The sequence below is a fragment of the Quercus lobata genome, chromosome 4 (assembly GCF_001633185.2).
Source record: "Quercus lobata isolate SW786 chromosome 4, ValleyOak3.0 Primary Assembly, whole genome shotgun sequence".
Taxonomy (NCBI): Eukaryota; Viridiplantae; Streptophyta; class Magnoliopsida; order Fagales; family Fagaceae; genus Quercus; species Quercus lobata.
Window position 1 is genome coordinate 89,803,419 of NC_044907.1, and position 144,179 is coordinate 89,947,597.

The 144,179-nt window shown below is 35.6% G+C and overlaps 5 protein-coding genes and 2 long non-coding RNA genes across 9 annotated transcripts; 5 read left to right on the plus strand and 2 right to left on the minus strand.

Moving 5' to 3' along the window:
• The first annotated feature begins 3,914 nt into the window (after positions 1-3,914).
• On the plus strand, positions 3,915-31,641 carry LOC115986126 (probable LRR receptor-like serine/threonine-protein kinase At3g47570). Its single transcript, XM_031108983.1, has 4 exons — positions 3,915-5,487; positions 8,458-8,769; positions 27,863-30,568; positions 31,144-31,641. The coding sequence occupies exons 1-4, from the start codon at positions 3,915-3,917 to the stop codon at positions 31,632-31,634; spliced, it is 5,082 nt and encodes a 1,693-aa protein (XP_030964843.1). The 3' UTR covers positions 31,635-31,641.
• A 6,890-nt stretch (positions 31,642-38,531) lies between these two features.
• Positions 38,532-40,036, plus strand: LOC115988146. The gene is made up of 3 exons (XR_004091329.1): positions 38,532-38,992; positions 39,404-39,693; positions 39,926-40,036. It is a non-coding gene; the product is annotated as an uncharacterized LOC115988146 (long non-coding RNA).
• A 3,221-nt stretch (positions 40,037-43,257) lies between these two features.
• On the plus strand, positions 43,258-44,404 carry LOC115986127 (ankyrin repeat domain-containing protein 30A-like). Its single transcript, XM_031108984.1, has 2 exons — positions 43,258-43,371; positions 43,526-44,404. Exons 1-2 carry the CDS (start codon positions 43,258-43,260, stop codon positions 44,402-44,404), a joined length of 993 nt encoding a protein of 330 aa, XP_030964844.1.
• A 4,848-nt stretch (positions 44,405-49,252) lies between these two features.
• On the minus strand, positions 49,253-49,762 carry LOC115986128. Its single transcript, XM_031108985.1, has one exon. The coding sequence runs from the start codon at positions 49,760-49,762 to the stop codon at positions 49,253-49,255; it is 510 nt and encodes a 169-aa protein (XP_030964845.1).
• Positions 49,763-61,596: 11,834 nt separating this feature from the next.
• On the minus strand, positions 61,597-66,182 carry LOC115983791. Of its 3 annotated transcripts, none has more exons than XR_004090209.1 (2): positions 66,045-66,182; positions 61,597-61,949 (listed from the first exon to the last, which is right to left on the minus strand). It is a non-coding gene; the product is annotated as an uncharacterized LOC115983791 (long non-coding RNA). The 3 variants fall into 3 exon arrangements; XR_004090207.1 differs by having other exon boundaries at positions 61,597-62,114; XR_004090208.1 differs by lacking the exon at positions 66,045-66,182 and adding an exon at positions 65,513-65,907 and having other exon boundaries at positions 61,597-62,114.
• A 29,187-nt stretch (positions 66,183-95,369) lies between these two features.
• On the plus strand, positions 95,370-100,209 carry LOC115986129 (probable LRR receptor-like serine/threonine-protein kinase At3g47570). The gene is made up of 3 exons (XM_031108986.1): positions 95,370-95,601; positions 97,137-98,600; positions 99,968-100,209. Exons 1-3 carry the CDS (start codon positions 95,370-95,372, stop codon positions 100,207-100,209), a joined length of 1,938 nt encoding a protein of 645 aa, XP_030964846.1.
• A 40,120-nt stretch (positions 100,210-140,329) lies between these two features.
• Positions 140,330-143,954, plus strand: LOC115986130. The gene is made up of 3 exons (XM_031108987.1): positions 140,330-142,616; positions 142,687-143,122; positions 143,228-143,954. Exons 1-3 carry the CDS (start codon positions 140,330-140,332, stop codon positions 143,952-143,954), a joined length of 3,450 nt encoding a protein of 1,149 aa, XP_030964847.1.
• Positions 143,955-144,179: the final 225 nt, after the last annotated feature.

Below are 144,179 nucleotides of genomic sequence, written 5' to 3' on the forward strand. Positions count from 1 at the left end.
TTAGTACAAATTTGAGCTTTCAGTTGGTAAACTGAAATTGTAAAGTTCCATGTATTTATTGTTTTTTTATATTTATTGTTAAATTTTTATGTTGATATATTCAATTTAAAAAAAAAAAAAAAAAGATTTTGTATAATTTAACTTTCTTATTGATGTTTCTTTAAAAAAAAAGTTTCTTATTGACTATCCTAAGAAAAACTCTTGGTGTTTAGATACTGGAGAGGGGATTTGGTTTTTGCTTGCTCTTAAAAAGCAAAAACCACATTCCCTCTCTAGGTAGAGGCCGAAGCTGTTAGATAGGCTTTATCACTGGCTGCTGAGTTGGAGCCCGAGAATGTTATTATTGAGAAAGATTCTAAGATTTGTTATGATGCTATTCATGAGCTGATTTTACCCCTGCCTTAGAGAGTTACTTCTATTTTAGTTGACATGTAGTATCTTCTTGTAACTTATTCTAAGGTTTCTATCTCTTATAAGGAAAAAAAATAAATAAATAAGTTTCTATCTCTTAAGTTCCTAGGCTAGCTAATATGACAGCTCACACTCTAGCTACTAGTGCTCTATTTTCTAAAAAAACCAAACAAATTAAACGTTGGGATGTAATTATAAAAGCCATGCAACACGTACGTTGATTCTAAACCACACAGAACGAACACATTAAATCCTAATCAAATTAAATGGGAATCAAATTACTAGTCAAACCCTCAACTCCTTGACATATTGTGGCTATCAACATTTGTTATTTTGAAAGAGAAAAGATGACATTTTTAACAGAGCCACAATACGAATCTCTTTTTCTGGACTTCACTTGCAATTAATATATTTCATCTCCAAGATAGGACCACCTTGAATTTTTCAAAGGCTGTTTGGACATCCTCATTTTAACATAAATTCAGAGTCTTCTCAGTCAATTGAGCCCATTCGCACTTCATTAGGATTTTGACTAATGAAATCCTACTATCTATCTTTCAACAAAATATTCACCAATCTAAATCCTATCAGTTTAAAATTTATAACTCATTCTAAAAATAAAATAAAAAAATAAAAAAAGTATAAGTTGTTAATTCCTACATTTGATTAGAGTAACAATATATATATATGTTTAGTTTCTTCTCAATATATATATATATATATATATTTGTTTAATTTATAGTTCAGATTATTAAATGTCACTTTTTTAATTTATCAATTTGAATATAGTAGTTATGAAAAAATTTTAGATATTTTTGGAGCATATTTAAATGGTGTTCCCATCGTTCGCAATTATGATAGATTTTAACATAAGTTAATAAACAAATTCCACCATTTATTATGTTTTGAGAGTACTTAAAAATTACTCAATAGATATATATATATATATATATATATATATATATTCATGCAATTGATGTTAAGCATACATAGACATATTAACACAAACTCAACAAAGTAATTTTGTTTTTGCTAATTAATTGTTGCTTAGTAATTGTTTGTCTTTTGGAAGTTTGTACACATTCTCAGTGAAAAAGGAAGTTACAACACACTCGCGTGGGACACAACCGACCACGAAATTTATTTAATATTTTTAATAAAATTGGAAATTTTAATGCCAAATAAGATTTACTTATCAAAATATCCTTAAACTTTGGAAAATGTTAAGATCTCTGATATTTCATCTCGATAACTGAGAAAGCTATATAATACAAACTTCTGAATCTAGTTTTGCCTCGCACTTCAATTTCACCAGCTTCTTGCTTTTCCAAACCAATGAAGCCTCGCAAACGCCAGTTTCCATTCATTGTCTATGCACCTTCATATGATTCTACTATTTGCTATAACCCTACTATGCTTGCAACCTACCACTTCTGTCCCTCCAACAAATTTAACTGATCATTTGGCTCAAATTTAAAGAATCCATTGATGATGACTCACATGGATTCTTGAGCTCCTGGAATGATTCTATCCAGTTTTGCAGCTGGCATGGAATTACATGTGGCCGCCGTCATCAAAGAGTCACAACCTTAAAACTAGAAGCACTTAATTTGCGTGGAACAATTTCACCTTACATTGTCAACCTCACCTTTCTTAGGGGCATCAACCTTCAAAACAATAGCTTCTATGAAGAAATTCCAAAGGAAGTTGGTTATTTGTTTCGATTGCAAGATCTCAATCTTTTGAATAACATGTTGGGAGGAGAAATTCCAACCAGCTTGTCCAACTGCTCCAAACTTAGGCTGATAAATGTCTCAGCAAATAAACTTTTTGGGAAAATTCCCCTGGAGCTTGGCTCATTGACCAAGCTTATATCTCTTCAGGTGGCCAGAAACAATTTCATAGGAGGAATCCCAAGTTTCTTGGGAAATCTTTCATCACTCGTAAATTTTTCGGCAGCTTATAATGATTTAAAGGGAAATATTCCAGAAAGCGTAGGCAGTTTGAAAAGCTTATCAGGTTTTGTAGTTGGAAACAATAAATGGGATAATTACACATAACCCACCTGTGGTTAGGGCGAAAATCACTTTGCCTACCCGTGGTTTGAAAAGTATCACTTAACCCACCTGTGGTATGTTTCCGTCAATCTCCGTAACCCACCTCAAGCCCAGCCGTTACAAAAACACCTCTTAACACCAAAACACAACATAACGCGAATCAAAACACCCAAAACTCAGAAACTTTTCAAGAGAGACTTGTGGTGAGATCAACGTGTTCTTTGTGGTTTTTATATCTCTTTTTCAGCATCACTCACCCGCAAATCCCTACTCTCTTTCAGTTTCGTGGGGTTTTCTCACAGACCCATTTCACATTCCACCCGAATTCCCACAAACCCAGTTCAAATTAGTGGGTTTCGTACTTGTTCTTCGTGCCACTCTTACTCTCACCCGTTGAGTTCTAGCCATGGAGCCGAGTTTAAGAATTTGGGCCGTTCTGAAATGCGATTTGGGCAACTGGGTTTTGATCATTTTCTAGTTTCTACAGTTTCGAATGGTGGGTCGGGTGGCTATGTAGGTTCTGGTGGCTATGGGCAACTGGGTTTTTTTTTTTTTTTTTTTTAAATTCAAGGAGTTAGCCAGAGGGTTGAGGGAGGCAATGGGGAAAACTTCTATCTTTCTTTTCTCTCTATTGTGAACCCATAACCACTGGCCACCGTGATTTCTGCAAAAATAAAAAATAAAGCACACCCAAATGCAAAAACCAACAAGACCCACAAATGGTGACACAAAACCACCAAATGGAGAGCCACAACTCATTAATGGCGAGAAAATTTGTAACCACTTATGGAGAGCCAGAACCACCGTGATGAGATGAAACCACTGGGCCAGGACAGGCTGAAAAAGAGATATAAAAACCACGAAGAACACGTTGATCTCACCACAAGTCTCTCTCTTGAAAAGTTTCTGAGTTTTGGGTGTTTTGATTCGCGTTATTTTGTGTTTTGGTGTTAAGAGGTGTTTTTGTAACGGCTGGGCTTGAGGTGGGTTACGGAGATTGACGGAAACATACCACAGGTGGGTTAAGTGATACTTTTCAAACCACGGGTAGGCAAAGTGATTTCGCCCTAACCACAGGTGGGTTATGTGTAATTATCCCACAATAAATTGAGCGGTATGGTCCCCCCCTCTCTCTACAATATATCATCTATTAGATTCTTGTCATTTACAATAAACCAACTTAGTGGTACCCTTCCAGAAAATATAGGCCATACTCTGCCTAATCTCCAACAACTTTTATTAAGTGATAACAAGTTCTTTGGGTCAATCCCTAGTTCTTTATGCAATGCATCTAAACTTCAAAAACTTGACCTTAGCAAAAATGGCTTTGTGGGACCAGTTCCAACTAATTTGGGTTATCTACGAGATCTTAAATTGTTGCATATAAGTAAGAATAAATTGGGAAGGGATTTGGACTTTTTAAAGTCTCTAAGAATCTGTAGCAAAATGAATGTGCTAGCATTTACGGAAAACCAATTTGAAGGTGTTTTGCCCATTTCTATTGGCAACTTGTCAACACAACTCACTCAATTATATTTGGGAGGCAATAAAATATCTGAAACTATTCCTGTAGCATTACAGAATCTCATCAACTTAATTGTCTTGGGTATGGAGAATAATCTTCTCACAGGTATGATACCTACTTCTTTTGGGAGGTTTCAGAAGATGCAAGTATTGAGTTTTTCAGGAAACAAACTGTCAGGGAAAATCCCAAGTTCTATTGGTAACGTCACTCAATTGGTTATATTGTTTTTGTTTCAAAACAATTTAGAAGGAAGCATTCCTCCAAGTATTGGTACTTGTCAAAGTTTACAACAGTTGGATGTTTCACAAAATTACCTTAGTGGAGTCATACCCCAACAGGTTTTCCAAATTTTTTCTTTGTCACTTTTACTCAATTTATCCCACAACTCATTTAGTGGCAACTTACCTGTTGAAGTAGACGGTTTGAAGAATATTGATTCACTCGATGTCTCTAAAAACAATTTTTCTGGTGAAATTCCTACAACAATTGGAAATTGCTTTAACTTAGTGTACCTAGGCTTGCAAGAGAATTCCTTTAACGGGAACATACCTTCATCAATGGATTCCTTGAAAGGCCTTGAACATTTAGATGTTTCACAAAACAGCTTATCAGGATTAATTCCAAAGGGTCTAGAGAAGCTTTCATTTTTAAAATATTTGAACATTTCGTTCAACAATACTGAGGGTGAGGTACCAACAGGAGGAGTATTCAGAAATGTAAATATGATATCTGTTATTGGAAACAATAAGCTTTGTGGGGGTATTCCACAGTTGCAATTACCAACATGCCACAAAGTTACAAAATCAAGAATGTCCCTTGCTTCTAGATTGACAATCACAATTGTTTGTGTCTTTACATGTATTCTTCTGGTTTCATCCTTTCTCATTCTCTATTGGAGGAAAAAGTCAAATAAGAAACCATCGTCTACAGTCTCAAATATTGATCTCCTTCCAACAATTTCATACAAAATGCTTCATCAAGCAACTAATGGATTTTCTCTCAACAATTTGATTGGATCTGGTAGTTTTGGATCAGTTTATAAAGGGGTTCTTGAGCAACATGAAAGACTAGTTGTTGTAAAGGTCCTTAACCTTCAAACGAAAGGAGCTCCTAAGAGTTTTATGGCAGAATGCAATGTGTTAAGAAATGTTCGGCACCGAAATCTTTTAAAAATCTTAAGTTCTTGCTCCAGTATAAATTATAATGGTGATGAATTCAAAGCTTTAATATTCGAATTCATGACAAATGGGAGCTTAGATATGTGGCTTCATCCAATGATAGATAGCGAATATCAATCGCAAAATTTGAGCTTTTTTCAAAGACTTATTATTGCCACTGATGTAGCTTCTGCATTATGTTATCTTCACAATCATTGTGAGCAAAAAATCATTCATTGTGATTTAAAGCCGAGTAACATTCTTCTTGATAATGAGATGATTGCTCATGCAAGCGATTTCGGTTTAGCGAGGCTCCTCTCTGAAAGTTCAAAAACGTGTAAAAAACACCTTTGAACGTTTAGACCCCCAAATTACAACTTAATCAATTCAAGCAATATGTCAAACAACTAGTGTGCGGAAACTTAACATATGCTATAATATGAAATTGATTAAATACTATCTAAGCCATAACAGATTAAAATCCATAGCAGATAAATGAAAAGGCAAAGATAGAGAGGAAGGAAGATGCAAACACAAAGACAATACGCGATGTGTTATCGAAGAGGAAACCGAAGCCCTCGGCGTAAAACCTCTCCGCCGCCCTCCAAGCGGTAAACAATCCACTAGAAAATACAGTTGGGATACAAGGACAGCAATAGACCCTCCAAGCCTAATCTACCCAGTCCACCTAAGCCCTCCAAGCTTCTTGCTCCAACGAGGTTGCGCCGAACCTTTTTCTTTTCTAGCTTCCCGGATTCCGCTACTAGACCATAGCATCAACCAATGAAGATTGGTTCCTTCCTAACTGCTTCCCAGAAATCCAAACGACTGTCTCATAGTGATGATGATGGTGAGAACCAGGTTTGGTATAATGCCTCTCAAGGATTTAACAATGGAGAGGAAGAGAGTTGAGGAATTTGAAGAGATTCTAAGATAGAGATTGTGGGTGAAACAATCTGGTTTTTCTTTAGGGTTTCTCTCTCAAAATTCTCTCTGGAAGCTCTCTTTCAATCGTGGGTAAAAAGGGTATTTATACTGGAGTGGAGAGGAATGTGAAACGTCAGGTTTTTACAAAATAGGGGTGGCTCGCGGCTTGACCTCGCGGCTTGACCAAGTCGCGAGATCCAGTCGCGAGATAACCGTATGGCCAGTTATCCTGTTTTGTCCTGTAGTGCTCCAGCTAGCATGACTGTTCACTTTCCAGCATGCTTGGCACGTGTGCTGCTTCTGGCGGCTTGCAGCCGCGAGTCACCCGCGAGTCCCAGCCGCGAGTCTCTGTTTTCTTGCACACTCTTGAGCAATCTTCACTCTATCTCACTCACTACCCTTACATCAAACCCACCTAAATACAGGGTTACTAAATGCTGAATTATAAGCAAATTTGGCACGGAATAAAGCCAATTAGATGGTTGAATAAATTCAACCTTACAATCTCCCCCTTTGGCTATTCTGTGACAAAACCCTAAAACAGACTCTAGACTTAACATGTGAGTTGGGAACAGTTGAACAAAACTCACTCACACCTAACTCTAGAAGCTGTGAAGCACTTGAATCATATGAACATAATACTCCTGAAACACAACAATACACCATGATCATTGTAAGCAGAAAATTATAAAATGCATATGAAACAGGCAATATTTGATCAAGCAAAGATGGAGTTATGAAACAAACCATGGCTTGATCAACCAAGTGAACACCACAAGGTAGTGATCACAGTGCTCATTCACACTTGGAATGAACACAAGGACATACAAGTTAACAAGCACAAGGCAAGACACTTGTATGCTCAACACTCAACCAATGCATATCACACAAGGCATATGCATCTAGGAACAATCCTACAAGGGCACAAGAGTGACAGTACATAAACCAAAATGCAGAACATTTAGATTAAAGTACTGATTTCAACATAGCATAAAGGCTGCATTAAGCAAGGTACAAACCATAAAACCTACAAACTATGCATAAAACATAAACCCTAAAAGCTTACAAAAGCACATGGGTACAAATACTAAACATCCTGAATAACATCATCAAATTATATTAAAGTTTAAACCAAGAGTATAAGAAATGAGTTAGAAACAACTATACACCAAAACACAGTGTATCAAACCCATAAAAAAACATTAAATAGTACTCAAAACATAAACATATAAAAACAAAGTCTTTGAATTTGACAACTCCCCCTCAACACATTACTCCCCCTTAAGAGCTGCTTTTCTGCTTCTCAGTCATCAATGTCATTATCAACAGAAACATTCTCCCCCTTTTTGACAGGAATGGCCAAAGGGTCAGTGTTCAGGCTGAGTGGTGAAGCTATCAAGTTTTGCAGACAAAACATCAATCTGATCCTGCATAGCTCTCATCCTCTCAGAGTGCTCAGTCTGGACTTCTCTGATCCCATCAAGTCTTTCCAGAATGATTTGGAAAGCATCTGGAGGTGTATCTGAAGAAGTTGATGCTCTGGGTCTTTTGCCACTCCTCCTGGGAAAGCATCCCTCACAATGCGGCTCCAACGACTCGAACCTATGACCTTGGCTCTGATACCACTTGTCGGACCGTGTGCCTTACCAATCCATCCAACCACCAATTGGTGAAGGATGAGGGGGCACATATCTTTTATAGCATTCGATCGCAGACCAAGCCCATTGGTATTGGAGCAAATTGTGAAATCCCTCACACTCTCGACTACTAAAGATTCTTCCAAAAAGCATACAAGCACAATCGAATTAAAAGGATCTATCGGCTATACTGCTTCAGGTATTACCTTTCCTATTCAGTTTTAAATCCTTACCTATTCAAATATATTACTCTTTTTTTGGTCACTTTATCATGAGATAGGATTTAACTCCTTGAATTTCAAGCAAATAGTCTTTTCAATATTCGTACCATTAATATAAACAATACTCTCTTGCTTAGTATTTCTATCTCTTAAAACACATATTCGCGTGGATACACACACAAGCATAGAATTAATTTTATATTTTTCATGAAATTGAAAATTTTAAAGCAAAAATAAGATTTAAATATGGCTTAAACTTTGAGAAATGCTAAAGTTGATTTGCTGATGGTTGCAGTCCTTTGACTAAGTTTCATATATTCTTTGTTACACATATATTACCTTAATCAAAATGCTCTTGGTAAAGTTACGAAAGCCTTCCTTCCATTTTGGAAGTAGTAACATATGTCATATAATATTTTTTATATATATTCAATTTATTTTCTTGACGTTACCTTTTGTAGACCTTAAATCCCTATTTTCATTATATATGGAGAATTGCTAAACTCCCTTATATTTCATGAGTTGTAGAGTATGGGATTGGAGGTGAAGCATCAACTGAGGGGGACATATATAGCTATGGAGTCCTTGTGTTAGAAATGTTCACTGGAAGGAGGCCCACTAATGATATGTTTAGAGATGGTTTGAATCTCCATAACTTTGTTAAGATGGCACTACCAAAAAGACTTGTTCAAATTGTTGACCCACTGCTTTTACCAAGAAAAGCTACAGAAATGGGAGCAGCAACTGTGACAATAATGGCAAAAGAAAAAGCTGATAACAATGATGACAATGCCAACGAAATTGAAGTAGAAGAAGCTGATAACAATGAGGAGTGTAAGCAAATTGATGCTAACATGCAAAAGTTATTACTCTCAATCTTTAACATTGGAATTTTATGTTCAATGGAATCCCCAAAAGAGAGAATGAGTATGGAAGAAGTCTTCAAGGAACTCCAATTGATAAAAAATACTTTTGTTGGTTTGGGTAGCCTCAAAGGTAGACCAAGTAGATCTCAAGTCAAAGGTATTTAATTTTAATTTCAAGACTATCTTAAGTAGTGTATCCTACTCATTTTGTTTATGGGTCCTGTTAATGAATAGTGAATACCCTTAGAGTATTTATTAATAAAAAACTTTTAATACCACTTTTATGAGAAATATAAAAAATTGTAAAAAAAAAAGTTAGTTGTTTTTTTTCTTTTTCTATAAAATGTTTCTAAAAATATTTACTAAACTGATACTCCTAGGACATCCATTAACTTTTCCTTTCGTTTATTTTCTTCAGTTAGTTTGCAAAAACTTCTTTAAAACATAAAGCATGCAAATTTTATGTTTACCTTTGTATTAATTTCGATTAGATGATCCTAGCTAATTGCACAATTAGATTTTCATTTCTCATTCATAATAGGATCTGTCACCTTCTTGTAATTTTTTTTTCCATTCTCTTTTTCCAATGATCCATGTAATAGTTATTGTTTTTGATTTTATTAGAGTATGGAATGGTGAACTAACGAACTTTTTTGTGAACTGCAGGAGCATAAAACTATTGAAAGAGATTAAATCTCTTTGATAATGCTTGGTTAATATCCGTTGATGAAATTATCAATGGATTGTTTCCTTTCTCTTCTGGTGAAGGAGTTGTCCTCATGTACATTGATTGGTTCTATTACTGTAATGCGTGTTTATGTGCAAATTAAAGCCTTTATGGGAAGGGCATGTATCAAAAATGCCGTAGAACTTTAGATGTTTTTATGCTACATTATTCTAGCGTTCAAATAAAAGTGGATCTTGTGTTTTTATTTTCATTTAAACTTAAAGCTTTAAACACAAACGAAATTAGGGAGTGGCTTAACAAAAATTCAAGGAAACCATTCATCCTATGGTGTAGTTTAATTCAACTCAGGGTCATGATTCGAATTATTTTTCTTCAATTTAAATGCATTAAAATCAACACACTGTATAATGCCAGTTACTGATAGTATCATATATTTTGGTATATAAGATCTCAAATCCTCGTATTGCACACCTATAATATCCCACCATATCGTATATTTATATGAATTACTTTGGCTGCGGATTGAATGACTAGGTTGTGATTTATTCCAATAAATAGTACAAAAAGTTAATTCAAACACAATAAATAACACTAAATCTGATAGTAACAATAAGCACTATAAAACAATGAAAACTCACACAGATTTGATGACACAGTAGAAAACTACTCTGAGGAATCAAACTCCGTAGAATATTCACAACAAAAAAATAATTAAAAATATTCTACTTACAAAATCTTTGCAAATGTAGACTCTCAATTGTAACATCTGAAAGCGTCCCATTTTGCCTTCCCAGTGTAGAGGTCTTATAACTCTAGAATTATTTTATAGAACTTTCTTTTTGAACGAACCCCATCACCAACACTAGAACTTCGGTACTCTAAGCCTAGGGAACCTCTTGAAGATTTGTGGCAGTAAACTCACAAGTTTGAGTGGGTACAAGGAAATCATATGGAAACACAAAATACACATAAACCAAAGTATCTATGCCCTGAATACTTCAACATGTTCTAGCTGCAGATCATACATTAACATTTAAAAGCAAAGGAGTGAGAAAATTGACCAGAAACTTCAAGTTCCCAAACGATCATTTCCCTAGAGAAAATTCTTAAATGGTTTGCAGATTCTTTTACAGTTTCTGCATTCTCTTGTGAAGAAAATCAGAGATTTTTGTAGAATAATGACATGCAGTCACATATACCAAACATGGCAATAATTCTCATCAAAAATATATTTTTTGATAATTTGTCTATGGTTTATTTTCTGATTAGTTTGGGAAAATCTAATTAAACAAGTCTCTAAAACAGGAATCATACACCAAAAGCATCCCAAGCAGAGTATTGTAATTCTAAATAAATAAGGTATATTGTGTATGACCTATAGAATTCCTACACAGTAGGCACCTCAACGGGATGGCACATTTCTGACTCTAATTACTACAATATGTTTTTTGCATTAAAATGATAACCATATAGTCCTTTTTGTTGCAAAAAGACTACTCCATGTAAAATGGGCAGAGGAGTCTAGAGAATACAAAAAGAACAAATTTATTTACAGAGTCAACGACTCTATAAAATAAGAAAGGGAACTGTTATGAGTGAATCCCCCTGCATAATTGGGTCTTGTTATATGCTAAATTCCAAGCTTCACTCAAACAACAAACGATGTATAGTTGGTTCTTGTTTATATGGTGTTATAGTTTTTAGACTGATGTCTGATTTTATCACATAGTACATACATCTAATATTATTATACTGATTTTATCACATAGTACATACATCTAATATTATTATAAACTCTTCTAGCTCTAGATAAACAACATACTTTAACATGCACATAGCTTATCACAAATTGAAATAAACGAGCACAACATATACTTGGTATTAAACTTTTACCATGATATGATGTACCTTCATAAAAATATCCTACCTATTTCTTTTGTTTTGTATTCCAACTCTCTCATAAACCATCTGTATGAACAATAATTCCTGCGGTGTTTTTATACATTTGCTCACTTGGTGGTTCAGCCAAACAAATTAGAGCCGAGAACTGAAGCAATTCATACTTGCATCAGGGGTTCCCATCTCAGACAAAATTACCCTAGCATTGCCTTCCTCATCAAAGAGAAAATATGGTGGTTCTTTGAGATAACTAGCCTGGCAGTGCTTGGATTTCATTCATGTGATATCTGTCATAAGATAAGAATAGTATGGGAGAAAGAGAGAGGGAAGGAGAGGCAGGTTTACTTTAGATTATAACATCTTGTGGCTGTAGAGAGTACAATAATCAATTTAAGTTTCAATTTATTTTATAAGACTTTAACCAAACAGTTAAAAGAACAATTATCCTTCATTGCCTAGAATTAAATCTTCAAGGATCCAGGTTCAAATAAATTTATTTTTAGAGAATTCCTAGTCTAATTTACTTCCAAGGGAACTAGAAAATATTTTCATGGGTGCTTCCTTGCAAAATAGGATCGACTAGGGCATGAGATCATTAGAACATATATACTGAATGTGATAACAAGACATGCACAGATAAAAATTAGAACAAAATCCCAAAAGCAATGGCCAGGATTTGCAAAGCAAACAATTCTACCTCACTAACTATCATTTAATTTCTCTCTCTCTCTCTCTCTCTCTCTGTTTTAGAAGAATCAATCAAACAGAAATAAACAAACTGCCTTAAATATAAAATCATTAGACCTCTTTCTTCAATCAGGAATATTCCTAAAGATATTATCTTCATTAGCTACTCTTCTTTAAAAATAAATAAATAAATAAATAATTTAAGAATAATTTATTACTGAGAAAGAAGGGAACAGGGTCCCAATCCATCTCTATCCTCCAGGACAAGAACCTAGATGGGGAGAGGAGAGATGGTGATGGAATCAACCCACTTACAAAAAAAATAGACAAGTGAGCAAGGTTATGAGTAAGACAAACAGACAATTTAAATGCCTAGGAACAAAAACAAAATGAATGATAGACATGTATTCCAAGAGTATGACCTTTTGTGGCACTCATTCTTAAGACATATTATAGTAAAGAACATATTGAATTATGGTAACAAATGTCTCATGTGTACATGCAAGTATTAGAGAGAGTTTTCTGCCTGTGATATGCATTAAAACAGATAATTTAAACAACAAAACTACAATGGTACAAGGCCGCTGCACGCAAAGAGCTCACAAAAAGGAGAATGATATTAGATTTCAGGGCCCAAAAAAAGAGCACCTGTCCTGTATCTACTTACACGCGTTATATCTTCATACGGTAAAATAGCTGGCTTGATGGTATTGTGAAAGTTATATGTCAAGGGTGAAGGGTTCCTAATAATGTCTTTGACAAGAACATCCCTTGACATAAACAATGTCCAGAAGAACTCAAGCCTCTCATCAAAACTATGATTGATTCGTCAACTAAGAAACCATGTAATGCTAGCCTTGCGTAAAGAAGGCCTGCCTACAAATAATTTCGAAACTTCAGTATCACTACAACCCCATTTCCTCAAAACTTCGATAGAGTTCTTTGGATGGACTAAAACTTCTTCGACTTGGTTCAGACTTTTCGTCGAATAGGTTTCATGAATTCCAAATACTTGGAAACCAGAGCAAACGCTGCGGTGCGTAGATTAGGATTTAGGATGCGGAACTAGGTTTTGACCGCAACAATGTGCAAACCCAAACATAAGTCCACCTATAAGCCCATAACACAATTTGTTTTCAAAATCAGTCTACCAGCCTACATGTAAATTGAAGCATAGATGAGAGTCCATTTCAAGAGGTGTTTTGTAATCCACTACCTACACTGAACTCTGACCCAACCCAATCTTCATAATCAAGCTCATATATGCCATCAATGGCTCAAAAGATAATGCAAGTGAGCCCATGACTGAGTAAAAGAACTTATGATCACTCTGGTTAATGCTAATGATTGAAAGCAGGACCGACTCAATATATTTAAGGCTTAATGTAATTACATTAAATGAACTTTTTATATTAAATATTATTTATATAATATTTAGTTTATAAGTTTATTTATTTATTTAAAATATATTATTCTTACCTTTTTAATAGGATTAATTTACCTAATTGTGATTGGGTTGATTTCAGTTCATCCATTGTCTTTTTCGAAACAATTGTTAAAGTTAATACAAATTTTATGACAAAATCAAACAAATTATTGTGATAATGGATGAAATTGGTTTTAACAAGATAATAAACCAGTATTTAAAAGGTAATTCTCTGGTGCCCTTTTTTTGGGGCCCCATACTCACAAGTAGATAGATTGCTAATATTACATTTGACGGTTCTAGACTCACATTGAGTAGTACCAAATCACATGTGACCTTAATAAAAATATAAGGTGACAAGATTGTAATAAATGGTTTAAATATAAGAGGTTTTATAGGGACTCTTATTGAATTTAAACTCAATTAATATATATATATATATATTAAAATAATGATGTAAAAACATGTGGGCTCTCAAAATCTTATCTAAAATAAATATTAAGAGGTCAACTATAAGTTAAACTTTTTTAATTCTACTTATATTTTAGATATTTCATACTAATCAATAAGTCCACTAGGTTGTTGGGAATGACCTATTTCTTTTTATCCATAATAATACCAATCTTGAGCAATTGTTTCCACAAAAAAGGTGAATTATTGGTGTTGTAAAGATGATCATGGAGGGTCCTGTGGGCTATGTAATCACATACTAGCTAGGATCATCTTAATTATTGCTATCATCAAAATATCTCATCAAACAAATCAGAGAAGGTGATAGAATATTACACTAACGAAGGCCCCTTGTACGACAATTGAATTGGTCAATGACACCCTTCCACTACACGAGCAAGGATAAGGTGGAGGTGCACGACATTGTCAAATTTCAAAATATGTTTTGAGGAGAATTCCATTTTATCTGATTATATGCTTTTCTCTAAATCTAATTTCGTGGTAAGAAATTGAAACTTATTTAGATTTGAGGAAATGAAAGGATTTTGTTATCAACTTTGCATCCTAGAGGCAGAGGCAAACGTTATTGCATTTTAACATGGCCATCTAAAATTTTTTTTTTTTTTCTTTTTAATTAGTTCTTACATATGTATATTTGTTTTCACTTTTCCGTATTTTCAAAATTACCCTTATTATTTAGTTCAAATTGATTGATCTAATAACAAAATTTAAGGACAAAATAATATTTTGACAAATAGTTAAAAGAAAAATTAGAATAAAATAAAAAAAGATAAGGGATAAAGTAGTCCAATGAAATTAAAACTTCTAAATAGATCTAACTTCAAGCCCCATATTTGGGTGATCAATGGTTGTTGGATCAAAGAACCTTCCCAGGATACTCAATGGAGAAGTTTGAAGACAATTGGAATCTCTCTCAAGGTTTTCTCTTGTTTTTGCAGTTGTTTTTCTCTTTCAAAGTCAGGGTTATGTTTTGGCTTTTAAGTGTTTGGCAACCAATTAAAAGCTAGTTTTTTTGCTTAAACTTAAATTATATATTATTTAAGGATCTCACACTACTTTTCATTTCACATTTATTTCAAATAATCTAACTTTCAACATTTTGGAAATAAGGTAACTTTTAGCATTTTATTTCACATTATGCAAATAAGCTATTGAAAATAAACCATTCTCAAATGACTAATAAGTAAATGTGAAGAGATAAGGGTTGGCCACAAAATTTGCCTAGATCTAGGTATGTTCGTAGCCGGTCATAAATGGTTCCACTAGAGTGAGTGACGTAAGGATTGACGAAAATTTTTGTGTGATTTTCTTTTTTGCTCTTACGAGCTCTGGTTTTGGCTCAAAATGCTCTCCAGTCTTTCACAGTAGAAAACAACTTCACTCTTAAATTGGAGACTATTATTCTCCTTCTATGTGGAATAAATGATTTACTAGAAACAAATTAAAAATTTCATGCATTTCATTTCAACATGTAACATGGTCCAATATATGGATTACAGGATGAATACCATCATTGTTGGCGAGTTTTCATTCATGTGAAATTATTGGAATTGGAACCATTACATTACAATGATAAATTCACTAAGCTGAAGACCACACTTCTGCACATTAAAAGCTGCCACAGACAGTGCGACAGGGCTTAAATCTGTTGCAACGACCCTCCCACAACTCCCCAAAATCTTCTCAACAGAAGCTGAGTGCAGTGGTGGACTTAGAAAGATAGGAATTAGAGGCTTCAAAGAAGTGGGTGGGGTTGAAATTGAAGAAAAGCAAAGGGTCGATAAAGACTGGTACATATAGACGGTTTACCAAAGATTGAGAAATTAGCACAACATCCAGGCATGAAGCTTAGCTTCATTTTTTTTAACAATGTCAATGTCAGAAAATGTAGGTTTCTCTATACTACAATCTCATGCTTAACCCTGGAACAAAATTAAAGAACCCCAAAAACAGCTTGTTTTATGTAAAGAGGAAAAATCATGAAGCCGACTCATGTAATGAAGATAAGGGCACAAGGCCCGGTTTGCATAGTGAATAAATTAAGCCCATCTAAGCAACCCATTTCTCTGGAAAAGAGCTTTCAAGGCCCATTTTGTGTCGTGAAAACATAAACAGAGCCCGTCTTGTGTAGTGAAGAAATTGAGCCCAACAAGGCAATCCGTTTTGTGTAGAGACTAGAAGGATGTTAAAGAAATTGATCCCGTTTCATTCCATTTAATCTAGTTCCCAAAATATCATAAGTCATGCCTATATGAAACGGGTTACTCAGATGGGATCAATTATTTCCCAAAATCCTATTTGAATTTTTTTTGATTAAATGGAATGATTGGTAAAATTAGCAACAATAAAACTTATCAGTAATAGCCTTTTAAAGATTGGTACATCATGCATATATCTTAGATTCTTGGATAGCTCTAAGAATCATATATCTTGATCAATAAGCATAATTCCTATTCTGGTAATAGCCTAACAACTGGTGCCATCCTATGTTGTTTACTTGTTTTATCAAGTCATCTTTCTTGTGAGAATCCAATAGGTATTGTGACCTTGAGAAGTGCAACCAACACCCCCCAAAAGAAACCCATTTGGCCAAAATTTGTTGACACCCACAACCCAAAATCCACCTCAAGCAGTTTTATTCCCATTGCCATCACAACCACTTATCAAAAACCTCATCCTTTCAAAATCCAAATTCACGAGACAAGCCTCATCAATCTCATTTTCAACAACCACCACCACTTTCAGTCATTATATCCATAAGACAGTGATTCATCCTTTGTTGTGAAAGGGATAACGCCACCAACATAGAAGTATCCGAAACTTCAGCTAGTCCAATCTAATTTAAAAGTCTGACCAATTGATTTTTAAAGTCCAGCAAACAAGGCCCACTATTTTGAATAAATTTTTCCTCTAGTTCAAATGATATTTGAAGTTTTTTTTTTTTTAGAAGAAAATGATATTTGAAGTTGATGACTCATATTGTCCAAGAAGTCAAAAAAAACATTTAATTTGAGTCTTCTAGGAAATACTACAGCCTTTACGTTTTCACTTCCAAGGCAAATAAGTCTTTAACTATTTTTACTAGTTTCTATAAGTTTGCTTTGAGTTTTTGGTCTTAAAAATATAATTATTTTCAATAATATTTACAAATCATGAAAAGTAAATAATCCTGGAAGGCATCGTTAAGACGTTAACATAAATTCCAGGGGCCTTTTTGTTTAATATGAATTTTTTCCTATATTCTAGTGTCTTTTTGTTAAATAGTGCAAAATTACTTGCTTACTCCCAAGTGCAGGAGATCGTAGCAATATAATTCTCGGAGTACCGAGGTCGAACCACAAGGAGCAGGGTAAATTCAAAGACAATATAATTAAATAACAATTTGGGTGAAGAAGAAAAATACTTTTGCTTGGTGATTGTTAACAAGAATAATAATAAAAACTGATTTAAATCAATAATGTAAATACTAGGGTATCGGGGTGTTTCCCTATATCGATATGAAATTCTTTGTGATCTAAGAAAATATCTATTTCATAATTGACTGTTCTTATACAATTAAAAACTTATGATTCGGTTGAACTGAGACAATTCACGAATGCATGATAACCTCGATTAATAATGTGGTTAGAAAAGTTTTCAAAAAACCCATTCACTTTAAAACCTGATTTCTATTTGAAACTATTAGAAATTCATCTAAACAATAAGAAAAACATGATTTAACTTATTGAAAGCATGGAAGAATTAATACATCAAAAGAAATCTAATTGAACAATCAAATATGTTGTTGATAAAATCCTAGAAAGAATCGCATTGAATATTCAAACCGTATAGAAGAAACATAACCCCTAGCCCTAGAAAAGAGTTTAAGCTGCCATTAGAGAAAGAAAAATACAAGGTTTTCTCTGCCAAAATTTGTTCTACCAGCCTCCCTTCAAAACCCTAATGTCTAAGTGTCCAAAGAAAATAAAACTTTTACTATTTTAATTTCCGCCCAAGTTTACAACAGTAACTTGTGAGTTAATATCAGCCTTTAAAAATTGAGAATTTCGGAAAACTCAAAACTGGAAAGTTGTAGATATTTAAGTCACGGTTCCAACCCATCTAGCCTTGTGTCAATTGGATTTTTGAGGAGAGAGATACGCCCAAAATATTGATCAGTGCTCAAATCAGATTTTTCCTTTTTAGATTCTGCCTCTTTGATTTTTTTCCTTATTTGAAACTTCCAATCATGGTAGACAATCCAGGCACTCCAACTGCACCTCCTTAGACATTTAAGCAGGGTCCTTTAGCTCCACTTTAATTCTAGTTTGGCCTCCATTCTCTCACAAATTCCTGTAAACTCATCTTTCTCACATGATTTCCTGAAAGTAAAAAATTACACACAATGAATGATATCTTATTCAAGAAATTATGTAAAGATAAATAATAGGGACTAATGCAAATCATAGCTTAATTATACAAATTAAGCATAGTAATAAGGAGATAACGCCCACATAAATATATAACACGTATACATTTTAAGACGTTATCAAGTGCATACGCACATCTAGAAGTTGTGAAAATCATAGATGATAGCCTCTTATATAAGCACAAAGTTCATGCATATTAATTCGAATATGAAAAGTTTAGTTATGATACCAAATCATACGGTAGAGTAGTTTTCCTAGGGATCATTGTCCAAGGTAGTACTGGGTCTTTCTACGAAGATTGCACGCTAACAATTTTTAATTTTTTTAATTTTAAGTTTTAGAACCAACGCTCACAAAGTCCAGAAGATGTGATACACTCTTTGTGGTCATGTCCGAGTCTAACTTGGGTTTGGGAGGATGATCCACAATGGGCGTTTAGGAGCACCACCAGGTTCCAAACCTTTCCTCAAGTCCTCCTTCATGTGCTGGAATCAGACTGTAGTGGTGACCTATTTGCAATGCTCATCTGGAATATATGGTTTTGACGGAATAAGGTTAGGACTTCTCCAGCAAGTTGCCCTTTGGACCAAATAGCTTAGCAAGCTTATCAGTCCCTTCAGGAGTTTCGGTTAGCACAGTCGAGGAAGCCCATTGCAGCAACTCCAGCTCAGATACGTTGGCAGCCTCCACCGTTGGACCGGGTTAAAATTAATTTTGATGGAGCAGTGTTTAAGGATGAAGACAGAGTAGGTATTGGCGTGGTTGTTAGAGATAGCCAAGGCATGGTCATCGCTTCTTTATCCCAAAACATCCCACTCCCACACTCAGTTGTAAACTTGGAAACTCTAGCAACATGTAGAGCACTTGAATTCTCCCTAGAACTAGGCTTCGACAAAGCAATTCTTGAGGGAGACTCGATGATCGTCATGGCTGCATTGAGGGACCCTTCTCCTTCACTAGCTTCATATGGTCTGTTAGTTCGGGATGCCCAATTGATGGCACGTTTATTTACTTGTATTTTCTTCCAACATGTTGGTAGAGTAGGGAATAATGTTGCTCACAACCTAGTTAGACATGCACGTCATGTCACTGGTTTTTTAGTTTGGATAAAGGATGTACCTATCCAAATTTTTGCAGCTTTTCAGGCTGATTTGCCTATTACTAAATAAAAAACTTCAAGTTCTTCCTTCTCACAAAAAAAAAAAAAAAAAAAAAAAAAGAAGTTCAAACAATAACAAGATTAGACTAAACAGAACAAATGAACAAAATATTCAACAGAATTCAAAAACAAAAAATGAGAAAAAAAAAAAAAACTTATTATTCAAATTCGTAACTCATTCAATCTATTACATAAAAATAATTTGTAATTTATTGATGACACAAATCAGACGCTAGTGTTGATCCCAAGTCAACTGAAATCTAAAAAATTTTGATTCTAGGAAGAAATTTTTTCAGAATTTTACTTCCAAATTCACTATGATGTAGAACATTAGTTGTGTCCATTCAGATAAAAGCTGGTTTAAATCGATAATTGTACTGAATTTCACAACAAATTTCTAGTGTAGAAAACCAACCCAAAGAACTTATTTTTTGGGAAATCTCATAAGCTTTTGCTGTCGTTTAGGGTCTCAAAGGTTTACCTATTTAGCACTTGTTGGGTTATAAAATTGACCCTAGTTAATTAATTCAATTACTCAAGTTGATTAATTATTAAAATTACATGCAACAACATGAAGGCACAAACAAATCACCAATCTAAACTAGAGTGTAGTGGAAAGTGTTGTAGCATTTTAATATTATGTAATTAAAAGGAATAAATATGACAACATAAATATAAAGATATAAGAGTTAATATCAAAGATAAGTAGTTAGTGAAAGGTTTAATCCTACATTGAAAAGGAGAGAGACTATTTTATTCTTTTTAATTGTGATGATTAATGGGCTAATATGTATTGGAGTAGATATTTGGCTAGATACGACATTTGTTGGGCTGTTGTATCATAAGGGAGACAAGTTAAAGAAGGTCTGCACCGGTTACAAAGATTAGCCAACAACGGCTAATCAACAGGACGAATATGGTCCTTGCAACCCTTTGGTTGGCTATAGTGTCCTAATGACAATATTCGATGATTACATCATCAGGAATATGGAATCTGGCTCTAAAGGTCAGTAAGGCCTCGGGTGTGTTTACTAACTTGGCAAACCTACTTATGATTACATTAGAATGAAAAAAGAGGAGGGAAGGAGTGTTCTTACAGAGAGGTAGGAGGACTAAGACCAAGGAAGATCCCTTTTTGAAAAATAGGAGGAGGAGAAGATGACAAAAGATTGGAAAGAGTTTGAGAGAACTTGAAAGGAAGAAATGAATTTGGATACTTGGTAGGTATTTATAGGAGGAGAGTATGAGAGTGGGTGGGAAAATTGCCGCCCACTCCAACCCTCTAACTCTATGTGCCTTAGGAGCCCAAGGACAGATGATTGTGACTGTTAATCAAGTACAGCTGTCAAGAAACGTGCCAAGCTACAGGTTGTCAAATCCAACGCATTTATTATCTGATGGTTGGTGTTACTAAAGCATGGTAGTTATAACAAAGCACATTCCAAGATGCCGAGGACATGACCATGATCCCCTCCACACGTTCTGGAGATGGGCTCGTATGGGGCTATTGTAGGAGGATGAAAAGGTTAGCCCATGTTAGGCCCATACTAGGCATAACCAAATCAAAGATTGGGCCCGTACCGAGCATAACCAGATCTTAGATTGTCCTGAGGTTGATGAATGCCAAGCTAAGACACTAGCGGATGTGTTCGTAGCAAATTATCTGAGCAAACGTTGCCCAACCTTGGGGATGGAAAATAGTGCCTTGGGGGAATCCACCTGCCGATCAAAAATTCGACGTTTGGCACAAGTTACAAGAGAATCATCTTCACAATACAGTTAAGGGGTTTGTTCTTGACATATGACTTGATAGGATTAAATAGTGACATAGACCTAAAATGCCACCCAAACCCTACAAGTGGTGGGACCTACAGGCATGTGTGAGGTTTGCTCATCACGACTTAGCCACTCACAAGAGGGTATATAAAGAGGAGAGGAGATCAGAATAAGGGTAGAACCTAACTCTAGGGGGAGAAACACGAGAGAAAAGCAAGGGGTCAAAACATCAAACTAGGGTAGGGTAATCCAGCTTGGGCACCCAAAGGGGAATCACGATAGCCTAGCAGTCTCCTCGGCTAGCGATTCTTTCTAGCAAATAGTTGTTATAGTATCACTAATAAACAACCTAATTTCTTCTCGGATTTTCCATTGTGGGCTAAACCCAATATAGAATACAAATTAATTGGGGGTTCAAGCCCAATAAGCTTAGGCCACTGGAATACAACCACCACAATATTAGTATATGAATGACTATACATATTTTAGACTAAATGAACATTTAGTGGCTCAATGAATATGGAAATATTTCCTTACCAAATACATTTCCTAATAAAAATGTTTTTGTATCGATTGTCTAACGTTTTGAATATACAAACCGCTAGTAATTGAATGGTTTTTCATGTGCAATTCAATGGCCATACTTTTTTGTCTTTTGGTCCAATGTTTTAATACATGGAGCCTGGCTTTTTACAACTCATGTAATTAAGTTCTGAAATTTATTTTGATATCACGAATCAAATGTAAAGGCTGTCTGCTGTTGAGGACAAAATTTTCATGCCACATGACTTTATTTACACAAAATGACACCAAAACCCATGGTCCAAAATCTATGGTGATATTATCTCATCAAAGCCTATGGTTCAAGCTCATGACATACCATCTCATTTTCAGCTCATGAGTCTCATCGGGGGAATTTTGGGAGTCGTGGTTTGGAGGGCCAATAAGTATGTTCAGTAAAGCTCCAACGGTTGAAAGTTGATAAAAGAAATATGTTGCTTGGCATGTCTTCTCCAATTCCTTGAACTCTGATGAGTTAGTGTGCAATAAGTAATATCTAGTAAGCCTCCTATATCACATAACACTTAAAATAATAAAACTCCCCATTCCTCTTTACCTAAAACTTAATATTAATCATATATTCTAATTATATTATTTCATATAAATTATATTATTATTTTCATTTAAATCAATCCCAAACACATGGCTAAACCTTATTGGCTATCTCTAAATATAAGAAATCTATTTAATATCTCATCTAGCACTAAACACCCTCATTGCTCTCTAAGATTTGGTCACAACACAAAGATACCACAATTACATCTCCAAAGCTTCGTCAAATATCAACCAACTAGTTTATTACATACTAAAAATGTATTGTATGAAACCATGGACTAAACTTATATTTTTCCAAAAGAGGAAACTTAGCCAAAAATACCAGTAGAAGCTGCCTTAACTCCAGCAGCAACTGCAATAGTTCCAGCAATAACTTAGGCAATTGACACATGTCCTAAAAAGACATCACTAGCCCATTAATGGTTAATCCCAGCAACTACCTGCTATATCAAAAGAAGTAAGGATCCCATAAAAGAAATCCTACTTGTTTAAGCCAAATCTTTAGTCTCCAGCTGTAATACCTGAATTAGGAGGATCCCATAAAAGTTATCTAACCATTTTCAACCAAACCTATGAATTTAATGTTGAATCTTTCCTCCAGTAGAAGCTATCATTTAGGTGACATCATCCAGCAGTGTCAGCTACTGCAGCAGCTACTGTTGTGCAGCTGACAGCTATGACAACAAATGTATAACTATGACTGATAGCTGTAATAGCAGCTCCAGCAGCCTAAAAGTTTTAGATTTCTTCTTTTGGCTAAAAACCAAAAACCAACTAAAGAAATCACTCATTTTGCTAAAAACCTTTCCTTATTTGCTAGCTATTCCTTCAACCAAATCCCATTTGGTTACATACTTGGCTCTATATAAAGAGGAACAAGCCACAACTCTTCCAAGACACACTAACACCACTACTCATCTCTCCCACACTCTATTATTCTGAAATATTATCATCTTGCTATCCATATCTCTAAACATCTCTTTCTCCATTTCTCTTACCAAATCTCTCCTTTTTAGAAAGCAACATAACCCATGAAAGAACACAAAAAATCACTCCAGCAGCAACTATAAGCTCATGTATTTACTATATTTAACCTTTATATTATCTATCTCATGCTACCATATATTTTACAAACACATTCCTCACAAACTATCCATACAAATTTCCCACATATATTTCTAATATATCTTACAAACACCATATCTCACAAAACATATATATTTCTTACCATCTCCATACATCTTAAAACATATCAAACACTTTTCCAAGAACATTTTATTAAAAGCTCTTCTCATGGAAGGCATATAATTACAATGCTAAAAATTATTCTTATGAAAGTTACAACCTTATAATATTAAAAGTCCTTCTCATGGAAGACAATATTACTCATACTTGACTAAAAACTAAAAAAGCGTTACATGGGAAAAATCATTTAAGTGCATGATAAATGGGATAAACTTAACCAACTTATGCACATGGCTGGACATATTCTCTCTCCCTCCAGTTGCACCAATTTTTCCCCTTCAATTATGAAATCACCATGAAATGACTCATAATATCATATTGTACTGCTGGACTCATTTTATTATGCTGTTGAAATGTTATGTCCATTGATGTTATACCGCTAGAGCCACAAACCACATAAAGATAAGTCATTATGTCTTTCTCTAAATTTACATTATTGAATATAATTTACTTCATTATAACTATACCACTGGACTTATGTTATTATGCCACTGGAATGTTATCAACTCACTGACGCTATACTGCTAGAACCACAAACCATATTAAGATAAGTCGCTATATCTCTATCTTTAAATTTGTGTTATGGAGTACATGTTACTTAATCATTAGTGTACCACTAATTGCAAGTTACTCTAATAATATCTTTCTATTTAACAAACATGTATTCACTAATATTTCACTAATGAATATAAAAATATTGACAAGTTGAACCCATCCCATTGCTGGACATACATTATTTGGACATAAACCATTGATGGACATATATATTATTTGGACATTAACCACAACTAGACACATATTATTTGGACATAAACCACTGCTGGACATATATTACATGGACATGAACCATAGCTGGATATGAACTATTTTGGACTCACCCCATTATTGGACATATGACATTTAATTAATATTGGACATCACTTAATATACATAACTATGTATTCAACTCGTCATTTAATCAAAGCTATTATGCTAAATTATTTATTTATTACAACCATTATCACGGATGTCGAGTTATGGATGGTATATGCACTCCAATGTCGAGTTTCGGATGGAACTCTCCAAAAAAAATTCGAGTCTAGCAAAGTCACCCCTCCAGTGGAAGACACATGGTTACGTGCAAAAACGTGTCATTATATTTTATATGCACTATTTATGGGTAAAAAGAATGTATTATTTTGAGAGCTTCTAATCCTACAAACCGTGTAGGCTTATAAGGACAATCAACAAGGTAGTTGGGTTGTTGTATCTCGAGGGTGGCACGCATAATATTGTTAGTCTACTGCACTAGAAATCTTATAAACGGCGTGTATCATCTCAAGAGAGTGATCTGGTTCACACCTCAACTCTGCCATCTAAAAACTCATAAATCGATGGTAAATTATTTATCATATTTTGAGATAATTTTAAAGCATCATCGAGATAATATCTCTCAACTGTTCTCTAATTTTACGATAAATTCTAATTTGTGTGATATGTTATTATTTAAATGATATTTTGAAGATTATTTATTTATCAATTATTGTTCTTTAGAACAACAATTAAATACTCACTATTTGAACTCGACAACTAGAACTCACCAAATAAGATAGGAAAAAAGAAAAGAAAAAGGAGAAACGTTACGTAAAAAGGAGAAACGTTATGTTGTTCTAGTAGTACTTTTCTTTTTTGAGTTAAAAAAATAGACAATTTTTTGTTATTATGAACAATTGGTTTTAGATCACTGATTATTTTTTGGGTCTAATATTTAAAAATACTATAAAAACCCACATGCATTAAGAGAATTTAGAAATAAAATAAAAAATTTGGGGGCCAAGCTATGCTGTGGCTCCGCCCCTAAATGTGAATTAGATATCAAAATCATTGCAAATCATAAGCATTCACAAAGGATTGTAATTTGTAAAATGAATTGAACGTAATCTTTGTCAAGCATAATGACCAACAAAAAAATTTATGAAAAAAACAAATTAAACATTGTGATGTCAGTTAAAATTAAAACTACAAAAACACCCAAATCTAGCGAGTTCTACTGAGTGCTCTACTTTCTAACAACCATGCAACACATACGTTTTTTTTTTTTTTTTATTCTAAACCACACAGCCAACACATTAAATTCAAATCAAATTAAATGGGAATCAAATTATTAGTCAAGTCCTCAACTCCTTGACGTAAAATGGCTATCAACATTTATTATTTTGAAAGAGAAAATATGACACTTGACAGTTGGCAGAGCCACAATACGAATCTACAAGATAGGACCATCTTGAATTTGCCAAAAGGTGTTCGTGTACTATGGTGCTAGATCACATAAAATATATATTTTATAACCATCATCATATTAAAATTCTCTTATTAGTCATTCATTGCATTTTTCATTTTTCTAGTAAACGGATATTGTAAGATTTCAAGTGTTTATAAGTTTTTTTTTATCATTTTATCATTTTTATGTTGATATATTCAAGTCCTTTTTCTTAATAAATTTTGTATAATTTAAATTTATTAATAACTAACCTAAAAAAAACTCCTAAAGCTGCGACTATAAATAACAAATCTTTAATAATGGCGACAATGCCAATTTAGATCTTGAAATCATTCAAATTCATAAGCATTCACAGAAGATTGCAAATTGTAAAATGAATTTGAATGTAATCTTTGTCAAGCATAGTATCCAACAAAAATTTATGTACAAAACAAATTAAACGTTGGGATGTAACTTAAAAAAAATAAATAAATAAAAGGACAAAAATACCCAAATCTAGCGATCAAGTTCTCATGAGTGCGCACTATCTAATAAAAGCCATGCAACACATACGTTGATTCTAAACTACGCAGTCAACACATCAAATCCTAATTAAATGGGAATCAAACTATTAGCCAAGTCCTCTACTGCTTGAAGTAGACTAGTTTTCTTTTAAAAATTTGGACCATTTTTCGATTTATTTTTAATTAATAAATAAACTTGTACACTTCATAGCTCTCGTTAAAATCCTCTTGCGCTCCAATCTACAGTGTGTTTCCTTTCTCTTAGAAAGAAAAAGCGGCGAAAAGCACAAAGGAAAATACGTCGTAGCCATCACATCATTCTCAAAAATTTACAAGCATCACACAATTAATTGGCTGGCGAAAACATTAATGATGAAGGACCTCACGTCAAAATCTTGGCATTGCTGGGATTGACTTCTTGAGATCTTTTGTGTGACAGGAAGAGAAGCAGGGGGGCTAAATTGGTAGCTAGGATTATTGAATAAGTTTGGTAATCGACAATACAAAATTTGATGTGACAATTCATGGTGGTGGTAATAATTTATAGTACTCATAGCCACGTACAGTTAAATGTCCATTTAATTCACAACAAACCAATTTAATTTTAACAAACAAAAAATAAAAAAATAAAAAAAAATCAAAGAAGAAGTGGTAGAAGCGACCAGAGGAGGAGAGAAGGACCATTTACAAGATAGGACCACCTTGAATTTGCCAAAAGTTGTTTGGACATTTCACATCCTCTTGTTAACATAAATTCAAGGCCTTCTTACATTCATCCAAATCTCATCAGGTTAAAATTGGGTTGTCCTTGTCATGAAATTTTTTTTTTTTTTTCTCATGTCTATTTTATGACACTATCTAAATTTGTATTGATTTTATATTTAAAAGATAAAAACTAAATGTAAGACTATAAAACTCCTAGAATTAAGGCTTAAAATTCGTCATGTCTTTTTTTTTTTTTTTTAACAAAACACAATTACCATTAATAATTATTGTCTTTCTTTATAAATATGATAGGATTTAAATAATTTTTTTAAAAAAATTCTAAGTTGTATCACTAAAATATTTGCTAAATTGCGTCAAATCATGATTAATGATCACATTTAATAATGACTTTATTTTCAATTTCTGGTACTCTTTAATAATTAATTAGATTTCTTTAATTAAAAAATTTTGAAGAACAAAAAAATTGGACACTTAACGGCAACTTTTGACGAAATTTGAGTTGACCCCGGGGTCTTTGTCCAAAGGCAGTGGGTCTCTCTTGGATGCATGCACGCTATCAATTTATTGATACTGAAGCCTATAAAAATTATCAAACGAAATTACCCCTTATTTTACATTTTTGGAGGTATTTGACAAATTAGCATATATAATACAAACTGGTGTATCTTTCTCTACCTCACACTAATATTTCACCAGTTTCCTGCTTGTCCAAACCAATGAAGCTTCACAACCCCAATTTTCCTGCATCATGCTCTACACATGTTCATATGATTCTACTCTTTACTATAACCCTTCTATGCTTGCAACCTGCCACTTTTTTTGCCACTTCAACAAATGAGACTGATCATTTGGTTTTGCTTAAATTTAAAGAATCCATTGCTGATGACCCATATGGAATCTTGAGCTCTTGGAATGATTCTATCCATTTTTGTAACTGGTATGGAGTAACATGTGGCCGCCGTCATGGAAGAGTCACAACCTTGGTACTAGAAGGTCATAACTTGCATGGAACCATTACACCTTACATTGGAAACCTCACATTTCTCAGGGCCATCAACCTCCAAAACAACAGCTTTTATGGTGATATTCCAAAGGAAGCTGGTCATTTGTTCCGACTGCGACATCTTAATCTTTCAAGTAACTCACTGGGAGGAGAAATTCCAACCAGCTTGACCAACTGCTCCGAACTCAGGGTAATGGTCTTAGAATCGAACAAACTTATTGGGAAAATCCCAATGGAGCTTGGCTCTTTGACTAAGCTTTTGGCTCTTATGGTTTCAACAAACAAGTTGACAGGAGGAATCCCACCTTCCTTGGGAAATCTTTCGTTGCTCGTAAATTTTTCAGTAGAATATAATAACTTAGAGGGAAATATTCCAGAGAGTATAGGCCATTTGAAAAGCTTATCAGTCTTCAGAGTTGGAGTCAATAAACTGAACGGTACGGTCCCTTCCTCTCTCTACAGTTTATCATCTATTAGTACTATACACTTTGTCTTCAACCAACTCAATGGCGCTCTTCCAGCAAACATAGGCCTCACTCTCCATAATCTCAAACTATTTGGAATTGGTGAGAATGAATTCTTTGGGCCAATCCCCGGTTCTTTATGCAATGCATCTAAGCTTCAAATACTTGACGTAGGTGGAAACAACTTTGTGGGACCAGTTCCAACTAATCTGGGATATCTACTAGATCTTGAACACCTACGTCTAAGTTATAATAATTTAGGAAGGGATTTGGACTTCTTAAACTCTTTAGAAAACTGTAGCAAAATGGAATCGCTGACATTTAGAAGTAACCAATTTGAAGGTGTTTTGCCCAATTCTATTGGCAACTTGTCAACACAACTTAATGCATTGAAATTTGGAGACAACCAAATATCTGGAATGATTCCTACAGCGTTACAGAATCTTATCAACATAAATAGTTTGGAAATGGATGAGAATCTTTTCATAGGTGTGATACCTACTTATTTTGGAAAGTTTCAGAAGATGCAAGGATTGGATTTATCAGGGAACAAATTGTCAGGGCAAATCCCAAGCTCCATTGGCAACATCACTCAATTGGTTCAATTGAACTTTTCTCGAAACAATTTAGAAGGAAGCATACCTCCAACTATTGGTAATTGCCACAGTTTGCAACAATTGGATATTTCACAAAATTACCTCAGTGGAGTCATATCTCTGCAGGTTTTTTCTCTTTTCTCTTTGTCACTATTACTCAATTTATCCTGCAACTCATTTAGTGGTGAATTATCTGTTGAAGTGGGCAATTTGAAAAATATTAATTCTCTAGATATCTCTGAAAACAACTTGTCTGGTGAAATTCCCACAACAATTGGAAATATATTGAATTTAGAAGAGCTCCACTTGCAAGGGAATTCCTTTGAAGGAATCATACCTTCATCAATGGCTTATCTGAAAGGCCTTGAACTTTTGGATGTTTCACGAAACAACTTATCAGGATTTATTCCAAAGGGTCTAGAGAAACTTTTATTTTTAAAATACTTGAACATTTCATTCAATGATTTTGAGGGCCCACTACCAACTATTGGAGTTTTCAAAAATGTAGATGCAACATCAATTATTGGAAACAATAAGCTTTGTGGGGGTATTTCACAATTACAACTACCAAAATGCCCCAGAGTTACAAAATCAAGAAAGTCTCTTGCTTCAAGAACAATAATCACAATTGTTTGTGTGGTTGCATGTCTCCTTCTAGTTTCATCATTTATTGTTCTTTATTGGAGGGAAAAATATAAAAAGAAACCATCTTCTAATGTCTCAAAGACAGATCTCCTTCCAACAATTTCCTACAAAATGCTTCATCGTGCAACTAATGGATTTTCTCTCAACAATTTGATTGGATCTGGTAGTTTTGGATCAGTTTACAAAGGAGTTCTTGATCAAGAAGAAATGTTAGTTGCAGTAAAAGTTCTAAACCTTCAAACTAAAGGAGCTACCAAGAGTTTTTTGGTGGAATGCAATGTCTTAAGAAATGTTCGACACCGAAATCTTGTGAAGATCTTAACATGTTGCTCCAGTATCAATTATAATGGCGGTGAATTTAAAGCTCTTGTATTTGAATTCATGACAAATGGGAGCTTAGATATGTGGCTACATCCAATGACAGACTGCGAAAATCAATCAAAAAATTTGAGCTTTCTTCAAAGAATAATTATTGCAATTGATGTGGCTTCTGCATTAAATTATCTGCACAATCATTGTCAGCAACAAATCATTCATTGTGATTTAAAGCCAAGCAATATTCTTCTCGATAGTGAGATGATTGCTCATGTAAGCGACTTTGGTTTAGCAAGACTCCTCACAAGCATTGATGATTCTTCCCAGAAGTGTACTAGTACAATTGGGTTAAAAGGATCTATCGGCTATGTTGCTCCAGGTATAACCTCTCTTATTTAGTTTTAAATTCTTAACAATCTTGTAATATGTTGCTTTTCTCTTTGTCACTTTATGAAAAGATAAGAATCAACTACTTTTATTATTGAGCATATAAGCTTTTTAATATTCGTAAAACTAGTATAAACATATTAACATACTCTCTTGCTTACTATTTCTTTGTCTCTTATAACAAATATTTACTTGAGCACATACAAGCACATAATTAATTTTACATAAAATTTAAAATAAAATAAATAAAACAAAAATAAGATTCATACTTTGAGAAATGCCTAAGTTAATTTGGCGATGGACATTTTGATCCTTTGGCTAAACTTCGTATCTTCTTTGTATGCATATATTTCAATCAAATTGAACATTCAAGAAAAAAAAATTTTAATTTGGCCCCTTGGGGTAAAGTTTCATACATTTTCCTTCCATTGTGAAAGTAATATCATATGTCATATTATTTATATATATAGATTCTTCTCATTTTCTTTGAATATGCATTTTGTAGACCTTAATCTATTTCATTATAGATAGAAATTGCCTAATTTCCTTCCATTCCATGAGTTGTAGAATATGGCATGGGTGGTGAGGCATCAACTGAGGGGGATGTATATAGCTATGGAGTCCTTGTGCTGGAAATGTTTACAGGAAGGATGCCCACTGATGATATGTTTAAAGATGGTCTAAATCTCCATAATTTTGTTAAGATGGCATTACCAAAAAGACTTGCTCAAGTTGTTGACCCAATACTTTTGCCAAGAGAAGTTGAAGAATTGGGAGTTGCAACTGCGGTAATGATAGTGACAGAAAAAGATGACAATGATAATGAAATTGAAGTAGAAGAAGCTAATAATATTGAGGATTCTAGGCATATTGATGTTGACATGCAAGAGTGCTTACTCTCAATTCTTAACATTGGAATCTTATGTTCATTGGAATCCCCGAAAGAGAGGATGAGTATGGAGGAAGTCATTAAGGAACTGCAATTGATAAAAAGTGCTTTCATTAGTTTGGGGATCCGCAAAGGCAGACCAAATAGAGCTCAAGTAAGGGGTATTTAATTTTGATTATAAGACTATATTGAGTGCGTTTGGGAAGCGCGTTTTGCGCTTCCCAAACGCGTTTGCGTTTCTGGAAAATTTTTTTTTTTTTTTTTTTTCCAGCGAATGAACAGTAAAAGTACTGTTCATGTACTGTGCGGGAGACAAATTTTACTGTTCATACACTGTTCACGCACTGTTCATGGGACCCGCAATCACTTTATTCAGAAAAAAATATTAAAAATGGGTCCCACGGTACTATTTACACATTTAAAAATTATTTTGCTACAGTGTTTTTCAGTTTTCAGTTTCAGTTTTCAGTTTTCAGCTGTATCCAAACGGACCCATTAAGTGCCCGTTTGGTTTCAGCTGAAACCTGTGTTCACGTTTTGTGTTTTTACTTTTTTTTTTTTTTTTTCCTGCACTGTTTCTGCTTTAAGGGGACAAGAGTACTGTTCACATACTGTTGAGCACTGTTCATACACTGTTTGGCACTGTTCACAGGTTAAAAAATATTAAAAATGGGTCCCACGATACTATTCACACATTTAAAAATAATTTTGCTACAGTGTTTTCAGTTTTCAGTTTTTAGTTTCAGCAACAATAAGTTCAATCCAAACGGACTCTAAGTAGTGTGTCCTATTCATTTACTTTGATTTTCAGTCCCCAAATAATTCTATTAAAAAAACATGGAGATTTTATGTTGACTTTTTTATTAATTTTGAGTAGATTATCATAGCTGATTGTAAAATTGGATTTTCATTTCTCATTCATGATCAAAATACTAAATAGAAATTGTCATCTTATTAAAACCCACAACCTTCTTGTAATAATTCCTATCCCTTTTCTTACGTTATCAAGGTTTAAAATGGTGAGCTAACGATTTTTATTTTTATTTTTGTGAATTGCAGAGACATGAAACAAATAGAAGAAATTAAATGTCTTTAATAATGCCTGGATTAAGCATGGGATTAGGCAGGTCTACCTGATCTATTATAATATTATGCTAGTTTAATATCCCTTTTTGAATGGATCAATGGATGATATTCTTTCACTTCTAGTGTTGGAGTCGTGATTTTCTTTCTCTTCTGGTGTTGGGAGTGTTCTTCATGTACTGTACTTTGTTCTACTACTATAATGTGTGATTGTGTTTGTACTAATAATCCAGTCAATTCCTAAAAGCCGTTTAAAGGAAGGGAATGCATCAAAGATGCCATGTTACATAATCTAGTGTGCAAATAAAAGTGGATCTTTTGTTTAATTTCCCTTTAAACTTAATGTTTTAGATTACATTATCTTGTTACTGTAGAGAGTATAACAATCAATCTAAATTTCAATTTATTATGTAAGACTTTAAATAAACACTTAAAAGAACAATCACTTTTCACTGCCTAGAATTAATTCAAGGATTCAGGTTTAAATATATATTTTATTGAAAAATAAACAAAGGATACAATCTATTCAAATAACAAAAGGTCATTCGGCTATCAAAATTACTAAGCCTAAAAGAAGCCCACTCGACCAACAAAACAAACCAAAAATACAGAGTTAACCTGTGCATTAATAGCACAAGCTAAACAAACATCTGTGAACTATGAACAGGAGAACACTTGTTTAAGCAATCAGCCTTCCAAGCACACAGCAACATTACTGCCGAAATTAAAGATCATTGAGCCGTGGAGATCAAAATAGAATTGTTTAAGCCCCAAAGTCAGCAAAGAATCCTGTTTAGAGTGGAATTAGGGAATTTTGCTTTGAACTCAAGGTTGCCTCTAACATCTTTCTCTATTTTTTGACAGGATTTGCTCCTTAGTTAAGATTGGGCCATAGTGGATGATAGCCTTCCTTTGGCACCAAATATAACATATAGACGATCAACATCCAATCTTACATATGGATGCTGTAAGTCCCTTCCCTTTGAGGTTCCTAACAGCCCAATCCCCATAAACATGTGTCCGGAAAGATCACTAAATAAAGAAATGGCTCATGCTTTCAACACAACCCCTGCATAGCACACAAAGAGTGTCACTTGTGTAACCCCATTGGGACAGCCTACCTCTAGTGGTTAATTTATTCTTGATCACCAATAAGCCAATGATAGCATGCTTTGGTATGGTAAGGTTGAACCACAAGTGCTTCCATCAGTCCACTGCCTCAGCCTTACGCCTTATATGTGGCTGCACAAGAGAAGCAACCTGACTTGGTGACAGTACACTTAGCCTTATCCTCTTCCTTTAGATCTATGAGACTTAATTGGCTTCAAATTATGACTAAATCCTCAGATCTAGTAGGCTTCCAAACCAAAGTTCTATTTTTTAGGACTGAATCCACCTTAATTAGCCTCATAGCTAATTGATAATCCTATATATTTCCAAATTTATGTAGAAGTATTCCATCTGGGTGCCAACGATAATGCCATAGGAAGATTCTTTTCCCAAGTCTAACCCAATTTACAGCAGATAGATACTGTATCTTATAGACATGTATGCCTAGAGTTTGACCTCTTGTGGCATTCATTCTTAAGACACAGAATGTGGCACAAAAGAATATATTGAAACGTGATTTTTAATGCTTCCATGTATACGTGCAAGCAACAGAGAGAGTCAGAGAGATATGCATTAGGAAAAATAGCTTAATAAACAGAATGGTATTAAAAAAAAAAAAAAAAATTTAAATAAAAACCTCATAAATCATGAAAAACGATTGATATTGGAAAGTATAGCAAGTAGTAACAAGGCTTCTTCTGCCAATCGCTTCACGCCTGCTGAGCAAAACATAATTAGAATACGATTTGTTTTTTTTGAGGCTTCTTCTGCCAATCGTATAAAACTCCATCAATCCATTAGCATCAACCTTTGTACGTTGAACGGAGAAGTAGACGCTTCCATATTATGTAACTTCTAACTAAGTATACGGGTGCAGCTAGGTGTGAACACGGCTCATCAGACAATTTGTTTTCGAAATCCATCTACAATAAATTCCATTCCAAGATGTATTTCATAATCCACTACCTACACTGAAGTTTGACCCAGCTCAATCTTCAAAATCAAGCTCAATCAGCCCAAGCCAGCCAATGAATATACACTGTTTCTAACTTAATAAATTTGTATTCACAATCCAGCCAGTGAAACTCACATTACAACCTTCAAACACAAGCTTGCATTTTATTATGTTTTAGGGAATTTAGGGATTTTCACATAAGACACACATATTGTACTGTTGTTTTTGAAAATGCTTTGTATGCAATCTGGGATGCTAAAAGTAACAGCGTATAAAGATCTATTGAATTTGCATTAATATAAGTTATAACCATATATATTTCTTTGCGCTGAAAAAACAATGTGGTTTATTGTCATGAAAAGTGAAAACAGCCTTGCCTAATGGAAATTGGAAACTAGTACGTGAACTATGCTAGTTTAGAAAACAGACGTGAGATTAGGGAGCAAGAGAAACCGCAAATTCAAAAAAAAAAAAAAAAAAAAAAAAAAAAAAAAGGGTAAGCCTTGATAAAAGGGAAAAGACAAAAAGTGAAAACATGGAGTGATTGAAGAAATATAGGAGAGTTGAAGGCTTGAAGCAATTCACTAAATACTCGGTTTAAAAATCAATTGGAGAGTGGTAAAGATATTTTTTACTGAGTTGTCCGATTTTGTCTTTAATTAATAATATGAAATAGGTTTCATGAAGCTTAATTAGTCTTTTGTCATTGAATAAGAGATTAGTGGTTGCACTCCTTTTAACACCAAAGCTCAATTACTAGCTCTTGTTATAGATTTAAAATACTATTGTATCTATCAAAATAATAATAATAAGAAGAAGAAGAAGAAGAAGAAGAAGGAGAAGAAGAAGAAGCAAAAAGAAAGGGAAGGTATTAAAAAAATGAGTAAATACCTAACAAAATTGGAGCCCCTTTGTTGAGAAGTGGGCTTCTTCTTTTCTTTTCTTCTTCTTCTTCTTCATTTTTTTTTTTTTGGGTGAAATGTGTTGAGAAATGGGCTTCAAACGACTAATATCACAATGATTTGGCCCTGCCCCACCAATAATTTACCCTTCAAACACTTCTTACCAAACCCACCCCAACACCAATAATAACTAATGGAAAATACTAGATTTACAAAGTTTGATATTGAAATGTGTTTGGCCGTGCTCCACTATCAATTTACCCTTCAAACACTTCTTACCAAACCCACCCCAACACCAATAATAACTAATGGAAAATACTAGATTTACAAAGTTTGATATTGCAATGGGTTTAGCTGTGCTCCACCATCAATTTACCCTTCAAAAACTTCTCACCAAACCCACCCCAACACTAATAATAACATACAAAAAATGCTAGATTTATAAATTATTTTAAACAAATTGTTGTTAAGGTAAGTGATTATTAATAAGTAAAATAGTGATAATAGTTTATGACCGATTGTTGTAAAATAATACATTACTAATAATAGACACTGTCAAAATTTTTATCGATTGCTTTAATCACAGCTAGTGAAAATTAATTTTGACATAAATCAGAATCCCAAATCGAAGTTTAGTGGACGTAAATTGTACTTTTTTTACAGTAGTGACTTCACTGGCATTGCCAATTCAAGTGAGGTTTATATTCTTAATTTATATAGTCAATTATTCTACTTTTATTTTCTTGCAAGCACATTAATTTATTAATACTAACTCCAAGAAAATTTTATCAATTAAAGATAGTATCACGTGTGTATATATATATGTGGGGGGGGGGGTGTAAAAGACCCGGAGGTCCATGTCAATGTCCACATTGGGCCAAGGGCCCAGTCCAAGGAAAAACCCCTCCTCGGCCATAGGAAGAACCCTCCTCGGCACAGATGTAGCCGAGGACAAAAGGGGCAACCTGCCACTAGTAGTGACACTCTAGATCATTCCACGGAACAGGAAAAGTACTAAAGCAGAAAAGGACAACGGAGAAAATGGAAATGTCTGCGGGAAAGGCTGCCATTATTGCATTCAGTTTCTTCTGCCTGACATAGCCATACTTTTCTGCCTTTACAACCACTCCCAACAACTGGAGGGAAGGACTGATGGGACAAGTATCTACCCTAGGAACCCCATTCAGGAGGAAGGAAACGACTATAAAAAGGGTGTGGAGGGAGATAGAAAGGGTGGGGCAGAGACCCCCCAACACATCAGGGGCACCAGAAAAAACTCCTCAGATTGTGCTGAGGACCAGTCCTCTCTGGTAAACTCAGTCCATCTTAGCTTGATCGTGAAGAACACCGTGTTAACCGTTGTCCATACACTAAAGCTTAGCTCTTTGGTCCACTCTTTACAAATTCATTGTATTGGGCTCTAAGGTCTCATGCATCTTGGGCCTGGGCTGAAAAACATGACTCTACAATATCATATATATATATATATATATATATATATATATAATACACTATAACATTTAGCAAAAAAAAAAACCTATTACAACTCTACAAGAGTGTAGAGTAGCCAAACTTTCACTAGCTTGAGCTTAAAACAAGGTAGGAAAATGTTTGTGTAGGTCAGCATTTTAAAAGCGTACAATTTGCATGCACAACATATCTATAAGAACCTATATTATATAGAGAAATGTTATGTCTATAATATTTTCATAACAAATTTTATGTGGCAGATTGTTACTTGCTGTTATTAGTAGGAAAAAAATAATTTTAGTTGTGGATTCAAATTAATAACCTGTAATAACCTGGCAACTAAGATTTGTTGTGAAAGCATTATAAAAATGTTGTGGATGTAGCACTTCACTATCATATAAAAATAAATAAATTAAAAATGTATCCATTTGAGCATAAAAAGTGGTACTCAATGTTTTCTGGGCATGTTGAATGTTGCAAAATGGAAACACAGCTTTCATGTTACTCCTGGTTAACTTGACAGGTTCTCATATGAGAACCCTAGGTGATTCCCATCAATTGCCACAAGTGCCATAGCTTAGCTTTCGTTCCAACTAATCCCAAAATTATGGACATAATTACTTCTAATTCTACTTAAGATTAAGTAACAAATCCAACTAATTTAATACATTACCCTCTTCTTCCTTCCATTTCCTCATACCATATATACCGTTGTTTTAAAAGTCTAAAGCAAACTATTAAAACATTCCTAATGCCATGCATTAAATCTCATGTTCACAATAGTCATTCAACAAAAACCAATACTAGAACATACAAAGTTAATTTTAATTTTATCCAATGTACATGCTAGTTGGAAAGTTGTATGAATTTTAACATTATGATATTCTGCAGCATATAAGGATTATTCAAATAAAGAAAACAAAGAACAATTAATTTTTCATAGATAATTACGGTTTCTAATGGTAACCTTTTTACATTACTTATCAAAATAATGATAATTACATCATTGTACACTTTTTGAAAATTTGTACAATATTGTTGTACACATTTTTTTAGTCTATAATGTAAATCTTACGTTGATAATACAATGTAAACAATAATTTTCCAAAAACAATTCTAAGCACATGTAGACGTGCTGCTAACCCCGCAGCTCAAACTCTTTCTCTTCTAAACCCCTAAACACTTTGTACATGTGGAGGTGCCAATTCAGATACAAGACCCTTGGCTACTTTTGTTTAGTTAATACAACATAAACTAATAATTTTTCTAAAATTTATCAAATGAAAATACCATCTATTTTACTTTTTTGGACTTATTTGACAAATAGTATTTAAGGTACTAATCTATATATATATATATATAAAACCGAAGCTTTTGGAGCTTCCACAATTTTCCACATCAGCACAATATTAATAAATAAATAAAAACAAATAAAAGGCAAAATAAAACTTTTCTAAAACCCTATAAACTTTTCTCCCCCAACGCTCCCTCAGTCCTACGGCAACCCACCTTTCATCCAAAGACACGCCACTTCCTCCATCAAAAACACAAATTCCTCCATCAAAAGATTCAAAACCCACCATACCCACAATCCAATAAATATCTCCTTCCTTAGACCCACGGCAAAACCCACCTTCCATCCAAAGAACACCACTTCTACCACCAAAAACACAGATTTCTCAATCATTAGACCCACGGCAAAACCCACCTTCCATCCAAAGAACACCACTTCTACCACCAAAAACACAGATTTCTCAATCAAAACCACCATATACCCACAAATCAACAGAGATTGTTTTTGGCCAATCCCCTTCTACTCCCTCCAAAATGCAGACCCACCCACAACCGCAAGCCACAAACCACCGCAGACCCACCAACAACCGCAAGCCACAAACCACCAACATGCAACCTCAACAACCCACAAACGCCACTGAGAACAACGCACCCCAACCCTCCCGTCGGCGATACACCATCACACCCAACCCACCCGTCGAAACCGGCCCAAAGGTAACTAAGTTTGGTTAGAAATCCGTGTTTTTTTCATTTATTTTTGTAGATAAGTTTTGGTAATCAAATTGCTTTAGAAATCTGTAACTATAAACATTAGGACTCTATAACCAAAAATATATACCCGTACTCATAATGTATTTTATTATTTAGTTATATATATTATGCATTATACTAAATGGTTGATTTTCATGTTGGATTTTCTCTTCCATTCTCTGTTGAATATATACTCTGCCCCTTTTCACTCAGTTTTCTCTCCCACAACCCTGTCGGCACCTGGGTTTCTACCCCTATCGAATTTTTATTTTTATTTTTGGTAGCTAATTTGAGTTTGGGATGAGTTTGTAGAGAAATTCAGGTTTGGGTTTGAGAATATCTGCTTATTCATGGCTGTATTTTGATTGAAATCAGAGAAGCACCCAACACCCGAGGCAGAACAATCCCACTTGAATGGTTGCCTTAGTCCCTACTGTTAAGTGAATCCTACCACAGGTCCATCTGTGGCAGAGGGTATGGCTTCCTTTTCAGTTGTCATCATTGGCCACTTGGCCTCACCAGGTCTATCTCTATCTCTCTTCAAATTTAGACTCTCTGTTCTATAAATTTTTTCCCTTTACAAGATATATTTTTATGGTGGAATGCTTGTGATTAAGATGACTGATATTTAGGTAATTGTTAACTGAAGCTTGGTTTTATGTTTAGTTTAATTGTTTCATCTCAATACTTTCATTGTTTTTATTACTTCTTTATTTGATTTTAAGAGTAGCATCTACATTTTTGAGGGGTTTTGTTTGATCCTTATTTTTTAGTTATGCTAAGGTTTGTATTTTTAATTTTGGTATAACCATGGAAGCTAAGATCCATAGCTATCAGCCTACTACTGACTTTTATTTTTTGCTTTCTACCATGCACATCGAAGGACCAAGTCCATAGAGTTTAGAAGCTATCTACAAATTCCAGCAATAGCAAAGTGCATAATTGAAAAGGTAGAGCTATGTTTTTACTTCTTCCATATCTATTTTTGAAGTATATTTTGTGCAAATATTGGGTTATTTTTCAGAAATAGTTTACTTATTTTACCCTTTTGTTTTTACAATTTATTTTAACCCTGTCAAAAAAAAAAAAAAAAAAAAAAAAAAAAAAAAAAAAAAAAAAAAAATTACTGAAAGTATTGTAGAAAAATTATTTTCATAATTAACTTATACAATAAGAAAAAGAAAAAGGAAAAATGAGCATTTTTCAAGTCACTAGTAAAAAACTTTAAATGCCATTTTTTCTAATTTTAAAAAAAGGGGTAGATTAAATTTTATGCCTTTAGTTTGGGACGGGGACGTATGGTAACATTATGGTAAATTAATTAATTAAGCTAAACGTCAGCTTGGAGTCCTTTCTTTGTAAATATGGAAGGAAGGAGATGATGGGAATGAATAAACAAATAATATTTAATTGAATTAGATATGTAGTATTGAAGTTGAATTGATGTAGGTGCACACCGAATATAAATGACTAAATTAGAAAAAGTGAAAAAAAAAAATATATATATATATATATATATATAAATATATATATTGTAAGGACTCAATTTGTATCGATCCCAAACTCGTATTGGATTCGAACGTTAAAGGCCCAAACAATAAATTTATAGAGCGTGGATATAGAAGAACTAGATTCACTTCAGAAGAAAAACGATTTAACTTAACGTTTCTAGATGGATTAATACAAATATTACTATCAATTTATCCTTGAAACAAGCTAAGTTCTTTATTTCGCTAGATTTTCTTCTAAGCATCAGTTGTTTAGAAGTTCTCTTCCCTTCTCTCAATGTATTCTTCCACGTTATATACCGTCCTCTTGGTGTCATCTTCACCACACACGTGTAGGTTGGATTCGAGGGATCCCCTCCTGTCCCATCCAACACTTCCTGGAACTTTCAACCAGCAGCTATAAGGCTGCTTCATCACTGTTCAGGCATCACCTCCACATTAATGCGGCAAGAGAGTTGGTTAAGAGACAATTAATGTAGAGGCAGCAGTTGTTAAAGATATTTGTTTATCTTTTCTTTGTTACCCTTGGCCCCATGTCCCACCTTTGGTGGTAATGCAACTTCGAATTATGTTTGTGACAATACGGCGTTCAGTTTATCTTCGGACACATGTTGCCAAGAAAGATTTTGTCCTCGGACGAATACCGGACCCATCTCATATGATATCTACTCCTCTTTTCATTTGGTTCCCCTTATAACCTTATGTGGGCCTCCTCGGATGGTTTAACGTCCTCGGATGGGCCATAGGCCCAGTTAACACGGTTTTAATAATTATTGATTAATTGGCCCCCACAATACCCCCTCAAAATCTTGCTTTTCGACTCCTCGGGAGGAAAGGTTGATTTTGATGTCCCCAGCCCATATCTTTTTATGTTTTGGGCATGCTCCTGACGCTTTAGCGTCTTGAGCGTAGCAGCATTAAATTTTGGCGACGCCCCTGTCTCCCACGTTCTACGATAAGATGTAAATCGAACGGTGGAGGGTTTGTCTCGTTTCGCAAGCGGGAACTTTCCCGCTCATAACCTCTGGACGACTATAAAGGAATTTTCAAATCAATTCTCTTTCTTACTTTCAGCGATCACATAATTCTAGAGCTCATACACTGAACCTGTCTTTCTCCTTTTTCATCGTTTTCCTGTGCATCTACAAATACTAAAATCTTGTCCGAGGACCCTCTTTCCAACCTGTAAGTCTTCTTAAAATCTTTTCAGCTTTCATCTTAAACTCGTTAATTTTTCTATGAAACCCTTTAGGAAAATGGGGAAAGTGGGTAAGTTTTGATGTCTGGTTGAGTCCGAGGAAGGTATGAGAAGTTTCCGCGCTAAGTATAGGATCCCCTCAACAGTGGGTATGAGGTACGCAGCCCAGGGGGAATGGGTCGGTGCTAGAAGAATAGGGGAAGTGGTTATTCTCATAATTGCCTTCATAGAAGGCGGGATTACCATCCCCATGGGTACTATTACTAGGAACTACCTTAGGTTCTTTAGGTTATCCCCAACTCAGTGTGCCCCAAACATGTTTAGGGTCCTGGGAAGTATAGAAGCCTTGAATGAGAGAATGGACCTAAACCTGACCCATCATGACGTGAATTGGGTGTACAACCTCCACCATTTGAAGGGGCAGGGATATTATCTCAAGTCGAGGTATCTCACGGTGAGGCTAATTTAGTGCCTTCCCACTTCAAACAAGAACTTAAAGGAGGATTTCCTTATCTTTTCTGGGGAATGGCATGATGGTTTGCCATGCCCCGTGGAGGAAGGAGAACCAGGTGGGAATGCCGCCATAGATTCATAACGTTCGATTTATACATACATATTCCCCCCCCCCCTTTTTTTTTGTTCCGAGTCTCAGTATTCTTATCCCTAATGACGCTTCATTCCAATTCAATGATTTTGCATATAGACGTTCTACCAAGCCCAAACTTAGTTTAGTTAACAAAGCAAGTTTGGATCGGGTATTGCAAGTCGAGATATACGTGAACGAAACTGACGGCCAACTCCGGGCAGCTTATCTAATCCTCAGATACACCCCCCTCTCGTTTGCTTTCCAAGCGCCGAAGTGTGTGATTAGAGCCCGCGATCCTTAACTTCACCGTATTAACGTTGCTTACCAGGGGTTCGTCATTCCAGAAGGTGTTCCACTTTCTAAGGATACCTCCAGCACAAAGCCCCTTTTTGTTGTCACTATCTCAACAGGAGCCTCTTCATCCCAGCTTGCCCTCAGGGAAGAGGAAGTAGAGGAGAAAGAAGAAGAAGAAGAAAGAAAGGAAGAAGAAGAAGAAAATCCAGAGGAAGTTGTAGAACTATCAGACTTCTCGGACGATTTTGGGATTTTTGATCAAACTATACACTCTGAGGAAGATCTTGACGAGATGGAAGTACAAAAGAAGCCCCAGAGAAGTCTAATTGAGCTGATAGAGAATCAGTCTGGGAAGAGTGCACCGGGAAAATCAACGCAATCCTAGATTCCACCTTTTCCCACCAGGTCTCCTCATCTCGCTCCTCATCAACCTCCCCAATCGGTCAGAGCTGATGCTGCCTAATTGAAAAGGCGAAGGGAGTAGAAAGGGAAAGACATGGTAGATGCTAGAAAGTCCCGTCCGATCCGCGAAGAAGATGCCCAATGAGCAGCAAAGCAGCAGAAGACTAGCCATCCTCTTCAGTGAGGCCAGGAGAGGTCTGACATTCAACCTCTTGAGCCACAAGCATGGCTGCCAGCACCCATGCACAGTGGGGAGCCCCTACGAAATGATGCATCTATTAGGGACTTCAACAGTGGCATTGGGTGCCACATAGCCTCAATTATAGAGGAGGCTTTGTTGCTCCCAAAGGATATGGCTAAAATAAAAAATGTAAGGAAGAATGAACTCATCCTGAACAATAAAAGATATTTGGGAATGGTATAGTGCTAACCCTCTTCTTTTTCTTTTGCGATCGTTACTCACTGATGTGTACTCTTTACTGACTATAGTGTTGATTTCTTCCTTTCAGGTTATCCAAAACACTTTTAGACTGGATGAGATGTTCAATAACTGCTACAATCAGTTAGAAGAGGAAAGGAAGAAATGGTCGTCGGTCGTACAAACTTTAACAATTTCCGAGCAAGACTTGGCAGAAACAAAGAAAAAATTAGTTACTGAGGAGCAAGCTCGCAAAAGCGCTGACTCGGCCTTGGAAGGCTTTCAAAAGCAAGCCGAGGACCAGAGAAAGCACTTGCACGAAGCTAATGAAGAATTGAAGGCTGCCCGAGAGCAAGTGGCAGTCCTTAAAAAGCACTTGGAGGAAACCCAAAAATTGAGGGAGCAAGCTGAAAGATCCAGGGAGGAGGCCGAGAGGGCAAAGGTTGAGATCGAACAGGCAATGAACGAGGCTGAACAAAAAGGTTACGACCTCGGGATGGCTAAGACAGAGGAAACCCTAAGGGCAGAGGTGTCAATGGTGTGCCGCATTTACTGCGCCAAAACTTGGAATGAAGCCCTTAATCGAGCTGGGGTTGAGGCTTCATCTGAATTAAGGAAGGCAGAGAATGTGTTCTATCCTACAGCAATCCGTGCCTTGGATCCTTCATCCGCTCAAGTCGAAGACACTCCTTCAACCACTAATCCTAATCAGGAGGTTTTGCCTCAAAATCTTCCCCTCGTAGGCCAACCAGAACCAGCTAAAGAGACCAATGCTCCTCAAGAAGTCTCCTTGGACAAGACTGCAGCAGCTTCTGAGGCAGGGGTAGCCTCTCAAGGTTTTCAACAGGATTTGGATTCCACAGTCATGCTAGCTGAGGGAGCTACTAAGGATAAAGAGGGAGTCACTACCTCGGAGGAAAATAAATCATCCAACCAAGCTCCCAAGCTCCAAATTAAGTTAAAAAAATAGGTATTATTTTGAAATTTGATTAGGACTTTTGTAAGGATTTTGTTTCTATTTGCTTATTGCTGTTGCCGTTTTATCTTATTTTTGTACTTGTTCACTCTGTTATCTTAGCTTGAATGGATTTATCTTGATTGTCTTTCGTTTGCAAGAGAAAAAATAACTTACACTCATTAACAGTTGGCGGTTATAATGGGTGATAAACATTAATACTGTGAGATCTCAGGGAGACATTTTGGATACATATGCATTCCTTCTAATAAATTGAAACTTAAGGGAATGTTCAAAAGTTGAATAAAGTTGGGTCTAAAGAACTTCAGTTTTACGTTGAATAATGTTCATAGGCTTATTGGGGCTTATATTTTCAATAGATAATTAAAAACCTTGTGATCCTAGGATGATATTTGAGAATTTGTTATTCTAGAATTCATAAGCCCAATTGGCACTAGTATTTTAATAGCGAGTGGTTGTATTAGTTTCCGTGGAACCCACTCAGTGATCCAATAGACTTCACAGGGTATTAATTTCCACTAAGTTTGTGGCTCGAGGACCCGACATAACTTAGTTTCTATTTAATACTTCATAAGATGCCATAGGGTATTAATTTATACTAAACTTGTGGTCCGAGGACTTGACATAACTTAGCTTCTATTTAATACTTCAATAGATGCTATAGGGTATTAATTTTCACTAAACTTGTGGTCTGAGAACCTGACATAACTTAGCTTCTGTTTAATACTTCAATAGATGCCATAGGGTATTGATTTCCACTAAGCTTGTGGTCCGAGGACCTGACATAACTTAGCTTCTGTTTAATACTTCAATAGATGCCATAGGCCATAGGGTATTAATTTCCACTAAGCTCGTGGTCCGAGGACCTGACATAACTTAGTTTCTGTTTAATACTTCAATAGATGCCATAGGGTATTAATTTCCACTAAGCTTGTGGTCCGAGAACATGACACAACTTAGTTTCTATTTAATATTTCAATAGATGCCATAGGGTATTAATTTCCACTAAGCTTGTGGTCTGAGGACCTGACATAACTTAGTTTCTATTTAATAATAGATGTCATAGGGTATTAATTTCCACCAAACTTGTGGTCCGAGGACCTGAAATAACTTAGGTTTTGTTTAATACTTCAATAGATGCCATAGGGTGTGGAAACACAAGATGCATGATTAGCATAAATTAAAAGAAACCCAAACTAGATTACTTTTATTAATAATAATACCTCTTGAGATTATTTACATTCCAAGGATGAAGTACAACTTTTTCATCTAGGTCTTCCAGATAATAGGCTCCTATTCCGGCTACTGAAGTAATCCGATAAGGCCTTTCCCAATTAGGCCCCAATTTTCCCCAAGCTGGATTCTTGGTGGTTCCCAGAACTTTTCTTAACATCAGATCTCCTACCACTAATGGTCTCAGCTTTACATTAGTATCATAACATTGCTTGAGTTTATGCTGGTAGAAAGCCAATTGGACCATTGTATTCTCCCTTCGCTCTTCGATCAAGTCTAAACTTTTTCCCAATAGCCCATCATTATTGTCCGAGGAAAATGTACTAGTCCTTAACGTTGGGAATCCAGTTTCTAAAGGGATGACGGCCTCGGCTCCATAGGTCATGGAAAAAGGAGTCTCTCCTGTTGATTGTTGAGGCGTTGTTCGATAGGTCCAAAGAACATGTGGCAATTCCTCCACCCATTTTCCTTTTGCATCATCCAGTCTCTTCTTAAGTCCATTGACTATTACTTTGTTAACAGTTTCAGCTTGCCCATTCCCTTGAGGATAGGCCGGAATGGAATATCTATTCTTTATACCTAAGTTTGAACAGTATTGCCTAAAGGCCTTACTATCAAATTGAAGGCCGTTATCCAAGACAAGAATGCGTGGATTTCCAAATCGCGTAACAATATTCTTCCAAGTAAACCTCTTAACATGTACATCTCTAATGTTAGCCAAAGGTTCAACTTCGACCCATTTAATAAAATAATCTGTGCCGACCAGCAGATACTTTTTGTTTCCTAAGGTTTTAGGAAAAAGGCTGACAATATCTAGCCCCCATTGAGCAAAAGGTCAAGGGCTGGATAAAGGGTTAAGAATTCCTCCAGGCTGGTGGATGTTTGGAGCGAACCTCTGACACTGGTCACATTTTCTAACATACTCCTGTGCTTCCTTCTGCATATTTGGCCACCAATATCCTTGAGTAATGGCCCGGTGTGATAGGGACCTTCCTCCTGTATGACTTCTGCAAATGCCTTCATGCAGCTCCTTTAGGAGTGACTCTGACATCTGAGAATGTATACAAAGCAGGTACGACCTAGAAAAAGAGCGTTTGTATAACTTTTTGTTCTCAGCTTCTATTTTCTCTTCGGGCAAGGTGTTACTTTTGAGGAATTTCAATATGGGATCCATCCAGCTCGGCGCTAGATTGACTTGTTGAACCTGAGGTATGTCCTTTCCAGGTGGGGTGGGGGTATATAAATCTTCGATGATTATCACCCGAGGAAAACTCCGTGTTGAAGAGGTGGCAAGGGTTGCCAGGGAATCGGCATGAGTATTTTCACCTCGAGGGGTATGCGACAAGTCAAAAGATTCAAATTTCGTTTGCATACGCCTAACTTGACCTAAATATCCCAGCATTCTTGGATCTCGGGCTTCCAGTTCTCCTTTCACTTGGCCTACTATCAATCTTGAATTCGAGAATAATTCTGCTACCTTTCCGCTCATTTTCTGGACATACTCATTCTCATCAACAAAGTTTCAAATTCTGCTTCGTTGTTAGTAGTCGAGAATCCCAACCTCAAGGATTTCTCAATGATGATTTCTTCAGGGAATATCAGAACTAGCCCCAATCCTGCCCCCCGTTAGTTTGCTGCTCCGTCCACATATACTCTCCAGGAGGAACCACCGTGTGTGGAGATCAGACCAACCGACTTTTCATCCATGTCACTTTGTTTCATGTTAGCTTCTTCTAGACACTCGGCGAACTCAGCTACCAGATTGGCGAGAACTTGGCATTTCACAAAGGTGCGAGGCATATACTTGATGTTGAAAGCACCTAGGATTGTGCCCCACTTAGCAATTCTCCTAGTATAATCTGCACTTCTAAATATGGATTTGAGAGGTAGCTGAGTTAAAACAACCACAGTATGGGCATGAAAGTAATGTGAAAGTTTGCGTGTTGCATGGACCATCGCCAAGATGGCCTTTTCCAATGATAAGTATCCCACCTCGGCTTCATAAAGGGACTTACTTACATAATAAACTGGTCTTTGGACTCCACTGTCTTCTTGCATTAAGACAAAACTAACTACATGAGGGGCAACTGCCAGATAAGCAAACAGGACCTCATCCACTTCAGGACTAGACATGATACGCAGCCTGGACAGGTACTCCTTCAACTGCTAAAACACCATAGCACACTCCTTAGTCCATTCAAATCCTTTCCACTTATGCAGTAGAAGGAAAAAGGGACGACACCTCTCGGCCAACTTGGAGATAAATCGGTTCAAAGCAACAGTCATTCCAGTCAGTTTCTGCACCTCTTTCAGATTCCGAGGTGCTTGTAAATCGTTGATGGCCTTAATCTGATCTGGGTTCACCTCAATTCCTCTATGAGTCACCATATACCCCAAGAACCTCCCGGAGCCTACACCAAAGGAACACTTTGAAGCATTCAGACGTAGCTTGTGCTTTCTCAGTATTCCAAAGATGTTCATAAGATTTTCCACATGCTCGAACACCACTTTACTCTTCACTATCATATCATCGATATAGACTTCAATGTTTCTACCCAGTTGTGGTTCGAACATTTTAGTCATCATCCGTTGATAGGTAGATCCTGCATTTTTCAAGTCAAAGGGCATCACTTTATAATGATAGTTTCCAACAGGGATGACAAAAGTCGTCTTCTCTTGATCGTCTAAGGCTAGCGGTATTTGGTGATATCCTTGAAAGGCATCCAAAAAACTCATCTGAGGATGACCAACGGTTGCATCCACTAACTGGTTTATCTTCGGCATGGGGAAAGGATCCTTGGGATAAGCCTTATTGAGGTCTGTGAATTCCACGCACACTCGCCGCTTTCCTGTCTTCTTCTTTACCATTACTGTATTGGCTAACCATTGAGGGTAAAAAAATTCTTTGATAGCCCCAGCCTGCTTGAGCTTGGCTAGCTCACTTCTGACAGCTTCGGCGTGCTCTTTTGATGGTCGTTAAGGTGGCTGTCTTTTTGGAGTAATGGAAGGATTCACGTTTGATGAAAAATGAAATTCGGATCTACACCTGGGGCTTCATATGGGCTCCATGCGAACACATCTACATTTTCTCTAAGGAATTCCAGTAATCGCTCCTTTTCCTGTAAAGGAAGTTTAGCCCCAACCTCGAAAAATCTTTCCGGATCGTCAGCAACAATTATCCTCTCCAAATTTTCACACTTTACCTCGTCGGCTGGTCCATCTAAGGGTAATGCTGGGGGTTTTAATTGCTATAATCCATTATATGTGGTAGCCGAGGTCTTTGCCTTTGGCCGATGCTGTATAGCTGCTACCAGGCACTGCCAAGCTGCAACTTAGCTTCCTACTATCTCTAATACTTGGCCTCCAGAGGGGTACTTCACCTTCTGATGTAGAGTAGATGAGACTGCTCTCAAGGTATGAAGCCAAGGTCTGCCCATAATGGCCGTGTATGGAGAGAAAACATCTACAACAATGAAGTCCACCTCCACCACATCCATACCAGTTTGCACAGGTAGTCTGATTTGTCTTTTTCGAACGACTATCCTCCCCTCAAAACTCACTAGAGGGGAACTGTAGGTTGCCAAGTCCTCAGGCTTCAAACCTAGTCCTTTAACCTAGTCCTTTATACAAATCTGGGTACATTATATCAACAGCACTACCTTGACCAATCATCACCCTTTTTACACCGTATCCACCAATTCTCAGCGTGACCACCAAAGAATCATCATAGGGCTGTATGGTTCTAACCTTGTCTTCATCCGAAAAGCCCAAAATCAGGGAGACGTCCACCTTGGCCCTTTTTGATGCCTGGCAATACTCCTTGGTTAGAGGTCGGAACACTGACAGTACCCTAAAAGGACAAGATCCAGTCCTCCCTAGGGCGACAACAATAACGTTTATTATGCCAAAGGGGAGTCTTGAAAAAGCGTCCCCACGCATCTCTGAGCCTGCTTGTCCTACCCTACCACTGGAATGATGCAAGAATTGCTTCAATTTCCCTTCTCGGACCAGCTGCTCCAAATGATCCCATAAATTCTTGCAATCCTCTGTCATGTGCCCATGATCCTGATGATAGTGGCAATAAAAATTCTGGTTGCGTCTCTTAGGCTCTCCTGCCATCTTGTTTGGCCATTTAAAAAAGGGCTCATTCTTTATTTTCTCCAATACCTGCTGCACTAGCTCCCGAAACACTGTATTAACCACCTGGGTGCCAGCAGAACCTGATTGCCCAACGAAGTCTTTCCGAGGTCGGTTACTATTGTAACGGTCCGACCTGAAATCCCTCCTCTCTTGAGGGATTACCTTAGTCTTTCCTTTTCCCTGAAATTAGTCTTCTTCTACTCTTCTGTACTTGTCAATCCTATCCATCAATTGGTGTACAATGCTAACAAGTTTACGAGTTAGAGATTTCCTTAAATCATGCTTGGCTAGAAGACTAGCCTTGAAAGTACTTATTGCCACATCATCATGCTCTCCCTCTATCTCATTAAACATTTTCCAGTATCTATCTGAATAAGTTTTAAGAGTCTTGCCATCTCGCATGGACATAGACAGCAAGGATCCCAAAGGCCGAGGAACCCTACTGCAAGTGATAAAGCGAGCGCCAAAAGCCCGGGTAAGCTTTTTGAAGGATTCAATAGAGTTGGCCCTTAAACCGTTAAACCATCTCATCGCCATTGGACCCAAGCTTGATGGAAAGACCTTGCACATCAATGCCTCATCTTTGGAGTAGATAGTCATCCTTTGGCTAAAATGGCTAACGTGTTCTACTGGGTCTATCCGACCATCATATAGGGTGAATGTAGGCTGGTGGAATCGCCGAGGAAGAATCGCATCTTCTATATTCCTTGTGAAGGGTGATTTGGAGACTTGGCTTAACGCTTTGTTCATGGCATTGTTCCCCAAGCCCCTACGAGGCGGGCTTTTGCACCTACGTCGATGGTTGTGCTCCTCTTCATAAGAAAAAGTCTCACTAGGTGGAGTTCTGGATCTCCGCCTATAACTAGCTCCATTCGTCTCTTCGGATGATGGTTCGGAGCTAGGCGGGGAACGTCCTCGTCGGGCGTGACACAACTCTCTTTTCAACTCGTCAATTTCACGTTGCAGGTCTTTGTCATTCTTTGCATGGGAAACATGGCTCTTCTCACGAGAGTGACTTTTGATGGTATGAGTTGTGCGCACACTCCTCTCACGGCCTTTTCTCCGTTCGGGACTCCGATGTGGATTACCATGCTGGGAACCTCTTGACTCTGCTTGGTGTGGGTTGACATCTACCTGGTGTGGTCTTGTTGCGTAGCGATGTGGACCTGCTTCCTCTATCATGAACGTTGAACCTGATTTCTTTTGATCTAAATCAAGCTCTCCCCACAAATGGCGCCAATTGTAAGGACTCAATTTGTATCGATCCCAAACTCGTATTGGATTCGAACGCCAAAAGGCCCAAACAATAAATTTATAGAACGTGGATATAGAAGAACTAGATTCACTTTAGAAGAAAAATGATTTAACTTAATGTTTCTAGATAGATTAATACAAATATTACTATCAATTTATCCTCCAAACAAGCTAAGTTCTTTATTTCCCCAGATTTTCTTCTAAGCATCAGTTGTTTAGAAGTTCTCATCCCTTCTCTCAATGCATTCTTCCACATTATATACTGTCCTCTTGGTGTCATTTTCATCACACACGTGTAGGTTGGATTTGGGGGATCCCTCCTGTTCCATCCAACACTTCCTAGAACCTTTAACCAGCAGCTGGAAGGCTGCTTCATCACTATTCAGGCATCACCTCCACATTAATGCGGCTAGAGAGTTGGTTGAGAAACAATTAATGCGGAGGCAACAATTGTTAAAGATATTTGTTTATATATTCTTTATTACCCTTGGCCCCATGTCCCACCTTTAGTGGTAATGCAGCTTCGAATTATGTTTGTGACAATACGGTGTTCAGTTCGTCTTTAGACACATGTTGCCGAGAAGGATTTTGTCCTTGGACGAATACCGGATCCATCCCATGTGATATCTACTCCTCTTTTCATTTGGTTTCCCTTATAACCTTATGTGGGCCTCCTCAGATGGTTTAACGTCCTTGGATGGACCACAGACCCAGTTAACACGGTTTTAATAATTATTGATTAATTGGCCCCCACATATATATTTAACTGTTGAATGGTTATTCAATTAAAATGAAAATGGTATTATTATATTCATAGGTTTACATTGTACCATCAATGTAAGATTTTTTTTTCTTTTTGTAAATGTAATATTTACAATAAAAAAACAAGAAGTGTACAATATTGTACATATTCATAAAAAATGTATTATATTATACACTTTTGTTTAGTTAATATATACTACGTAAACTAATAATTTTTCTAAAATTTTATCAATTGAAAATACCATCTATTTTACTTTTTTGGACTTATTTGACAAATAGTATAAAGGTACTAATAACATCTACAAGGGTGTGACCCAAACTGAAACAGAGGAGTGTTGTACACTTGTATTTATTTGATCTGCGATATCATAAATCTCAAAGAATTTTAACTCAACGGATTTGGAAAACTATTAGAGACTTGCGATTTGAAATAAGATCTCATATGGAGCGCTTGGAGCTGCTCAAAAAGATCATGTCTCTTTCTCTCAACACCAAAATCAAATTGGAATATTGGAATTTAGATTTCAACTTTCATCTCTTTTTGAAAAATTTTAGGCAAAAATGCAAGATGCATCCTCTAAATTTAACCACAATTTATTTTAGTTTTTTGACTTTGTTTTCGTTCAATTAAGTCCATTAAGTTTCAATTTTATTCAATTAAGGCCTCCCCATCAATTTCCGTTAAAAGTATTTTTTTAAAAAATCATTGAAAATAATTTTTAATAATTAATTAGATTTTTTTAATTAAAAATATTTGACGAAAAAAATTGGACACTTAACAGCAACTTTTGACTAATTTAAGTTGACCCGGGGTCTTTTAACACTATCAATTTATTAAAACTGTATAGAAAATTTTATCAAATTCGAAGATACAACGTATTTTACATTTTTGGAGGCATTTGATAAAATAGTACCAAGGTACTTCGACAGTGCAAGCACCTAATGACCCAAACTTAACCGAGCCAGTACTTATAGAGTTATTTAAGATTTAAGAGTACAAATTTCTGTGTCTTGCTCTGCTTCGCACTAATATTTCACCAGCTTCATGCTAGTCCAACCAATGATGCTTCATGACAACCCCCAACTGAATAAAAAGAGAGAAACAACCAATGGCAAATGACCAATTTCATGAACCTGTTGATTTCTTTGCTCCAAGGCCTATGCACGTTAACTGAGGTTTGTTCCCTTTCACTTATTTATTTTTTTATTTTTTATTTTTTTTACTGGACTGCTTTCACATTTCATTTATTTATTTATCAATTTATTAATATTAGCGAGTTACATTTAGCTTAACTGGTAAAGTCTTTAATGGTTGAATAAGATCTGAGATTCAATCTCTGCCTATACTAAAAACTGTTGGTATCTTGGTTTGATGATAAAGAGTTATTATCAACTTATTAAGCAAATGATTTTTTTATGTCATAACTAAGAGGGCCTATATATAATACAAACTTGTGTATCACCTCTAACTTGCACTAAAATTTCACTAGTTTCCTGCCAGTTCAAACCAATGAAGCTTCACAACCCCAATTTTCCTGCATTATGCTCTACATTCCTTCATATCATTCCACTCTTTGCTGTAACCCTTCCATGCTTGCAACCTGCTACTTCTACCACTCTAACAAATAAGACTGATCATTTGGCTTTGCTCAAATTTAAAGAATCCATTGTTGATGACTCATATGGAATCTTGAGCTCATGGAATGATTCTATTCAGTTTTGTAACTAGTATGGAGTTACATGTGGTCGCCACCATCGAAGAGTCACAGCTTTGGAACTACAAGGCCATAAATTGCGTGGAACTATTACACCTTACATTGGAAACCTTACCTTTCTTAGGGTCACCGACCTAGGAAATAACAGTTTTTATGGTAAAATTCCAAAGGAAGTTGGTCATTTGTTCCGACTGCAACATCTCAACATTCAAAATAATACGTTGGGAGGAGAAATTCCAGCCAGCTTGGCCAATTGCACCAAACTTAGGGTGATGACCATAGTGTGGAACAAACTTTTGGGACAATCCCCTAGGAGCTTGGCTCTTTGTCAAAGCTTCTTTATCTTCGGGTTGCTACAAACAATTTGACAGGAGGAATCCCAACTTTCTTGGGAAATCTTTCGTTTCTCGAAAATTTTTTCGGCATCCTATAATAATTTAGAGGGAAGTATTCCAGAGAGCATAGGCCTTTTGAAAAGCTTATCCTTTTTTGCAGTTGGAGTCAATAAACTATAAACTGGACGGTATGGTCCCTTCCTCTCTCTACAATCTATCATCTATCAACGCATTAGGATTTGAAGTCAACCAACTTAGTGGGGCTCTTCTAGCAAACATAGGCCTCACTCTCCCTAATCTCAAAGTATTTACACTTGGTGATAATAAATTATATGGGCCAATCCCTAGTTCATTATGCAATGCATCTAAGCTTCAAAAAATTGACATACCCCAAAACAACTTTATGGGATCAGTTTTGTAAGGTTGAATTTATTCAATCATTTGTTGGCCTTATTCCGTGTAAAATTTACTTGTAATTCAGCAATTAGATACCCTATATTTAGGTGGGAATCATGTAAGGGTTGTGTGTGAGAGAGTGTGAAGAATTCAAGTGTGTGTACATTCAAGAAGCATTCTTGCTATTGGATCTCGCGAGTGGCTCGCAACTAATGACTCGTCAAAATGCCACACGTTTGAAGCATGCAGGAAGTTGAAGGGTCACGACAGCTGGAGCACTACAGGATAAAAAGTACAGTCTGGCCAGTCAGTTATTTCGCGACCGAAACTCGCGACTAGTCCCAGTTGCGAGTCAGTCGCCAGAACACCTTATTTTGCTGAAAAATGAGTTTTCACATTCCTTCTCATATTGTACTATAAATACCTTTATACCCACGAAATGTAGGGAGCTTCTAAAAAGAATTTTGAGAGAGAAACCCTAGAAAAAACCAAGATTGACTCATCTACAATTTTAGACATTTGATTCTCCAAATTCCTCTACTCTCACCCTCTCAATTGACATACCCTTGAGAGGTTCATTAACCAAATCCTTATCTCACCATACTCATATCTATGAGGATGTTATTTAGTGCTTGGGTAGTAGTTCAGAAAGGTTATTGCGGGATCCGAAAAGCTAAAGAAGACACAGTTAGGCTTAACCTTGTTGTAGCAAGAAGTTTGGAGAGCTTAGGTGCATTGCGTAGATTAGACTTGGAGGGTCTATTGCTATTCGTGTATCCCAACTTTACTCTTTAGTGGATCATTTCACCTCTTGGAGGGCAGCGGAGAGGTTTTTCTCCGAGTTCTTCGATTTCCTTTTCGATAACACGTGCTTGTGTTATCTTTGTGTTTGCATCTCTTTAACCCTTACTCTTACTTTTTAATTGCTGTTGTGTTGTGATTAATTATGGTTTAGAGTTGTTTATTTATTTGGGTATTACTTGTACTTATTATTCTGCACATCTATTGTTTGAGCATAAGCTTGTGTTGGCTAATTTAAAATTGGAAGTCTAAACATTCATTAGTGTTTTACACACCAAGTGAACTTTCATGTTCCAACTAATTTGGGATTTCTACAAGATCTTAAATTACTACATCTAAGTAAGAATAAATTAGGAAGGGATTTGAACTTATAATGTCTTTAACAAACTATAGCAAAATGGAATCACTGACATTTGCAATAAACCAATTTGAAGGTGTTTTGCCCAATTCTATTGGCAACTTGTCAACACAACTTCATTTATTGTATTTAGGAGGCAACCAAATATTTAGCTTGATTCTTGTAGCATTGCAAAATCTTATCAACTTAATTAGCTTGGGCATGGAGGAAATTTTTTTCACAAGTGTGATACCTACTTGTTTTGGGAAATTTTTGAAGATGCAGGGATGGTATTTATCAGGGAACAAATTGTCAAGGCAAATTCCAAGCTCCATTGGTAACCTCACTCAATTGGTTGAATTCAACCTTTGTCAAAACAATTTAGAAGGAAGCATACCTCCAAGTATTGGAAACTGCCTAAGTTTGCAACAATTGGATGTTTCACAAAATTACCTCAGTGAAGTCATACCTCAGCAGGTTTTTTCTCCTTTCTCTTTGTCACCATTACTAAATTTATCCTACAACTCATTTAGTGGAAAATTGCCTGTAGAAGTTGGCAATTTGAAAAATATGAATTTTCTAGATGTCTCTGAAAATAATTTTTCCGGTGAAATTCTCACAACAATTGGAAATTTATTGAATTTAGAAAACCTCTACTTGCAAGGGAATTCCTTTGAAGGAATCATGCCTTCATCCATGGCTTATTTAAAAGGCCTTGAACTTTTGGATGTTTCACGAAACAACTTATCAAGATTTATTCCAAAGGGTCTAGAGAAACTTTTATTTTTAAAATACTTGAACATTTCGTTCAATGATCTTGAGGGCCCACTACCAATTGTTGGAGTTTTCAAAAATGTAGATGCAATATCAATTATTGCAAACAATAAGTTTTGTGGGGGTATTCCACAATTACAACTACCAAAATGCCCCAAAGTTATAAAATAAAGAAAGTCTATTGCTTGTAGAACAATAATCACAATTTTTTGTAGGGTTGCATGTCTCCTTCAGCCTTCTTGTTTCATCATTTCTTGTTCTTTGTTAGAGGAAAAAATATAAAACTAAACCATCTTCTATAGTCTTAAAGACGAATCTCCTTCCAACAATTTCCTATACAAAGTGCTTCATCAAGCAACTAATGGATTTTCTCTCAACAATTTGATTGAATATGGTAGTTTTGGATCATTTTACAAAGGAGTTCTTGATCAAGAAGATATGTTAGTTGCAGTAAAAGTCCTAAACCTACAAAATAAATGAGCTACCAAGAGTTTTATGGTGGAATGCAATGTCTTAAGAAATGTTCGACATCGAAATCTCGTGAAGATCTTAACATGTTGCTCTAGTATCAATTATAATGGCGATGAATTTAAAGCTATTATATTTGAATTCATGACAAATGGGAGCTTAGATATGTGGCTACATCCAATAACAGATTGCAAAAATCAATCAAAAAATTTGAGCTTTCTTCAATGAATAATTATTGCAATTGATGTGGCTTCTGCATTAAATTATATGTACAATCATTTTCAACAACAAATCATACATTGTGATTTAAAGCCAAGCAATATTCTTCTCAATAGTGAGATGATTGCTCATGTAAGCAACTTTGGTTTAGCAAGACTCCTCATGAGCATCGATGATTCTTCCCTGAAGTGTACTAGTACAATTGGGTTAAAAGGATCTATCGGCTATGTTGCTCCGGGTATAGCCTCACTTATTTAGTTTTAAATCCTTAACAATCCTATAATATGTTGCTTTTCTCTTTGTCACTTTATCAAAAGATAAGAATTAACTACTTATATTTTTGAGCATATAAGCTTTTTAATATTTGTAAAATTAGTATAAACATATTAACATACTCTCTTGCTTACTATTTTTGTCTCTTATAACAAATATTCACCTAAGTACATACAAGCACATAATTAATTTTACATAAAATTTAAAATAAAATAATTAATAGCAAAAAAATAAGATTCATACTCTAAGAAATGCCTAAGTTAATTTGGCGATGGACATTTTGATCCTTTGGCTAAGCTTCGTATCTTCTTTGTATGCATTTACTTCAATCAAATTGAACATGCAGAAAAAGAAAAGAAAAAAGTAATTTGGCCCCTCGGGGTAAAGTTTCGTACATTTTCCTTCCATTGCGGAAGTAATATCATATGTCATATTATATAGATTCATTTCATTTTCTTTGAATTTGCATTCTGTAAACCTTTATCCATATTTTTCATTATAGATAGAAATTGCCTAATTTCTATCCATTCCACAAGTTGTAGAGTATGGCATGGGTGGTGAGGCATTGATTGAGGCGGATTTATATAGTTGTGGAGTCCTTGTGCTGGAAATGTTTACAGGAAGGATGCCCACTGGTGATATGTTTAAAGATGGTCTGAATCTCTATAATTTTGTTAAGATGGCATTACCAAAAAGACTTGCTCAAGTTGTCGACCCAATGCTTTTGCCAAGAAAAGTTGAAGAATTGGGAGTTGCAACTGGGGTAAAGATGGCAACAGAAAAAGATGACAATGATAATGAAATTGAAGTAGAAGAAACTAATAATATTGAGGACCTAGGCATGTTGATGTTGACATGCAAAAGTGCTTACTCTCAATTCTTAACAAGTGTTTTCATTAGTTTAGGGATCTGCAGAGACAGACCAAGTAGAGCTCAAGTAAGGGGTATTTAGTTTTCATTATAAGACTATGTTAAGTTGTGTCCTATTTATTTACTTTGATTTCATTCAGTTCCCAAATACTTCTATTAAAAAAACATGGAGATTTTATGTTGAACTTTTTATTAATTTTGAGTAGATTATCATAGCTAATTGTAAAATTGGATTTTCATTTCTCATTCATGATCAAAATACTAAACAAAAATTGTCATCTTATTAAAATCCACAACCTTCTTGTAATAATTCCTATCCCTTTTCTTATGTTATCAAGGATTTAAATGGGGATCTAACCTTTTCAAAAAAAAAAAAAAAAAAAAAAAGGGGAGCTAATGATTTTTTTTTTTTTTTTTTTTGTGTGAATTGCAGAGATATGAAGCAAATAGAAGAAATTAAATGTCTTTAATAATGCTTGGATTAAGCATGGGATTAGGCATTTCTACCTGATCTGTTATAATATTATGCTAGTTTAATATCCCTTTATGACAGGATCAATGGATTATTTTCTTTCACTTCTAGTGTTGGAGGAGTGATTTTCTTTCTCTTCTAGTGTAGGAGTGTTCTTCATGTACTGTGCTTTGTTCTACTACTATAATGTGTGACTGTGTTTGTACTAATAATCTAGTCAATTCCTAAAAGCCTTTTATAGATGCCATGTTAGTTTAGAACTTTATAATATATGGCATTATTCTAGTGTACAAATAAAAGTGGATCGTTTATTTAATTTCCCTTTAAACTTATTGTTTTAGATTACATTATCTTGTGGCTGTAGAGAGTATAACAATCAATCTAAGTTTCAATTTATTATATAAGACTTTAAACAAAAACTTAAAAGAACAATCACCTTTCATTGCCTAGAATTAATTCTTCAAGGATTTAGGTTCAAATATATATATTTTATTGAAAAGAAACAAAGAATACAATTTATTCAAAGACCAAAAGGTCATTCAGCTATAAAAATTAATAAGCCTAAAAGAAGCCCACTTGACCAACAAAACAAACCAAAAATACAAAGTTAACTTGTGCATTAATAGCACAAGCTAAACAAACATCTGTGAACTATGAACAGGAGAACACTTGTTTAAGCAATCATCCTTCCAAGCACACAGCCAACAGTCTAGCACACAGCAATAGCCTTAGCAGCTAATTGGCAATCTATAGCAGCAACAATTTGCAAAATCCACAGTCATTTTTTGCACCTCTAGCTGTATTTACTTGCAAGAAAAAAGCAGGCAGCTGACTTCAGTAAACAGCTCAAATGCAACTCACAACCCAGGCAAAGAAAATAAATATAGTGCAATACAATCAGCCATGGTTAGTACAGCATCCTACGACCACAAACAAAATCAGAACCTTTGCTGTTTTCCATTTATCCAACAAGCGGCTCCATTATATAACTCATAATCCAAACAAATTCTGCAATTTACTGCAGAAATTAAAGATCATTGAGTCGTGGAGATCAAAAAAGAATTGTTTAAGCCCCAAAGTCAGCAAAGAATCCTATTTAGAGTGGAATTAGGGAACTTTGCTTCGAACTCAAGCTTGCCTCTAACATCATTTTTTTTTTTTTTTACAGGATTTGCTCCTTAGTTAAGATTGGGCCATTATGGATGATAGCCTTCCTTTGGCTCCAAATATAATATATAGACGCCCATCATCCAATCTTACATATGGATGCTCTAGGTCCCTTCCCTTAGAGGATCCTAACAGCCCAATCCCCATAAACATGTGTCCAGAGAGATGGCTCCTGCTTTCAACACAACCCCTGCATAGCACACAGAATGTCACTCGCTAGTGGTTAATATATTCTTGATCACCAATCAGCCAATGAGAGCATGCTTTGGTATGGTATGGTTGAACCACAGGAGCTTCAACCAGTTCACCACTTCAGCCTTTATCTCTTAATGCCTCATATGTGGCTGCACAAGAGAAGCAACCTGACTTAGTGACGGTCCACTTAGCCTTATCCTCTTCCTTTAGATCAATGAGACTTAATTGGCTCTAAATTATGAACAAATCCTCATATCTAGTAGGCTTCCGAACCAAAGTTCTAATTTTAGGATTGAATCCACCTTAGCCTCATAGCTAATTGCTGCATCATATATAGTCCTATATGTTTCCAAATTTAAGTAGAAGTATTCCAACTCAGTGCTAGTGATAATGCCATAGGAAGATTCTTTTCCCAAGTCTAACCCAATTTACATCATTAAGAATCATCAGCATCCATTAGCTACTTGACAAGTTGGCAGACAGATATTGTATCTAATAGACATGTATGCTTAGAGTTTGACCTCTTGTGGCACTCAATCTTAAGGCGTGAGAGAATGTGGCACAAAAGAGAGAGTCAGAGAGATGCATGAAAATGGGAATCATGAACAGAGAGAGTCAGAGAGATGCATTACAACAAATAACTTAAATTATAGAATGGTATAAAAAAGCTAGAAAGAGCTCATAAATCATGAACAGTGATATTGGAAAGTATAGAAAGTAGTAACACGGATTTCATGAAAACCAAGTAATAATTGAGGAACAGATTATTAGACAAATTAAGGATGTTGGTGCTTGCAATATAAGTAATTCTATCCAAAACCAAGTCCTTTTTTTTTTTTTATTGAATTGGAGGGGGATACCTTCTCCATTTTTATGCTAGTGTAAATGGGAATCTTGTTTAGAGGAGTTATATATGCTTTTATGAGTCGTTTAGTTGATGTGGTTAAAGATTGAATTTGCAGGTGAATGCTGCATGTTTTGTGATTGTGCTTCTCTGTATATCTGTACATCTCTTTGGAAATGAAATCACTCATTCATCCAAAACAGAAGTGTTTGGATTGGAGAAGTTTCTTGATGTCAACTTTCTTGAAATGTAGAAGTCAAAGCGATAAGCTCCCAAAGTGGCTAATTCATGTCAACAAATTCTAGTTATGTATATATGTTCTTTGATTGAAAAATTATAGGTTTATGAGCGTCTACGAAGACATAATCACAACATCAGGTTCATAAGGAGTTATGGATTATTGAAGTGCTTGAATTACATTAATTAAGGATCAATCTCATTCTGAAATGATATAAAGGAGGGGACAAAAATGTCAAAGAAAGACAAATCATTTAAGATCAATAAGTAAGATGAATACTTGTCTGCAATGTTTTATCCGAGGCCTTCTTAGCAAATAAGAGTAGGGAATTATTTATTCCTCTTCAATCATTCACTTAGCATCAACAACCAACATCTCAAACATGCACAAGGGCCAAAACCAAATTTTCCATTGTCAAAAACTTTGTACACAATCTTCAAAATATTGAATATGCTTGGAATCTTTTAAAATTGACTAAAGTTATGAATAATCAGGATGACCAGTAACAGTGGACAAATATTGCAATGGCAGCCAGCTTTGTAAGTGGCCATCTCTTTTTGTCCCCAGCCAAGGCCTCATAACTAGGATGATCATTTAGAGAAATGGTAGAGCATATTATACATTTGGTTGGTAAAACCCAATATAATCCTCTTGCATTCCTACATGGATGGTTTTACTTGGACAATAGAAAAGTAGCATAAACATAAGTCCAATAGGCTTAACTGAATCTTATTTCTCCCAGAATGTAGTTCATCAACATACTTCACATAAAAATGCCTCAAGAAGATCAAGAAACTAAAACATGATATCACATTGCTAATAAACAAAGCATATTTACCTACCTCTATACCACCCAAGTCAATGCCCAAGGATACAAAATTTATGTTTTCCTTTTTTTTTGGTCACTTGATAGAGTTTCAACAAAAAATATCCCCCACCCAAAAAAAGAAAAAAGAAAAAAGAAAAAAGCCTTAAACACCTAGCCGAAAATCAATGGTAGAGCTTCCAGAATTTCTTTCCTCCTCTCCTTGTTTCCTAGTTGATGACTGAAATACAAGATTATGCACAAATCAAATTGGTCATTGACAGAATCCAGTTAGAAATCTTTGAATGCCAGCAAAAGCAGAGACTATGTCCAAACTGTGGAAGCACCCTCTAATGTCATTTTCAATGTATTTTGCAAGACACTTGCACTGCTTCTCACCATTAGTCTATAGAGATGGGAAAGAATGTAAATAAATACAGGTAATAGATTACATCAAGAATAACCATGAATTTTTAAAACAAGAATCCACAGCAAAGCACTTCTAAGAGCAAGCATTAAGTTAAAAATTGGTGAGTTCACATCTGATTTAATTATGTTGGGGTCAAAAGCCTAGAAAATACCTGATATTGAGTGGGGAAAAATAAGTCAAGAATCCAGGAAAAAAGATTGTCACATCTAGCTTCGCATAAGATATTAATGTAATGAAATAATTATAAGTATGCAGTACCAATGATCTTTGGATCAAATGGCGTCTTAACTCAGAAATAAGGGTGGAGGGTTAAGTCACAACCATATTATAGGTATGAGTTATATATATATATATATATACACACACACATGCAAATATGGGTAACATTGTAAAATGTTCATTACAGTGTTAATCATCTCCAACTAAATATTTAAGAGTTCATATTGACAATGAGAAAACATTTCTGCTTGTACAATGTTTTGGGGTTAGGGGGGAGGGGGAGTTGAAATGGAGGAACTGTATTCTTTCCTCATGACAATCTATACTTCAAATTCTTTATTACTTCTATGCCTACATAATTCATAAGAAGTATGAATTATATGCAGTATATGGAAATCTATGATAAAACGCACGTCAAGTTTGCTGACTCAAAGGAAGAGAACAAGACCAGAAAAAAAAAAAAAAAAAAAAAAAAAAAAAAAAAAAAAACTTCGTATCAGAGTTTTTGCTTTTTCATTTACTCATCCTACTTGAAAGAATTATCAAAGCAAAATGGTGGGTTCTTTGATTAAACACGGTGTGACTTATAGCTCATTTCATGATTAGAAGCAAGAGATGTCAAACCTTGGTGCAATGGTAATTGCCATCTACACCAAGCGATGTATCATAAGTTTGAGTCTGGGAATTAACCTCTTTGAAATTGGAGATAAGGTTACCTACCAACTACCTCTCCTAGACCACAAAATGAGTCTTGTGCACTAGGTACACCATTTTTTCATGTTAGAAGCTAGGCTTTTCTTATAAGCATCCATGGTATGCCCTGTTTTTTTACACATAATTTAATTTAAGAATTCCCTGTTAATCATTGTTGTCAAAACTGTACTGGGTAGAAGTTTATTCCGCATATGATGCTACAAAACATTTATTATTTTTATTTTTATAAGTAATGTCTATAAGACATTTTTTTTTATCTATTCAATATGTATTTGTAAGTATTAAATGATAATATCAGAATAATAAGAGTATATAAAGTTAATACATTCTACTATCATTTCATATTCCACCCATTGTAGGAAAGAGTGAAACCAATTGTAAACGAAATGAGAGGAAATAATCTAGAGGAAGCCTGTTAGCCTAACTTTAATCAAGCATACGCTTTCAAGTCTCCCTACCTATTCTTATTCCTTGTTCTTCTTCCCCATTCCTATTAGTGTAGCCAACATGTTGGAAAAAAATACAAACTTCCTGTGGGGTGGGCTTCATGGGGAGCATAAATTCCATTTGGTTTATTGGTCTACTATGTGCGATCCAATCCAAGGGGTAGCGGGCATTTGAAAGCTGCTGATTTTTAACCAAGCTTTGCTTGGGAAATGGCTGTGTAGGTATCGGTTGGAACAGAAGTCGTCATTGTACAATACTACTTGATGCCAGAGGAACTCTGAAATGGTAAAAGGTCCTTATGGGGTAGGCCAATGGAAAAATATCAGTAAGGGTTGGGAGAAGTTTGCTTCATACACTCGTTTTGAGGTGGGGGTTGGTTCCCAAGTTTTGTTTTGGAAGTATCATGGGATAGCAATGGGACTTTCCAGGATAGATACCCTGAGTTGTTTAGGTTTGACAGAGACAAAGAGGCGTTGATTTTAGAATTCAGACTATTTTGAATGGGTTAACGGTCAGGTGCATTGGAAACCTGTCTTCATCTTAGAAGCACAAGACTGAGAGTTAGATTCGGCGGCCCAATTTTTTGGATGATTTGTATGCAGCGAAGGTAACCCCTACAGGTTCTGATAGATGAGTTCCGCTTCCATCACCTAAGACTGGATTACAGATTAAGGGCTGTAAATCCTATCCAATTTCCTTGGAAATGCATACGGAAAACGCTAACCCTACCTAGTGTTGCATTCTTTGTTTGGGTGGCAGCTCTTGGGATTATATAGGTGACGGATAATCTTCAAAAGACTTTTATCATGGCAGACTGGTGCTGCTTGTGCAAATCTGATGGTAAGTCAGTGAGTCATCTCCTGTTACATTGTCCTATTGCTTGTGACCTGTGGGCTTTTTTGTCTATTTTGCCTAGTTTGGATCACTTGGGTCATGCCAAGTTATGTTATGGCTATGTTGGAGCCTTGGAAAGGAACCTAGGGATTCCACAGATTCAAGGAAGTGTGGGGTTCCATTCTTGATTGTCTTATGTTGTGCATTTGGATGGAGAATAATCAACCTACATTTAAGGGAAAGAAGTTAACTTTGCCTAATTTCAAGTTCATGTTTTTGAAGACCCTTTATGAATGAAGTTTGAAATCCTATACTTTATAGGTGTATTCTTTGATGGAGTTCTTGGATTCTTCTCTTATTTGCCAATAATTTCTACGCTTGTATCTTTCTCTCCTCTTTGTTTCTACTTTTCATTGGTGTTTTTCATTTTTTTTACTGTATACTTCTTGCATACGCTTTCTGTTTTCACTAAATTGACATTACTTAACAAAAAAAGAAATCCAAAGTAGGGACAAAAAATATATTATGCTTAATGAGTTCAAAAACACAGGAAGTGTAAAGGAGTATGAAATACTTTATCATAAACCATATGGCATAACACAAGAGAATGTAAAATTAAACAATTTGTGTTCCCTAGATATTGAAAAGGAAAAGCAAAAGAATAACACTGAGACTTCCTCATATATGAAACCACTAGAAGCCATGCAACAGGGAAAAGAAAAACATTGAGACTTCCTCATAAATGAAACCACTAGAAGCCATGCAATAGGGACACAGGTTGAGTTATGTGCACAGGTAGAAATAGCCAAGAAAAACATGGTTTCTGAACCATTTGGACCCAATTAAGGACTCCAATATGGTCTATAAGGACACAACCTAATTAAGTTTGGGGGTGGGTTCAGGGCAAAGGTGTCAGGTTCCAGAATAGAAGAACTCATCCAACTAGATATTAAAGTCACTAAAATAACACTATTATTTATATTTTTTTAGAACAGCATTTGCAATATAAGAATCCTAACAGCACTTCCAACCATCCAGATTCCAGACCCATTAAACATCTCATTATCCCTATACCAACATATCAAGTTCTTGTCCTTTTCACCAACAAGTCATATGGACATTGACAGAATCGTTTGCAAAGAGCCAAGTTAGTACCTTACCCAGGTCCTTTTTTGTATTATCATCTTTGGTGACCACCTAGAATGACGGCCTACAATCAGGTCTGCTAATTCTTGACATGTATCAGAGGAATTTATTCTCTACAACCAAGGTTGGGAGAAGGCTTCCCATTCCAGAATCTTCATGTGCTTATGGATCATATTTGACCATTCCTAACTCACCCAAGTGTCTCATTTCTTTGTTGAACTTATCTGTTGGTATGCATTCAACAATAGATGCATCAGGCTCCCATCTCATTCCTATACCCACACTAATGCATGTACAATCCATCAGTAGAAGCACCCATTTTCTCACAAGTACAATTTCTACAACAACAGTTGATGATGGAGTCCATACTTAAATCTAACCTCAAAGTAAAATCCATTGTAAATTATTTTATTTTAATGCATAGAGGATAAAGCAACTTTGCAGATATTGCAATTTCAAATATTTCTATAACATTATCATTGAGAAAATGTTGAAAAATTATATATATTTGGTAGTATGATCATTCAGGTATTAAAAGATCCATACCTCAAAAATTAAAAATCCAGCAGGTTTTAACATCAAAGCAGCCCCATTGCAAAGATGGAGAAGAACATCCATGCCATTAAGACCACCATCTAATGCAAGTCTTGGTTCATGTCTACCAACCTCAGCTTGTAGCCCAGAGATATTTTCATTTGGTATGTACGGTGGATTACTTACAATACCTGCAAGTTTTCCTTCCACATCCTTTAATGGTTTGAACCATGATCCTTGCCTCAATTACATCCTGAGTGGTTTGTAATAAAGTGCATAATGAAAGTTCAAAAACGTGTATAAAACACCTTTGAACGTTTAGACCCCCAAATAACAACTTAATCAATTCAAGCAATATGTCAAACAACTAGTGTGCGGAAACTTAACATATGCTATCATACGAAATTGATTAAATACTATCTAAGCCATAACAAAATAAAATCCACAGCAGATAATTTAAAGGCAAAGATAGAGGAAGGAAGATGCAAACACAAAGACAACACGCGATGTGTTATCGAAGAGGAAACCGAAGTCCTCGGCGAAAAACCTCTCCGCCGCCCTCCAAGCGGTAATCAATCCACTAGAAAATATAGTTGGGATACAAGGACAACAATAGACCCTCCAAGCCTAATCTACCCAGTGCACCTAAGCCCTCCAAGCTTCTTGCTCCAACGAGGTTGCGCCGAACCTTTTTCTTTTCTAGCTTTCCGGATTCCGCTACTAGACCATAGCATCAACCAATGAAGATTGGTTCCTTCCTAACTACTTCCCAGAAATCCAAACAGCAGACTCACAATGATGATAATGGTGAGAACCTGGTTTGGTATAAAGCCTCTCAAGGATTTAACAATGGAGAGGAAGAGAGTTGAGGAATTTGAAGAGATTCTAAGGTAGAGATTGTGGGTGAAACAATCTGGTTTTTCTTTAGGGTTTCTCTCTCAAAATTCTCTCTGGAAGCTCTCTTTCAATCGTGGGTAATAGGGGTATTTATACTGGAGTGGAGAGGAATGTGAAACGTCAGAATTTTACAAAACAGGGGTGGCTCGCGGCTTGACCTCGCGGCTTGACCAAGTCGCGAGATCCAGTCGCGAGATAACCGTATGGCCAGTTGTCCTGTTTTGTCCTGTAGTGCTCCAGCTAGCAGACTGTTCACCTTCCAGCATGCTTGGCACGTGAGGTTGCTTCTGGCGGCTTGAAGCCGCGAGTCACCCGCGAGACCCAGCCGCGAGACTCTGTTTTCTTGCACACTCTTGAGCAAACTTCACTCTATCTCACTCACTACCCTTACATCAAACCCACCTAAATACAGGGTTACTAAATGCTGAATTACAAGCAAATTTGGCACGGAATAAAGCCAATTAGATGGTTGAATAAATTCAACCTTACACATAAGAAGAAAGAAAAGTAATCAGAGATATTGTATTTTGCTGGAAAGAAGAGGGGAAAAAGATGAGAGTGAAAAGTAAGAAACTTAAAAAATTAATACACTTCAATTTCTCATAGTAAAATGAAAGGCTAATTACAAATATTTACCTTATCAACTGAGTTGCATTGTCCCACTAAAGTTTAAAACAGAGCAACCAGTCCCCTAATGTTGCTTAAAGTTCCAAAAGCCTCCCTATCATTTTAATTGCTGTCAAACCAAAAGCAAATTATTGCACCAATGTGCCACCAATCCCAAAGAAGAAAAAAATGTGGCCAGAGCTCTTTTCAGCTTTTTCTTCTTCTTGCTAGTTTGGTCTAAATTTTGGTCTTCCTTGAACTTTCATTTATAACATCTGAATGCCCTAATTAAGAAATGGAGGAAAGGGAGAAAATGATAAGCAAAATTTGATAACTACTAAAGGAACTATTCCCTCTTTTTTTCAAAGTCCGAATAGTTTGGACATTGATCTCTTATAAGAAACTACCCAAAGGTGTCTGGTAGTTAAAATTAGTATAGATCACCTACAAGATTGTTTTGAAAGTCCTTCCCAAGACAATGACAGAGGTTAGCCATTATATTTATTCTCGCAAGTGCATTTGTGTTAGGAACCTTAGATAATGACTTTTTAATGCAATTGAAAATTATAATAATGAGGAGAATTGTGCACGTTATTAAATTTAACTTAAAGATAGCCTATTAAGTAATCAAAAAATATTTCCCTTGCATCCCTGATATTAAACCCTCTAATACCAAAAGAACACAGGACAAAATTACTACAGCATGATAAACGGGGCTATGGTTTATTGTAGGAGGTGTATTAGTGGTTAGGATTTGGTTAAAAAGGGAATCAAGAATGCTGTTAAAGGCCTTGGCCATCTTACTAAACATATATATATATAAATATATATATATATATATATATATATATTTTTTTTTTAAAGAATTAAACATAATCTTTCAGGAAATTTCATTAGACATGGTAGCAGTACCTTTACAAGCTAAGATTAAGGACTTGTATGTTGAATAACAACAACAACAATCAGACCTTCGGCCCAAAATTTTGGGGTCAGCTATACATACTCAACGGACTAGTCAAGGTTGGCCTTGTGTATTTTCATAGCCAATCCCACGCCGGAAAAAGGAGGGTTGCAGTAGGTTGATGGCTAAGCTAAAATATAGCCACTCTATTATAAAAGGATCCACTTGTATGTTGAATGAAGGTAATCTAAAATTGGAGACTCTTAACTATCAAAAAAAAAATTGGAGACTAACTTTCACTTTCTATGTTGAATAAATGATTTACTAGACGCAAATTAGAAACTTCGAACATTTCATTTCAACATATAACATTGTCCAATATATGGATTGTGTGATGAACACTATCATTGTTAGCATGTGAAATTATTGAAATTGGGACCATTATATTACAGTGATAAATTCACTATCCTGCAGTCAGCAGACCATACTTTGCATATTAAAAACTATCACGTAACGAGCGACAGGGCTTAAATCAGTTGCAATTCCAATTCCAATAGCAAGTGCAAATCTTCCAGTTCCTATAAACACTATGACCAAAACAAGAATTTCATCCCCAGCATTGAAATTTCTCTATCCTCCACCACTCTCCTAGTTCTAAGTCTACTCAATAAATTGGCTTCTCACAATAATGAAAAGCTGAAGGCAAAGAGACCACCATTGTCTAAACTTAACAGAATTCTGGAAGCGGAGAAGTTAAGTCGAAACATGAACCCAACAAACCTTCACTGGGCTTTTAGGATTGAAATTCGAGTTTTTATGTTTCATTCATTAATTAAAAGGCCTTACTCTTAAACGCCCAGTTACCAATTTTTTGTGTGAATTTTTCGTGGCTAATCTTCCTCATTTTCTAAGCATCCAAACAAAAGGAAATGAAAGAAGAAATTTGGCACCTGGAGAACCTCACAGCCAGTTCAGGAGAGCTCATTGCTTCTCCCTTCAACACTTCAAAGACAAGGAAAAGACACAGCTACGGTGGGGGATTGTGAGGGAAGAAAAGAAAAGTTTGGTCAGAATCAGATACGGGTTTCTTTTTCTTATTTTGGATGATAGTTTTTGGTCTTTTCGTCTTTAGCTTCATTGAATTTTTTTTTTTTAATAAATTTTTTAAAGAAAAAGAGTTTGTCTATATTGGCTTCTTTAGCAAATAAATTAAGCTTAAAGGGGGAAAGAAAGCTCCTTTTTTTTTTTTTTTTTTTTTTTTTTTTTTGAGGTAATTAATAATTTCCCCCCATTATCTTTGAAACCAACCAATTTTTTTTTTCTATATTTAGTAAATGAGCAAATATCTCCAACTTGTTACTTTTTCAGGGGTAATTATTGGGTATTCCCGAAGTATCATAAATACGTATTTCCTCATCTCACATAATTGTGGGTTTCACTAATATATATATATATATATATATATATCTATAGATATATATATATAACCAAAGCTTTTAAAGTTTCCACAATTTTCCACATCAGCACATAATTAAAAAATAATAATAATAAAACTTTTTTAAAACTCAAACCCGATATAAAAACTTTTCTAAAACTCAAGCCGATGCTCTGCCTTCTCTTTCACGTTTTCTTTCATCAAAACTCTTTCACGATGCTCTGGCCTTTTCTTTCACCAAACACCAAAATGCACACCCTTCCTTCCTCTACCAGGTCCTCCTCCATCAAACCCACGACAAGCCAACAACAAATCATCTAAAGACTTACCCACCATACCCACAGATTCCTCAAGCAAAACCCACCATACCCACATATTAACAAAGATCTCCTTCCTCAGACCCTATTTCTCCCGTTCCCCTTCTCCTTTCCCGTTCCACCCACAACCACCACAACTCAGCAAGCAGCAGCAGCACCACCACCACCACCCACAGCAAACGCAACCCACAAACCACCATAATCAGACCATATCAAACCCACAACCCAAAAGCAAAAAACAATTTTGAAGATCTGTGATTTTATAACAATTTTTTTTTTGTTCTTTTGGGCGTTTGTTAAGATAAAGTTTGTCAAAGAAGAAGATGTCGAAGAAGAGTAAGAGCAAGCCGTAGTCTAATCCAGTCATGGGTAACTTCTTCAAACTCTTTTTCTGCAGCAAAAAACAATTTTGAAGATCTGCGATTTTATAACAATTTCTTTTTGTTCTTTTGGGTGTTTGTTAAGATAAAGTTTGTCAAAGAAGAAGATGACGAAGAAGAGTAAGAGCAAGCTGTAGTCTAATCCAGTTCTTATGCTTCGTCTTCATATTTTATTATAACTAAATATCGATTAATTATCCTACTTATCTCTCAAATTTTAATTTTAAATGGTGGTTTGTGCTTTTAATTGTGGCAATTTAAATATCAGTTTTTGATTGATTCAACAAAATGATAAAAAGAGTATCTATAATAGTGCCTGTGAGGTGTTTGATGCTAGGTCTTAGTGGGATTCTACATATGGGGAGAAATGATAAATTTGACAGAATTATAGAAATTTTTTATTTATTTTCTATTATCTGGAACAAAATTGAGCAATTTAGGTTTGAAACAGCAATTGAACCCTGGAGCTAAGGAAGTTTTAATTGTTGTTTCTTACAGTTACTATTGAACAAATCAGTTCAGAAAACAATATTATACTACCTTCCCTCACTTATTTAAGAGGAACCTAGCTAGCCCTCTCAAAGGTCAAATGACTTAAATCCCATCTTATATACCTCTAAGTATTGGCAATATCTCTTGGCTTTTCCATCCCCATTTATACAAGCTGAGACGTTAAACATCTAAACCAGGTCAAATAAGAGAGTCCCTCTTAAAGATTTTAGAAAATCTTTGTCTTAATTTCTAGAATGGTGGTGGTTATATCCAAATCTTGACTCACATAGGTTTATGATATATTCCATCTCTTGCACACTGGAGCAGAGGCTCAGCCATTGAACAAAGATTTTCTAAAACCTTATTAGAGAGGGACTCTCTTATTTGACCTGGTTTAGATGTTTAACGTCTCAGCTTGTATACATGGGGATGGAAAAGCCAAGAGATATTGCCAATACTTAGAGGTATATAAGATGGGATTTGAGTCATTTGACCTTTGAGAGGGCTAGCTAGGTTCCTCTTAAATAAGTGAGGGAAGGTTGGTAGAAGAAAGGGCGGTGAAAATGGATTATCTATGTCATTGATTTTTTAAAAAGTTTGTTTAATGATGTTAGGTTCTAAAGTTTAGGATTTTATGTATTTAGAACTCTAATTTGTATTGTTGGCAAACCATGATCAAAATAATGTGTTTAGAAGTGTTTAAATCTAGCTCAAAGTTGTGCGTCTATGTAAAGTTGGAATCGAGTTAAAGCAGGAAAGGATTGTACCTTTCGGCTTGGCTCGATCGATCGAAAGACAGGCTCGATCGATCGAAGCTCGGGCAGAATGTTTTTCTGCAAATTCGTCCAACTCAGCCCTAAGTGTTTTAAAACGTTTTTAGGGTTTCTTATTTGTCTTAAGTATAAAAGACAAACCCTAACCACGTTTTAGTGTTGCTCATATTTGCGGTTTGTGTAAATCTCTTGTGAGATCTAGAGGAGCTTTCCTTTACACAAATTTAGGGTTCTCAAGGAGAAGATTTATCTACACCTTGATGATCAATTCAGTTGCTGCCATTAAAGCTTAAAGAAAACACAAGCGGGTGTGCTTGCAGCTGGTAGTGAATCCAAAAAAGGAGTCCGTGGATTTGGAGTTTGCACGTGGTCAAGTCAGTAAGTTCTACTGGTTGGTAGCAATAAGAAGTCGAGCGTGGGGGCTTGTAAGTCTTATTGTATGAACTTCAATTCTTTCAAGATAGTGGATTCAAGTTTACCTTGAGGATAGCTAGGTCAAATCCTCCCCAGGTTTTTACCAGTTTGGTTTCCTAGGTGATCATATCTTGTGTTATTTATTTTCCGTTGTTTTGCATGATTTGATCTTTTATATTGTGATAACCTAAACTTGTTTAATTGGACTAAGTAACAACTTGGCTAATTACCTAGGTTTAATCAATTGTTTAAGGGGTCTAAAAACTATCAAGTGGTATCAGAGCGGGTAGCTCTTTTGTTGTTGATCTTTTAATCATTGAGCTGATGCTTGACTCCTGTTGTTATGGAACACGGACACTCTATAGTTATTCCTCCTCACTTTGATGGGAATAATTATGCTTACTGGAAAGTAAGGATGAAAGCATTCCTGAAATCCATTGATGAGAGGGTGTGGAACTCCGTTGAATACGGATGGGAGAAGCCCACTACTCTTGTTAGTGAGTGGGAAACTTCTCATAAAGAAGCAGCTTCGTTTAATAGCAAGGCTATAAATGTGATCTTTAACGCTGTTTCTATGGAGGAATTTAAAAGAATCTCTAATGTTGAGATCGCTCATATTGCTTGAAATATCCTCCAGACTGTGCATGAAGGCACAAAGGCTGTCAAAATAAATAAATTGTAGCAATTGACTTCTAAATTTGAAAGCATTAGGATGTTTGATGATGAATCTTTTGATGAATTCTATGCTAAATTGAATGATATGTTAATTCTGCTTTTAACTTGGGTGAAATCTATGATCAACCTAAAATTGTTAGGAAGATTCTTAGATCTTTGACTGAAGACTTTAGACCCAAGATGATTGCCATTACTGAAAGCAAGGATGTGGACTCCATTCCTGTTGATGAACTTGTAGGATCTCTTTAATCTTATGAGTTGGATCTACTCAAAACTATCAAATCCAAATCAATGGCTCTTAAGTCAGTTGATGATGTTGAAGGTGGTGGATTTGATGATGAGCTCTCTGCTACAGAGATTGCCTACCTTACCAAAAACTTTAGAAACTTTCTCAAGAATAGCAATAGAAAGGCAAGAGGCACAAACACTGTTGAACCTAGAAATTTTAGGAAGCATGATCCCACTAAGGTTAACAACAATGACAAACCTAGAAAAAGAGTAGGTCAATCTTCCAACAATTCCTTGGGCTCTCAGTGTTTTGGATGTCAAGGGTATGGACACATGAAATCTGAATGTCCAACCTATTTGAAGTCTAACGGTAAGGCTATGGCTGTAACCCTTAGTGATGGTGAAATTTCTGATAATGAGTCTGATTGTGATGAGGATGGAAACTTCATTGCTTTCATTGCTACTGCTGTAGTTGATGAGGGCATATCTGTTGAAGAGAACCCTTATAATGGGGAACTCTCTGAAGATGTAGATCTTCAAGAGGCCTATAATAAACTTTGCAAAAGTTGCTGCAAAGGATGCTACGAATGTTGAAATTGGCCTGAAGAAAATTGAATCTCTTGAGCTTGAAAAGAAAATTTTGCTTGTTAAACTGTTTGATGCTAATGATCTTTTGAACAATGTGAAAACTGAAAATATGCTTTTGCTTGATAAAGTTAAATTTTTGGAACTTGATTTATCTGTTGCTAGATCTGGTAGTTCTAAACTTGATCAAATGCTGAGTGTTCAAAAGTCTTCTTCTGACAAAACTAGATTAGGCTATGTTGATAGCATCTCTGTGTTCGCTCCCCATTCCACAAAGTTTGTTCCTTCATCTTCTTCTTCTGAACCTTCAATGAGTGAGATAGTGAGTGAAACTGTTAAACCCCCTGTGAGTGAGGTTGTTAAACCCTTAGAAGGTTCATCATCTAGGAAATTAGAGTTGATCTGAAAGAGTCTAAGCCTAAGAAGCCTACCCTATCTAAGGACAAGACACATGATAAGCCTGCATGGGTTTGTCACTTTTGTGGAAAGTCTGGACACATCCGTCCAAACTGCTACAAGCTGCAAGCTGCAAGCTGCTAAGAGAGCAAACAAACCAAAAGTATCTGTGCCTCAAGCACTGGATCCTATGGTACTTATTGGTGATTTGGTAAAGGTTTTAAACCTTTATTCCAATCCTGGAGTTGATAATCATTCTCATGAAAATAAGAACTCCAATGCTCATGGTGCATCTAAAAGGTTTTGGATGCAAAAGACTCGATCTAACTAAGTCTTTCTGACATGGTCCTTGTGTTTCATTACTCTACCCTTTGTGACCATTGTTCTTTAGTTTTGTTTTGTTTTATTGTTTCTAGGATTTGCATAGCATAACATTCATGCATTTCATTCTAGGTTTTTTTTTTTTAATTAAAAAAATAAATTAAAAAAAAAAGAAGAAAAAGGAAGCACATTTTGTTTTGTACTATTCTTCTTGGCTTTTGTGAACAAGGTTGGTCAATTTATTTTCACATAACATGTCTTTCGTACCTTGTTTAGTTTTGATGAGTTTATTTATTGCACTTTACTAGTTGAAGCTTTGTAGTGCATGTTGTGTGGGAAAGATGTTTATGGCTTTTGATTACTATGTCTTAATCTTGAAGTCACATATTTTAAAATGTTTGACTTGAACTTTTAGAGAAAGACATAAATAACCATCTCACCACTGTTCACTAGCCAATCATGAACACCTTAGTGCATATCATAAGATTTTGTGCTCGAGAAAGTGTAGCACATGCACAAAAAGAACATAAGGTGAAGCCTCGGGTTAAATTGCTTAATTCTTAAAATCAAAATTGGTGTGTACTATTAGGCTTGATGCCAAACTCACATAACTTAAAATTGGAATGTATATTATGAGGCATAAATACAAGAAACTTACATGATTGCAAGCTTATGATCTAGGAGATGTGAGAGTTATATGATATAACTCTTTAGGTGATAGTCTCTTTTAAATTCTTTGTGATGAATTTTGTAGACTGTGTGATTGATTGCTATTCACATATCACTTCACATGTATCTCAAGCTTTTGCTAGTTGTACACACTACACGAGTTACTTTTTGCTAAACTTTGTACATGTTATTGTGTGTGTTCATGGTCTGACCAACCAAGTTTTGCAAATACTTTGAATTTTGTGCAAAATTAATTTGTTACTTGAAAATTTGTGGAAAATTCAAGAAATTTTGTTTTGGGAATTTTGGGCTTAAATTTCTTGTTTTGAAAATCATATCATTCCATACTCATGCATTTTTGTTCTTAAATTTCAATGCTTTGAGTTAAATCAAATTGTTTTCAAAAATTGTGTTTTTCCTCAAAAATATGGTGAGCCTCTGCCTAATTCGATCGATCCATTCTGTTTTTCGATCGATTGAAAATTTTTAAATTTAAGAGAGAGAGTCTGTCTGTTTCGATCGATCGAGGCTGATTTTCGATCGATCGAAACTCGTGAATCAAGTTTTTTAAAAAGTCAAATTGGACTTTTTCAAAGTCACTTTTTCAAATAGTTTTCAACTTTTCTCTCTCTCCGCGTTGGCTCTAGGCTCCACCATCAAATTTTTTGTCGTTTTCCTTCAAGATTTTTGCAAGGTTTTTGTCCTTGGAGGCCGGTAAGTCCCTTTTGCCCTTCCTTTTCCATTTTATTTCATGATTTCATGCATTTTTCATGCATTATAATGGATATTTTTGGCACTTTCAAAATATTGGGGTTTTTGATGATTCGAACCTATTTTGGTGAAATTGATCAATGGGTTTTTGTTCTATGATGCTATAATGATATTCCTTATAGTTTAATTTAATCAATTTTGTGGTTTTTGAAAAATTGGAAATTCTATGGTTTTGAATTTGATCCGAATTGGGGATTTTGCCTAATTGGGTTAAATTGATGAAATTGGCTTATCAAATTGATGTATTTGGTCATTATTTTTGTTATTATATCATGTGCAATGATCAATTCGTCAATATTTTTCAAATTGATCAAGTGGTTTTCCAAATTTTAGGGTTTGTGTGTTAAAACCTTAATGTTCAAGCCAATTTTGTAAATTTGAACATTTTCACTGCATTAAAACATGCATCATGTCATTTAACTTGTTCATGCATCATATCGATTTTTATTCTATATTCTGTTTTTGTGCTAACTTGCAGTCTGCTCTTGGTTTTGGTTTTGTGCTTTTGTTCTTTTACTCTGTGTTTTGGTCCTTATCTTAGCACCATGCCTAGGAAAACTAGAGCCAATAGGACCCCTTCCACTTCTTCTGTGTCTCCCTCTAAGGTTGAGGAGTTTAGGAATGAGAAGTGTCGTGAGGTCTATAAGACTTTAAACTGTAAGTGTTAGATATGGGCTGAGCGAGCTGTTGTGTTGGATGAGCTTGATCCGGCCATTAGGGCCAATTTTAAGTCTAAAGGTTGGTTGCCTCTCTTAGAGAGTTCTTCTCGAACCTCTCTTGTCACATCTATGATTCCAACACCCTTGTTAGGAGTTGGATATGAGGTGTAAGGTTCACCATTACCCCTCGGGTAGTGGCTGAGGCTCTTGGGGTGCCGGTTATTCAAGATGCTGACTATCTCTATGATGAGTCACCCTCATTAGATGTCTTACATCACTGGGTCATCTATTCAGTGGGGTTCTAATCCTCGGATCACGTCCGCTGAGCTTACCGAGACAGCCTATCTCTTCTTTAGGATAGCATGTCATTCCTTGTGGCCTATCTCTCACTTCCACACCATCCCTTTAGAGCGATGTGTGTTTTTGTATGCCTTTGTTTCTGGAGCGTCTATCAGTTTTCCTCACTTGTTCCTTCGTTCTTTGAACGAGGTTCATAGGAGTTCTGTCATAGGGCATGCACTGATTCATCCTATTTTCATTCATAGGATTTTGCTCTTCTTAGGTCTAGACGGTTTTCCGTCTGGTGAGCCTGTTCATGTGATTGCTCCCATAGGTGTCACCTTTCTTCGTCAGAGGGCTGCTCAGTTGAGAGTTGCTCCTTCTCGTCCTAAAGGTGCGTCATCTAGTGGTGTTCCCCCTCCCCCCTCTTCTATAGGTACAGATGCTGCTGAGACATCAGGTGCTGCTGCTGATGCTGATGTTCCTCCACCGACTGCTTCGGATGATTCATACATTCGTCGCACGTTGGATCATGTCTTGACCGTTCAGGCGGCTTAAAGACAGATTTTGGTAGACATGCTTGATGAGATCTGTGCCTTGCGTGCGGAGTTGGCGCAGTTTAGACCACCTCCCTTTTGATGATGGATATCTTGTTTGCCCTTTGGCATTCCGTCACAAAAAGGGGGAGTACTTTGTAGAGTTTTTGTTTTTAGGGGGAGTTTATTTGTTTTTGGTTGGAGCTTGTGGAGTTTAGATTGTATTTAGGTGCTTCACTTTGTACTTAACTTTTTTAGCTCTTACCTTGTTTTTGATGGGATATTCATGTTAGGGGGAGTTTTATATTTTGTTGGTACTTTATTTGTTTCTTGTTTCAAATTGCTTATTGATTTATATTTATGAGTTATTCATTGATATATGTCTTTATGTGTGTGTTGTTTGAAATCAAGAAGTTATTTTGTTTACTTGTATTGTTTCCACACATGCGGTTATGCATTTTGTTTAGTGTTTCAAGAAATATACAGGTTAATTCAATTGAATTGCGGTCTACACTTGCAACTGATGGATAGTAGTTAGGATTGAATTTGTTTTATGAGCATTATTTTGTAAAGGGCTTTTTATTTTATAAACTTTGAGCTTCTAGTTGTGTTTTGTCACGGATTGCCAAATGGGGAGTTTGTTAGGTTCTAAAGTTTAGGATTTTATGTATTTAGAAGTCTAATTTGTATTGTTGGCAAACCATGATCAAAACAATGTGTTTAGAAGTGTTTAAATCTAGCTCAAAGTTGTGCATCTATGTAAAGTTGGAATCGAGTTAAAGCAGGAAAGGATTGTGCCTGGCTCGATCGATCGAAAGACAGGCTCAATCGATCGAAGCTCGGGCATAATGTTTTTCTGCAGATTCATCCAACTCAGCCCTAAGTGTTTTAAAACGTTTTTAGGGTTTCTTATTTGTCCTAAGTATAAAAGACAAATCCTAGCAACGTTTATTGTTGCTCATATTTGCGGTTTGTGTAAATCTCTTATGAGATCTAGAGGAGTTTTCCTTTACACAAACTTAGGGTTTTCAAGGAGAAGATTTATCTACACCTTGATGATTAATTCAGTTGCTGCCATTGAAGCTTAAAGAAAACACAAGTGGGTGTGCTTGTAGCCGGTGGTGAATCCAAGAAAGAAGGAGTCCGTGGATTCGGAGCTTGCACGTGGTCATGTCAGTAAGTTCTACTGGTTGATAGCAATAAGAAGTCGAGCGTGGGGGCTTGTAAGTCTTATTGTATGAACTTCGATTCTTTTAAGATAGTGGATTCAAGTTTACCTTGAGGATAGCTAGGTCAAATCCTCCCTAGGTTTTTACCGGTTCGGTTTCCTGGGTGATCATATCTTGTGTTATTTATTTTCCGCTGTTTTGCATGATTTGATCTTTTATATTGTGATAACCTAGACTTGTTTAATTGGACTAAGTAACAACTTGGCTAATTACCTAGGTTTAATAAATTGTTTAAGGGGTCTAAAAACTATCAAATGATTTATATATGCTTCATAATTGTTCATAAGTGATTGTTAAGAAAATTTTAGCTTCACTACTATGACATCTGGGTTTCATAATTAAATTAAGCCGAGCTTATTTTTCTTGAAATCTCATTTGGGTTGCTTTAAATGTTGTTTCTTTATGTGCATGATATATTGATTTCTTATGCATGTGTCTATGAGGAAAGCTCCTTTAAAAATTGAGCTATGGTGGTCTTTATTTCTTATTTAATTATTTTGAAGTTGATTCTCATATTGGTTGTCCTTAACTGTCCTAAATTGTATTTGGGTAGAGCTTTGGATTATGGTCATTTTGCCTATGGTAGGGGAAAATCAATTATTTTATTTATTTATTTATTTTCCCCTTAAGAAAAAAGAGAAGAAGTTGATAGAATTGCTTGTTAATGATACTTTCTGAGTTTAAAGAACATGTTTGTTTAGTAATGGTCTTTCCACATTTTTTTATCTGTTATAAATGAAAATAACACCAATATGTTGTGGTTATTGCACTTTCTCAAATACTATAATTCTTCTTCTATTCTCAAAGCCCCCAACTTGGGTAAAGCAGCTGTTTTCTAGGAACTATTTCAAGGCAAAGCAAAAGGGTTTGACATGGAGAAGGCTTTATTGGCAAAGTCTATTCATGATTTTGAAAAAGCAATATCTATGGTATCTTAGCACAAGAGACGTGGTTGCGAATGTGAGCAAGCAAAGAAGATTTATAAAACTCAATGATTTATGTTGAATAAATATATGATGTACTCTTCTATATAATGCAGATTTGTTGTATTATGTTCTTTCTCTACTCTTTTTGAGTCATAGCAAAAGAATTTGACATTGGTAACTATATTCTATTTATTTATTATGAAAATAAGATTGCGATCATTATTGCAATTTGTTTATTTGTTTATTCACAGTATGTATGTAACTATGAAAATAACTTCATTGCCAATGGACCTATGGTAGTGGTATTAATCTTTTTGGCATGTATGTATTTTTAGGGAGATGATATACAGGATTTCATTTTGATTTAGTGCAGCAAATGATAATTGCATTTTTTTTTTTTTAAAGAATCTGTGCATCGTACGGGTTAGCGACTAGTTAAATTTATGGTGGAACTCACAATTCATGTGGGGGGGGGGGGAGTACGCATTTATGGTACTCCCGGAATATTCAATGATTTTCCCTTTTTTCAGTTAAATTCAATAAAATTATAATGATAATAAATGCAATCTAAGAAAATAATAATGCTCTCATAAAAAATAAAAAATAAATAATGCAATCTTTGGTATATATTGTTGTCCACACGCTATGCAACTCACATGCTCTCTTCACAAAGTTTCTCTCAACTTCAAAAATTAGTGTATTAGGTTAGATTAGATAGAATGTTAAGGTTTAGGGTTTAAAGTCTAATAAGTTTTATTTCAAAGTCTAATGCTAGTTTATTTTGACAATTAGTTAAATTAAAGTACATTGCCCAGGCAAATTATAATGTACTTTATAATACATTGTATTGTTATATTAAGTTGATTTTTTTTTTAAATATGTAAAATGACTCAATACATTGCATGGGTTAAATGCTAGTTCAAATTAAAATCAAGTATTGAGTAATATGGTTCTAATATGATTATGATTATCATTGTAGTCATGAACTCTAAGATTTTTTTTTTTTTTTTTTTTCTAATGTTGTCACATAAGTTTTTGAAAGCTCATATTTTTTTACATTACTGCATCTAGTTATAATTTATTGTAATTATAATTATGATTAAAAATTTCTATATCTAATAACTTTTTATTTTGGGTTCTTTTAAAGCTTAAATCCAAATATAAGTAACATATCTTATGAAAGAAAGTAATGAAATTGAATAAGAAGGTTCAAAGTACCTCCACACAAACGACAAATTATTTAATAAATCATTTGTATCAAAAATAAAACTACAAATTATTTGGAAAAGAAAAACATTCACCTGTATTAAGTCATTACAAGTACTAGTTTAAAATCATTACACAAATGGCTGAGAGTGTTGTAACTCAATTGACACATTTTAGTATGTTCAATGAAGACATTCAAAGTTCAATTTTCTCCTCATACATTATAATTATCAAATTATTAAAAAAAAAAAATGAATGATTGTTGTCCACGCGCTATGCAGCTCACATGCTCTCTTCACAAAGTTTTTCTCAACTTCAAAAATTAGTGTATTAGGAATCCGTTTGAGAACAACTTATTTAGCTGAAACTAAAAACATTTTACTGAAAGTACTATAAATAAAGCTATAAGGTAGCTGAAATAGTATAGTGAGACCTATAAATAATACCAAAAAGTGCAATAGGACTCATGAATAGTACAAAAAAAAATCTAAATAGTAAAAAAAGTTGGCTTTTTAAGCCAATGCCAAATGCACACTAGGTTAGATTAGATAGAATGTTAACATTGTTGGTGGCCATTTTATGAATATCCTACTAACTCATATGAAGTAAAGCCCAAATTCTTTTTGGGCCTAATATTTATATTTTAAAGAATTTTATTTCATACATGGCCCAAGCCCATTTATTTTTTAATGAGTAATTTTTATTTTTATTTTTTTTGAGAAACTTTTAATGAGTAATTGAATGAGTGTGGTTTAGAGGAAAAAGAATAGGTCTATTTGGGCTTGTTCATGAACCCAAACTTGGGTCTCGCAAACACAAAAATAAACACTTATTAAAGATACAAAGTTTAGCTATAAACATGTTTGAAGTTATCTTTCTAAACTTATTACTTAGCAAATTATATGAGTATTCATGTGTATTATTTAAGTTTAAATAAATTATATGACTCATTAAGAAAGTCGTGTGACTAAAATTATACATGGATGATCTTTTTAATTATGTTGGAAATATTTACAAGAAGGATGCCCACTAAAATTACACATCCCCCTCAGTTGTGTCCACTAAAAACAAATAATGGAACACTAGTGCAACCATCAGTAACAGGGTCTATAGCAAGTTATATTTCCCTTTTCATTTAACATAATGCTTTGCAATCATCAGTAACAGGGTTTATACGCATGCCATTTCCTCAACCTCAAGGGAGGAAAAACATACGGTGTTATGTGATACGTATTATTAATTTCAACTGTATGTGATGGTTTATTTATTCGAATAGAGACATAAAGTTTATGTCTATGAATGTGAGTAATTCGTCGCCTTACTGTGTTTAAGTAAATCAAGTTCGGTTACTCTATTCGAATAGAGAGAAAAAGATTTCTCTAAAAACACAGCAATACATACCAAAGTTAATTAATATAAGTGAATAATAACAAAACGAAAGAAAGGAAGGTAAGAAGAGGAAAGTGATCGAATACTTTTTTCTTTTATCTTTTACGCATAGAAGGGTGAGCTAATAAATGGCCTAGACACTATCAATGTACCCTTTAAACAATTTTTACCAAACCCACCAACGCTAATAATAAATAAATAAATAAAAACAGATGGAAAAACACTGTTAAGGTTGGTAGTGGCTCCGGGATCTTTTTTTTTTTTTTTTTTTTTTTACGCTAGTGGATGCTCCAACTGAGGCTTGTTTTCTTAATTTCCATTATGATTAATTATTCTGCTTTCACTTTTTCAAGATCACATTATCAATTTATTAATATACTAAATCCTTGAAAAATTTCCCAATTGAAGATGCCACGTATTTTTACATTTTGGAAGCATTTGACAAAGAGCATTAATGCGCTACAAAAGTGTAGAGCAGCCAAACTTTCACTTCCTTGACCGTTAACCATTGCAAGAAAATGTTTGTATTTGCCATCATTTTAAATTAAAGTGTACAATTTAACCACTATATAATACAGAATTGTGTATCTAGCTCTCCCTCGCACTAAAATTTCAACAATTTCTTGCTTGTCCAGACCAACGAAGCTTCACAACCCCAGTTTTCCTACATTATGCTCTACATACCTTCATATGATTCTACCCTTTACCATAACCCTACTATGCTTGCATTCTGCCACTTCTTTTGCCACTCCAACAAACAAGACTAATCGTTTGGCTTTGCTCAAACTCAAAGAATCCATTGCTAATGACCCAAATGGAGTCTTGAACTCATGGAATAATTCTATTCAGTTTTGCAAAGGGTATGGGATTATATGTGCCCACCACCATCAAAGAGTCACAACCTTGAAACTAAAGGGCCATAAATTGTGTTAGGACATATGTGTTTCACTTGTTAAGAACATATGTCATTATTTTATGTAATTGGCTAATCCTTTGACAAAACGCACTTTACTTGTATTTGGGTAGATCTAGGATGTATTTAATACTTCAAAAAACAATTTTTCAAGTTCAAGTGTTAAAGACATGCAAGTTTGTCCAAGATGCAAGTCTGTCCAAGATTCAAGTGTGAAAAGTGCTGTTCATTAAAGCTCGACAGCTAGCATCTATCGAGCCTTGAAAAGCTGTTCCAGCCCATGGCTCGACAGCAGCTCGACAAATAAGGTATCTGTCGAGATTTATGAAACTCAGATTTTCGAGTCTGTTTTTCATCCAATCTGTGATCATATGCTTGGGTTTTCTTTTATCACAAGCCTAGACATATATAAGGATTATTTTAAGGGTCGTCAAAGGTGACACAAGTTGCACAAGTGTTCAGCAAAGTTTGTTCAAGCAAATTGTGACCGAAGACAGAATTTGCCCTAATTCATCTTTCTTGTGAAGAAGTTGTTGTGTTTGTGCACTGCAGGGTTTTGTAACCAAGGAGCTTCTTGATCTTTATAGTGTGATGAACTAAAGTACTTTGCAGCCAACAACCTTCTCTAGTTGGTGATTGAAGTCGCGTACTGGGATCCGCGTAATTGGTTAGTATTGTACTAGGAGTCGTGCATTGAAAGGAGAGATTGTCACTACAAAACAAGTCCAATTGGGTATTGGGGTAAGGGTTCAACTGTAGGTTGGTATAAGGTACTGGAATTCCTTTACTTGTAACCGCTTGTTGTGATAATAGTGAATTCTCAAGAGTGGTGACCTTAAAATCACTCAATGGTGTTTTTCCCGTGTAGGTTTTCTCCATTCGTAAACAAATCATTGTGTCAATTTAATTTCCGCTGCATGCTTAGTTTAATTGGTGATTTGTTTGTGTTGCCACGCATATTGCATGTTAATTTGATTAATTAATAAACTTGATTAATTAATCAATTAATTCATTACAAGGGGTTAATACATTCTTGGGCTATCAAGTGGTATCAGAGCCGGCACACTCTAATTAGGCTTAATCTTTGCTGTGTGATCCATTGACCCTTGTTTGTCATGGATAGAGGACAATCTCTTATTATACCTCCTTTATTTGATGACACTAACTATGCATACTGGAAAGTACGCATAAGAGCTTTCTTGCAGTCTTTAGATGAGAAAGTATGGCAAGCTGTGGAGATAGGCTGGACCAAGCCTATATAAGCGTCGGGTGATTGGGATGATGCTAAGATCAAGGTAGCAAACTTTAATAGCAGGGCATTGAATGCCTTATTCAGTGCGGTCACAAATGAGGAGTTCAAGAAGATATCCTTTATTGAAACTGCTAAGGAAGCATGGACCATCCTCTAAACAACCTATGAGAGAACCAAGGCTGTCAAGGATTCAAAGTTTCAGAGACTCATTACAAGCTTTGAAGAGATCAAGATAGAAGAGGATGAGTCGTTTGATGAGTTCTATGCCAAGCTCAAAGACATAGTGAACTCAACTTTCAATCTTGGGGAAACCATTCCTAAACCCAAGATTGTGAGAAAGGTGCTCAGATCTCTACTTGAGAGATTCCATGCCAAGATCACCACAATTGAGGAATCAAAGGATATTGACAAAATTCCTTTGACAGAGTTGGTTGGAAATCTGTAGACCTATGAGTTGGGTTTGACAAGAATCAGGAAATCGAGTAAGAGCAAGAGCATGGCATTGAAGGCCAAGAGCAGTGATACTGATGAGTCTTCAAATGATGAGGATTCTAAGATGAAGTCCTACATTACAAGATAATTCAAGAAATTCATGAAGAATGCCAATGGGAAGGGCTTTGACAAGGACTGTAGGCAATCCAATTCCTCACAATTCAAGAGCCAAGATAGAGGGAAAAAAGGATGCTAGGGATGGCAGTCAGTACACTATTCCTTCAAGACCAAAATGCTTTGGGTGTTAAGGTTTTGGACATAAGAAATAGGAGTGCCCTACATATCTCAAGACTGTTGGGAAAAGCAAGGCACTTGCTGCTACATTGAGTGACACCGAGCCTGAGGATGATTCCAACAATGAGGATGACGGAATTCTGAATGCCTTCACTGCCACTGTCAATCCTACTAAGGGGATTGTTGAAGATGTGGATGAAGAAGAGGAATTGGTGGATCGAGTCTAAGTTTGAGAAGATGGATGAACAAGATAACATCCATACAGCTTATGAAAAGTTGTATAAGGTGTTTGAGAAGCACAAGAAACTATATAGGTTGGCCACCAAGAAGCTGAGTGATCTGGAACTTGATCGAGAAGAGCTTTCCACAAAGGTTGATGAAGCCAATCAAACTATTGCAGCATTAAGATTTTCGAACAATTTCTTGGCTGAGAAAACCAAGAAGCTTAAAGCAAAACTATTCCAAGTTAGAGCCCAGTTGGAAAGGACTTCAAGTGCTAAGCTCGATGAGATGCTCAGTTTTCAGAAATTTGCTTCTGGTCGAACCAGTTTAGAATATGATTTCTCTTCTCCTAGTATTGCTTCTACTAGTGCTACTGTTTTTGTTCCTCCTACTAATAATATTGAAAATAAGAACAATGTTGTTAAAAATGAATTAGCTAGTGAGAACATAAACAAGGGTAAATCTATCTTAGAAGCACCCCCTAAACTTGATAAAAAAGAGATTAAAAACCCTAGGGCTAGAAAGGCTAACTCTCAAAAGCCTAAACAGAAGAAGCAGCATCTCTGTCATCACTGTGGAGCAGCTGGTCATACTTGACCTAATTGCTATAAGTGGTTAACCACTCAACAGAGCAATGACATGATCACATCGGGAAACCAAAATCAGTTTCCATCCTCTTTTGCTCTCCTTAGAGATCTTCTCAAAGCCCTCATATTCCTTTCGAACTTGAACAGTTTCAATTCTTCACCCTCACCACCGATTCAAGGGTTCACTAAAAGGAAAGGTTCTTCCAAGGTGTGGAAGGAAAAGGGGTCCAAGTGATTCTATCACTTTTTCTTTCTCTCTTCTTGTTTTTATGTGTGCATTACTTGTGTGCTTTACTTTCAAGTTTTGAGTTAGTCTAGTTTTATGTTTTGCTTTGTTTAACATGTTTTTGTTTGTTTTCAGTTTTGTTTATTTTGTTTTTCATATAAAAATTGAAAAATTAGAAAAATACAAAAATAGTGTGTGCTCTATGTACATTGGTACTTGTGTATCTTGGATGGCCATTGAAATAAAGTTTTCTAAATTTTGTATCTTTTGTAACTTAGATGAGCATCTCTATGCACAACTAAGCAAGTGAGTTTTGTGGCTCGTGTTTGTGATGAGTAAGGTTAAGTGATCTCTTGGACTTAACACTCATATCACTCTTTTTGATGGGAAGGACTAGAAAATCCTAAGAGAAAGACATTAATAACCATCTCACCACTGTTGCCAACCAATCATGACATGACATTTGTGTGCTTCGGCATAGCAAAATTGGAATGTCAATTGCTTAACATAATTGGGTATTTCTTTTCTCTCTCTTATATACCCATACATGATTTGATTAAAAGAAAAAGATATGCAAAGAAAATAAAAAGCAAAAAGAATAAATATGCTTTATATATGATTACAAGTGTGTATTCTAGGAGATGTGGGAGTTATAGGATGTACCTCGAAGGTGTTAGTCTCCATCAAACAGTTATGATTGTGTGTGAGTTTAAGTGATTTTATCATATTTCAAATCGTCATAATATGTAGATGCTTATGCAATCTTGCGAAGTTTTTCACACACAACATGCAATATTCTTTGCTACTCTTGATACGTGTGCAGGTACAATGTGATTTGGCCATCACAAGGAATACATGTGTTAATGTATGCTCACTAAACTATCTTTGCTTGTTTTTGAAATATAAAATTGGTTAGACTTGTTTAGTGTGTATGTGTGTGTTTTGAGATCGAAATGCTTAACATTTTTATTGTTGAGAGATGATTTTGAGAGTTCAAAATGTTGATTGGATCTTTGGTTGAGTTGCATGTTTGATTGCATTCATGTTTGTGTTTTTCCTTTCTTGAAAAACTGTTTTTAAGCAATCTCAACAGCTCTTCGACACCTCCTAATGCCCAGCTTATCTATCGAGCTCTTCAGTTGCTTTTTATCGCAATCTTGACACCTCTCAATAGCTAGGTGGATCGATCGAGAAAGTTTCTTTCCCCTCGATAGCTTCTCGACAGCTACCTCGATCCATCAAGCTTGTTTTGCTGTAGACACCTCTGGACACCTTCTCGATAGCTGAATCTATCGAAGCTTTTAAATCTCGACACCTCTCGACACCTGTCTATTTGTCAAGAATTACTAAACTTTTATATATTCGTTCAGTGTGATTCGGACCTCATTTTGCTTGATCTCTCTCGATCTATCTGGTCTCTTCACCTCCCAAAACCTTTCTCACTCACTCCGAACCTCTTCCTCAAGGATTTTTCAGCCTTAATCAAGTTTCTTTCACTTGGTAAGTGTTTAAATCCTTCATTTTCATATCTTTTGACCTAAAAATTGGGGTTTTTGAAAAATGTTTGGGATTTTTCAAATTGATAAGGTTTTTGCAAACTTTTTGGGATGGGTTTTGAAGATTTGATCTTAAAAACTTCATGCATTGCATCTCATGTGCATTACAACTATATTTTCATGCATTTAGATATGTGTTATTGTAAGGTTGAATTTATTCAACCATCTAATTGGCTTTATTCCGTGCCAAATTTGCTTGTAATTCAGCATTTAGTAACCCTGTATTTAGGTGGGTTTGATGTAAGGGTAGTGAGTGAGATAGAGTGAAGATTGCTCAAGAGTGTGCAAGAAAACAGAGACTCGCGGCTGGGACTCGCGGGTGACTCGCGACTGCAAGCCGCCAGAAGCAGCACACGTGCCAAGCATGCTGGACGATGAACAGTCATGCTAGCTGGAGCACTACAGGACAAAACAGGACAACTGGCCATACGGTTATCTCGCGACTGGATCTCGCGACTTGGTCAAGCCGCGAGGTCAAGCCGCGAGCCACCCCTGTTTTGTAAAAAACCTGACGTTTCATATTCCTCTCCACTCCAGTATAAATACCCTTTTTACCCACGATTGAAAGAGAGCTTCCAGAGAGAATTTTGAGAGAGAAACCCTAAAGAAAAACCAGATTGTTTCACCCATAATCTCTACCTTAGAATCTCTTCAAATTCCTCAACTCTCTTCCTCTCCATTGTTAAATCCTTGAGAGGCATTATACCAAACCTGGTTCTCACCATCATCATCACTGTGAGACAGTCGTTTGGATTTCTGGGAAGCAGTTAGGAAGGAACCAATCTTCATTGGTTGATGCTATGGTCTAGTAGCGGAATCCGGGAAGCTAGAAAAGAAAAAGGTTCGGCGCAACCTCGTTGGAGCAAGAAGCTTGGAGGGCTTAGGTGCACTGGGTAGATTAGGCTTGGAGGGTCTATTGCTATCCTTGTATCCCAACTGTATTTTCTAGTGGATTGCTTACCGCTTGGAGGGCGGCGGAGAGGTTTTACGCCGAGGGCTTCGGTTTCCTCTTCGATAACACATCGCGTGTTGTCTTTGTGTTTGCATCTTCCTTCCTCTCTATCTTTGCCTTTTCATTTATCTGCTGTGGATTTTAATCTGTTATGGCTTAGATAGTATTTAATCAATTTCGTATTATAGCATATGTTAAGTTTCCGCACACTAGTTGTTTGACATATTGCTTGAATTGATTAAGTTGTAATTTGGGGGTCTAAACTTTCAAATGTGTTTTTACACGTTTTTGAACTTTCAATTGGTATCAGAGCGGGTACACTTGTTGTGGTTTAAATACCTAAGTGTGATCCTTGACCCCTTGTGTGTTTTGCCATGGATAATGCTTTGTATGCTTCTATGGATATTGTTGATTGTAACATGCCATGTGTTTGTGAAAATGCCTCTATGAGTGCTAATCCTCATAATTGTGATGACATGTTACTTGAATCTATGGGTGTTGTTGACAAACTCTTGAAGAAAGGAGCTAAGAAGTTTCAAAAGAATTTGAGCAAGTTAGTTTGTGAAAAGGATGATTTGATTGCTAAACTCAATGAATCCAACACATTGGTTGAGAAATATAAGAATCTTGCTGAAATTTCTCTTGAAAAGCTGAAAGAGTTTGAATGTTTAAATAAGGACTTGGATGCTAAACTTGTTTTGTCTAACAAACTTGTTGATGATCTTAAATCTGAAAATGAATCTCTTAAGATGCATGCCAAGTGTTTGATTGCTGAACCTGTAGCTAAAATGGAAGAAAATATATGTTGCAATCATGTTGTGGTACCCGATTTTGTGCCTATTGTGTGTTCTACCTCAAAGGACAAATCGGTGTACATTCCTCCACACAAAAGAAATCAAAAAGTGGAGAGAAAGGCTCTTAAGCCTAAGCCTCTGTTTAGGTCCCAATCTAGGGATTTGAGTGGATCTAAGTTTGTTCCTACTTGTCACCATTGCGGTGTGATCGGTCACATAAGACCCCAATGCCCCAAGTTAAAAAGAGAACAAACCTTTGTTGTTAGATCCCTTTCCAAAAAGCCTAATGGACCTAAATACATTGTTTGTCACCATTGTGGTGCCTTTGGTCATCTAAGACCTCATTGCTCTAAGTTTCAAGCTCTTAAGAAAATCAAAAGAAAAGAGAAACTTGAGCTTTTTGAAAGTTGTGCTTTGAAAGCTAAACCGGATTGGATGGAAAATGGTAAGTTGTTGAAGAAAGGGGTTAATGCTCTTACCTCCTTGTCTATGTGCATCTCCGGTTCTCATTCTTCCAACTCTCGTCTCACTTCTCTTGAGACACTCATTCCAAACAATCGTTCCGTTTGGATGAGGAAGGGTTCCTATGGTTGAGCTTTTGCTCTTTTGGTCCTTGATCTAATTCTTTCGATCTTTGTAGGACCCTTCATGCATTAAATGTCATATCTTCATGCATTTTGTGCATCTTGCATTTATTTATATGCATTGTTTTGTTTTTTTATCTTACTTTTATATTTCAGTTTTGTGTGTGTAAAAAATCCAAAACCACATAAAAAGCGAAAAATTCAAAAAGTTTGATCGTATATGTTTGAGCACATATCACATGTGAGTTTGGCCTTGTACTTTTGTACAAATGGCTTTGTGCATTTACGAGCTTAGCTTGTTATTTTTGCACTTATATCTTTTTGGGAAAAATCTTAACATCTTTGTGTGATTGTTGTAAATCGATCTTCAAGCTTGTCATGAATGATTAGTCAATAGTCATGTTGGTTTTGATACATGCGTAGACTTGTGCTTATATCTCTTCCCACTCTTTTATTTTTTTTGCTTAAAGAGCTCAATAAATGTAAATCTCAAAATGAAAAGAGATAATGAGCTGCAAAAGCCGTCGCACATACTAGTATTCGACTAGGAAAAAGGGAAAGCGACTTAAATGAAATTGTATGATGCCCAAAAAGCCAAAGGCTTGTTCGTCAAATTGAAATATCACAAATTTCAGGCATCGATCTCAAAATGAGATGTTTTGATTCAAAATGATCAAATGTTATGAATTGTAAAGAAGCCAAATGAAAAGCTTCAATCTTATGTAATCATTTTCTTGTGGGAGGTCATATATGTTCATTTCTATAATTGAGATAGACCACTTGACTTAGTACTAGGTGTGTATGACTTGATTGAATTGATCATTGAAGCTTCACTCTAGACTAAGGACTATTCCACATTTGATACACACACATAACACACTTGCCTAATGTTCAATGAATGTCTTATTCATTTGTTAGATTGTACTTGTCTAAATGTGATGTGTGTGTGCTCAATCTTATATGAATTAATCCAAAAAGATTTTTGATCATTTTATATGTTTTTGGAAGTGATTTTTATCACTTTTTGTGTTTTTGTTTAGTCCTTACTTTGTTTTTCAATGTTTAAACATGTTCTGGTTTGAAAAACAAGTGTCAGATTTTTTGGCCACTCATTTTGGCTACTTGCGTGAGCTGCCAGCAAGCTACCAGTTTTGGCTACTCGGTTTGGCGGCTTGCAAGCCGCGAGTCTAAGCCACGAGTTCATACAGAGAGGTTTCACGGCTCACTCGCGACTTGGCTCGCGACTCGCCAGTCGCGAGTCGCCCAGAATCAGCTTTTTAAAGAGCTTTTTCGTGGGAAACTTGTTTTAAACCTCTCCCATCCTCTCTAAAACCCCTCTTTCAATATTTTTACATCAAAACCCAACCAATTTGAATGGTTTTTCAATCCATTAACATCTCTATGGTAATTATAAACTCTTTTCATTGATTTTGATCCTTAGATTATGTTTTGGAGAGTTTTGTGCTCTTGGTTGGGATTTTCATCATAGGGGTTGGGAAAACTTATTTTTTTGTCAATTTTCTTCATGGGATTGGTTTCTTTTGTTGATATGCATTGGATGTTGGCCCCTTGTGGCAGAAAGAACATGTATTAAGGGTGGATTTCATGATGTTCATGCATTGTTTCACATTATTGTTCATAGTGTGCATGCTAGGTGTTTGATAAAATGCCTCTTAGACATTTTCTTGCCTGTTTGGACTCCGATGAGTACCAAACTTTGGGGTTTCTCATGTTTCCTCATTAGGAACATGTTTGGTTCATTAGTTGTGTATTTTGCACACTTTGCCCCACATGTGCATTTTTCATGCATTGGACATGCATTGCACTTAGCCACCTCTTGCACACACCTTTGCTACCCTTGTCATGCATTGGTCTATACCTTGCTTCTTCATCCTAGCATGTCATCTCTGTCTTATGCTTTGTAGCATTTTACTTTGTCATGGGTTTGAGCTTCATTTTCTCATTCATCTTGCACCCCTTATGCATCATTAGCATTGTTCATACCTTCTTCTCTTGCCCTCGTTTCTTCTTGACCCTTTGTCTATTCCTGACAAAAAGGGGGAGAGTATACTCTAGAGAATGTTTCGGAGTATTTTGTCATTTCTATATGACTCTTGTGCACATCCTTAGGGGGAGAAATTCTATTTCTTATGCACATTTGTAGGGGGAGAGATATTCCATAGGGGAGATGCATATACCAAGGGGGAGAAGACATTGTGTTAACTAGAAAACCTTGTTCTGTTTGTTTTCTTGTTGGCTTTATGGTGCTTTGTGTTATGCTTTGGTGTTCTCATTGCATCATGTTTGTGCTTTGGACATGCATATGTCCCTATGTTATTATGCTTCATTGAATGCATGTTCAGATGATCATTTGCTTTGCTATGTGATCATTGTAGTCTTTTCTATACTTGTTATATTATACTTGTCATTTATTACTTGCTTTACCTTGAGGGTCTAATGTGTTTTGTGCAAGTGTTTCAGGGTACAAGTATATATATGTTCCAAGTGCATCACAGCTTCTCATCACTTTGAAGGGGAGAAATTTTAAGCACTTTTAGTTTATATTGTTTAAGTTTTTATTCAATATAATGTGTTTGTACCCATGTGTTTTTGTAAGCTTTTAGGGTTAATGTTTTATGCATAGTTTGTAGGCTTTATGGTTTGTACCTTGCTTAGTGCAGCCTTTATGCTATGTTAAAAATCAGTACTTTAATCTAAATGTTATGCATTTTGGTTTATGTACTGTCACTCTTGTGCCCTTGTAGGATTGTTCCTAGATGCATATGCCTTGTGTGATATGCATTGGTTGAGTGTTGTGCATACAAGTGTCTTGCCTTGTGCTTGTTAACTTGTATGTCCTTGTGTTCATTCCAAGTGTGAATGAGCACTGTGATCACTACCTTGTGGTGTTCACTTGGTTGATCAAGCCGTGGCTTGTTTCTTAAACTCCGTCTTTGCTTGATCACATATTGCCTGTTTCATATGCATTTTATAATTTTCTGCTTACAATGATCATGGTGTATTGTTGTGTTTCAGGAGTATTATGTTCATATGATTCAAGTGCTTCACAGCTTCTAGAGTTAGGTGTGAGTGAGTTTTGTTCAACTGTTCCCAACTCACATGTTAAGTCTAGAGTCTGTTTTAGGGTTTTGTCACGGAATAGCCAAAGGGGGAGATTGTAAGGTTGAATTTATTCAACCATCTAATTGGCTTTATTCCGTGCCAAATTTGCTTGTAATTCAGCATTTAGTAACCCTGTATTTAGGTGGGTTTGATGTAAGGGTAGTGAGTGAGATAGAGTGAAGATTGCTCAAGAGTGTGCAAGAAAACAGAGACTCGCGGCTGGGACTCGCGGGTGACTCGTGGCTGCAAGCCGCCAGAAGCAGCACACGTGCCAAGCATGCTGGAAGGTGAACAGTCATGCTAGCTGGAGCACTACAGGACAAAACAGGACAACTGGCCATAAGGTTATCTCGCGACTGGATCTCGCGACTTGGTCAAGCCGCGAGGTCAAGCCGCGAGCCACCCCTGTTTTGTAAAAACCTGACGTTTCACATTCCTCTCCACTCCAGTATAAATACCCTTTTTACCCACGATTGAAAGAGAGCTTCCAGAGAGAATTTTGAGAGAGAAACCCTAAAGAAAAACCAGATTGTTTCACCCACAATCTCTACCTTAGAATCTCTTCAAATTCCTCAACTCTCTTCCTCTCCATTGTTAAATCCTTGAGAGGCATTATACCAAACCTGAATCTCACCATCATCATCACTGTGAGACAGTCGTTTGGATTTCTGGGAAGCAGTTAAGAAGGAACCAATCTTCATTGGTTGATGCTATGGTCTAGTAGCGGAATCCGGGAAGCTAGAAAAGAAAAAGGTTCGGCGCAACCTCGTTGGAGCAAGAAGCTTGGAGGGCTTAGGTGCACTGGGTAGATTAGGCTTGGAGGGTCTATTGCTGTCCTTGTATCCCAACTGTATTTTCTAGTGGATTGCTTACCGCTTGGAGGGCGGCGGAGAGGTTTTACGCCGAGGGCTTCGGTTTCCTCTTCGATAACACATCGCGTGTTGTCTTTGTGTTTGCATCTTCCTTCCTCTCTATCTTTGCCTTTTCATTTATCTGCTGTGGATTTTAATCTGTTATGGCTTAGATAGTATTTAATCAATTTCGTATTATAGCATATGTTAAGTTTCCGCACACTAGTTGTTTGACATATTGCTTGAATTGATTAAGTTGTAATTTGGGGGTCTAAACTTTCAAAGGTGTTTTTACACGTTTTTGAACTTTCAGTTATATATGTGCAACTGATTGTGTGCTGGTAGGATTGGATTGGGCTGAGCCCATGATACTTTTTCTATTGCATGTCACATGTTCATGCATTCCCATGCATACGCTCTTTCTTTTCAATATATTTTGATATATTTGAACTGCTTGGGACTTTTTTGATTGTTTCTTTCTCCCTCCCTCTCTCTCTCCTCTGTTTGCGTTAGTCTGCTTCTGTGGCACCCAAATGCAAATCCACTTCGTCCCAAAACCCTCTTCGTTCTGGGGCATTCACTTCTTTTGATCCTACACTTTTTTCTATCCAGTTTTGTGATGAGAAGGTAATGAGAAGGCCAAAACAGACTTCTTTGAGAACTTCTCTAAACAGGGCGTTCCTTCAGAACGCCAAGTCATTTTGTCGGACTTTTCCGACACTAACCTGCCTATTGTCATCTACAATAGGGGTTGGGAGTCACTGTGTGACGTCTCGGTCACATGTCCATTGGCGCTAATCTAGGAGTTTTACTCCAACATGCATGTATTTAATTATTCAGTACCTCTTTTTGTTACTTGCGTTCGAGGTACGCGCATAGTTGTCACATCGGATATTGTATTTGATGTGCTCCATGTCCCTAGGGTAGAGCATCCTAACTACCCTGGTTGTGATCGTCTTAAGACTGTGTCTAAAGACGAGCTCATTCTCATTTCTTCTTTTTGTGAGTGCCCTTCTGATTGGGGTGAACACCAGTTCACTTCTTGCACGACCTTTGCTAAAGGTTCTTGTTTTCTTAACATGGTCATGACTTTTGTCCTTAATCCTATCTCATTATAACTTTATCACAGAACCCCATGCTCAGTTTTTGCTTTCCCTTCTTGAGCATCTCACTATAAATTTCCTCTCTCATTTCATTCTTTCTATAATAAATGTTCATAGGTGTTCGGCAACCCATGATAAGCTCATCTTCCCTTTAGCTATCACGAGGATTTTGCACCATTTTTCTGTTCCTTTTCTCTTGTTTGACCACTTCCATGTTATGGATGCTATAGATGCTGCTATCGTTAAACAGAGCGAGGCATAGTTTCAGTCGAGGTGGTCCGGTACGGTAGCTCCTCCCACTCCTTCTGTTCCATTTACATCCACTCCCTCTTCTTCTACAAGCGGTGTGACTCTCGAGGACATCATGGCGCAGCTTCAGCGCATGGATGCTAACCTTGACACTCTCAGTAATGAGTTATGTCAGGTGAACACCTATGTTGGTCATATTGCACAATGCCAGGCTGAGATTGGTGGTTACACAGTGGCTTTCTTTCCCGTTGCATCTGCGAATGAGAGTGATGGCTCCGGTTGTGCTGATGATGCTGGGGTTGATGATGACGCTACTGCTTCTACTGATGCAGATGATGGAGATGCTAGCTCTTCCAGTGTTGACGAGATGTCTACTTAACACTCTTACCCTTTGTCACTCATGACAAAAAGGGGGAGTAGTTTTAGTTATAAGAGTAGTCATAGTTAGGGAGAGAGTTAGTTTAGGAGATTTTTGTTAGGGGAGTGTTGTTTTTGAGGGATGTAGTGAGGTTTTTATGTATCCTTTTCTTTTCTCTCCTTTTTAGATACATTTATCTCTTGTACATGGGTCTTGTGACAATTTTGACATACATTGTACTTATATTCTTTATATATTGATGTATGTTTTTCACCAACTCTTACATGTGTTGTTTCTTTTCTCTCTTTATGCACATGCTTCTTATAACTTGTATGCAATCTTTTATTTCTGTTTCACATTAAGATGCCTTGATGAGTTTTGTTTAAAGTGTTTCAGAAATACAGGTTGTCAAAGTCTACTTGCCATAAACTCTCTTCTTGCAAAGTTTTTCAAGAGTTTGTGTTAGGATAGATTTTATTGTATTTAACAAGTAAGTATAAGTTGAGTGATTTATGACTTCTCTCATATCTCATTTGTTTGTCGTGATTTTATCACGGATTACCAATTGGGAAGATTTTTAGGACATATGTGTTTCACTTGTTAAGAACGTATGTCACTATTTTATGTAATTGACTAATCCTTTGACAAAGTGCACTTTACTTATATTTGGGTAGATCTAAGATGTGTTTAATACTTCAAGAAATAAGGTTTCTCACAAGCCTAGACATATATAAGGATTATTTTAAGGGCCGTCAAAGGTGACACAAGTTGTACAAGTGTTGAGCAAAGTTTGTTCAAGCAAATTGTGACCGGAGACAGAATTTTCCCTAATTCATCTTTCTTGTGAAGAAGTTGCTGTGTTTGTGCACCGTAGGGTTTTGTAACCAAGGAGCTTCTTGATCTTTATCGGATGATGAACTGAAGAACTTTACAGCCAACAACCTTCTCTAGTTGGTGATTGAAGTCGTGTACTGGGATCCGCGTAATTGGTTAGTCACGTACTAGAAGTCGTGCATTGAAAGGAGAGATTGTCACTACAAAACAAGTTTAATTGGGTATTGGGGTAAGGGTTCAACTGTAGGTTGATATATGGTATTGGGATTCCTTTACTTATAACCACTTGTTGTGATAATAGTGGATTCTCAGGAGTGGTGACCTTAAAATCACCTAGTGGGGTTTTTGCCGTGTAGGTTTTCCCCATTCGTAAACAAATCACTATGTTAATTTAATTTCCACTGCATACTTAGTTTAATTAGTGATTTGTTTGTGCTGCCAGCCTGCCACGCATATTGCATGTTAATTTGATTAATTAATAAACTTGGCTAATTAATCAATTAATTCATCACGAGGGGTCAATACATTGTTGGCCTATCAAATTGCGTGGAATCATTACACCTTACATTGGAAACCTCGTATTTCTTAGGGCCATCAACCTACGAAACAACAGCTTTTATGGTGAAATTCCAAAAGAATTTGGTCAATTGTTTCGACTGTGACATATCAATCTTTCAAATAACACGTTAGGAGGAGAAATTCCAGTCAGTTTGGTCAATTGCACCAAACTTAGGGTAATGGTCTTAGCATGGAACAAACTTATTGGGAAAATCCCCACGGAGCTTGGCTTTATGACTAAGCTAGTTTCTTTTCTAGCTCAAGCAGACACATTGACTGGAGGAATCCCACCTTCCTTGCGAAATCTTTCATTGCTCATATATTTTTCAGTAGCCTATAATAATTTAGAGGGAAATATTCTAAAAAGCATAGGCCATTTGAAAACTTTATCATTTTTCGGGGTTGGAGACAATAACTTGAACGGTATAATCCCTTCCTCATTCTACAATATATCATCTATTAGTGTCTTCTCATTTACACAAAACCAACTTACTGGAACTCTTCCAGCAAACATGGGCCTCACTCTCCCTAATCTCAAATTATTCGAACTTGGTAATAATAAATTCTTTGGTTCAATCCCTAGTTCTTTATGCAATGCATCTCAGCGTCAAAAACTTGATCTAGGCAATAATAGCTTTGTAGGACCAATTCCCACTAATTTGGAATATCTACTAGATTTTGAACTCCTTCGTCTAACTAGTAATAACTTAGGAAGGGATTTGGACTTCCTAACAACTTTAAGAAATTGTATGAAAATGGAAGAGCTAGGAATTGATGCAAACAAATTCGAAGGTGTTTTGCCCAATTCTATTGGCAACTTGTCAACACAACTTAATGTATTGTATTTAGGAGGCAACCAAATATTTGGATCGATTCCTGAAACATTGCAAAATCTTATTAACCTAATTATCTTGGAAATGGACGAGAATCTTTTCACAGGTGTGATGCCTACTTATTTTGGGAAGTTTCAAAAATTGCAAGGATTGTTTTTATCAAAGAACAAATTGTTAGGGCAAATCCCAAGCTCCATTGGCAACCTCACTCAATTGGTTGTATTGGACATTTCTCAAAACAATTTAGAAGGAAGCATACCTATTACTATTGGTAATTGCCGAAGTTTGCAACAACTGATTGTTTCACAAAATTACCTTGGTGGAGTCATACCTCAGCAGGTTTTTTCTCTTTTCTCTTTGTCGCTATTACTCAATTTATCGTACAACTCATTTAGTGGCAAATTGCCTGTTGAACTAGGCAGTTTGAAAAATATTAACTCTTTAGATGTCTTTGAAAACAACTTGTCCGATGAAATTCCCGCAACAATTGAAAATTGCTTGAATTTAGAAAACCTATACCTGCAAGGGGATTCCTTTGAAGGAATCATACCTTCATCCATGGCTTTTTTGAAAGGCCTTGAATGTTTGGATGTTTCACAAAACAACTTATCAGGATTTATTCCAAAGGGTCTAGAGAAACTTTTATTTTTTAAATATTTGAACATTTCGTTCAATGATATTGAGGGTTCACTACTAACAGTTGGAGTTTTCAAAAATGTAGATGCAATATCAATTATTGGAAACAATAAGCTTTCTGGGGGGGGTATTCCACAGTTGCAACTACTTGCATGCCCCAAAGTTACAAAATCAAGAAAGTCCCTTACTTCTAGATCAATAATCACAACTTTTTATGCGGTTGCATGTCTCCTTCTAGTTTCATCCTTTCTTGTTTTTTATTGGAGGAAAAAATATAAAAAGAAACCATCTTCTATAGTCTCAAAGATGGATCTCTGTCCAACAATTTCGTACAAAATGCTTCATTGAGCAACTAATGGATTTTCTCTCAACAATTTGATTGGATCTGGTAGCTTTGGATTAGTTTACAAAGGAGTTCTTAATCAATAAAAAATGTTAGTTGCAGTAAAGGTCCTAAACCTTTAAACTAAAGGAGCCACCAAGAGTTTTGTGGCAGAATGCAATGTCTTAAGAAATGTTTGGCATTGAAATCTTGTGAAGATCTTATCATGTTGCTCTAGTATCAATTATAATGACGATGAATTCAAAGCTCTAGTATTTGAATTCATGACAAATAGGAGCTTAGATATGTGGCTACATCCAATGACAGATTTCAAAATTCAATTGAAATATTTGAGCTTTCTTCAAAGAATAATTATTGCAATTGATGTGACTTCTGCATTAAATTATCTGCACAATCATTGTCAGCAACAAATCATTCATTGTGATTTAAAACCAAACAATATTCTTCTCGATAGTGAGATGATTGCTCATGTAAGCGACTTCAGTTTAGCAAGACTCCTTACAACCACCAATGATTCTTCCTAGAAGCATACTAGCACAATCGGGTTAAAAGGATCTATTGGCTATGTTGCTCCAGGTATTACCTCTCCTATTTAGTTTCAAATCCTTAACGATGTAAGCATTTTGCTTTTCAATTTGTCACTTTATCAAAAGATAAGATTTAACTCCTTGAATTTTGGAGCATATAAGCCTTTTAATATTCATACAATTAATATAAACATATTAACACACTCTCTTGCTTACTGTTTCTATCCCTTAAAACAAATATTCACCTAAATACATACAAGCATGGAATTAATTTTACATTAAATTTAAAATAAAATAATTAATAGCAAAAATAAGATTGATAATTTGAGAAATTAATGCCAAAGTTAATTTGGTGATGGACATTTATCCTTTGACTAAGCTTCATATCTTATTTTTACGCATATATTTCCTTAATCAAATTGAGCATGCAAAAACAATTGTAATTTGGCCCCTCAGGTAAAGTTTCATACACCTTCCTTCCATTATGGAAGTAATAGCACATGTCATATTATTTTTCAATATAGATTCGTTTCATTTTCTAGACTTTGAATTTTGTAGCCCTTAATCCGTATTTTCATTATAGATAGAAAATTGCTTAATATCCTTCCATTCCATGAGTTGTAGAGTATGGCATGGGTGGTGAGGCGTCAACTGAGGGGGATGTATATAGCTATGGAGTCCTTGTGTTGGAAATGTTTACAGGAAGGATGCCCACCAACAATATGTTTAAAGATGGTCTCAATCTCCATAATTTTGTTAAGATGGCATTACCAAAAAGACTTGCTCAGGTTGTCCACCCAATGCTTTTGCCCAGAGGTAGAAATGGGAGCAACAACTTCAACAATGATGGCAATAGAAGAAGATGAAAAAAATGGCAATGAAATTGAAGTAGATGAAGTTAATTACGTCGCGGAATCTTGGTATCTAACATGCAAAAGTGCATACTCTCAATCCTTAACATTGGAATCTTATCTTCATTTGAGTCCCCAAAAGATAGAATGAGTATGAAGGAAGTCATTTGAGTCCCCAAAAGTATTGATAAACAATACTTTTTTTGGTTTGGGGATTCACAGAGGTAGACCAGGTAGAGCCCAAGTTAATTAGAGGTATTTATAGTTTTGATTAATAACTATCATTAGTAGTGTATCATAGTCATTCACTTTAATTTCATTCACATCCTTAAAAATGCTTTTTAAAAAAACTGGAAGCCTTTATGTCTACTTACTAATTTTTAGTAGATTATTCTAAATAATTGTGCAATTAGATTTTCATTTCTCATTCAAGGACAAAATGCTAAACAGAAATGGTCACCTTATTTAAACGCATGACCTTCCTATTATCGTGTTCCAATTATCCATGTATAAAATGATGAGCTAAAGAACTTTTTTTTGTGATCTACAGGGGCATGAAACTACTGAAAGATAACAATGCTTGGATTAAGCAATGGATTCAGCATTTCTACTTGATGTGTTATAATTTCATGCTTGTCTAAAATCCCTTGTTGAAATGATCAATGGATGATTTGCTCTCTTCTGGTGTAGGGGTCGTCTTCATGTATTGTGATTTGTTCAACTATGTAATGTGTATTTAGGTCTTTGTACTTTTTAATCAATTCAATTCCAAAAAGCGTTTACAGGAAGGGAATGTTTTAAACTATGTAATGTATATTTAGGTCTTTGTATTTTAGAACTTTATATGCTTATGTGCTGCATTATTCTAGTGTTCAAAACTTCAAATAAAAGTATTCTTTTTAATTTCATTTTAAACTTAAGTTTCGATTTATCTAAGTTTCAATTTATTTTATATGATCTTGAGAAAATTGTTAAAAGAACAATCATCCTTCACAGCCTAGTATAAATTCTTCAAGGATCCAATTTAAAAAATATTTTTTACAGTTCCTGGCCTAAATTACTGGAAAAATGGGATTGAGGCCATGAGATCAATAGAATGGCTGAATTTTGGAAAGTATATCAACATGGTCTCGGGCTAAAAACAGGTAACCTGGTGAGCAAAACATCAGAGGGAATCCCATAAGATTGTTTTTCTTTGACGCTTTTGCCAATCACTTCTTTTTTTTTTTTTTTTTTTTTTGATGGAAGCCAATCACTTCACACCTTTTGCACTTATATAGAATATATTCCATAACTTGTCAGCAACATCCTTAAATTTAATTCCCTCATCATTTTTGGGTCCCTTAATCTGAAAATCAAGACCCATGTCCTGTATCTTCAGAGCAAGAACTTTTGGCCTCAATCTTTCAGAATCAAGCTCATATTTTTTGGTTTTTTTTTTTTTTTTTTTTTTGGATGTCTGAATAAAGCGTTTCTAAGTTGTAATCCCAATCCAGCCAGTGAAATTAACTTAAATTAATTTAACACACACTTCCATTTTGCTATGTTCATATGTTCACTTTGACACACGTTCATATGGTATAGATTGTACTAACATATTTGACTAAAAAATTTTGGTTACTGCTACTACTACTAACATTGCTTGACCTCATTCCGCTTCTCTTCTTTTCCAAGTTCATGGAGACGACTTGGCTTCTGTACTTAAAAGTTACACTATCAGAGAGAGAATCATTTAAACCACCAGCTTGGCTTACCTTTGGTAAATTTTCTTTAATCAATTGGGACATTATTTTTGTACTTGTACCATTTAACCCAAAAGACATAATTAGTGAAATTGAGCATTCAAACATACCTGTGAGTCTGTGACCGAGTTAATGAACTCAACGATAGCTGAGCTCAAGTAGAAGCCAATGGACAAGGCAAGCCAGGAAAAATAAGTGGAAAGGATCTCATCCCAACAAGAGCTTCCTTAGAGAAAAACTCCATCAGACCCACCGGTGTGTTCACAGGTTGTACAATACCTCCAAACATCAGATGACTCCCACATATATTCATTTCCTCACTGGAATAAACGCCCACTCACAAAATCAATTAAGAAGTGAAAAAGTTATTCCATGTCTTTCTTTGAAAAAAGACATACACCCAATTCATTTTCTTTTCTTTCCTGTTTTCCGATATATTCTCAATTGATGTTTCTGTGTTTTTGGTTTTCTAGAATTTTGCTCAAGACTGACATTCGTATATTTGTACTAATAACTAGTTGATGTCCATACAAGAAGTCAAATATAGTGCAAAATTATTCTTAGATTGAAATACAACTAAAATGTTATAAGGATGCATCATTAACTAAAAAAAAAAAGCCTAACAGATATATATGTCTTAAATGCTTCCTCTTTAACCAAACAAAAGGTTTAGCATACACATTCCATAGCACTATAGGCTACATAATGTTTCTTTAGGATAAACAGCACAAAAGGACCAATAGAAAGACAATGTTTAAGAAGCTAGATGTACTCTTTGATTCACATGGGCTGACAATAAACACGTGATTGAACTCATCTAAGGAAAACATAATAGCATTCCATATCTAAATATCTCTCAGAGGACAGAGATAGGATGACATCTCGCAAGATCAAAAGATAATATAAACATAAGTTGTAAATATCAATTACTAATATATAATAGCCACAACCATGAAAGGATAATATCAATTCCGGTACCCAAAAAAAAAAAGCTTTTAATAATACTAACATGCCTACTGCAACAGGTAAAAGCATGAAAAGGGATTCAATTCATCCATAGCACTAATGACTTCTCGGTAAGAATAAGATTCCACATTTGCACCATCAAGTAAAGCAAGGTTCTCCATATAACTATCCATGCACGACTAAAAGATGTTCAACTTGAATACTAGTATCCTTCACATGTAGAGTTTCGGGGTTAATTAAAACATACTTCTTTTTCCAGCAGGACTTCATCTTCTTCTCATGGGACTGCTCTTGAATTAGAAGTGAACCATAGTTGGTGTAACCAATGAAACGAGTCCAAATTTTTTTCGGTGCAGCAGAAACTGTATTTTCTGATACAATACAAAGTTTATTCGAAGATTCATGCACACCATACTGCCTCATCACCCATATGCAGATTGGCATGCCATATGGTTGTTTTCCCAACATAGTTAAAGCCAATTTCCCCTTGAATGATGTAAGACATTTCGCTTTTTCAAAAGAACCATCATCATCAGGTACTGGTGGCTCTTTGAATTTCTCACTATTGACATCAAATGACAAATATCATTTCAGTGTCGCACATCTATTGCCGTCCTCCTCCTTGCATCATATCTAACATCCAATGCAAACGTCCACTAAAAAATGGGAACAACCTATCATGGTTAATTTTCCATGAGATTCCAAGTTCAACTATTTTCCATGAATCTGGACTTAATGCGTACACCTCAATCACAGGGGAAGACATGTAATTATATAGTTCACGAATAATCCTCACAACCTGGTACATATCTCCCTCTCGAATCGAGAGGCTACAATTATTGTTAAAACCAAAGAAGAAGCCACCTGATCTCAGTCAGGAGGCTCTAGATTGTTTGCACCTGGAGGTTTTCAGCAGCAAGGTTGAAGGGGCGGTATCAAGAGCTTCACAGGATTGTAGTATATGTCTGGAGACATTCGTATAGGGAGATGCACTTATACGCTTGCCATGTTCCCATAGCTTCCACTCTGCCTGCTCGGATCCCTGGCTTCGAACTTGTGGTGACTGCCTATATTGTTGCAGAACTATAGTAACAAGTCACAACAAAGCCTCAAAGAGTTAGATTTTTTTACTAGAAATGTCTTTGTAACATGGGTTTTCCTACACGTGTGAAAGTTTTGGCACTGACCAAATTATTATTTTTTAATTTGTAATTGTGTGCATTTGTAATTATTGTTATCTCCTGCTCTGTTGTACACACGAGAAAATCTGGTCTCATTGTATTTCTTGACTGCTATTTTTTTTTTTGATAAGTGTATTTCTTGACTGCTATTTTTTTTTTTTTTTTTTTTAAGTGTATTTCTTGACTGCTATTTCGAAATTTGAATGTGTTTTCTGTGTTTTACTGTTTTAGATTACTTTTGATCTCTCTCCTCTATTCTAGAAATTTAGAAGGTCAAAACTATATTATAAAAGATAAAATTTAGCTATAAAATTGGTTGTAGTCATTATTTTGGTAATCATACACAAATTCCACCACTTTAGAAAACTTAAAGCTGTTTAAGGAAGTGTGATTACCATCAAGTAACTTCTTAAATTTTCTAATGTTGGGCTTTCACAAGTATACAAAATTATACGGCTTAAAGGTTATTGGAAAAACTTTGAAAAGATTCCCTTTTTATGCTTTTCACGCAGGCTAGGCCTGGTAAGGATTACGAGAAAGCCCAAATGTTTCCTATAAAACAAATGAAAAAGTCCACTTCAATAAAGAAATAGCACAATAGTAAAACATTTCAGCTATAAAATAAAATAGAACAGTGTAAACCTCCAGCTATTAGTGATTCCACAAATTGAGAGAGTGTTTACATCACCAAAATCATCATTAGAAGGGGCTATTAAAAGAGAATACTCCATTGTAATAGCATGAGGAAAAAATTTTATAGTCACAAATACATTATAGCCCTCAATTGAAAAACTATTGACAAAGATTATAGGTTCCATTATAACAAACTTGTGTGTGTAACCTTATGTATATGCACAGGTACATTTAAAAACAATCACAATTATATATATATATATATATATATATTAGAATCTAATTGGATGATTTGGATCTAGGCTCTTCTGTATTTGCACCTAATAATTTACTTTCCACAAAAATTAAAAAAATTAGATAGGACACATGGCGCAAAATTTAACTCTTATTAAAATTCAATTTAGAATCCAATTGAATTTAGACTCTTTTATTTTTGCAACTAATAATTCATTTAACACACAAATTTAAAATTTAGATGAGACAAGTGGTGCAAAATTAGACTCTAATTTAGAATTTAATTGGATTTTCTCTCACCTTTGGCAATTAACACACACACACACACACTTATATATATATGAGGAAGTTTAGTATGGAATGAAGGGAGAGAGATTCCAACTAACGCAGCAAGATCACTTTTATGCCATGCCATGCGCAAGATAATTGTATATCTTGTGAGTAGTGAAGGCCATTTTAGTAGCAAGGGTAAGTAATGATGGAAAAGAGAGAATGTCTAACTAATTATGGATACTAGACATTCGTATTACTGGGATTTTTTTGCTAGAAGAGAGATAAGCATTTATGGGTGACTATATGAGAGGTATTTATGAGCTAAGGCTTGAGAAGCTTCGTTATTGAGTTAAGAACTAGGAACTCAAAAGCTCAATTTTTAAATTTTTGTTTGTTTTTTTAATTTTAAGTTTTAGAATCAACGCTATCAATATAATGATAATGTACCTAGACATAACTCTTAAAATTAGTCCAAATAACCACACACAAAAAAGTTCAAACAATAACAAGATTAGACTAAACAGAACAAATGAACAAAATATTCAACAGAATTCGAAAACAAAAAATGAAAAAAAAAAAAAAACACTTATTATTCAAATTCATAACTCATTCAATCTATTACATAAAAATAATCTGTAATTTTATTTTTCCTAGAAAAAATGATAGGAAAAGAGATACTACTATGGCAGTGACTTCTCTTAAGCTTTATAGTTGCCATTGCAGCAACTTTAATTTGCTTTCCTTGGTGGCTTGGCTTGCAATGTCAACAGTGATCATTCGCGGCTCATTGCCTCTCTCTCTCTCTCCATTTTTTTCTATCATCATGATTAGACTCTAATTTTATTACTCTTATGTTAGCATTTTCATTAATTAATCTATTTTTTTCTTTTTCTTTTTGTTTGTTTGTTTGACTGTTATAGGTTCAAGCTGTCATTGTTGGGAAATTTAAACCTTGGTTGATAGAATTAACAACTTTTTAAACCCAAGTTGTTAATTAGATTGATTATGAATAAACCTTATTAAAACAAACTAACATCAATATCATATCAATATTATGCACAATGGAAAAGTAAATAAGACAAGATATGATGACCCAGGAAAACTAATGAAACAAATTAGTTTCATAGTAAAAAACCTGGGGGGAAACCTTCTCGAAAAGCAATTCACTATAGTAAAAAGAAATTTCAGATCTAGTACAAAACTTTTGTCCCTAGACTCTAGAATCCCTGTAGATGAACTTACAGCAGAAACCTTCTACTACTTTAAAACCTCTGAACTCTTCAATATATGAACACCTCCTTTTTGCACGAATCCCAATACGTGACTAACTAATGATGCACGAATCCCAGTACGTGACTAACTCCACAAACTTAAAGAAGATGTTGGCTGCAAAGTTCTTCACTTCATCAACAATGAAGATTAAGAAACACTCGGTAACAAAATCCTATGGCGCAAAAACGCAGTAGCTTCTTTCAAAGAGAATAAGCACTCAATCACTTTTTGCATATGTTCACCTTGTATTCTCTTATGTGACGACCTTTAAAATAAGCCTTATGTATGTCTAGGGTTGTGAGAAAAGAAACCCTACATATACATGTCAGCATGGCCCGAAATCAAATCTAGAAATTTGAATTTCGTAATTCTTGATAGATACAGCTATCGAGCTATCTGTCAAGATTCATTAATCCTCGATAGATATTATTTGTCAGCAGTTGTCGAGAATCTATCCAGCTTTAATGAACAACTTTTCTTCACTTATTTTTTGGCCCAATCTTGATGGCTTTAATACTTGACTTGAACAACATGTTTCTTGAAGTACTAAACCCATCCTTGATCTACCCAATTACAAATAAAGTGTGTTTTGTCATAGGATTAGCCAATTCTACATAACATATGTTCTTAACATGATTAACATATGTCCTAACAATCTCCCCCTTTGACAATCCGTGACAAAACCACAACAAACAAATGAAATATGAGGGAAGTCATAAATCACTTAACTCATACTCACTTATTAAATACAATAAAATCTATCCTAATACAAACTCTTGAAAAACTTTGCAAGAAGAGAGTTCATGGTATGGAAGACTTTGACAACCTGTATTTTTGAAACAATTTAAATAAAACTCATCACGGCATCTTAGTGTGAAATAGAAATAAAAGATTGCATACAATAAGAAACATGTGTATAAAGAGAGAAAAGAAACAACACATATAGAGATAGGTAAAGAAGACATACATCATCATATATATATCAAAGATAAGAACAATATATGTAAAAATTGTCACAGGACCAATGTACAAGAAGCTAAAAGAAGCTCTTAAAACAACAAGGAGATAAACACTCCCCCTATCAAGATGAAACATAACTCCACCTTACAAAGGCGTGTATTTCTCCCCCTAACCTGTAGAATCTTAAAAAGAAACCACATATTCTCCAAAATTTCTTCCCCTTTTTGTCATGATTAACACAGGGTACAAGAAGCTAGAAATCTTCACTAGAGAAACATAAAAATGATCAAGGAGGCACAAGAAATCCATATAAATGCATGAATGTAATGAAACAAGATGTTATGGATGACAAGATAACAGAAAAATGCAAAACATGTAAAAAATAACGCATGCAATAGGATCTTGACAGATCAAGCAGTTGTCAAGCAGAAGCCAACCTCAATGGATCGAACAGCTATCGAGCATCTATCGAGCAGACAAAAACTTTCTCGATGGATTGAGAATCTTTCGAGAAGCTATCGAAAAAAATTCTCAAAAACATCGATGGATTGAGATTGCGTTAACTTCTGTCGAGAAAGAAAGATCAAAAGGCTCGATAGATAGCTTAGCTATCGAGAGGTATTGAGAAACTGTCGAGATGTGCAAAAACAATTTTTCAAAGAAGAGAAAAACACATAAATGAATGCAATTTGAAAAACACATAAATGAATGCAATCAAGCATGCTATTGAACCAAAGATCCAATCAACATTTTAAGTTTTTAAAAACATCTGTCAACAAAAAAATGTCAAGCATTGAGATCCAAAACACACACACACACACTAAACAAGTCTAACCAATTTTATATCTCAAAATAACTCAAGATAGTTTAGTGAGCATTCATTAACACATGTATTTCTTGTGATGGCCAAATCACATTATACCTGCACATGTATCAAAAGTAGTAAAGAATATTGCGTGTTGTACGTGAAAAACATCGCAAGATTGCATAAGTGTCTACATGTTATGAGGATTTGATATATGAGAAAATCAATTTAACTCACACACAATCATAACTGCTTAATGGGGACTATCACCTTCGAGGTACATCCTATAACTCTCACATCTCTTAGAAGACACGCTTGTAATCATATATAAAGCATATTGATTCTTTTTGCTTTTATTTTTATTTGCATATTTTCTTTTAAGCATACCATGCATGGGCATATAAGAGAGAAAAAAAAATACCCAATGATGTTAAACTTTTGACATTGCACTTTTGCTATGTCGAAGTATACAGATGTCATTTCATGATTGGCGGGCAACAATAATGAGATGGTTATTTATGTCTTTCTCTTAGGATCTTCTAATCATTCCCGTCAAAAAGAGTGATACAAGTGTTAAGTACAAGAAATTACTTAATCTTACTCATCACAAACACGAGCCACAAAGCTCACTTGCTTAGTTATGCATAGAGATGCTCATCTAAGCTACAAAAGATACAAAGTTTAGAAAACTCTATTTCAATGGCCATCCAAGGTACACAAGTACCAATGTACACAAACACACACTGTTTTTGTATTTTACTGATTTTTCAATTTTTATTTAAAAAGATAAAATAAAGACTAAACAACCAAACAAAAACAAACATACAACATGAAAGCATGAAAGAAAGATGTAGATGCATGAAAGCATGATTCCAAAAGAAAATAAGAAATCAAGCAAAGAGAGTCCTATTAAAGATAGAAAGAATTAAAGCAGAGGACAACATAAAAGACAATTAAGTCTTAGGCTCCTTTCTCACCAATACAGCACGAGTCTTTGGCCGTGAAGATGAAAAGGCACGTGTCCTAATATGTCTACTAAAGGACATAGAAGAATTAAGATTCTCCTAAAATTGAGTTAAAAAGCTCAAAGTTTTTAATAACTCTCCAAACAATGGTGTAGGTCCCTAAGAGGAACCCTATGACCATTTGGACACTTGTTTTTGAGGATACAACTTAAAGCAATTAGGTTGAATGTGTCAAGAAACACCACAATGATGACAAACATGAGGTCTAACAAAGGATTTAGAATTAGTCAAATCAGTTTTAGATTTCATACCTTTATCACCTTTCTCAGATTGAGGCACAAAGATAGTCCTTGATCTAGAAGCCGTGGAAGAGGAGGGACCGAAGAAAACAACATATCCTAAGCCAGTCTTATCAGAACTAGGCTTTTGAGCACTCAATACCTCAACAAACTTTGCACTAGACATCCTCTTTATTTGAGTTCTAGCTTGATTAAGCCCAACCTCGAGATTCTTGACCTTCTCTTCTAATAAGGTGTTCTCCACAACAAGAGTCTTAACTAACCTTGTAGTCTCATTTAGTTTGACTAATAGGTCAACTTTTTCAGTTTTTACCTCATTAAGCTCTTTTCTTCAACAATGAGAAGTATTTTCAGATTTTATAAATTCAGTGCATAGCTTATCATAGGCTTCTTGAAGGGTCATCTTCTTGGGTACTTCATCATTAGAAGAATTCTCACTATCACTAGCACTCTCCACAATCACCTTATCGGTTGTGGCAACAAAAGCTATAAAGTGACCACATTCATCCATATACTCATCGGAAGAGTCATCCTCAATATCACTCCAGGTAGCAACCAACCCTTTATCTTTTAAATTCTTTGTCCTTTCCTTCATAAGATAGTTTGGGCACTCTATCCTCATATGACCAAAACCTTTGCACTCATGGCATTGGATAATGGGTTTCTCATTCTTACCCTTCCTAGAGGATTTAGATTTCCTAGGAGGTTTGTCCTTATCCTTTTTCCTAAATTGAAGAAGCTTGATGATCTCATCAGCTATGAAGGTTCCTCATCCTCATCTTCATCTTCATCTTCAGAGTCATCACTCTCTTCCTCTATACCCTTCAGAGCTAAGTTTCTACTCTTTCCACCTTTTCCCATTAAACCTAATCCCATCTCATAGGTTTGAAGGTTCCCTACAAGCTCAGTCAAAGGAATTTGATCAATGTCCTTCACTTCTTCAATGACAGTGATCTTGGCATAGAATCTTTCAAGTAAGGACCTAAGGATTTTCTAACAATTTTGGATTCTGCAATAGATTCTCCAAGGTTGAAGGTAGAATTCACAATATCCTTGAGTTTAGCATAGAACTCATCAAAGGTCTCATCCTCCTCCAGCCTTTGAAGCTGCATAGTCTTTACTGCCTTAGTACCTTCATAGGTGGTCTTCAAGGTAGTATTGGGTCTTTCTACGAAGCAAGCATGCGCTAACAATTTTTAAATTTTTTTTTTTTTTAATTTTAAGTTTTAGAATCAACGCTATCAATATAATGATAATGTACCTAGACATAACTCTTAAAATTAGTCCAAATAACCACACACAAAAAAGTTCAAACAATAACAAGATTAGACTAAACAGAACAAATGAACAAAATATTCAACAGAATTCGAAAACAAAAAATGAAAAAAAAAAAAAAACACTTATTATTCAAATTCATAACTCATTCAATCTATTACATAAAAATAATCTGTAATTTTATTTTTCCTAGAAAAAATGATAGGAAAAGAGATACTACTATGGCAGTGACTTCTCTTAAGCTTTATAGTTGCCATTGCAGCAACTTTAATTTGCTTTCCTTGGTGGCTTGGCTTGCAATGTCAACAGTGATCATTCGCGGCTCATTGCCTCTCTCTCTCTCTCCATTTTTTTCTATCATCATGATTAGACTCTAATTTTATTACTCTTATGTTAGCATTTTCATTAATTAATCTATTTTTTTCTTTTTCTTTTTGTTTGTTTGTTTGTTTGTTTGTTTGTTTTTATTTTATTTTATTTTATTACTCTTATGTTAGAATTTTACTCTAACGTAATATAAGTGTATGCGTGTGAAGTTCCTCCTAAAGATTTGAAATCCAGCTCTTGCCCCCCACACCCTGCAAGAACTTACGTGTTTTTTTTTTTTTTTAATAATTATATTTTGTATAATTTAAATTTTTTTAATGACTACCTTAAGAAAAATTCCTAAAACTACTACAAGAAATAACAAATATTTAGCAATGACAACATTGCCAATTTAGATCTTGAAATAATTGAAATTCATTAGCACATACTCACAAAGGATTGCAAATTGTAAACTAAATTTGAACGTATTCTTTTTGATGCATAATAATGATAATATCCAACAAAAACTTTTACAAACAAAACTAATTAAACTTTGTGATGTAAGTTAAAAGTTAAATTGACACATCCTTATGCACAAAATGCTTAAGAATCTAAGAGATTTGACTTTGAGCTGCGAAATTAGTAGCAAATTGTAATTATCTCCAAAATAAAATAAAAAATTAAAACTTAAAACACCCAAATCTAGTGAGTCTACTAAGTGCTCTATTTTATAACAGCCATGCAATTCGTTGATTCTAAACCACACAGAGCAAACAAATTTAATCCTAATCAAATGGGAATCAAATTAATAGTCAAAGCCCTCATGCCAGTAGCTCACTCCACAAGGTAAAAAAAGAAACCCAAAAAAAAAAAAAAAATACTGTTAATTACATGGCTTACATGATAGTGAAATTAAAGCTCAAAGAAATAAGAAGAAAACATAACACTGCACCAAATCCAATTACCCAGGAAAAGGATTAAAGAGACTCCTGAACTTTGGGTCGTAATAAAATATTCCTAATCCAATTTCCAAACTACCCCACATGGATTGTAAAGAAATCTTAATCCATTGTTTCCATGAAAGAGGCAAATTAAAATTATTGATGACATAAATTAGACGCTAGTGTTGATCCTAGGTCAACTGAAATCTAGAAAATTTTGATTCTAGGAAGAAATCTTTTCAGAATTTTACTTCCAAATTCACTGTGGTGTAGAACATTAGTTGTGTCCATTCGGATAAAAGCTGGTTTAAATCGATAATTGTACTGAATTTCACAACAAATTTCTAGTGTAGAAAACCAACCCAAAGAACTTATTTTTTGGGAAATCACATAAGCATTTGCTGTCGTTTAGGGTCTCAAAGGTTTACCTATTTAGGACTTGGGTTATAAAATTGACCCTAGTTAATTAATTCAATTAACCAAGTTGATTAATTATTAAAATTACATACAATAACATGGAGGCATGAACAAATCACCAATCTAAACTAGAGTGTAGCGGAAAGTGTTGTAGCATTTTAATATTATGTAATTAAAAGGAATAAATATGACAACATAAATATAAAGATATAAGAGTTAATATCAAAGATAAGTAGTTAGTGAAAGGTTTAATCCTACATTGAAAAGGAGAGAGACTCTTTTATTCTTTTTATTTGTGACGATTAATAGGCTAATATGTATTTGAGTAGATATTGGGCTAGATATGACATTTGTTGGGTTGTATCATATGGGAAACAAGTTAGAGCAGGTCTGCACCGGTTACAAAGATTAGCCAACAACGATTAATCAATAGGACAAATATGGTCCCTACAAGCCTTTAGTTGGCTATAGCGTCCTGATGACAATATTCGATGATTGCATTGTCAGGAATATGGAATTTGGCTCTAAAGGCTAGTAAGGCCTCGAGTGTGTTTACTAACCTGGCAAACCTACTCATGATTACAGTAGAATGAAAAAAGAGGAGGGAAGGAGTGTACTTACAGAGAGGTAGGAGGACTAAGACCAAGGAAGATCCCTTTTTAGCAAAGAGGAGGAGGAGAAGTCAAAAGATTGGAGAGAGTTTGAGAGAGCTCGAAAGGAAGAAATGAACTCTGGATACCTGGTAGGTATTTATAGGATGAGAGTATGAGAGTGGGTGGGAAAATTGCCGCCCACTCCAGCCCTTGAACTCTGTGTATGCCTCAAGAGCCTAAAGGACTGATGATTGTGACTGTTAATCAAGGACAGCTGTTAAGAAACGAGCCAAGCTACAGGCTGTCAAATCCAACGCATTTATTATCTGACGGTTGGTGTTACTAAAGCATGGTAGTTATAACAGCGCACATTCCAAGATGCCGAGGATGTGACCATGATCCCCTCCCCACGTTTTGGAGATGGGATCATATAGGGCTATTATAGGAGGACGAAAAGGTTGGCCCATGTTAGGCCCATACTAGGCATACCCAAATCTAAGATTGGGCCCATACCGAGCATAACCAGATCTTAGATTGGCCTAAGGTTGATGAATGCCGAGTGTTAAGACATATGTGTTTCACAAGTTAAGAACATATGTCATGATTTTATGTAAATTGGCTTATCCTTTGACAAAACGCACTTTACTTATATTTGGGTAGATTTAGGATGTTTTAAATACTTCAAGAAACCTTGTTTCAAGATCAAGTATTGAAGCTTTCAAGTCTGTTCAAGAAAACAAGTTCAAAGTACAAAATCATTAAAGCTCGACAGCTGGCTCGACAGCTGCATCTATCGAGCTTAAGGAAGCTGTTCTTCATTTGGTGTGCTCGACACCTGCTCGACAGCTTCTAGACACCTTCTATCTGTCAAGATTTAAGATTGTCAGAATTCCAACCTGATTTTCTTGGGATCCGTGAATGTGTCTTTGGGCTTTCTTTTCTCTTAACCCTAGACATATAAAAGGATCAGTTTAAGGGCCGTCAAAGTGTTCACAAGTTGCACAAGCTTTGAGCAAACTCTGTTCAAGCAAATTGTGACTGGAGACGAAGTTCTTGCCCTAGTTCATCTCTTTCTCTTGAAGAAGTTGTTGTGTATGTGTACTGTAGGGTTTTGTGATCAAGCATCTTCTTGATCTTCATCGTGTGGATGAATTGAAGAACTTTGCAACCAACAATCTTCTTAGTTAGTGATTGAAGTCGCGTACTGGGATCTGCGTAATTGGTTAGTCACGTACTGGGAGTCGTGCATCTGAAAGGGAAACTGTCACTACAGAACAAGTCCAATTGGGTATTAGGGTAAGGGTTCAACTGCAAGTTGCTAAGGTACTTAGATTCCTTTACTTGTAACCGCTTGTTGTGATAATAGTGAAGTTTCGGGAGTGGTGACCCGAAAATCATCCGGTAGGGTTTTTGCCGTTAGGTTTTCCCCATTCATAAACAAATCACCGTGTTATTTATTTTTCGTTACATATTTAGTTTGTTGGTAATTTGTTTGTGTTACCATGCATTTGTATGTTAAATTGATTAATTAATAACTTGGCTAATTAATTAATTAGTTTCTATCACAAGGGGTCATTCAGTTTGTGGCCTATCACCGAGCTAAGACACTAGCGGATGTGTCCTCAATGAATTATCTGAGCAAACGTTGCCCACCCTCAAGGATGGAAAATAGTGCCTTGGGGGAATCAGCCTGCCGAGCACAAATTCGACGTCTGGCACAAGTTACAAGAGAACCATCTTAACAATGCAGTTAAGGGGTTTTTTCCTAACATATGACTTGATAGGATTAAACAATGACATAGACCTAAAAAGCTACCCAAACCTTACAAGTTGTGGGACCTACGGTCACGTGTAAGGTTCGCTCATCATGACTTGGCCACTCATGAAAGGGTATATAAAGAGGAGAGGAGATGATAATAAGGGTAGAACCTAACTCTAGGGGGAGAAACACAAGAGAAAAGCAAGGGGTCAAAACATCAAACTAGGGTAGGGTAATCCATCTTGGGCACCCAAAGGGGAACCTTGGTAGCCTGGCAGTCTCCTCGGCTAGCCCTTCTTTCTAGCAAATAGCTATTGCAGTATCACTTATTAATAGCCAAATTTCTTCCCAAATTTTCCATTGTGGGCTAAACCCAATATAGGATACAAATTAATTGGGGGTTCAAGTCCAATAAGCTTAGGCCACTGGGATACGACCACCACAATATTAGTATTTGAATGACTATAAATATTTTTTACTAAATGAACATTTAGTGTCTCAATGAATATGGAAGTATTTGTTAGGTTCTAAAAGTTTAGAACAATTGGCAAACCGTGAACACAAACTTGTCTAGATATAGATCCTAGAGTCTATCGATATTATTAGATAATGCTCAAGGTGATACAAGTCAATATTCAAGAACATACAAGCTGCAAAGAAGAATTTGAAATCTGCTTGGTTTGATCGATCAAAAGACAGGCCCGACCAATCGAAATATGAGTCTGCAGAATTTTAAGTTCAGTCCAACAGCTATTCAAGACCAAAAAGGATTAGGGTTTTAGATTTACTTCTCCTAGTATATAAAAGAAACCCTAAGCACATTTTTATGAGGCTTTTCAAAGAGAGAAGAGTGTGTCTCCTTTTTATTTAGGGTTTTGTACCCAAAAAGCTCTCTCATATCTTCTATCAGTGTTATTCCTTAAAGAATCTCAAGATCCAGTAGATCTACAGTTGCTGCATCAAGATCAACAATAGTTGAAGATCTAAACTTTCAAGGGTGGTCTTGGAGTCACAAACAAGACGGTTTGTGTTGCTAAACCTTTGAGTGGAGTTTCAAAGTCACAAGTGTGGGTGCTTATGTTGTAAAGGCCTAGGAAAGAAGTAGTCTGTGGACTCGAAGCTATCATGGAGTCGTGGTAGTAAATTTTCTACTCGAGGTAGCATTAGAATGTTAGTGGTCTAAGTCCTATTGTACAAACTTCAATTCTTTCATAGTGAATTTGTTTCTACCTTGAGGATAGTTAGGTTAAATCCTTCCCAGGATTTTTACCTTGAAACAGTTAGTTTCATTAGTTTTCCTAGGTCATCATATCGTGGTCTTATTTATATTTCCGCTACTTTACATGATATGATTTTACTATGTTAAACTAGATCTGAATATTAAACCTAATAATTAACTTGCTTAATTAATTAGGTTAAGCAATCTAGTTTACAGGGGTCTAAAACTTAACAATATTTCCTTACCAAGTACATTTCCTAATAAAAACGCTTTTGTCTCGATTGTCTAACATTTTGAATATATAAATCGCTAGTAACTTAATGGTTTTTCATGTGCAATTCAATGGCCATACTTTTTCTGTCTTTTGGTCCAACGTTTTAATACATGGAGCTTGTCTATTTACAACTCATGTAATTAAGTTCTGAAATTTATTTAGATATCATGAATCAAATGTAAAGGCTGTTTGCTGTTGAGGACAAAACTTTCATGCCACATGGCTTTATTTACACAAAATGACGCCAAAGCCCATGGTCCAAAACCCATGGCAATATTATCTCATCAAAGCCCATGGTTCAAGCTCATGGCATATCATCTCATTTTTAGCTCATGATCCTAGCTCATGAGTTTCATTGGGGGAATTTTGGGAGTCGTGGTTTAGAGGGCCAATAAGTATGTTCAATAAAGCTCCAGCTATTCAAAGTTGATTAAAAAAAAAAAAACATGTTTCTCAGCATGTCTTCTCCAATTTCCTGAATCTGATGAGTCAGTGTGTAATACGTAATATCTGGTAAGCCTCTTATATCACATAACACTTAAAAATGATAAAACTCTCCATTGCTCTTTACCTAAAACTTAATATTCATCATATATTCTAATTATATTATTTCATATAAATTATATTATTATTTTCATTTAAATCAATCCCAAACACATGGCTAAACCTTATTGGCTATCTCGAAATATAAGAAATCTATTTAATATCTTATCTAGCACTAAATGCCCTCATTGCTCTCCAAGATTTGCTCACAACACAGAGAGACCATAATTACATCTCTAAAGCTTCATCAAATATCAACCAACTAGTTTATTATATACTAAAAATGTATTGTATGAAACCATAGACTAAACATATATTTTTCCAAAAGAGGAAACTTAGCCAAAAGTACCAACAAAAGCTGCCTTAAATCCAGCAGCAATTGCAATAGTTCCTGTAGCAACTTAGGCAGTTGACACATGTCCTAAAATGACATCACTAGCCCATTAATGGTTAATCCTAGCAACTATCTGCTATACCAAAAGAAGTAAGGATCTTATAAAAGAAATCCTATCAATTCAAGCCAAATCTTTAGTCTCTAGCTGCAATACCAGAAATAGGAGGATCCCATAAAAGTTATCTTACCATTCTCAACCAAACCTATGAATTTAATTTTGATTTTTTCCTCCAGTAGAAGCTATCATTCAGGTGACATCATCCAGTAGTGTCAACTGCTGCAATAGTTACTGTTGTGCAGCTGACAACTATGCCAGCTATTGTACAGCTATGACTGATAGTTGTAATGGCAACTCCAGCAACATAAAAGTTTCAAATTTCTTCTTTTGGCTAAAAACCAAAAACAAACTAAAGAAATCATTCATTTTGCTAAAAACCTTTCCTTATTTGCTAGCTATTCCTTCAACCAAATCCCATTTAGTTACATACTTGGCTCTATATAAAGAGGACCAAGCCACAACTCTTCCAAGACACACTAACACCACTACCCATCGCTCCCATACTCCTTTTATTCTGAAATATCATCATTTTGTTGCCCATATCTCTAAACATCTCTTTCTCCATTTCTCTTACAAAATCTCTCTGTAAGTTTTTAGACCTCTTAAAACACAAGTTGTTTAACCTAGTTATTTAGCCAAGTGATTACTTAGATAAATTATTTAGATCTAAGTTAACACAAGAAAATCATATCATGTAAATAATGCAGAAATATAAAGAACACACGATATGATAACCCAGGAAAACCAAACCGGTAAAAAACCTGGGGAGCATTTAACCTAGCTATCTTCAAGGTAAAACAGATCCACTCTGAAAGAATTGAAGTTTTTACAATAGAACTTAGACCCCTAACATCCTATTGCTACCTCGAGTAGAAAACTTACTACCATGACCACGTGATAGCTCCAAATCCACGGACTACTTCTTTCTTTGATCCACTGCAACCACAAGTTCTCTTACTTTTGACTTTGGGACACCACTCAAAGGTTTTAGATTTTCTTTAAGTTCTTTATGCAGCAACTAAAGCGATCACCAAGTTATCGACATGAATCTTTATCTTGATAACCCTAAGTGTGTATGAAGGTAAACACCTCTAGATCTCACAAGAGATTCAACACACAGCACATCAAAAGACGTCTAAAATGTAGCTAGGTTTTTTACTTTTATACTAGGAGTAAAACATAAAATCCTACACGTCATATGAGCTTGGGCTGAATTGGAAATTCTGCAAAAAAATAAATCTACAAGAGATTCGATTAATCGAGTCTAATTTTCACTCAATCGAGCCTTGCAGATTTAGTCCAATAAATTCTCCAATCACTCGATTCCAATTTTACAAATAAACACACTTTGAGTAGTCTAAACCTAGACTCTATGTTTTGATCATGGTTTGCCAACACATTACAAATTAAAGTTCTAATACATTTAATTCCTAAAGTCTTAGAACCTAACACTTTACTTTTTAGAAAGCAACATAACCCATGACATAACACAAAAAACCACCCCAACAGTAATTATAAGCTCATGTATTTACTATATTTAACCTTCATATTATCTATCTCATGCTTCCATATATTTTACAAACACATTCCTCACAAACTATCTATACATATTTCCCACATATATTTCTAATATATCTTACAAACACCATATCTCACAAAACATATATATTTTTTACCATCTCCATACACCTTAAAACATAACAAACACTCTTCCAAGAACATTTTATCAAAAGCCCTTCTAATGAAAGGCATATAATTATAATGCTAAAAATCCTTTTTATGAAAGGTACAAACTTATAATACTAAAAGTCCTTCTCATCAAAGACAATATTGTTCATATTTGACTAAAAACTAAAAGGGAATTACATGGGAAAAATCATTTAAGTGCATGATAAAGGGAATAAACTTAACCAACCTATGCACACAGCTGGACATATTCTCTCTCCCTCCAGTTGCACCGATTTTTCCCCTTCAATCATGAAGTCACCATGAAAGGACTCATAATATCATACTGTAGTACTGGACTCATTTTATTATGCTGCTGAAATGTTATGTCCATTGATGTTATACCGCTGGAGCCACAAACCACATAAAGATAAGTCATTATGTCTTTATCTCTAAATTTACATTATTGAGTATATTTTACTTCATTATAACTATACCATTGGGCTTATGTTATTATGCTGTTGGAATGTTATTAGTTCATTGATGCTATACAACTGGAACCACAAACCATATTAAGATAAGTCGCTATATCTCTATCTTTAAATTTGTGCTATTGAGTACATATTACTTAATCATTAGTGTACCACTAATTGCAAGTTACTCTAATAATATATTACTATTTAATAAACATGGATTCACTTATATTTCACTAATGAATATAAAAATATTGACAAGTTGAACCCATCCCACTACTGGACATATTTATTTGGACATAAACCATAGTTGGACAGATATATTATTTGTACATTAACCACAGTTGGACATATATTATTTGGACATAAATCACTGCTGGATATGTATTACATGGACACCACAGCTGGATATCGATTATTTTGGACTCACCCCATTATTGGATATATGACATTTAATTAATATTGGACATCACTTAATATACATAACTATGTGTAAAGTTGTGATTTACAACTATGTTTTATGTTGGCTTTATTCCATGACAAAAAGTATTGTAATTGCTTTAATTTTGTTCATTGTATTTTGTGGGATTTTATTGTATTGGGTTTAGTATGAAGCTGGTGAAGACTCAAGCTTAATTGAAGATTAGTGCATTTCACGACTAGCTAGCAAGAAGTTCGCGAGAAGGGTCCCCGCGAAAAGGGCATGTGAGGAGCACATGACTGGAAGCTGAAGAGTCGTGCCAGACTGTTTTTTTCGCTAGTCTCTTACGGGTAAGGCCTTCCCGCGAGACAGTCGCGAAACATTCTGTCTGAAGATTTTTAAGTGTGACTTCCCTACCCTTCATCCATACTATATATACCCTTATTATCCACAAATGTAAAAGAGGCCATTTACAAAGAAAAATCCTAGATAGGTTTTCTACAACGCACACACCCATCTTTTAGAGAAAGAGCTACTCATCCTTAGTGAGAAATCATTGTAGTCTCTTCTCCATCCCTCTCCTATTGTCATACCTTGAGAGGAGATTTGTACCCAAACACAACCCACACCTATTCAAAGTGTAGAGAGTGTTTTGGAGCTTGGAAAGTTTTGGGGAATTGCCAAAAGAAGCTGGTGAGGCTTGGCGGAGGCAATCGGGTGGATTGTAGGATCCGAAGAGCTAGACAAGACACGGTTCCGAGAAGCCTTGTTGGAGTAGGAGCTTGAAGGGCTTAGGTACATTGGGTAGATTAGGCTTGGAGGGTCTCTTGCTAACCCATGTATCCCAACTGATTGTCTAGTGGATCAATTACTGCTTGGAGGGCGACATAAAGGTTTTTCGCCGAGTTCTTTGTTTTCCTCTTCGATAACACATCGGCGTGTTATCATGTGTTTGCATTCTCTCTTTCCTTACTCTTATGCTTTACTTTTAGTGTTTGTTGTTCTTGTTTATGCACTTGAGTAGTATCAATTTATTGCACTTCATTTACTCTTATTTCCGCACTTAGATAAGTCAAAGTAAAAGCAATCTAGCTGTAATTTTAATTAGGGGTCTAAACAGCTCTTGTGTTTTTAACACATTTTCAAGCTTTCACTATGATATTCAACTCATCATTTAATCAAAGCTATTATGCTAAATTATTTATTTATTTCAACCATTATCACAATTCTTAGACTTTGGACTTTATCTATTTTGTAGGCTTAAAAATGCTCTGGAAGCCATTGGTCTATGCACCCCAATGTCAAATTCCAGATGAAATTCTTCAAAACAAATTCGAGTCTAGTAAAGTCACTCCTCTAACAGAAGACATGTGGTTACGTGCAAAAATGGCCTTCGTCATCTGTGAACCTTTTATATAAACTGGTGTAAGCAATGAGATGATATACAAATTTTTTATCTCTAAGCTTTTTACACAGTTTACACTTTTTGACAATCAACTTTCAGCTTTTGTAAACGTGTCATTATATTTTATATGCACTATTTATGGGTAAAAAGAATGTATTATTTTGAGAGTTTCTGATCTTACAAATTGTGTAAGCTTATAAGGACAATCAACAAGATGGCTAGGTTGTTATATCCCGGGAGTGGCACGTAACAATGTTGTTATTGTACTGCACCAGAAATCTTATAAACGGCGTGTATCATCTCAAGGGTGTGATTTGGTTCACACCTCAACTCTGCCATCTAAAATCTCATGAATTAATGGTAAATTGTTTATTATATTTTGAGATAACTTTAAAGCATCATCAATGTAATATCTCTCAACTGTTCTCTAATTTTATGGTAAATTCTAATTTATGTGATACGTTATTATTTAAATGATATTTTAAAGATTATTTATTTATCAAAAAATTTTCTTAAGAACAACAATTAAATACTCACTATTTGAACTTGACAACTAGAACTCACCAAAAAAGATAGGAAAAAAAAATGGAGTAACGTTAATTACGTTATTCTAGTAGTACTTTTCTTTTTTGAGTTAAAAAAAAATAGACAATTTTTGTTATTATGAACAATTAGTTTTAGATCACTGATTTTTTTTGGGTCAAATATTTAAAAATACTATAAAAACCCACATACATTAAGAGATTTTAGAAATAAAATAAAATTGGGGGGCCAAGCTATGCTGTAACGACCAAGTCAACACACAAAAAAAAAAAAAAAGGTGGTCAAGGTCAGATTTTTTAGTTCCCACGTGCCCCCACCTAACCCCACTCCCCACCACTCATTTTCACCCATCTCTCTTCTCTCTTTTGGCCGGTTCTCTCTTTTCTTTCTTTCATTTTCTTTCTTTTCTCTTTACTTAAGCACACACACACTCACTTCCACACTCACCCGCCGGCCTCCACTCCAAACCACATCATCTCACCATCATTTTCCAGCAAGATCACCGGAAAAATTCTTAGGAACTCCAAAGCATCTTCATCATTTTATTTGAGGTAAAAGTTCTAATCTCTTTTGATGGGCATCATGTTCTTGTTTGAGGTTATTTTACCCAAGGTTTAATAATGATATTCTTGTGATTTAAGAGATTTGGAAATGATATTCATGTGTTTATATGTATGGGTTTTGGTCTTGGTGGATGTATTTGATGAGTGAGTTCACGATTTTTACAATGATGGCTATCTAAGGCTTGTTATGGTGAAAATTTAGATGTTTTGAGTTATAACATGTGATAGATGGTGAATATAATTTTTATTGATTATTTGGAGCTAATTAAAGATTTAAATTGTTTGTCTTGGAGAAAATTATGATTTTGGTGTCATGGGTCACTTGATGACGTTATATAAATCTTGTGGGATGTACTTATAAAGTGTGGAGGTTTTGAAGTTAGATATGACACCTTGAATGATTTATGAGTATAAATGGGAGTCTATGCCTTCCAAATTAAAGTGTTTTGAGAAATTTTGGAAGTGGAATACATTATATGTAAGGTTGAATACTAGGCTTGCCTAATTAAGTTCTTACTTGGCAATTCCTAATTTGTAGTTAGATACAATTTCAAGCTTTGTGCTCATTGTGATAGGTTTGCTTGATATTGTTTAGGTTCTAGCTAATCTCCCTTGGAGCTTGGAGAATTAAGATTTTGCAGTTGCAAGGTAAGTAGCTTTTAATGGGTTTTTTTTTTTTTTTTTTTTTTTGGAAAATAACCATGTTTTATAAATATTGTTTTTCGGTCAAACACATTTTGGAAAATTATATATGGATATATGTTTTCTTAGAAGTATTGTGTTGTGACCCTATTATATATTATTATATATGAAAAGTACATCATATTTGGTATAGCATTTGGGGAAATGCATGAATTGTTGATATGGAAAAATGAGGATATTTTATTTAATATTTGATAAGGAAATATTGGATGTTATGGTATATTAGAAAATTTAAAGATGCTTATCTTGCCTTACTACTTGGGAAATTGATAGAAAATCTGTTTGACAAGAATGAAGTTGAAACCTTACAAACTTTGTAGAAGTGAGATTATTTAAGGTTTTTTTTTTAAACTACCTAGATATGAACTATGTGTTTCAAAGTAATGTAACCTGTGAGTTGTTTTAACACCATGCCATGTGTGATTTCTTAGTGATCACCTGATTTGGTTTCTGTAGTCTTTGTGACAATGGAATCAAATCTAGGTTAGTGCCCTTTCACTTTGGATGACGCGTTCTTCCTTACTGTCCATGGGGGGAAGAGGTTCCTTGATTGTGTGTAGGTGAGGCTGCTGTCTATGGGGCCAAAAGACTACATGCAAGAGAGGTCCTATTTGACGCGCTCTCTCTGCTGCCCATGGGGGGAGAGAAAAACCTTGAGGGTATGGGCGAGGCTGCTGTTCATGAGGCCAAGAGTTTGCATACCAAAAATGACAATATCATGCCAGTTGTGAATGGGTGGATCTCCTGGCCGGTTTATGTGGTAGTATAGTATATTTATGATAAATTACCGTATTTTAGATTTTATGGCTTTGGAAATTATATTGTTGGTACTCACATATTATAGTATATAGTTTCAAGGTATTTATTTTGAGAAACTTTGTTTTTCATTATTAAATCATTATTGTCATATTATTATTATTATTATTATTATTATTATTATTTTTGAAGATGAAACTTGCTTTTTCCCCACCCCCATTAAATATGCTACTTACTGGGCTCTGTCTCATTCCATTATTTTATAAACTTTTCAAAGTAGGCAACAATCTTTTGAGACAGATTTTTTAGTGACTAATAGTAATTAAACTAACTACTGATGGAGGCTGAATTTTTGTAATGGATATATTAGATGGTGTACATCTTAGATTAGATTTGACTCATTCTTTTGTATATTACAGTGGTTATGACTGTATTCCCACTGATAGGGTAATTGTTTATTCAGACCTCTATTCTTTTGTGGCCAATGGTCATTGTAATTAATGCTTAGAGCTCTGACTTACTCTGAGAGTATATTTTATGGGATTATTATGATAATTCTTGATGTTGGCACTTGATAAGATTTATGTGGATTGAATTGTCAAAAAAGAAAAATTTACAAGTACTTGAGACGTCTTTCTCATACTTTGGATCCTTTGAGGTTTGGGGCGTGATATAGGCTGTGGCTCCGCCACTAAATGTGAATTAGAAATCAAAATCATTGCAAATCATAAGCATTCACAAAGGATTGTAATTTGTCAAGCATAATGTCCAACAAAAAAATTTATGAAAAAAACAAATTAAACATTGTGATGTAAGTTAAAATTAAAACTATAAAGACACTCAAATTTAGCGAGTTCTACTGACTGCCCTACTTTAACAACCATGCAAGACATACGTTGATTCAAAACCATACAGCCAACACATCAAATCCTAATTAAATAGGAATCAAATTATTAGTCAAATCCTCAACTGCTTGACGTAAACTAGTTTTCAAGATTTGTTATTTTGAAAGAGAAAATATGACACTTGACAGAGCCACAGTACGAATCTCTTGTTCTAGACTTTACTTTTAATTAATAAATAAACTTGTTCACTTGATAGCTCTCTTTAAAATCCTCTTGCGCTCCAATCTACAGTGTGTTTCCTCTCTCTTAGAAAGAAAAAGCACAAAAGAAAATACGTCATAGCCATCACATCATTCTCAAAAATTTACAAGCATCACACAATTAATTGGCTGGCGAAAACATTAATGATGAAGGACCTTACGTCAAAATCTTGGCATTGCTGGGATTGACTTCTTGAGGTCTTTTGTATGACAGGAAGAGATACAGGGGGACTAAATTGGGATTCACATCAGGTGCAATACCCTAGGTGCAATACCTAATCAAGGGCTGAGATTGAAAGTTGAAAAAGCAACTTTCAATCTCAGCCATTAAATAAAATATATTAAAAAAAAGTAAAAAGATTAAAGTTAAAAAGTTAAAAAAGTTAAAAAAATTGTGAGGGAAGTGGAGGTATTGCACCTGATGTGAATCCTGGTAGCTACGATTATTGAATAAGTTTGGTAATCGACAATACAAAATTTGATGTGACAATTCATGGTGGTGGTAATAATTTATAGTACTCATGGCCACGTACAGTTAAATGTCCATTTAATTCTTAGAGCTAACTCACAACTAACCAATATAATTTTAACAAACAAAATTAGAAAAAAAAAATAAAAATCAAAGAAGATGGGGTACAAGCGGCCAAGGAGGAGAGAAGGACCATTTACAAGTAGGACCACCTTGAATTTGCCAAAAGTTGTTTGGGCATTTCACATGCTCATGTTAACATAAATTCAAGGCCTTCTCAATCAAGAAAGTAGTTGTTGAATACTCAAGTCAAAGAGAGTAGCAGTTGAATACTCAAATTTTTAAGGGAAATGCTTGTGTCTAGTGAAAATTTTTACTAAATATGTCCGGATTCAGGCACATGTTTAAGAGTAGACATATGTCTGTAGGATTATATCTCCTTAAAGAGAATTTTATGTGGCCTACATTTGAGTGAAGATGAAACTCATGTCTTAAGTTTCTTATTTCACGTCTTAAGTTTCCTATTTGTGAAAGTTACATGTTAGATGTAACATCCTTTAGTAACTCTCAAATAGTGTAATCTATTTGGTTAATAAACACCATGAAGTTACAACTTTTAAGCTCCTTGATGGAAGGAGAGTTATGAAAATCTTCATTTAAAAGGGTCCCTAGTCTAGCCTATATATATAGCCTGTCTCCATCAAAAGGATATATGTAAGGTAAAGGTCATAGACTAGAAGACCCTTTTATATACACTATCATCGTATAGTGAGTCTTCTTTTTTTCTTTTTCTCTAAACACTTAAACAACTATGGCTGAAGGAATGTCTATGTTATTTTGTTTCCGCTGCACTCTGAATTTTGTCTTACATTTGGTATCAGAGCCATCCTTCATGCTATGTTGTTTAGTGATTTTAGTTTGAGAAATTTCTATTATTTCCAATCATGGTATATTTTTGTACCATCTATGGTTAAAGTTTGTATGCACTAATTTAATTTTGGGATGAAATTTAAGTTGTGCTGAATGCAAATATAGAGCATGTATACTTTAAATCCTAGAGAACAAGTTTTGTTTTGCTTCTTTATTGGTATTTTCATAATGAATTACCATTGAGTTTTGAGATTGGAAGAATCAATTTGAAATCCATAAGATTATTAACTATATAGAACTACATAGGTTCAAAGGTAGATATGTTATATCAATTTGTTTTTTCATTACATTTGCGACTCAAGGACATTGTTTTCTCTAAAATTTTCCACGTATTGTATATTGCAAAATGCTAATGTGCACCAGTGGGTAATTCAACTATTTGGAATTGTTAATATTAAAGTGTTCATAAATTTGATTTTGATTTTGATATTCATCAAGTGTTCATATGACAAACATGCCTCAATAATTTGTACAATTTTCAATTGTAAATTGCTTTAGAGACTATTTTTTGTGGATCAATATATTTGGCATGATAACACAAATGATCCTTATATTTTGGAAACCATAACTTTTTGCAATAAATTATGGGGATAAATGTGTTGCATGTAAGTTTGAAATTATTTCATAAAGTTTATTGTTACACTTATATATGAGATTTGGATCATTCAAGTGAGTAATTTATTTAAGTGCATTTTAGGTTTCTTTGCACTTATCATGTATTTAAGTATTATTTCATGTCATTTTGGAGTGCATACTGTCATGATCAATATTAGGATTGGTTGGTCTTTATGATGCTATTTGAAGTGGTGAATATCAAAATGACATGGGAGTGGCCATAGCATCCTAAGCCATGATGATAATCACATCAAGAAATTCTTACAAGACTTCATTAGGTACAAAGGCATCTAAGTGGCAATTAATTCATGAAGATAATGACTTGGCCCCATAGGGAGGTTATTATTTTTATGATTTAATTGGAATAAAATGGTGAATGTAGCATTAAGATGAGATTTTTCCTAGGCCCATAGGTATGGAAGATTTGATTCTTAGTGTTTTTATTTACTAGTTTTATGAATAAAGTTTTATAGTAAATTCATGCATGATGCACCTCTGCCCATAGGAAGGTCGAATTTACCACTAAATTGACATTGGTTAATTTAGAATTAAAGTTTAAGTTTCATAGCATTAAAGTTTATATTCTTTGGGTTTGTGGATCTATGTTTTGGTACTCATGTGGATGAATCACCCATCTTATTGAATAAAATATGTCAAATGAGAAACTAAGTACGAGGGTGGGAGTGATTTGATTGCTTGAGAGTAAGAACTTGGAAATTTATTCCTATAAGGTTAAAGGTTTTGTGAAAGCTATTTATATTAGTTTACAAGATTCATTAAGGTTTGACTCCCAGTAAAAGTTTTATATTGCAAAATTTAGGCATATAGGCACCCTACTAATGGTATATAAAGGTACACCAACTTTGTTGTGCCATTTGGTTTTACTGGGCCCATTGTTAATCAGTGTATATACCTTAAGATCAGTGGGAGTAAATGCATTGTTTTTACGCCTAAATATGTGACATACTACTTGGAAGTAGTGATTTTATTTTGTCATGTAAGATATCCTACATGCTATGAAGCTATAAGACAGGCATTATGGATAGGTCTTAAGGTTGTCGATTTTATGATGAGACCTTTAAAGATTTTTTCAAAGATAACTCGGCTATAATTTTCTTCTCTAAGGACAATGAATGTGAAAGCCGAAATAAACATATCGACATAAAGTAACTCAGTCTAAGAGAGAGTTTTAAGAAATTGAAAGTGTCCATTGTGTTAAAATTATTGAGCTAATATATATTGATTCCATAACTAAAGGTTTGCGGGCAAAGCAGTATAAAAGTCTTTTGGACATAAGGAACCTGTTAGCTCATTTAGTGTTTAATTTCTCTCTAATTATTCTATGTTTTGGACACATATTTGGTTATTTTTGGAGAAGAAAATATATAATTTTTATTTTGTGCACATAAAGTATATATATATATATATATAAAGTTTATTTAATCCATGGGGATAAATAAAGAACAGTATATCCGTGGGGATGTTTAGAGGAGGACCCGAATGGCTAATAGGTAGTCCATTCATAAAGAATTAATGACCCATAAAGTACTCACGTAAGGATTACCATACATTGTAATACATGGAAGGAAGTACTCATTATAATTAAGGGTATTACCGCCATGATTCATGTATTGGATTCTTTATTTGAGTGGGAGCATTTTACAACTAGTGACATGGATAATATCATGGCTATAGCATAATGATAATCACTTATTGAGTTATTTAAATTTCATGTGGGCCAAGTGGGAGAATGTAGGATTATATCTCCTTAAAGAGAATTTTATGTGGCCCACATTTGAGTGAAGATGAAACTCATGTCTTAAGTTTCTTATTTCACGTCTTAAGTTTCCTATTTGTGAAAGTTACATGTTAGATGTAACATCCTTTAGTAACTCTCAAATAGTGTAACCTATTTGGTTAATAAACACCATGAAGTTACAACTTTTAAGCTCCTTGATGGAAGGAGAGTTATGGAAATCTTCATTTAAAAGGGTCCCTAGTCTAGCCTATATATATAGCCTGTCTCCATCAAAAGGATATATGTAAGGTAAAGGTCATAGACTAGAAAACCCTTTTATATACACTATCATCGTATAGTGAGTCTTCTTTTTTTCTTTTCCTATACACTTAGACAATTATAGCTGAAGGTATGTTTATGTTATTTTGTTTCCGCTGCACTCTAAATTTTGTCTTACAATGTCCACAATCCAACGTGTCCAGTAAAAACTTCCATTGGACACAAGCCACACCCAATTTTCAATACAATCTCAAAAAAGAGTTAAACGTCCCACACTGAAGTCAAGAGAGTAGTTGTTGAATGCTCAAATTTACGTTCATCCAAATCTCATCAAGTTAAAATTGGGTTGTCCTTGTCATGATTTTTTTTTTTTAAATTTTTTTCTCATGTCTATTTTATGACACTATATAAATTTGTATTGATTTTTATATTTAAAAGATAAAAACTAAATGTAAGACTATAAAACTCCTAGAATTAAGGCTTTAAATTCGTCAGGTCTTTTTTTTTTTTTTTTTTTTTCATCAAAACACAATTACCATTAATAATTATAGTCTTTCTTTATAGATATGATAGGATTTAAATAATTTTTAAAAAAATTCTAAGTTGTATCACTAAAATATTTGCTATAATTGCATCAAATCATGATTAATGATCACATTTAATAATGACTTTTTTTTTTTTAGAAACATTTAATAATGACATTCAATTTCTGGTACTTTTTAATAATTAATTAGATTTCTTTAATTAAAAAATTTTGAAGAAACAAAAAAATTGGACACTTAGGCCTTGTTTGGTTTAAAAAAATGGTCACTCAGCACTTAGTTTTCATCACCCATCACTCATTACTTAGTTTTTATCACTCATCACTCATTACTCATCACTTAAAACACCCCACCTCGTTTGGCACCATCACTCACTTGTCATCACTCAATATTTTTCAACTATTTGTGGGCCCCATACATGTACCTTGTGCAGCTTTTACGTTTTTTTTTTTTTTTTTCCCCTTAACCCCCAATACCCAAACTCACCGAACCAGTGAAAAAAAAAAAAAAAAAAAAAAAAAAAAAAAAAAAAAAAAAAAAAAAAAAAAAAAAGAAGAAGAAGAAGAAGAAGAAGAAACCTAGAAACCCGAAAGAAGGAAAGAAAAAAAAAGAAGAAGAAGGAAGAATTGAAGACCTAATCAGTGAAAAAAAAAAAAAAAAAACCAAACTCACTGAATCGAGTGGGAAAAAAAATAGAAGTAGAAGAGAAGAAGAAGAAACCCAGAAACCCAAAAGAAGGAAAAAAAAAAAAAAAAAAAAAAAAAAAAAAAAGGAACTAAAGACCAAACCAGTGAAAAAAGAAAAAAAAGAAAAAAGGAAGAAGAAGAAGACTGAATGCAGGAGAAGAAAAGAATTAAAAAAAAAGAGTCAAAGGTCAAAAGTTGCGGCTGTGGGTCCCTCCATGTATGTTTAATTACAAAAATACCATTGAGTTATGAGTTATGAAAATTGAAAACAGTTAAAATGTGTTTTCAGTTTCCATAACTCATAACTCAAAAATCAGAGAATTGAGTGATGAAAACTGAATCACGGATCATGAGTCACGGAGTCCAAATAAGTGCTCTTCCGTGGGCCCCGCCAGTTTTGGATCATGAGTTATGAAAACAGGACGATATCACTCAAAACTCTCCTAATCCAAACATCACCTTAACGGAAACTTTTGACGAAATTTGAGTTGACTCTGGGGTCTTTGTCCAAAGGCAGTGGGTCTCTCTTGGAGGCATGCACGCTATCAATTTATTGATACTGAAGCCTATAAAAATGTATCAAACGAAATTACCACTTATTTTACATTTTTGGAAGGATCCGGATCCTCTCCATTTCAATATGAAATGGAGAGTGTCCAGTTAAGGGCTGAGATTGATTTAAAGTAAATCTATGGCCTAAAATCAGCCACGCCATTTAAAATACACGTAACAGAACAATGAGCCTTACTTAATTAACGTAAGTTTTCAACGTTTCTTCTGTCTCTATGGGTTCTCCCTTTCTCTGTCTCTCTCATCAGAGATCCATGGCTCCTTACCCACACGACCACTGAACCGACATCACTACAACGATGATGCTCCGACAACCTCTCCACCCCAGTCGTGAATCAATGGTTTTTTGGCCATGGCTGGGCTTTGTTGAGAGTGAGATGAGTGAAAGAGCCCAGAGTCAAAAGAAGAAAGCCCAGCCATGGCCGACTTCTCCTTGCACGCACATCACCTCCATTGACAGATCTTATGACCGGAATCACCTCGAATATCTAGTAAGGAAGTTTTGATATCAGCTTACATCACTACAACGATGATGCTCCAACAACCTCTCCACTCCAGTCGTGAATAAATGGGTTTTATTTTATTTTATTTTTTTTCTGGCATGTTTTCTTTTCCAAGTTCATCCCCTTTCTTTAATTGAATTTTCCCCCCCTTCCTTGCTATATATCTCTGGTAACTGTAGAGTGAAGACTGTAATTGGTGTGTGGGTCTCTCTCATCTCAATTTGTCTCTATTTTGTCTTATTTTAATTTTCTTTTTGTTTGCCGAGACCTTTTAGGACTTATTTTGTTTTAGTTTTGATCCGACTGGACTTTCTTATTGACAATGAAAAGCTTGACCAGTTGGTCTATGTTTGCCGCTTCTTTTTCTGCGTGTTCTGTAATGGTTTATTTTGGTTAATACATATCATTTGATCATTTAAAAGGGAAAAAAGAGAGACCATGTTGAAAGATTAATATGGATTTTTTCCAACCTCAGACTATATTAAAAGACTAAATATTCAAGTCTTACCACTACCATGATTAATATGGATTTCAGCAATATGATAAGCACCAGATGATTGAAGAGCAGCAATGTGCCGAGTTGAGTGGTGAACTTTGTCACCTTGTGATTTTAGTTTGAAGTTTGAACAAATTGAAACAGGATTATGCTTCATAGCTTAATAATAATTTTGAACATTGAAGTTTGTGACAGTGTATTAGGGGTAAGTTACATAAGCTATGAAATAAAATCAATAACATTATCTGTTTGATTAAATATCAAATTTTTTGCTAACAAACTCATTCAAATTTTACACTAATACAAAGGAAATTTTGAATTCAAGAATCTTCATTGAAAGTCTACATGGGCAGTGATCCAAAAATGAACAAAAGTTTATTAAAACGAACATTTTGATCACAAGACCATGAAGCCATGATAACAAGAGTTCTATTGAAACCATAACAACATGAATGTTGACAATACATGATTCTCATAGAAAATTGGGCAAGAAAAAAGAAGAAGAAAGTCTTGCATCCTTGAAGATCTACTTTTTGAGAAGATTTTGCAGATTCGGACAATTTCTGATGGCTTGACTCCCCAACAATTATACCAAAGTGATGCCCTACAGAAAGGAGAAAATAAGAAAGAAGGCTTGTTAGATACAAAAAATATCAATATGCCTCACAGCATAAATAGGTCTCAGCACTGAACAGTTTTCAAGTCCTAGCAAAGTTCTTTAAAAGTTTTCAAGCCTTCTTTCACTCTGGTATAAGAAGGCCTTTAAAAATGGACAATCCCAATCTCAAGATCATAGCTAGCTGACTCAAAACCCTGTCTCCAACAGGCATTGGCAACTCATCATCAAAGTGGCTGGGTGCAGGCAAAGGAAATTCAAATGGAGTGGTTTTGCATATGAAGCAAAGGACTTCAGGGTAGATTTAATCTTCAGTGGGGAGCGAGTAGTGTTTCAGCATCTTACCTAGTATCAGTTCAGGATGCAATCGTGGAGGCTTCAATAAAAGCTATACTTTGGTTTCAGACAAATTTTGCAACAAGATGGATTCGATCAATGCCAAGAGAAGTCTTTAATAATATATCAATTCTTGTAAACACAAAACCAAATTTCCATAAGAGATTTTAAGATTACCTCATTTAAGCCTTTTTTATTTGACAAGTGATACATTCTTTTTTTTTTTTTTTTTAAAGAGGAAATCTATATACAAGCAGCATAAATAATTACAAGCTAAAAATAAAAATTCATATTATTAACGAAGTCCATGTAAACAAATAGGAATTGGTTATCCTAGTAACACTGCTTCTATGCCTTCCAAAGAGACATTTCCAAATGAAGTTTATTATCCATTGAACCCTATGAACGACCAAAACTCTTTAACAATCAATCAATGAATTAAAAAGTGATAACCATGAAAGGTCATTTCAAATTGCAATTATAATCCTGATGTCTACCAAACTTACATTAAGCATTCAAATCAGTCATGTTTTCCCCAAGATAGGTTGAATAGATTTTATATTTTGAAACTTCAAAGTTTAACAGAATTTTATATACAGTTTATTCAACATATTATTATTATTATATAAACATATAACTTAAATGAAAAAAAGATTTTATGATTTTTTCAATCAATTGATATCAAAACTTACTCTTAGTTAATGCCAAAGCCTAGAGACCCATAAACCCCAAATTTCAAATTCAAGCAAAATCATCAAGCTTTACACTCAACAAGAAAACACAGTCATCAAATTAATCAAAACTGAAATAAAATGAGATCCGAGGGTAAAAAGAGAGAGAAACCGAGATGAGAGAAGCTCATATACACCTACAACAGTTACCACAGATCTATAATAAGGAAAGTAAAAAAAATTTAATCAAAGTAAGGGATAATCTTTAGTGCTATAAATGAAACATAAGGATGCTCTTTGACAAAGAAAACAAGAAAAGAAAGAACAAAACCACATATCAAATACAAATTTTGAACTACTCAGATTTTTTATTTTTTTTTTTTTGGGCGGGGTTTAAAAAGTTGATATCAAACTTCCTTACTAGATATTCGAGGTGATTCCAGTCATAAGATCTATCAATGGCGGTGATGTGCGTGCAGGGAGAAGTCGGCCATGGCTGGGTTTTCTTCTTCTGACTCTGGGCTCTTTCACTCATCTCACTCTCAACAAAGCCCAGCCATGGCCGAAAAACCATTGATTCACGACTGGGGTGGAGAGGTTGTCGGAGCATCATCGTTGTAGTGATGTCAGTTCAGTGGTCGTGTGGGTAAAAGTTGAAGGAGACATGGATCTTTGATGAGAGAGACAGAGAAAGGGAGAACCCATAGAGACAGAAGAAACATTGAAAACTAACGTTAATTAAGTAAGGCTCATTATTCTGTTAAGTGTATTTTAAACGGCGTGGCTAATTTTAGGCCATAGATTTATTTTAAATCAATCTCAACCCTTAACTGGACACTCTCCATTTCATATTGAAATGGAGAGGATCTGGATCCTTTTTGGAGGTATTTGACAAATTAGCATATATAATACAAACTTGTGTATCTTGCTCTACCTCACACTAATATTTCACCAGTTTCCTGCTTGTCCAAACCAATGAAGCCTCACAACCCCAATTTTCCTGCATCATGCTCTACACATGTTCATATGATTCTACTCTTTACTATAACCCTTCTATGCTTGCAACCTGCCACTTTTTTTGCCACTCCAACAAATGAGACTGATCATTTGGTTTTGCTTAAATTTAAAGAATCCATTGTTGATGACCCATATGGAATCTTGAGCTCATGGAATGATTCTATCCATTTTTGTAACTGGTATGGAGTAACATGTGGCCGCCGTCATGGAAGAGTCGCAACCTTGGTACTAGAAGGTCATAACTTGCGTGGAACAATAACACCTTAAATTGGAAACCTCACGTTTCTTAGGGCCATCAACCTCTAAAACAACAGCTTTTATGGTGAAATTCCAAAGGAAGCTGGTCATTTGTTCTGACTGCGACATCTCTATCTTTCAAGTAACACATTGGGAGGAGAAATTCCAACTAGCTTGACCAACTGCTCTGAACTCAGGGGAATGATCTTAAAATCGAACAAACTTATTGGCAGGGGTGTAGCCAAGAATTTTTACATGGGGGGGCCGATTTGAACCATGAAGGTTGAAATCGACGACAATGAGTATTATCATTGTATGGATAGTCTATATTTTTAGGTTGATATGGACCTTCTTTGAGATAAGCTCGTCGGATTTCATCTTGTTTGTTGATAGGGAATTCACATATTTTTTTACGTGATCCTAGATCACGATCTTCTCTTCAGATTGAATTCTTGAACATTTGGAGGGGTCAGGGTGTTCATCAGGCATCGAAGTATCAACATTTGTTTCTACAGCCACAGGTGTCCCAATTTCTGAATTACTAACATCTTTTTTCTTAAAGAATGCATCAATTGTTTTTTGTTTGCTCATAATTCTTTTAGTTTTAAGAATATGACTCAAAAATTAACCTGAGAAGAAGTTCAAAAAATAAAATTTTAATTAGAAATTTTTACTTAGTTATATGGATGTTATTCATACTCAAGAAAAAACAAAATTTCCACTATAATTTAAACATACAACCCATTTTTAATACAACTTTAATTAATAATAACCCCTCAAACAAAAACAAAAATTAAACACACAAGTATTGGTCCACAACATAAACCAAACAATTTAACAACACCCACGGCCACATCCACAGTCACATGATATCTAACTAATCAAAAATAGGTAATAAATCAAAACAATTTTACCTTAGAAACTTTGTCTTCACAAAGTGCAAAGATGGGTCACCTGTGTGGCAATGCCTACTGTCTCTGCCCAACTGCCTTCAACTTTAGATCTTCCCTTCAAGACCCATCACAAAAAATCTCCCCATGCATTTAATCATGTATTTCTCTAAAAATCTATGAAAATATAAAGAGCATGTGAATATTTAGGTGTAGATAGTTGAGAAAAAAAAAAAAAAAGACACTAAAAAGAGATGAATGTCTAATGCTTAAGAAAGAGAAGAAAACTCACCAGTCACCAAGTTCCAAAACTAAAACTGATGAAGAAAGAAAAAATTGGTCAGGATTTTTTATTTATTTATTTTTTTTTAATTTTTTTTTCGGACTATGAGTACAGAGGACGGGAGTTTTGGGGGCTGGTAGGTAGGCAACGGTGCCAGTGCAAATGAAAGTGTATCAAAGAAGACAAAACAAAAGAATAAGAAGTAAAGAAAGGGATTCTGTGCGTCAATGGGTGAATTTTTTGAGATGAAGAGAAGTGAAGTTTTTTTTTTTAGTGTTTGGACTTGAGCGGGCCAACTTGTTTCATTTGGAGTACATAAGGTGATAAGGCCTAAAACTAAAGCTGGGCTTGGGAGAATATTTGAGCTGGGCTTGGGAGAATAGTTGAGAATTTGGCATGGGGGGGCCGGCTGTCCAATATTGGAGGGCTTGTAGAGAGGGAAAATTCCTGACCTATCACAAGCTGACACATCACATTACCAAGTCCACAAAATACAGCCAATTACAAAGCACCACATACTACTGCTAGGTTTTGCTATCACTATTCAGAAGCCAACAGAAATTTGCCAAGTGTCATGCAAAAATCAATCACACATCAGCGCACGTGTAGGCGATGACACAAACAGCTTCGCACGTGTAAGCGATGACACAAACAGCTTCGCACGTGTAAGCGATGACACAAGTAACCTCGCACGTGTAAGCGATGACTTAAGCGGACCAATCAGGCTGTGACATGTGTCACCAATCAAGCTCCGCCACGTGTTGCTCACCCACCTCTAAACTCCTATAAATAGAAGCCTTCCTAAGACATTTAAAAAGACCAAGATTCAGAGAACCAGAATTCAGAAGTGAAAAAGCTCTACGAAGATCAAGCCTCAAAGCCTTCAAGAACTTCAAGAACTTCAACCCCAAAATCGGAGAACATTCGAAGCAGAATCATCCAGATCATTTGCCTAGATCCTAAAGTTTGCAGGAATCAAGCCAAAAGTGTCCGAAAACATCAACAAATCAAAAATCAGTGAAGCTCAACGGATTCAAGCCTCTAAAGCTTCGAAGAACTTCCACCACAAACCTTCGAAGACGAAGAACACACGAAGAACACGAAGAACGCGAAGAACAAAGAATTTCTAAACAAGCTCATAGCCAGAGATTCATTGTAATTCCGTTTCAGCAATCTTCGATCTATCCCTCAACCAAATTGAAGGATATTTTGTGTTCAAGTCAAAACCACATTACCACAAATCTAATCAATAAGTTTTACAAGGAGATCGAATCAGAGGATCACTCTTTTGTAATTCCAGAGAATTGTACCACACAATCATAAATACAAATTCGCATTTGTGAAACTATTTTACTTGTTTCATTTATTTCAAACTAGAAATTTAGTCGCTTACAAATTCTGGAACGCCTAGTGGGACATCTCTGCCTCTCATCTCTTTCTCCTTCAAAAGAAAAGAAATTCGACATCATTTTGCTACTAGCTTCATGGCCTCTAGCAAGAATGTCCGAAAATCAATGGTTGATGATTCCAGTGCTGATGAATATGTCGGCCCAATCACTCGCAGTCGGTCTAAAGCTCTTGATCGACTTCAACCTCAACCAACCAAAGAAAGCCAACCTTCTACTGTCACCTCTCCGAACTTTCTTGCAAATAGGAAAGCTACCACTAAAGATTAATCTACCTCGAAAGATTTGGAGATCAGTAATGAATCATCCCTAACAAAGACCTTTTCTATCAACTCTTCACCCGTGATGAAAAACTTAAGGAGTGAAGCACCTCTGACTCATCCTGTTTCATCATTTTCTTCGTCATCTATAGAGGTCATGCCAGTAATGATGACTAACACCTCTACCATGGAAGAAAAGATGGCTGAAATGGAACAAAGGGTCATCCTTCTCACAAAGGCACTTGAAGAAAAGGACGTCAAAATTGTAACTCTAATGAACAAGCTAGAGGTACAAGATTCGGGTGAATCAAGTCTTGGCCCCGAGCACCCATCTGGTTTTACCTTCAAAGGAGAAAACGCCAGGGGTGATAAAGGAAAAGGACGTGAAGGCACTTCTCAACACGGACATTCCACCTCAATGGCCTCGATATCTATCCAACAACTGCAGGATATGATTACAAATACCATTCGGGCACAGTATGGAGGTTCTTCTACAAGTTCTCTCATATATTCCAAACCCTATACAAAGCGCATTGATAACATGAGAATGCCAAATGGGTGTCAACCTCCCAAGTTCTTGCAATTTGATGGCAAAGGAAACCCTAAGCAACACATTGCCCACTTTGTAGAAACTTGGGAGAACGTAGGGACTCAAGGAGGCCTCTTTGTAAAGCAGTTTGTCTGTTCACTAAAGGGGAATGCCTTTGATTGGTATACAGACTTAGAGCCCGAATCAATCGATAGCTGGGAACAACTTGAAAGGGAGTTTCTCAACCGATTCTACAGCACACGATGCACGGTAAGCATGATGGAGCTTACCAATACTAAATAGTGGAAGGATGAGCCTGTCGTTGATTATATCAATCGGTGGCGTTCTTTGAGTCTAGATTGCAAGGATAGACTTACTGAAATATCTGCTATAGAGATGTGCATCCAAGGCATGCATTGGGGACTTCTTTACATCCTTCAAGGAGTAAAGCCCCGAACATTTGAAGAGTTGGCAACTCGTGCGCATAACATGGAATTAAGTATTTCCAGCCATGGAAATACGAAACCTCCCGTACCTGAGGAAAGGAAAGAAAGATGGGAAATAAGGAAAAATGACAAGAATGCGAAAAGTAATATCAAAGACTCAATGAATGTCAATCCTGCCCCAGTCAAAATTTCAACAAAAAATGTGAAGGCCAATGAAAAGAGGCCTGAAGGAAGTCAACAACGTGAGACGCGTTGCTCATCACTTAAGGAATGGGAACAAAAGGTCTATCCTTTCCTAGACGCCGATATGCCTAAAATGTTAGAACAACTGCTCAAGTTGAAATTAATTGAATTGCTAGAATGCAAACGACCGGAAGAGATGAGAAAAGTTGATGACCTGAACTATTGTAGCTATCATCGCATCATAAGTCATCCAATCCAAAAATGCTTTGTTCTTAAAGAACTCATCATGAAGCTAGCCAAGGAAAGGAAAATCGACTTGGATTTTAATGATATTACTCAGTCAAACCTTGTCACATTTTCTTGTGGGTTACCTAGTTCCCTGTCTCCAAATACTAAGCAAGGGGCAAATACCACGCTCATCCATTTTGGTTCTCTAGAACCGGTTCAAGTTCTGCTCTCACAAAAAGCACCTCATTATAATTCAAACGATGATAAAAGGTCAACGACGAATGAGGAAGAAGGCTGGACAATGGTTGTTCGCAAGAGATGGAAGAAGAAATGAGCATTCCCTCTTCATTTGATCACCCAAGAGTCCAAAAGAGCACAAAACCAGATTCAGCCTTGGTCAAAAAGAATGAGTGATAAGAGGCAAGGGAGACTGGGAACAAAAGTGTATGAAGATTCAGCACAAACTCGAAAATCTCGAAAGCTCATCACATTGGAAGAATTCTTCCCCAGAAAATTCTTTCAAAATGACTCAGCCGAGGCCGTCCACACAGTTTCTCGTTGCGAAATCTAGGATAAAAAGGAGGACGTTGACCATGGTGATCCAAAAGAAACCTTGTCATCTTTGGTGGAACTCCAATCTCAGGTCGATGAAGTTAAACCCTTGCAATCCTCCACACCACCAAAAGAAGTGCTCACCCAAGCTCTTGAAAAGCCAGAGATATACGCCCTTCATACCAATATGCTTCAACAAACACAAGAATGTTATGCATGCTCTCCAGACTTAACCTTCACTGATGAGGATCTATTGGTAGGCTCTAAGCCCCACAATCGCCCACTCTATGTCTCTGGTTATGCTCGTGAACAAAGGATCGAGCGTATCCTTGTTGATGGAGGTTTAGCCGTTAACATACTTCCAAAAATGACCATGAAACGACTGGGTTTTACTATGGAAGAATTATCACACAGTCGTTTGGTCATCCAAGGTTTTAACCAAGGAGGACAACGTGCAATCGGCCTGATCCACCTAGAATTATCCATTGGAGAATTGAAAAGCAACGTCTTGTTCCACGTCATTGATGCTAAGGCGACCTACAACATGTTGTTAGGACGTCCTTGGATCCATGAAAATGGAATAGTGCCATCGACCTTGCATCAATGCTTCAAGTTCTTTCAAAATGGAATAAAAAAGGTCGATGCCGATTTAAAGCCTTTTGCAGAAACTGAAGCTCATTTTGTTGATGCAAAATTTTATGCAAAAGAAGACAATTTCTAGCGAGGTTCTTCCAGTTGAGATCCCGTCTATAAAAAGTAAACAGGATGAAAAGGAGCATGTTAAATTCATCGCCAAAAAGGACATTTCTTCCCCAAAGAAAGGTCCAGAACCATTCCTCCGGTATATACCATTATCACACCGCAAGAATGGACAATCACCATTCGCGGAATGCCTTTAATCTACAAAAGACATGGGGAGGCCTCCTGCAAAGCTCACGATGGAGGATGTAGCCATATTGAAAGAAAATCATATCATGCCTTTAACTTCATCCACAAATCCTCTGCCCTCGAAGCTGTTAAACGGATTTGTGAGGTCTTTGCAAAGTCTAATAGAGCATGGTATTCTACCAAGTGAGCAAACGAAAGAATGGTTCGACCCAAAGGCATATAGGCTGTTAGCCAAAGTACGCTACAATTTCTCAAAACAAGAAGACTTAGGGAAGCTAATTCCAGAAGCCACCGGAGAAAAGATGCATGGCCTTAGCAAAACACAAAGGAAAATGCGGCTTGAAGGGCATGAAATTCCTATCCCAAAGACCGGATTAGGTTATACTCCCGAACAACCAGCTCAGATATGGATCAAGAAAAGAAGTGATCCTTCGAGTTCCCAATACATAACAGTGGAGGTCGGCGAAAGTTCGAATCAAAGAAAAGACCATTCTTCACCCCGTGTCTCAAGGTTTGATCGCATCGAGGCCTCGTCATCACGAATCACAGTGTTCAACAGGTTAAATACAACTTGTTTAACACCAAATTGGGACACTCTTGCTTGTAAATCAGTCTTTGATCGACTGGGGGCAACAAAAAGGCCTATTGATAGTCATTCTCAAAGTTCAATAAACTTTGACGTTCAAGGGGAGAAGAAAGCTAATGATGAGATCCGCAGTAGCATTCCTTCACGCATGAAATGTAACTTTACCTTGGAGATCAACACTGAAGGATCGCTCAAAGTCAAAAGACGAATGATTGTACATACAAGTCAACCACCCATCCATGATGAGGAAATTGAAGAGGTATCATCCTCGTTTCATATTACAATAGAAGAGGGTACACTATCAGATGCTGAAGCAACCAATGAAGAGGTCGATGAAGCTCCTCCAGCCTTGGAAGATGGAGGACAAGCTACAGTTGATGAACTTAAAGAGATCAATTTAGGAGCTGCTGAAGAACCCCGACCAACTTTCATCAGTGCACTTCTCACTCCTGAAGAAGAAGAAGGATACCTCAAGCTCCTAGTAGAGTACAAAGATGTGTTCGCTTGGACTTACAAGGAAATGCCTGGGCTCAATCCGAGTATTACTCTACACCATTTGGCAGTAAAGAGGGGTGTGCACCCAATCAAACAAGCTCAAAGACGCTTTCGGCCAGAGCTTATCCCTCAAATAGAAACTGAGGTCAATAAGCTCATTGAAGTGGGCTTCATTCGTGAAGTACAGTACCCAGAATGGATCGCTAACATCGTCCCTGTCAAAAAGAAGAATGGACAAATCCGAGTGTGCGTTGACTTTCGTGATTTGAACAATGCATGTCCCAAGGATGATTTTCCATTACCCATCACTAAGGTCATGGTTGATGTCACTACTGGTCATGAAGTTTTATCTTTTATGGATGGATCTTTGGGTTACAACCAAATTCGAATGAATCCTAAGGATGAGCAGCTTACAACTTTCCGTACTCCTAAGGGAATTTACTGTTACAAAGTAATGCCTTTTGGACTAAAGAGTGCTGGTGCTACTTATCAGCGGGCCATGCAGAAGATCTTTGATAATGTACTTCATAAATACGTGGAGTGTTATGTCGATGATCTGGTGGTTAAAACAAAAAGGAGGGATGACCATCTGGCAGATCTACGATCTGTGTTCAGCCGCCTGAGAAAGTATCAGCTTAAAATGAACCCCCGCAAATGTGCTTTTGGCGTAACATTTGGAAAATTTCTTGGTTTCATTGTGAGGCACCGCGGTATTGAAATTGACCAGTCCAAAATTGAAGCTATCCAGAAAATGCCAGAGCCCAAGAATCTACGAGAACTTAGAGGCTTGCAGGGAAAACTGGCCTACATACGACGATTTATCTCAAACTTGGCTGGTCGATGTCAACCTTTCAATAGATTGATGAAAAAGGATGTGCACTTTGAATGGGATGAGGCTTGTAGCAATGCTTTTGCGCTCATCAAAAGGTACTTGCTTAATCCTCTAGTTTTAGGTGCTCCTATCCCAAGAAAGCCTTTGGTGCTGTATATTGCGGCCCAAGAAAAGTCTCTAGGTGCTCTTATGGCACAGGAAAATAAAGAGGGGAAAGAAAGAGCCCTTTATTATCTAAGTCGAACTCTCAATGGGGCTGAATTAAATTATTCTCCTATCGAAAAGATGTGCCTCGCTCTTTTCTTTGCCATAGACAAACTGAAGCACTACATGCAAGCATATACGGTCCGTTTGATAGCAAAGGTGGACCCGATCAAATGTCCTCTCCAGGCCAGTGGTTTTGGGTTGTATAGCTCGATGGGCAGTCTTGCTTCAACAATATGACCTTGCATACGTTCCACAAAAAGCTGTCAAAGGACAAGTATTGGCAGATTTCTTAGCTGATCACCCAATTCCGTCTGATTGGGAGTTCTCTGATGATTTCCCGGATGAAGATGTGTTTTACATTGAAGTAATACCACCATGGGTGATGTTTTTCGATGGGGCTGCACGTCAAGAAGGAGCGGGGGCAGGTGTAGTGTTTGTTTCTCCACAACGGCAAATACTTCTTTACTCGTTCTCATTAAGCGAACTTTGCTCTAACAACGTAGCCGAATATCAAGCATTGCTCATTGGCCTACAGATGGCTATTGAGATGGGCATAGCGCAGCTTGAGATCTTTGGGGATTCCAAATTAATTATTAACCAAATCTTGGAGCAATATGACGTCAAGAAAGAAGGCCTCATTCCCTATTGCAAATATGCGAAGAAGTTGCTAGCAAATTTTGAGGCTACCACATTGGAGCATATACCAAGGAAGGAGAATAGACAGGCCGATGCTTTAGTTAATTTGACTACTGCCTTAGCATTATCCCAAGAAGAGACAACCAAAGTTGCTATTTCCTAAAGGTGGGTGGTACCTCTCGTGGTTGAAGAAGAAGAAGAAGAGCAAGCTAACATCATTTCTGTATGCCTTGTCGAAAAAGAAGATTGGCGACAAGTGATCATTGAATACCTTCAACATGGAAGACTCCCAGATGATAAACGCCACAAGACCGAAATTCGACAGAGGGCTGCTCGATTCGTTTACTATAAAGACACTCTCTTCCGCCGTTCATTTGATGGATTGTTTCTCCGTTGCTTAGGAGAGGAGGAGGTTAAACAAGCCTTAGAGGAGGCTCATTCTGGAATATGCGGCGCACATCAGTCAGATCCTAAGTTACATTATAGGATCAAACGAATGGGTTACTATTGGCCCAAAATGGTGCAAGATTCTATGGAATGCGCTAAGAAGTGCGAAGCTTGTCAGTATCACGCAAACTTCATCCATCAACCGCCAGAACCTCTACATCCAACTGTAGCTTCTTGGCCTTTTGATGCATGGGGGCTTGATGCAATAGGGCCATTACCAAAGTCATCTGGTGGCCACTTGTACATCTTGGCCGCAACTGACTACTTCTGGAAATGGGCAGAAGCTGTACCCCTTAAGGAAGTGAAGAAAGAAACGATGGTCAATTTCATTCGAACTCACTTGATTTATTGGTATGGTGTCCCTCGGTATATCGTAACTGATAATGGCAAACCATTCTACAATAGGCTGATGACAGAGCTATGTGAGAAGTTTGAATTTAAGTAATACAACTCCTCCATGTACAATGCCCCGACAAATGGACTAGCTGAAGCGTTTAACAAAACACTTGGCAGTTTGATGAAAAAAGTGGTATCCAAGACAAAGCGAGACTGGCATGAAAGAATTGGAGAAGTATTATGGGCATATCGAACAACATTTCGAATGCCTACTCAAGCAACGCCATATTCTCTTATCTACGGAGTGGAAGCCGTCCTTCCCTTAGAACGCCAA

Coding starts and splice junctions, on each gene's coding strand:
- LOC115986126 (XM_031108983.1), top strand. CDS start 3,915: ATGAATGTGCTAGCATTTACGGAAAACCAATTTGAAGGTGTTTTGCCC. Junction 5,488..8,457: donor CTCTGAAAGTTCAAAAACGT/GTAAAAAACACC, acceptor ATATTTCATGAG/TTGTAGAGTATGGGATTGGA. Junction 30,569..31,143: donor TATCGGCTATGTTGCTCCAG/GTATAACCTCTC, acceptor CATGAGTTGTAG/AATATGGCATGGGTGGTGAG.
- LOC115986127 (XM_031108984.1), top strand. CDS start 43,258: ATGCACAGTGGGGAGCCCCTACGAAATGATGCATCTATTAGGGACTTC. Junction 43,372..43,525: donor TGTTGCTCCCAAAGGATATG/GCTAAAATAAAA, acceptor TCTTCCTTTCAG/GTTATCCAAAACACTTTTAG.
- LOC115986128 (XM_031108985.1), bottom strand. CDS start 49,762: ATGGCAGGAGAGCCTAAGAGACGCAACCAGAATTTTTATTGCCACTAT.
- LOC115986129 (XM_031108986.1), top strand. CDS start 95,370: ATGGCGCAGCTTCAGCGCATGGATGCTAACCTTGACACTCTCAGTAAT. Junction 95,602..97,136: donor TGCAGATGATGGAGATGCTA/GCTCTTCCAGTG, acceptor ATAACACGTTAG/GAGGAGAAATTCCAGTCAGT. Junction 98,601..99,967: donor CAATAAGCTTTCTGGGGGGG/GTATTCCACAGT, acceptor CATGAGTTGTAG/AGTATGGCATGGGTGGTGAG.
- LOC115986130 (XM_031108987.1), top strand. CDS start 140,330: ATGGGGAGGCCTCCTGCAAAGCTCACGATGGAGGATGTAGCCATATTG. Junction 142,617..142,686: donor ATGTCCTCTCCAGGCCAGTG/GTTTTGGGTTGT, acceptor TTCCACAAAAAG/CTGTCAAAGGACAAGTATTG. Junction 143,123..143,227: donor TTTGAGGCTACCACATTGGA/GCATATACCAAG, acceptor TATTTCCTAAAG/GTGGGTGGTACCTCTCGTGG.